General features: G+C 38.0%; 8 protein-coding genes and 4 long non-coding RNA genes across 15 annotated transcripts in view; 6 read left to right on the forward strand and 6 right to left on the reverse strand.

Annotated features, from left to right (window-relative positions):
- Positions 1 to 1909: 1909 nt before the first annotated feature.
- LOC135787504 (transmembrane protein 121) lies at positions 1910 to 4148 on the reverse strand. The gene has a single exon (XM_065297491.2). The coding sequence runs from the start codon at positions 3426 to 3428 to the stop codon at positions 2478 to 2480; it is 951 nt and encodes a 316-aa protein (XP_065153563.1). The 5' UTR covers positions 3429 to 4148; the 3' UTR covers positions 1910 to 2477.
- Positions 4149 to 9659: 5511 nt separating this feature from the next.
- On the reverse strand, positions 9660 to 11248 carry LOC135787506 (uncharacterized). Its single transcript, XR_010547076.1, has 3 exons — positions 11221 to 11248; positions 9868 to 10006; positions 9660 to 9758 (listed from the first exon to the last, which is right to left on the reverse strand). It is a non-coding gene; the product is annotated as an uncharacterized lncRNA (long non-coding RNA).
- Positions 11249 to 26788: 15540 nt separating this feature from the next.
- Positions 26789 to 28583, forward strand: LOC135787507 (uncharacterized). Its single transcript, XR_010547077.2, has 5 exons — positions 26789 to 27022; positions 27573 to 27666; positions 27764 to 27895; positions 27981 to 28067; positions 28178 to 28583. It is a non-coding gene; the product is annotated as an uncharacterized lncRNA (long non-coding RNA).
- On the reverse strand, positions 28228 to 29674 carry LOC135787508 (uncharacterized). Its single transcript, XR_010547078.2, has 3 exons — positions 29389 to 29674; positions 28685 to 28821; positions 28228 to 28363 (listed from the first exon to the last, which is right to left on the reverse strand). It is a non-coding gene; the product is annotated as an uncharacterized lncRNA (long non-coding RNA).
- Positions 29675 to 34837: 5163 nt separating this feature from the next.
- On the reverse strand, positions 34838 to 37062 carry mrpl2 (mitochondrial ribosomal protein L2). Its single transcript, XM_065295994.2, has 7 exons — positions 36947 to 37062; positions 36485 to 36569; positions 36237 to 36402; positions 36001 to 36142; positions 35700 to 35926; positions 35529 to 35602; positions 34838 to 35374 (listed from the first exon to the last, which is right to left on the reverse strand). Exons 2-7 carry the CDS (start codon positions 36560 to 36562, stop codon positions 35162 to 35164), a joined length of 900 nt encoding a protein of 299 aa, XP_065152066.1. The 5' UTR covers positions 36563 to 36569; positions 36947 to 37062; the 3' UTR covers positions 34838 to 35161.
- A 142-nt stretch (positions 37063 to 37204) lies between these two features.
- On the forward strand, positions 37205 to 58215 carry LOC135786534 (kinesin light chain 1). 3 transcript variants are annotated; one of them, XM_065295991.2, is made up of 16 exons: positions 37205 to 37363; positions 43090 to 43357; positions 43571 to 43801; positions 44212 to 44290; positions 44790 to 45018; positions 45276 to 45363; positions 45830 to 45931; positions 46316 to 46489; positions 46765 to 46864; positions 49294 to 49343; positions 49440 to 49504; positions 49713 to 49821; positions 50168 to 50317; positions 56250 to 56374; positions 56570 to 56627; positions 56967 to 58215. In XM_065295991.2, exons 2-16 carry the CDS (start codon positions 43109 to 43111, stop codon positions 57039 to 57041), a joined length of 1884 nt encoding a protein of 627 aa, XP_065152063.1. In that variant the 5' UTR covers positions 37205 to 37363; positions 43090 to 43108; the 3' UTR covers positions 57042 to 58215. The 3 variants fall into 3 exon arrangements, with proteins under 3 accessions (XP_065152063.1, XP_065152065.1, XP_065152064.1); XM_065295992.2 differs by having other exon boundaries at positions 37292 to 37364; positions 43099 to 43357; XM_065295993.2 differs by lacking the exons at positions 56250 to 56374; positions 56570 to 56627; positions 56967 to 58215 and adding an exon at positions 53798 to 54913 and having other exon boundaries at positions 50168 to 50290.
- Positions 58216 to 58581: 366 nt separating this feature from the next.
- Positions 58582 to 83580, forward strand: ptk7b (protein tyrosine kinase 7b). Its single transcript, XM_065295995.2, has 20 exons — positions 58582 to 58870; positions 71386 to 71682; positions 71956 to 72058; positions 72144 to 72307; positions 72962 to 73109; positions 74499 to 74629; positions 74830 to 75096; positions 76376 to 76512; positions 76586 to 76721; positions 76809 to 76928; positions 77029 to 77178; positions 77247 to 77394; positions 77599 to 77726; positions 77991 to 78191; positions 78749 to 78904; positions 79528 to 79760; positions 80120 to 80200; positions 80282 to 80433; positions 80583 to 80761; positions 81013 to 83580. The coding sequence occupies exons 1-20, from the start codon at positions 58786 to 58788 to the stop codon at positions 81171 to 81173; spliced, it is 3177 nt and encodes a 1058-aa protein (XP_065152067.1). The 5' UTR covers positions 58582 to 58785; the 3' UTR covers positions 81174 to 83580.
- Positions 83581 to 86309: 2729 nt separating this feature from the next.
- Positions 86310 to 102396, forward strand: srfb (serum response factor b). Of its 2 annotated transcripts, none has more exons than XM_065295996.2 (8): positions 86310 to 87039; positions 90638 to 90904; positions 96339 to 96576; positions 97726 to 97872; positions 98095 to 98202; positions 98384 to 98563; positions 98770 to 98846; positions 100984 to 102396. In XM_065295996.2, the coding sequence occupies exons 1-8, from the start codon at positions 86512 to 86514 to the stop codon at positions 101074 to 101076; spliced, it is 1638 nt and encodes a 545-aa protein (XP_065152068.1). In that variant the 5' UTR covers positions 86310 to 86511; the 3' UTR covers positions 101077 to 102396. The 2 variants fall into 2 exon arrangements, with proteins under 2 accessions (XP_065152068.1, XP_065152069.1); XM_065295997.2 differs by having other exon boundaries at positions 86311 to 87039; positions 98770 to 98871.
- A 1772-nt stretch (positions 102397 to 104168) lies between these two features.
- tmem254 (transmembrane protein 254) lies at positions 104169 to 107328 on the forward strand. Its single transcript, XM_065295999.2, has 4 exons — positions 104169 to 104355; positions 105820 to 105923; positions 106006 to 106065; positions 106415 to 107328. The coding sequence occupies exons 1-4, from the start codon at positions 104269 to 104271 to the stop codon at positions 106536 to 106538; spliced, it is 375 nt and encodes a 124-aa protein (XP_065152071.1). The 5' UTR covers positions 104169 to 104268; the 3' UTR covers positions 106539 to 107328.
- A 3097-nt stretch (positions 107329 to 110425) lies between these two features.
- On the reverse strand, positions 110426 to 118456 carry LOC135786538 (L-threonine ammonia-lyase). Its single transcript, XM_065295998.2, has 11 exons — positions 116442 to 118456; positions 115638 to 115992; positions 115030 to 115146; positions 114490 to 114731; positions 113816 to 113981; positions 113617 to 113716; positions 113457 to 113532; positions 113171 to 113296; positions 112219 to 112386; positions 112068 to 112125; positions 110426 to 111832 (listed from the first exon to the last, which is right to left on the reverse strand). The coding sequence occupies exons 1-11, from the start codon at positions 117119 to 117121 to the stop codon at positions 111737 to 111739; spliced, it is 2184 nt and encodes a 727-aa protein (XP_065152070.2). The 5' UTR covers positions 117122 to 118456; the 3' UTR covers positions 110426 to 111736.
- On the forward strand, positions 113241 to 113902 carry LOC141281312 (uncharacterized). The gene is made up of 3 exons (XR_012335527.1): positions 113241 to 113372; positions 113491 to 113589; positions 113780 to 113902. It is a non-coding gene; the product is annotated as an uncharacterized lncRNA (long non-coding RNA).
- An 18495-nt stretch (positions 118457 to 136951) lies between the features above and the next one.
- Positions 136952 to 144179, reverse strand: part of LOC135786541 (serine/threonine-protein kinase 32C-like) — a 41571-nt gene continuing 34343 nt past the window's right edge. The window contains exons 8-12 of the mRNA XM_065296000.2: positions 143196 to 143312; positions 141267 to 141392; positions 140842 to 140970; positions 140208 to 140275; positions 136952 to 139490 (exon numbers count right to left, since the gene is read on the reverse strand). Coding sequence (XP_065152072.1) covers positions 139307 to 139490; positions 140208 to 140275; positions 140842 to 140970; positions 141267 to 141392; positions 143196 to 143312 — 624 coding nt within the window. The 3' untranslated portion in view covers positions 136952 to 139306. The remainder of the gene's footprint in view (positions 139491 to 140207; positions 140276 to 140841; positions 140971 to 141266; positions 141393 to 143195; positions 143313 to 144179) is intronic.

Genomic DNA, 144179 nt, shown 5'->3' on the forward strand with positions numbered 1-144179 from the left:
ATTTTACCATCCTGGGCACACTGCTGTATCAGTAAAGTAAACATAGGCTAACTGAATATAGGATAATTTTAGTGAATTAACTAAAGGCTATCAATAATTTGTTTATTAAATTCATTCACAATATGCATACACTTATTAATATGCTGAAATACAACATCAATAATCCAGTGGCAGAACTAGAATTTTATAAATGGGGTGTCCAAGGCTTTTTTAAGGGGTCCATATCCCATGAAAGAAAACGACATGTAATTATTATAATACTTCACATTACCCCATATTAGATAAATATTCTTCTTGCCCTGAATTCATTACATGCATTATACTAACTGTAAGATACAAACATAATGCAAGGCTGAACTTGCATAATAAACCAATAATAAACCAACTTACTTCAAAGAGCAGGGCTCAACATTAAGGATTGTTGGCAAAAAAGGTATTTATTTTAAAGTAAATATGGATTATTATTTTTTTACAAAGTTACAGTCAGGACCAGTGAGTGATTTTCTCTTCTTTTGTTATTTAAGTAACTGACTTCAACAGGTAATGTTTATTAGGCTTTAAGACAGAATGTAATAAAATGTTTACATTCGGAAGACATATTAAGACATAATCAGTAGTTTACTATGATACTCACTAAAACAGCTAAATTCACAAATAATGTGAATTTGTCAGTTTAAGCCAAGCCGAACATGGGCTCATTTAGACTCTACCTGCGGATGAAGCGTTGTGCCGCACACATGATGTGTCGCGTTTTCAAGTTCAAGGCAGCAGACAAGTACAATACAGTGAATCTAATCAATATACAGTAAAAGATCTCTTCAAGAATTAAGGGGAGGGGGCATTCAATTTTGTTCAACATGATCTCACGAATTTCTGTGGCATAGTCACAGAATTTTTTGCTAATTTTTCTGTGGCATTCTCACGGATCCCTGCATATTTCCGTGGCCCTGCCACAGACTTTCTTTTCCGTGGCATTCTCACAGATTGGTTACTCAACTGTTTTGTCCTATTTTCTTACCATTGTCACTTCGGTTTAGGGTTAGTCAAAAGCTGGCTATCATACAGGAGTTTAATGATGAGAAATATGAAACTTACATCATTTGGTATCTTATTTATATGTACCCATGTGTGTATTTGCTGCTTGTATTTTTTAATCTACTTATATTGATGGTTTAAGATTTAAGGAACTTATATTTTGTTTACTAATGAATCATTGGAATATTGTATGTAATTACCTTCATCTGTGCATAATTAGCACTCCCATTTGTATTTTTCTCCACTTGGTGAAAATAAACCCTTGATTTACCTTGCTGAAACATTGGTGGTAATTAATAAACTCTGCTTCAGTGAGTGTCGGGCGCCACCTGGTGGGCAGTGCTGAACATAGCCTACAGGTGTACAAATCACTTTCGCACCATTTATCTCGAGATATTTGGTGCAAAACAGAGAGCACACGAAAAAGAGTGTTTGAAACTCGTAGCAGCAGATTCAAGCAGTTGTATTTATGTACTTGTGTTTGTGCTAGAAAATATAAAAAAATTAAAAAATATTTGTGAAAAAAACAATTGTACACACATGCAACTCTCATCGCACAGATGCACAAACTGATTTGCGAATGTACAAATTTGTGTGTGACTTCACATTATTTTGATGCAGGTGTTCAAGTAGGTTATGCACCATATTTACTGCAGCAATTGTAGCAAAAAACGTGAGCTTGTGAGTTTCTTAATCTGTGATTTGTAAAATGGGATTTGTGCGGCTGCACTGAAGGATTTGTGAATGTGTAACTGTTGTGTTGTATTTGAGGGAAAGAAAAAAAATCTACAAGTTTGCAACTCTTCATCTGTGACTTCAAATTTACTGATACACATGTGTGGATAATCTCTACAAATACAAATTTTACTGTCACAGGTGTGCAGTTGTTTTGCACCAAATATACCTTCATAAAAAACCCACATTACATCTTTAAATAAGAAACTAATTTGATAAAAATTTTCATGTAACTTCATGTACTCCATTCTAAACTATATTTCAAAACTGCCATGCTTTTGTTGTTCTTTGCTTTTTCTTTGTTTCTATGTCATGTAAAGCTGCTTTGGAATGATAAACAATTGTGAAAAGTACTATGTAAATCAAATTGAATTGAATTGAAAAAAGAGGACATTTAGTCCGAGTGTGCAACAATGTGTTTCTTGTAGAAAGCGTAGTAAATTGAATCATAGTCTCACGACTCTGATGAAGGACACATCGGGTTATCTTGATCAATCCACATGTGTTGCATATTGTACGCAGTGTATCCTGTAAACCATAGCAAGAATTTGACTCTAGCTATATGCAATTTCTAGAGTCTTTTCGACCAACACTTACAATCACATACAGATGCATGACTAAAAACAAAGTGCACCCTTCTCCGTGAGCACATTTTCACAGGAAATTCCTGTCGGTCAAAGAAAGGTAAGTCCGATGGAAATTCTGCGTCACGTGCGTTCGCACGCGTCCACCTCGTGCGGCGCAGTTTGATCCCGCGGTGCAGTCTGTCGAGGTCTCTGCACAGAGCGACTCGACGGTACAGAGTTCTTCCGCAGTTCTGTTCCAAATGCATCCGGAGCGTTCCGAAGATGTCTCCTGTACTGCGCAAAGCTGCACATCTTCAGAATTATGGCTAATACGTTTTTACCCATCAGTATCCCTGAGACACGGTTGTCTTTATAGAGAAGCATATTCCCTCCTCGAATGAAAAGGGTTACGATGTTAATGGTGACCAAACTCAGAATTGGATAGAGCATCATCTTGTGAGGGCTGATGTTAACCCCCTGCATGCTGATCTCACTCAGAGACACGCAGGGCAGCACTAACAGAAGAATATAGCAGTAGAAAAACATTAGTCCCTCCGCCCAGATAGGAAGCCCTTTCTTCTGCGGCTCCCATAGGTTGGCCTGGATGTCCAGCACGTCCAACAGATCCACCACCACCCAGAACAAGCGGTTTCTAATCTCCTCCTTCTTCTTAAAAGCCTTGACGTACTCCATGCGGTCGATAGCCACCAAAATAACGAACAGCGCTGGAACGCAGACAGAAAGCAGCAGAGTCAGGGCTTTTCTTGCTAAAGCGTCCAGGCTTTTCCGGTCAGCCTTGTAGTTCTGGTAGATGAAGTACACCTTAATTTCTAGAACGAAGATGTAGAGGAACCAAAGGATCATGGCGTAGCCTCTCTTTGCGCTCCTCACCTCGGCTCCTACCCACACCGCCACGTAGCGCAGCACGATGAGGAAACACAGGTCACCCACGGTCGCCATGATACAGATGCCGATCTTGCGCGGGCCTCGGTTCTGCTCGACGAGGTACGCGTCCATCAGCGCCATGCTGCCGACGATGACGATAGCGGACAGGAACGCGTGCGGCTTGTTAGCGGGAGGGGGCGGCACCATCCTGCCCTGCTGATCCCTGATTGGTGGGTCTGGGGAGGCTCTACAATGAGCACAAGAGATCAGGCTATTCTCCCCCCCAGCCTCGATCCCATGGCTGAGGTCCACGATTCACCAGCCGTGTGCAAATAACATCGGTCTCGCGACGACACGTTCGTCAAAGCCAATAGAATGAGTTGTGGTCCATATGAATCTGACGGGATGTTTCTTCATAGCTACAGGTGCGGTTGATGTGCACACACACACACAGACACACGAGAAACAACCAAACACTTACTTTGTCAGCGGTCTGAAGTTCCTCAGTGGAGACTAGACCAGGACCGTTCTCAGTTTGGCTGCTCTGTAAGAGACCCGGTTAGAGCTGTAATCCGTATGAATGACATCAAATGCTGCACACTGTTTTCCTGTGGATTCATGAAATCCTGCAGTCAAGCATTCTGAAATGCCTCGATTGTTGTAATACACGAGCTGCGTGTTGAAGCGTCTGCAGTTGATGTTTTAGTTTCAGCGCAGGAGAGAAGAAAATCCTCTGTTTCTTTGTGCTTGGAAGTGAGAAAAGTTAAAAATGTGCTTCATGTAAAGGCTATGCTGTTGTTGTTTATCATCGTTGTGTGAATGCAGATGCTGTCTGTCGTCTCTCCTCTCAGCACACACTGTCTGCTGTCAGTTTAATCCACACGCTTCCATATAACACTGGTGAATGTGTGAGGGAGCGAGCAAATTATCTTTCTCTCTCTCTCTCTCTCTCTCTCTCGTTCTTTCTTTTCGTCTCGTTGATTTGCTCCCCTTCCCCCTTGTGTGTGTGTGTGTGTGATGTTCAGCAGACCGCAGCTGGCTTTGGTGGTGGGGGCTGATATACAAACAGGGTGAATTGTGTTGTGTGTGTCATTTTATGTGTTATGTGTCGTGTGTGTTGTATACAACTGTGTGTTGTGGTGTTGTGTTGTGTGGGAGTGTGAAGAACCCAAGCACATTAAATACATGAACACACACACTGATTTACTGTAATTGGGTTTCATTTTATTTTATTTGTATTTATTTGCCAAGAGTTTTCATGATAAATTTATAGCAGCTTTACAAAAGAACGGTGACTTCTGAATGCAAGGGGTGAACAGAAAATCCTTTCATGCACACACACGCACACACACATTACTCTTTATTTAATCAGCTGAATAATTGTTGCAGTCAGACTCAGAGCAGTTTTAAAGACCTCAGTTATCCTGGTGAAAGATCACCTTACTACTAAAAATGATAGAGATTAAAGGAAAGAAATGCACCTAGATTAGATTCTGGCAGTCTTTATCTTTGCCTTCGTACTAAACAGGAGTAACTATAAAACTGGATCACAGCTTCTGCTCATTGATGTATACAGTGTGATGATAACGGCCGACTGTAGCTCAGCTGATTTTGTGGTCAAAAACCAGAGAGAGACCAGAGAAACATGAAGTGTCTGTTTATCCCTTTTCACACAGACATTACGGGAAATACGTGGCAAATGCTTCCGGGATTTGTCCGGGATCGTTTGATTTTTGGTTCATTTACACTGCCGGAATCTGTGCGTGCATTCAAACGTAAAGACACGTGACGTGTTTAAAGTCCTGCACTTGTTAGTTTTTTTCTTTGCAGCTCATAATGATGATAAGGAGCGCGTCATGAGCTCCTGAATGATCTTAGCTTCAGCGCTGATAGTGTTGAGCTCCCTGATCTCTGCTTCAGTCCAGTTTGCCCACATTTGTCGTTGTAAATGTTGATCTGCATGTAAATCCTAATCTTCATGTTGCCCCTTACGGCATTGTTTCTGTGTCTCATTCACACAGAGGGGTTTTGGGGTATCTTACAGCAATGTTAGAGAACAGTGACGGGACGTGATTGTGTTCACACAGAAGCTTGTCTGATGATTTTATGGGTATTTTCTGGGAACAAGTGCGGTGTGAATGAGGTTTCTGTCTGTTTGTCTGTAGAGTAGAAATAATTTCAGTATGTTTAAGAGTAATTAAATCACTTTACAGCAATAGCTTTTATTTGGATGAGTTTCTCCAATATTAGGTTGTACCCAAAAAGTCTTACAGATTTTTAAGTCATTAAGTACAAACATCTAAAGAAAGAGAAAACCTTTGAAACATTATTTGTTTTCTTCTTGTGCTCACTGGAATCCACGTGTTCACACTTATTATTTATTTTGTAAATCTTACAGCACAAAGTGATTCAGTGTTGGCATTCTGGATGATATTTACAGTGACAGACGCTGCTTGTGTCATTTTTCATGGTATTTTAGTAACACTAGAGTCACCCACTGCACCCTCATATTGTATCTTTATTCATAATTCATCTGCTCATTTGCATGTTTTATGGTATTTCCAAGGCAAGACTTCAAACAGAGCGTCTGAGAGTTACCTTCATCTCACACTGCAGGTTGTGTTTGGCCTTCTCTTTAAAACTCATCATCATATTTACTTCAGTATTTATGGGAATATGCCAGGTATTATTAATAGGGTTTTCACAGGTGAGATTTTGTCCTCCTATTCAATTATATAGATACAATTTTTTAGAGTTCGTATGTGCCTTGAAATAATGTGCAGTGACACAAAGACTAGTCTGTCTTCGGTTCATTGATGTGAGTCTTCTTTTAAGGTTAACCGTCTTCATTTTTGTCTGAGCGGTGTGAAGGTTAAAGCTGTAACTCGAGCAACAGAAGCTGTCAGACGGTTACGGCCTCTTCACAGATCATTAAAGACTCAGAGGAGAACCCGGAGGATCTCAGTAAAGAAGCCTGCAGATGAACAGATCTACTACAGTAAATGTCTGATTTATCGCTGTGCTTTACAGAAATCTGCTCTTCTCTTCTCTGACTGTCTTGAGTAAAGGCTTCAATTTTCTCTTATACAGTGACAAGAAAAAGTATGTGAACCTTTTGGAATTTCATAGTTTTCTGAATAAATTTGTCTCATCTTCATCTAAGTCAAGGGTATTGACAAGCTAATTTTTTTGGTACATAAAATTTCCTTTTGTGTGTAAGTGTGTATTAGTTGATGTTAACGATATGCAAAAGGTACAAACCCCAAAGTAAACGATGACGCGAGCTGTCGTTTCCAACGTAAATCTCTTTTCTTGGACTACAACAAACACACGGATTGTAGACAACAGTTTACTTTCTGGGATTGGTGATGTAGTAAAGACCCACATTATCATAATTCTTCCGCTTCAAACTCACAGTAATTTAACTTAGCAACCGAATCTTTAAACATGGAAAGGAGCGTCACATTTCCGTTATTCAGGTATTTAGACCAATCACACTGTACAGATTGGCTGGCCAATCAGGGACACAGATTCCTGAAACTTGACTTTAGAAATTCACCAGTCTACAAATGGAGACGCTTTGGGATGAAACTAAGATTTAATTATTTTGAAAAAACACACAGTGCCTATATCATCATGAAAACATCATCCCATGATTAAGTATGGTGGAGGAAACATCATGAATTGGGGTTTGCTTTGCTGCATCAGGGCCTGGCCAGCTTGCAAGAAGATCATTTCCCAAATATATCAGAGAATTCTTCAGTATAATGTGGGAATGTCTGTACATCCGCTGAAACTGTAAAGAAGTTGGGTGATGCAACAGGACAACGACCCAAAACACCGGAGCAAATCCACAACAGAATGACTTCAGAAAAACTAAAATTGCCTTTTGTAGTCAGAGCCCAGACCTCAACCCAGTAGAGATGCTATAAAGAGGACAAAAGAATATGACAGAGCTAAAGTAATTCTGCAGGAAGAATGGGCTTAAAACCTCCTGATGTGCAGGTCTGATCCACAGCTACAGGAAACGCCTGGTCGAGGTTATTGCTGCCAACCAGTCATTAATTCTAAGGGTTCACTTACTTTTCCACTGCCATTTTGAATGTTGAATGATCGTGTTCAATAAAGACATGAAAGATCTTTTTTTGTGTTATTATATTTAGACATTGGGCCCTATCTTGCACCCAGTGCAATTGACTTTGTCAGTGACGCATGTATCATTCGTATTTTGCACCGGCGCACAGCGGGTTTTTCCATCCACAGACGCACGTCGGCAAACTAGGGAATGAACTTGCGCTCCCTGGGCGGTTCAGCGCAAAAAAGGAGGCGTGTTGCGGCGCAAACCATCCCTGATGCTATTTAGCAGTTTCAAAAAACAATTGCGCCACTGACCAAAAAAAAAACTAGTCTAAAGTCAGTGGCGCGTTGCGCGTGGTTCAATATGCTATTTAAAGGGCGCATGCTTGACCATAATGTATAGCGTGCACAACACGCACACACTTTGCTTATCTAATCTACACAGATGCAACAGTTATTTTTGTAAATCATAAATTGTTACACTTAAAAATATTAATACACGAGATAAGGGGAATCATAGTGGTGAGCATTGTGGTGATAGTTTTTATTTATTCTCATGCAAATAATGATTAAAATATTTTCATAAGTTTGTTGTGTGGCTGTATTACATTTATTTTATGTAAATAATAATTAAAATGTTTTCATAAGAAACCTTAATGTATATGAACTTGATTTGTAAGAGTACTTTGGGGTTGGACCTTGCTTGCGTTTCTTGGGTCCGATTTCAAAGCCCCCAAACCCTTTCAGCGGTGAGGGTGGACGCAGCGATGTCCTCTGCTGGCGTCTGTGTAGAGGCAGATCCACCTCCCATTACACGGCGTGCCCGATTTATGCTGGCAAGCTTGGGATTCCCCCGTCTCCTGACATCATTGTAGCGTTTGGCACAACGATGGGGATGCCAGCTGATGAGACAATTGTGGCTATTTCCTCTTCCTCTTTGGCTTGTTATGAGATATAATCTACTCTAGAGGGACTCTGATGTTAGTTATTGTATGCAGATGTCTATACTGGAAGTTAAATTAATGCCATACAGTACTCACTTTAAACAAACAAGAAGGGTGTTTTTTTGTTGCATTTCTGTTCACAGATCAACACATCGTAGATAAAGCTTTAATTTTCCCAGCTGTGAAAGCAGATCAGTGTTGTTTTTAATGCCATTATAGTGACGTCAGTGTTTCTTCCATTAAATTTAAAGAAAAGCAATGTTTTTTTGGAATACCAGATGGTCGTCAGTTCTCTTGATCTGACAGTTGAATTGATTTTTTTTATTTTGGTAACAAAAGTGTTGATTTGCATACTGTGATCTTTGATTTGTTGATTTAAAGATATGATTCATAAGGTAACAAGAGCTAAACCAGCTGCCTAACTGCAATGTACTCGGATAACTCAGATGCTGTTGTTTAAGGAGGGAAATTCAGCATAAAGCATCTGTCAGTCTTCATGTGATTTGCCGGTGGCTGGTGGCTGGAGAGAAAGAAAGAAACACAATGACAAACAGAAATAAATTACATCCGGTTTGTAAACCGTCTCAGAGTCAGCAGGACATGAAAGGATGGCAAATTTACATCAGCAAAGACAATTTGTACATGGAGCATAACAGTAGAAATAGGCTCATAAATCACATTAGCTGCAAGCTTGAGTGCCATCGATTACGTCAACACAAAATGAATGGGGACATTAAAGCCTCCCGTCCCTAAACATTCACATCAGGGGTCTCCGTACCAGTTATACGAGGGGCCGGAACCACAGGACTTCATAATGGGAAATTTCCTTTATTCATCACAATAGGAAATTGTGAATTTGCACTTTGATGTGTATTTTGTTACAGTAGATGGGAGGCGTGTTCATAGTCTGAAATTTGGCTTCCTGGGCTCAAGCCCTAAATCTTCTCAAATTTGTCAAATGAATTCATCCTGTACTCTAGGTGGCGACATTCAGCTTTAAACTCTGCAGTCCCCACTGCAGTAAAATAAATGAGACATTGAAGTTGAAAAGAAGGTAAAATTATACAACAAGCATCTCGACATGACAGTATGCTTATGTGTGATAGGAAGAGAGGAGGGTGGAGAGAAGTAGACATTTTCCAGGGTAAATAAGAACACTGATCCTTGAAAAGAGATCTATTCAAATTTTCTGTTGTTTTGTTATGTTAAATAATTAATTCAATAAAAAAAATCTATTCAATTTTATTTATATATATATATTTATATATTTATATAACAAGTTTAATTGTTTCAAAGCTGCTTTACATTAATAGATGCAGGACAAAACACAGAAAAATCTTAAAAGATTAAAATAGCAGAATACAGTGGTTAAGATTAACCATACTAGTAAGCGTATTAGAAATGTTAGATATGTAAGAGGGGGTTAAGTTAAGCCAATTTCAGCAGACTCACCAGGGGTTGAAAAAACCCTAGGAGAAAAACATGTGGGCAAAAAGTCCTAGGAGAGGCAAAAAACCTTTGGGAGAGAGCCAGACATAGCTGATTTTATAGAGGATATATTATATAATAGGTACGATTCTTGACAATTTTATGGGGATTAAAACATAATATATATGTATATGTACATGGATAAGTAGAGTAGATGGGGGTAGCTGGTGGTCGTTGGTCTGACATCGGCTGGGCATCACATTAAAGAAATGCCAGTAGATCAGTGGCGTGATGACCTCCACGGCAGCCGGAGCTGTGTCTGTTAGTCCCATTGTCCTCGGGAATGAGGAAGAGACAGGGAAAGAGAAACAAAATCCTATTAGCGTAGGGGCCATTCACATGTGTCGCACAGTATTGTGGTTTAATAGCGCTCAGTTCCAGACAGGCTAACTATAGTGGCATACATATATTATACAGACGAGTTATGTGAATACTTTTTTTCTGGACACGCTAACTATTGCAGGATAATTAAATTTACAAGTCAAATTATGTGAATGCTTTGTTAAAGAGGAATGTCTTTAGTTTAGACTTAAATTGATTGACTGTGTCTGTTTCCTGAACATTTCAAATCATTCCAGAGCTTAGGGGCTCAGTAGGAATAGGATCGACCACCTTTAGGGGCTGTTTACTCTTGGTATTAAGATTTGTTTTCGTCGATCTGATCACAAGTGGACGAGAGAGACACATCACGTTTACACCTGGTATTTAAATCCATCTCTTTTGTTCACTTTTGACCGCTTCTGTCCTGAATACTGTGAGGGGGTGGTCTGTGAGACGGTGGGTGAGTCTTTCTGCTGTCATTCAAATGCGAGCGGGAGTAATGATGAGTTTAAATGGACGCGAACTAATATTATGTCGGAGTCCGCTGCTTGTTTTGTAAGTAAACATGCTGCACAGTGTTTTGTACATGTATATGTTAGAGCTTTCTCTGAATTTTTTGCGCATTTGATGAAATAAGATCGTGCAAAGTTCACATGCTTGCAAAATGAAACTGTGGAGATCAGCCACTTTAGTTTTATCAATGAGAGGCTAAAAATTGCGCTGTTCACCGTGTGTTCGCGCCAGAAGTCAGACAAGACGTAAAGTACCTCAGATTAGATCAATGGGCGGAGAGAAGGCGGTCTCTTGTGGCTGTTCGAACACATTCAACCACATGTGCGTTTACACCACAAAGAGGAGACCTTCAATACGCTGAAATACCCCTTTCTTATCCATACAGTCACGCCCGATCTACAACCCTCCATGTGAGACTCATTTGTGCGCCAGATTACGCACTCCCTGTGTATCTGTCCATAGCCGTCTTATCCACGGGCTTCTCTTTCCGAGCTGCCCTCCTTAAAAGCGGCAGTTATGAGCAGACGAGACGTGAAATTACGAAAGAAACACATATATTTAACTGTGACATGGGAAAAACTTTACTTTTGTTGGTGATTAGGCTTTTTAAACAACGGTTTTCACGTACATTGATAGAGTTACCTTTGCTAACTTACCTGTCCAGGAGAAAGCAGGCAACTTCGGCGTTGTTTTTAAAACATTTGTCCTGTATTAGCGCCATCCATCTGGGAAAAGCCATGCGATATTTATCCTGGATTTATGGCGTCGTCTGAACATGATCATCTTTTTTCTTCTGACAGGAAGGGGTGATCTGTCTTGCATAACACAATAAGTGGGGTACTCCATTTGATCCAATTTCACTTCTCTTCTTCTAATAAGTTAAATATTGCTTCTAATAAACCGTACTACTACAACAAAAACGACGACTACTTCTAGGACTCCTGCTTCCTCATCTTCATGGGTTTTCAGCGTGGAAAAATTCCACCAGCATAAGCTGGTGAGCTGGTTTAAGCTGGTCTCTCAGCTTGGTTTTAGCTGGTTTTGGTGGTGTAGCAAGCTGGTCAAGCTGTGTTTTGGTCACTGCTGGTTTAGCTGGACTTTGCTGTTCAGGCTGGAAGACCATCTAACCCACCAGCTTTGCCAGGCTGGGTGGACCAGCTTAGACCAGCTACTGCCACGTTTACTGTGGTGTATATAATTAAAAACGGCTCAATCTAAGGTAATACAAACATATTGGTTTATTATGTAAGGTCATTAAACACCACTGAAAACATAGATATGTATAACATATTCATTTTCTGTCAAGAGAGCCTCCTAAATCGTACACATTACACCTAAAAAATTCTTCCAGACAGGTAACAGTGATTATTCTTTCTTTGTGGAATAATTATTGTTGTACTGTTATTCAAGTATATTGACGTTGTTCTTGTACTGTAGTTGTAAGGCAGTGACCAGTCTGCTACATGCTAGTTGAAATGGGAGTAGCGTCGACTGATCTAACGTTTTAATGTCTTATGTGTTTATTATCATATCATTTCACATAATGAATCCACTGAAGCGACACAGCATATGCCGGTGGTAAACAAACACACGTGTTCAAATATTCGTGCATGAGTTTTGGCAGGCGTTCCCTAAAAATGAGCTGTGAAGGAGGGAGGCTGTTCTTACGCATGCGCACATTTAAAAAACTCAGTAACCGTGGAAGACGGCACCACAGTGCAGCCATCTATGGGCAACTTGTAATCGGACATATTTATTTTGGAGCGATTTGGTTCAATAATAAGTATCTCTGTCTTATTGGAGTTTAGCTTAAGGAAGTTATTTGCCATCCAGTCACTAATATTGCTAATACTGAGAACTGGTGGGTTTCGCAAAAAAAAAAAACTTATGTTATGTTTCCTGATAATGTCTCCTAGAGGTAACATGTATAACCAGAACAGGATAGGCCCTAGAACTGATCCCTGCAGTACGCCGTATTTAACCGGGGCGTGATATGAGTCTTCCAAAGTTCATGTGGTAATCTAGTGTTCGATGTACTATTGGGTAAAAAGATGGCTGCCTGTGTAGCTTTGATGTTTTCCCTAATAACCATAATTTTGTTAGTCAAAAAGTTCACGAAGTCGTGACTATTATGTTGGAGTGTAATATCAGTTTCTGTTCGTTCTTTGTTTCTAGTCAATTTCACAACTGTGTTAAAGAGGAAACAAGGGTTAATTATGATTTTCTTCAATAAGCTTGCTGCGATAGGTAGATCTGGCGGTTTTTATAGCCTGTTTGTAGTGTTGAACACTCTCTTTCCATGCTGCACGCCATACCTCTAACTTTGTCCTTCTCTAATATTGTTCCATTTTTCTAGTTACCTTTTTAAGGGCTGTGGTTCGATGGTCATTCCATGTTGCTGGTGTTTTTTCTTTGATTCTCTTTGATCTAATGCCAGCAACAGCTTCCAGCATACTAGAACAAAGTTGTTGAGGGTTTCTATTACAAAATCCAGATCTTTACGGTTGACTGCTACATGTTTCATCTGGGACAGGTCCGGAAGAGTGCTAATAAAGCTATCTTTAGTGATGGAATTAATTGTTCTGCCTAAACGTTAGCGTGTTGACTGAGCAATCCTATGTATAAGTAATGTGTACAAGACAAGGCAATGGTCTAAAACAGCATCGCTCTGAGATTATATTTCTATGTCATTAATATTAAGCCCAAGTGACAGAATTAAGTCTAATGTATGTTTATGGGTATGCGTGGGCTTGGTCACGTTTTGTCTAATACAGAGAGAATTTAGAACATCCATAAACGCTTGTCCTTATGCATCTTTTGGGTTATTGAGGTGAATAGTAAAGTCCCCAATGATAAGAGCTTTATCTACAGTGACTACTAGCTCAGACAGGAAATCTGCAATTTCTTTAAGAAAATCTGTGTGGTGGCCTGTAGGTCTGTAGATAGTAGTTAGGACAAAAGAAAGCTGTTTTTTGTTATGTTTAGTTATTTCCATATTTAACAGCATTATTTCAAAGGAATTAGATTTAAGGTTCAGATTGTTTACTTTAAATATTTTATTGTAGATTGTAGCTAAATCACCCCCTCTCCCCTTAAAAGGAAAACACCACCATTTTTCAATATTTTACTATGTTTTGCCTCAACTTCATTCCTATGCCTTGAAACAACAGTTTTATTTTGTGCCATCATACTTACTCGTGTTACTACTCATGAAACAGTCTTCAAATAGGGAAAACTCTCCAAAAAAATAGGGAAGTGTTTGATGGCTTGGAGCCATAGGAAAGAATGTGGCTAGGCTAAATGCAAACACATTCACAAGGCGCTGTACAAAGATTAAAAGTGCACGCATTGAAAAAAGATAGTTATGTATTAATTCGTCTAAGTTGAGGTAAGAACAAAATTTTTTCCTTTAAGCGGGGTTTGTGCTCATAATAATTGTCTTGTGGGGTGGATTAATTTAAACTAATGTAATTGTCTGTTTTAAGCCAGGTTTCTGTTAAGCAAAGCACATCTAAGTTTTGGTCAGTAATTATTTCATTGATAATAGGTTCTTTATTGGTAAGCGATCTAATGTTAAGAAGGCAGAGTTTTTACGTTTAGGAGAGTTTCATCTGCTGATGTATTGTTTCCTATTTTTATATTAACAAGATTTGTGCAAGATAAGGAAAACAGTGCTCTGTATTTTTTTTTTTTTTTTTTTTGGAGGAACAGACACAGTCAAAATGTATTGATACTCTGGTAATACAAACTCTGTGAGAAATATGTGTTTCTGACATTTCAAGGCAGCTAACAGACGGACGGTTAAGCCGATCTGTCTGTTTCCTGACCTGGGCCCTGGATAGTCAGACTATATCACAAGTAAGACTATTGGTTAGATTTCTAGAGAGTATAGCACTTCCTTCCCGGGACGGATGGAGGCCATCTCTCTTTAGGAGGTCAGGTCTCTTCCAGAAATATTCTTTAAATTGTCTATAAACCCTATGTAATGCTGTGGGCATCACTTTGACATCCATCCTTGAACCAACACTAACCCTACCATACATAAAAACAGACATTGGTTATGTTGGCAGGGAAAGCAGATTCACAATAAAAAAGACGGTAAGCAAATGCTAATGTTAGCCGGCACCGTTTGGTGATGCTAGCAGGCTATATGCTAAGGCTGGGTGTTACTAGTAATAGATTGTATATAAATGTTGCTTATAGTATGGCCTCTGTAGTTCATTCATGATCGAGTTATTGATGTCCAGTCCATCTCATTTTCATTTCATCGGTTCAAATAACAGTGATTCTGATTTAATAATGTCATTACCTAATGTGATGTCTCTTCCTATTAAAATCTGATCTGTAATCAGTCTTACACACAAAACAATCATTTAAAGAGAATTGTTGACTCCATGTCTAATAATTCACATTCAGAATTATGAGTGAAGAAAAACACAAGACAGGTCTTCATTTTCTTCTGTATATTTCACTGACGTCTGATCCGCCGCTCAATTACTTAAACTAATAACAGACAGTGAATCATCTGAACAACATGAACGACTTTTCCTGAGTCAGTCTGCAGTAAAATTACAGAAACTATTTTCCTTCCCTGATTCAACCTCTTGAGTAAATACTCAATGAAGTTCTCCATGTAGGTTTATGAGAAGCGTAAACATGTCTGTCCTTATCATCATGAGAGTATATAAGCTGCAGTCTCTGTGCTTTCCCACCAACAAATCTTCCAACATCCCTCCTCCTCCATCTCATCAGGCTCTAAATCAACTCAATATTGTAAGGGAAAAATATAACCATCCGCTAGCCCAATGGCGGAAACCAACCGGCATGACGAAGGATTCTTGTTTGGTTTGTCTTTTCCGGCACTTACTGAAGCATTTTGACTTTTGACGTAATTTAGGTAGTTTTATCTGTCTCCAAAAAATAAAATCTTATTATTTGTAATTATGAATCAAACAGATATAATTGTGTAATTTGGATAAATGTTTGCTCATTCTATTTAGCTCATGTTTATACTACTGTATCTGCATCAACTCCATATAAAATCAATATCAACTCAGTATCAACTCCATATAAACTCAAAATAAACTCAATATCAACTCAGTATCAACTTCGTATCAACTCAGTATCAACTCAGTATCAACTCCGTATCTGCATCAACTCAATATCAACTCAATATCAACTCAGTATCAACTCAGTATCAACTTTATATCAACTCAATATCAACTCAGTATCAACTTCGTATCAACTCAGTATCAACTCCATATCTGCATCAACTCCATATAAACTCAACTCAATATCAACTCCATATAAACTCAATATCAACTTCATATCAACTCAGTATCAACACCGTATCTGCATCAACTCAATATCAACTTTATATCAACTCAATATCAACTCAATATCAACTCAGTATCAACTTCGTATCAACTCAGTATCAACTCCGTATCTGCATCAACTCAATATCAACTCAATATCAACTCAGTATCCACTCAGTATCAACTCAGTATCAACTCAGTATCAACTTTATATCAACTCAATATCAACTCAATATCAACTCAGTATCAACTTTGTATCAACTCAGTATCAACTCCATATCTGCATCAACTCCATATAAACTCAACTCAATATCAACTCCATATAAACTCAATATCAACTTCGTATCAACTCAGTATCAACACCGTATCTGCATCAACTCAATATCAACTCAGTATCAACTTTATATCAACTCAATATCAACTCAATATCAACTCAGTATCAACTTCGTATCAACTCAGTATCAACTCCGTATCTGCATCAACTCCATATAAACTTAACTCAATATCAACTCCATATAAACTCAATATCAACTCAGTATCAACTTCGTATCAACTCAGTATCAACTCCGTATCTGCATCAACTCAATATCAACTCAATATCAACTCAGTATCAACTCAGTATCAACTCAGTATCTGCATCAACTCCATATAAACTCAACTCAATATCAACTCCATATAAACTCAATATCAACTCAATATCAACTCAGTTTCAACTTTATATCAACTCAATATCAACTCAATATCAACTCAGTATCAACTTCGTATCAACTCAGTATCAACTCCGTATCTGCATCAACTCCATATAAACTCAACTCAATATCAACTCCATATAAACTCAATATCAACTCAGTATCAACTTCGTATCAACTCAGTATCAACTCAGTATCAACTCTGTATCTGCATCAACTCCATATAAACTCAACTCAATATCAACTCAGTATCAACTTCGTATAAACTCAATATAAACTTAATATCAACTCAGTATCAACTCAGTATCAACTTTATATCAACTCAATATCAACTTCGTATCAACTCAGTATCAACTCCGTATCTGCATCAACTCCATATAAACTCAACTCAGTATCAACTTCGTATCAACTCCGTATCTGCATCAACTCCATATAAACTCAACTCAATATCAACTCAGTATAAACTCATTATCAACTCAGTATCAACTTCGTATCAACTCTGTATCTGCATCAACTCCATATAAAATCAATATCAACTCAGTATCAACTTTGTATCAACTCTGTATCTGCATCAACTCCATATAAAATCAATATTAACTCAGTATCAACTTCGTATCAACTCAATATCAACTCCGTATTAACTTCTTTTAACACAGTATCAAACTAGGTATCAACTCAATATCAAACTCTGTATCAACTCTTATTCTTTCTCAGTGCAGTTAGACTGAATGCTGATTTATGGGGACTGAACCTGTGTGTTGCTAGCGCAATCCTCTACCAACAGGGCTACAGGAACACATAATTATTTAAACCAAGCGTTTATTTTAATAGAGTTGTTTTCTGTTTGTATTTAATCATGTTTAAAACTAATCAATGCAGAATTTATATTGTGAAGAATAAACACATGAATTAATTTACAGCTTCAAAGTCATGTAGCACTTTAATATCATCACATAACATTACTGCATGTGAATGATTGAGACAATGGTGTATTTTAAAGTATGTCGCTTTAATTCATGCTTCTGGTACGTTCCGTACCCAGTTTGGCTAATTTGAATGAATCCGGTACAGCTGCTGAGCTTCATTGGTTTGGGAAATAAAGTTTTTGTGACATAAATCCCAGATGGATTATCTGTTGTAAAGGTCATTCATGTGACTAAGTGTTCAAGTAAACAGATTTTGCATTTACTTGCAATTATTTTGAAGACATACAGTACATACAGCTTTGTAAATGATCACTTCTTACTTAACTTTCATGTGGCTTACAGTTTTTTAAACATCACCACCTCTCCATTTTAACAGAGAAAGAAAAGCCAGTACGGGTTTCATTTAAATTAAAAACTCATCTCTTCCATTTCCTCCAAAAATACTTGACAAGTTGATATTGACTGCAGACACACTTCTTCTATGCTAAAGAACAAAAAACGAACTCTCAGAAAAGTGAAAACTTATAACTTGGTATAAGCATTTCTTGTATTATTGCCTTTTCTATGACAAATCACTGTATTGTTTTCTAATCATTGTAAGTCGCTTTGGATAAAAGCTCCTACTAAATGCCTAAATGTAAATGTCATTGGAGAGAATAAAATGTTGCTGTATAAAATGGGATAAGATTGGTCCTCGGCTGTGACCTTTGAAAGAGATGCTGAAGTAGGTCATCACACATTCAAGTGTCTTTGATCAGGTTTTGCTTCGTTGATTTGTTGGTTCTGACATCACACCAGAGATTGGACTCGAGACATAAAGAACCCCGCTTGGGTGTACGGCGTCTTTCACGTTAGTGAGCTTGAGATTGACATCAAGCTTTAGATCTGGGTTTGATGGATGTGATCTAGATCTGAGTTTCTGGCCTGCTACACCATCAGAAAGTGAATCTGGGGTTTATAAACTGACTATCAAAATGAAGTTTTGCAAAACGGCGGTTCGGGAGAAACCTAAACCTTCAGTCCCGTCAATTCCTTTGAGAGCTTATATAAGAGAGTCTCCACAACTTCCCAGTAACAATTCATCCGGCATTCCTCCTCAATCTCTTCCTCGGTTGGCTCTTTCCCTCTCACAATACAGTTTTAGTACAGGGGGATTGAACTTGGGATTCGAGCTCCCTCCGAGGACAGCAAGCCAAGTTTGTTTACCATCATTTAATAGACTAAATGCGAAGTTGAACTAGTGATCTGTTGGTTAGTTATTGCTATGAAACTGGTGAAAATTGTCTGTTTGTTCAGTTTATTGTCAGTAAGTGACATTCAATTCTACACATATACACCTTGTTGTGAAATGTACCACAGGGCACCATTCAAGTGGCATTTGAAATCCTTTATCTCTATATTAACAGCTTCTAGATGATTCTGTGACTACAGAGCCGTGTGTGTTAAATCCAAACGCACAGAGCCTTGAATTGCAAAATGGGGTCAGGGAATGGCGACATCATCACACTTACCCACAATCCCTGGTGTCTCAGCCTCATTATTCCAGCCCTGTTTTTAGCAGTAGGATGTCAGGCGTGAGGCAAAATCAATTCCTGCCCGCTCCGGACCGTTCGATCTCCACTTTCCAATTCATTTATACTCATTACTGCAGGAAAGCCAGACAACAGGACAATTTGTACACGCTGGAGATTCAGACTTCTCACTTACTCACCATCACCTGCGCTGTGACACACACACACACACACACACACGCACACACACACACACACACACACACACACACACACACACACACACACACACACACATTCATGATCTATATGAGTGTGATAGAGACAGAAAGACCGGCAGTGAACATAACGGTACAGGTTTGAGAAGAGTTTGATTCAGACTAACCGCTGATTGATTAGCTGTTTTATTGATTGATTAACACATTAATGATGTGACTGACATTGTTTCTTTATAAATGTATGTTAGAATTGTATTCATCTTCTTTTTTTACTGTTTGTGTTGTAACTAAACCAAGCCGATCTGTGATTGGTTGCTTTACATGTCAGTCGGCACCTGTGCTCTCTTCGACCAATGAAAGCTGCTGTCCAGATACCTTCTGCTGACAGTCTAAAGCTCTAAACCCTGAGCCACTGCTGGTCCAGGATCAGTTTATTTTACCCAAACTCAAGCTTTATCAATGTGAAAATCTGCACTTTATCCAGTATGGTTTACTTTGTGAATGTGCAGAGAAAATGTCCTTATTCATGAAATGATTTAAAAAACTAAAGTGAAATAACAGTGGCCAAACAGTTAATCTCACCTCCAAAACTCAGTCAGACCAACATTAACCTGACAACAATTCTCATTCAGAAAACACACATTACATTCACAACACACTGACCTAAAAAACACCAACAACAGGAAGGATCGCATACATGATCAACTTTTCTTTTCTGAAGTTTGAATGATTTTCCACATAAATCAGTTCTTCATATAGAATACTGTAACACCTTTTCAACTTACATTTGTAACAAGAATGATTCAAAATTAATCAAATTTTTTTTATATGAATGTAGTACTTGAAAACTACAGCCAGAAGGTGAAAAAACTGGAAAAAAATTCAGGACTGCAATGATAAAAAAGAGATAAATCCATTAAAATCCATTCTCCACATGTCTAGTTGTTCATGATGGTAATTACAGTGATGGTTCTCGTCTGCTCTCTTTCTTACATTTGGCCACAAGTTCTCATCAACATCTCATCTGATGTCGTCTCTAGCAATGCATCTTGTAAAGTATCTTCTCTGACCCGTTCTTCTTTCATCCATATTTGCCAACAAATTCAGTTCCTAACTTTCCCCTTTTACTACAGTAAGTCATGGTAATGAGACTGAGGCAGAACACCTGAGTGGAATTTCAGCTAAAATTGCAATTAGCTTGTAATGATTATTTTTTTAAATTCCGGCTATAAAATTGACAGTTATTGACAATTAACAATTATTTTTTTAAATAATAACTGCATAAAGGCTGCATAATCTGCCATCATTGTGTTTTGAATGTGTTTTTAACCATTTTGTGTGTGTTAGCATTAGAAAAATGTGTTGAAAATGTAAACTGTAGTATTTTGCATGTTGTGAAGTATGAATGGGAAAAGGGTTCCTGAATTTTGAAAAGTGTGGTAACTGAATGCATTTTGTCTACAAGCAATGAAAAATGTTTGACAGTTTGGTTTGTACTGACTTCTGTTTCACTGCCTGTGTGGAAAGTTTTGAAATGTGGTTTCAGTATTGAACAATGCGGAAAAAATGAAGAAAAACTAAGGAAAGTAAGTAATGACTTTCAGCAGCTGTTTCCTGCACTGGGTGTGATGATCAAATCATTTGAAATGTTTCATTTGTGAGGTATTGTACACAGAAAACCTGATCTGTAAAAAACACAGCTCTTATGTAAGGGATGATGAATAAGCAGCAGGTTGTTATCTCAGAAATAAACCCCAACCGTCTGATCAGGATATCTGCGGAGGGTCTTATATCAGACTGAAGGGGTTTATTTCACAATAACATCCTGCTGACTGTACATTATCTTGCTTATTACAAGGCTATTAACCTCATCAGTAAGGTGAGGAACATTAAATATTGATTTGAAATATTTTATTTGCTCATTTTAAAGCGTAACTAAACCCCTGGTCAGAGCGTGACTCCACCCACTGGCAATATTTGAAAAATGCAAGAAAAGTGGGCAGATCCCAATGGAGATAGAGGGGACGAACTAAGTGTGTGGTGAGATCGTAACAAGGGCGTGGTAAGCTTGAACCTGCTTACGTCACGAGTCATTTTTTGGACCCACCATCCAATAGGAAAATTCAACTGTAGTAGCCACCGTTCAACCTGAAGAGGGCAGCACTCAGACGTTTTTACACCATATATTGTAGTATTGAAACACTTTACATCCAAATGTCAAAAAAGTTACTAAAATCAATGAACAGCACTAATAAAGCCCAATTCTTACAAATCATTAACTAAAAAAAGTTGGTTTAGGGTTTAGTTACTCTTTAAACAAATGCAGACCTTCCATTAGGAAAAGCCATTTACTCTCAGTTTTAAGATAAGAGAAGACGCTCAAATGTCATAAACACACTATTTGGTTGAATCATATGTAAATATAATGTCATTTATCTTATAAAAGACAAATGTTTATTTCATTTTGTGTAATATTAAACTGAACCTGTCAAAATGATTTGCAGCATCCAGGTTACCGTGTGTTATTAGTTGCAGGTGGTTGTTTTCTGGGAATAACATAATTGGAACAGTGACCCGTTTACTACGGTTATTATTAGTGTAAATTGTGTGCGTATATGACACGCAGAAGTGCCGTCACATATACATCATCAGACCTGATGAAGGACAAAATCACATTAACAGCTGTGCCATCAAATCTTCCTCTAAGCCTCAAGAAACATCAACCAGATTTATAAAGTGCAGAGTTTTCATAAACCCAGCCAAACCAGATGAAGTTCAGATCCAATAGATACTTACAGAGGATTCATCTGGCCCAGGTAATAAAGAAGGTAAATAAATCATCTGCTGTGACTATGACCAGATACAGCTATGGCACTCTTCTGTATGGAGAATGATTATCAGGCTCTTAACAAAGTTTCAAACATGCGTTTAATTCCTAAGGGAACAAAAAAAATCACCAACTGTACAAATGAAGTTCGGTCTTTAAGAACCATCAAGTGAAGTTTTAGGTGAACTATTAGGGTTTTCAGTGTAAACTGATATAACTGTAAAAGATTGTGAATAAGAGGGAGAGAGAGAGAGAGAGAGAGAGAGAGAGAGAGAGAGAGAGAGATGAAGCGACAGTGTGTCTCTATCACTGTATGAGGTACATGTGTATATGTTTGTACCCTGGGCATTGAACCCATGACCATTTAGCTGCAACCAAACACAATAGAGAGATTTTAGACTTCGATATTAGTCCATTGAACAGTATGAGTTTATTTTTTTATCTATTCAGTTTGTTTTATAATTATATGCAAGTAAAAAGCAGGTGTAATGTATGTAGAACTAAATGCACAAAATGCTTATGTGGTTATATTTCATATTGTGTTTACATCCATCTTTAGCTCAAAGAAATAAAAAAACGAAATAGTCAAAGCAACCCAATCTACATTTACATTTAGTCATTACGCAGACGATTTTGTCCAAAGCAGCTTACTGTACAATAGAAGCAATTACAGCAACACAAGAATAGCAATACATAAGTGCACTAGAACTAATCTCATCAAGTCTAACTCATACATAGCCAAGGGTAAGTCTTTTCAATTTGTTTTTATTTGGACAAAGAATGTAAAGATTAGGATAAAAAAGAAAGAGAGGTGTTGGCAGCAGAGATTGGTTTTTAGCTGATTTTGGTAAAGACTGCTACAGAGTCAGCAGATTGTGTCGTGACCGGCAGATCTTTTCACAGATGAGGAACAGATCCAGAGAAGGTACACGATTGTGATCTCTTTGACAGAGCACTGGGATGGAGAGGGTACGCAAGTCTGTATAAGCGAGTGAAGGTAAGGGGGCGCTGACCCAGTAGTGGTCTTGTGACGTCACGCTCATAAATTAATTTTTCGATCATTGTGCAGCTACTGAGCTCAAGTCTAAAACATCATGTTTAGAGTCCGTTTGTTTTCCTTCAACACAGACATATTGATTTGATGAAGTATCATACATGAATTATTCATACAGCTGTTAGTTAAATCATTGTCTTTATAGGAGGCTGTTGGTATCTGCATGATTTACTTTATCTGGTATCAGTGTTCATGTAGCTCAACTGGTAGAGCGTTACATTAGCAGTGCTAAAGGTTAAGGTTTGATTCTGTACAAGCTGTATATTCTCTTCCCCTAACTTAACCCGTTTTAAATAAATGAGATTTTGTTTATCTGGGTTTTTTAAGTCAGTGTAAATTAGCTTAAATATGAAACTATAGTCATATTTACCCTTGTCTTGTCATATTCATCTTTAAATGCATATCTGGGGTCTGTTTAATGACAAACAAAATTTCTTTATAAATCATAATGTTTGGATCCATCCAGACTGATACTTAAACTTCTCAAAATAAAATAGAAAACATTTGAATGTCACTCATAACTGTAGGAAAACGCCAATGACAACATAATAAAAGAAAACAACAAACATTATAACAGCAATACTTGAACAAGACTAGACTAGACTAGGCAAGGCAAGGCAAGGCAAGGCAAGGCAGATATAGATAACTGACAAGAGCATAAACTATGACGAACTTGCAATTAACAAAATTAAAGACAGGATTAAATAACCACATGAATTAGGAGCAAACAGGAATCAGGTGAGGGAGGGCAGATGAGCTAACGAAGAGGGAGGAGGGAACGCCAAGTGACGGGGCACACGTGCTGAGCTGTCAAAACAAAACAAAGTAAACACAAACACAGAAGTGACCAATCAGAACAAAGTCATGACATCAGAAGTAACAACAACATAAACAAACAGCTTTCGTTGAACAAGAATCAATAACAATAGAGTCGTTTTAGAGTCATTTATTTCTGTAGGTTACCTTATAGCTAAAGTGTTTTAAAAACTACACTGAGCTGTTGTAACGCTGTTAAATCTGTACTATATAATCTATACAATCTTAACTACAGGTGTGTGTGTGTGTGTGTGCGTGCGTGCGTGCGTGTGTGTGTGTGTCTGTGTGTGTACCTGGTAATTACCACGTTGTGGGGACCAATTGTCCCCACAAAGATAGGAATACCAGTGTTTTTGTGACCTTGTGGGGACATTTTGATGTCCCCATGAGGAAACAAGCTTATAAATCAAACAAGATGGTGTTTATTGAAAATCTAAGGTACAAGAAAGGTTTTTGTGATGGTTGGGGTTCGGGAATGGGGCAGGTAAGGGGAATAGAATATACAGTTTGTATGGTATAAAATGCATTACGTCTATGGAATGTCCCCACAAAACATGGAAACCAGAATGTGTGTGTGTGTGTGTGTGTGTGTGTGCGTGCGTGCGTGCGTGCGTGTGTGTTGACAAAAGCTCTTCATCAATAACATTGATTTTACATCTACACTCTGGACTGATGGGTGATGAACAGATTATATTGTGACCATCATAAAACATCATAAGATTTCTCTGATCTGATTGTATCTTATATATCTGGATTCATTAAACATCTTCATTCATCCCAGCATTCATCACTCATGACTGATATAGATTAAAGACAGGTCATTATGAAATCACTAATGCTATGGGAATATGGCCAAATGTTTGCATGCATTAACTGAAACTTTCTCCATGTTGTTTTATTGGAAAATTGGAGCATTATTTCAGTTTCATCTTTGAGGTTTATGTCTTGAGTGAGTAAAGTGCTGGGCCTGGGCTGCTAATGACTTTTATCTGCCAAGAAATATGGAAGCAGAAAAAGCTGACAAGGTTGTGCGTGTCCATATACTACCTACAGATATATTTATATATCATAAGAATCAACGGCTTGAATGACAATGAGCAGGATTTCTCATTTTGATTCAATCATATGAAAACGTTTCTGTAGTGTTTTGATCCAATCTAAGACATCAGATCAAATAAAAAAAAGTTCAGATGTGGTCTTATACTGTAGGTGTGGTAACAATGATGATGATGTCATGATGCTGTTAGTGACAGTGGATTTTAAACAAAGATTACAGAATGAATGGTCATTTCTTAAAACATTCTACGAAGGTTGGCACATTTATTTATTAATTTAGCAGACGTTTTTATCCAAAATGACTTAGAAATGAAGAATATCCAGAATATTTTGATGACCACATCATTGCAGACGTTCAGCTCATGAATAAAAGTGTCCAGCGCTGAGCCTGTCTGTGATAAATAAAGCACATACATTGTCATAAATACAGCGCAACATCTCCAAGTCCTTAGGTCATCTGCCAGGACTCTCGTATCTGCTGTGTAAAACTCCAATGACATCCATAAAATCATTCCCAGAAATCCACTTACTATATGTCTCTTATCCTGATTGAAAGATCCAACTATGACTATGCTAAAAACATTAGATCCTATCTTCAGATCTAAAGATCTCTCATCTCTCTCTTTATCAGAAAAAATATCTTTGTCTGTTATTCAAATCAAATCAATTCTGTTGTGAGTCCGAAACCGCATACTGTATAGTAGGTACTGAATTAGATGAAGTACCTACTTACTTGGCGTTAAAACAGTAGGTACTGTATAGTATGAATCCTGGTAGTATGAATGAGATTCGGACGTACTACATCCGCCATGTTGCTACATCACGTGACATACGTCGTCATCACGTCATGTCATTTCAGCGCGAAAACAGCCGCGTGCCTCTTCTTCTTCGTTGGATAACTCCTCTCCTGGGGCCGGTTGCACCAGCTGTGCGTAAGTTACAACGTAGCTTAGTTACGACGTAAATAGGCACTAAGTTACAACTTACGCACTACTAAATGTTTTTGCGTTGCACCATTAAACTTAGTTTAAGCGTAACAATACGTTGTAACTAAATATTTACGGAAGCCCCTGTCCATGAATAACGTTTGGAATAAGATGTCATCCAGATTATATAACATCGATGAGCTCGTATTAATTATGAAGAGCCGCAAATTCGTCAACGACTTTTCAAGAACTGTTTAATTTTCTGTGTATCCATCAATTAAAATAAGATTTAAAATTTATTCCTGTTTATTTTCTCTTCCATGTGTGGGATATATATTTTCAATTAAAAGTGTAATGTTTTGAGTTCGATAACATATGCTTTAACGTCTTTTTTTAACTTTCAGTTTAGGCGAGACAAGAATGAGTTTGAAATTACGTACTGTTCAGACTATTTCCTGCTTGCCCATTATAAGGCTTGTGATTGGGTTAAGGAAAATAAACGTCATTCTATGCGACAACGCATTACTTTATGGAGAGCTTACGACCTACTAGCTACGTTCTTCCTTAAAGAGCACCTATTATGAGATACACGTTTTTAAACATCCTTTTGTGTGTAAGTTTGTATTAGTACATGCTAACGATATTCAAAAAGTACATACCTCAAAGAAAACGATGACGCGAGTTATCGTCTCTAACGTTCGAGGACTACAAAAAACACTCGGATTGTAGGCAACAGTTTACTTCCTGGGATTGGTGACGTAGATAAGACCAACATTATCATAGTTCAGCCCTCTCTGCTTTGCTTGGGTACGCCCTCAAAGACGGGGGTGGGGAGCGCCGAGTCAGAAGAGAGCTAAAATGGCGGAGGTTGGGAGTCCCTGCTTTGACTCTGTTTGCAAACTCTTGTTTAAATCTCTCGAGTAGACGCTGTCTCTTTAGATGCAAGGGCAAAATAGCACTTTATGGACTTACACAGAGGACATCATGTTTAATACGGTTCCGGAAAAATCCAGTCAGAAGTTCTTCACGGAGTTTTCACAATAACTGCTTCTCATGAACCGAAGCTGCGCGACGTCTCCTCCTGAAAGTTGGATTACCGTGCACTTCTGGATCACAGGCTGTAAGTATTCATGTTTATTATTTGCCTTTACTGTAAGTTACGTTACCGGTAACCGGAGCTTAACATTATGTGCTTGTAGAGCTCAGATATATATCTATGTGTAGAGCTAGAGCTAAGCTTGCAAGCTAATTGTGTTGTGTTGTAATAATGTATTTCATAAACAACGTACCATATTTACACACGTGTATGTTGAATTATGCAGACTATCGTTTTTATCGATGTTTATTTAGACGTGTTTACAAACTTGCTAAGCTGTTCCAGCTAAACTGTTACCGGTAAAGTTTGTTCTCATGATCAAACTCAAGTCAAGAAACTCTAACGTTAAGTACAGATGATTTGTTTAACGTTATATGTATTTTACTGTTGTATTTACTTGAAGCTTTCTTATATTTTGAAACGAAGTAAACACGTAATGTGTGTTGCTAATGTTGGGCCATGTAATACATTAACGTTTTAATGAATAGTCTAACGATTTATAATCGTTGTACTCTATTGTTATAATATGTCTTTTTGACTGAATACATGTTTGTTTTATTTGTCTATATCTTAGATTCGCAGCTGTACACATCCTTCTACACTGTATGCAAACATGCAACATCATAACACACAGTACAAGGAGTCAGACTGGCATATGAGGAGCAAAGGTGTGTAACACAAATGATGTATTTAGCTAGTGAAACCACTACCAGTCTTAGATGTATAACTGATGATGACAAAGTTTTTTTCTCTGCATAATCATAGGAACCCACGCAGTAGCATCGTTTCAAAATGTTTCCATCACCATCATCAGTGGATGCCTTTGCCGTCCGTACCCTGAGATTTCAGATTTGCTGCAAAAAATGTGACTTTCCCATTTATTGGAATGCTGTGCAGGTATTTAAGTATTTTAGTAACTGTGTTAAATAAAGTACGGTAGTATTTACTTTTAAAATAAATGTATTGCTTATTTATATTGCAGCCATCCATTACAATGTCACCAAGCCGTAACAAAAGCAGGAGAGGGAAAGTACAAGGCTATGTTCCCAAAACACAAAAGTGACATACTGTAAGCAGTAATGTTTTATTTCAAATACATTCATAATTAAAAACTTAATGTATGAAGCAGGGAAATAAATTATCAAAACAAAAGATTTATTGACTGCAATATTTGTACAGTTATGTGGATGATGTGATCAGGCTTGTGTTTGCTGAGGTATTTGAAGATAAGCTGAAGGAAACCCCGATTCCAATGGACCTGGCATCACAGTTTGAGAGACCTTCAAAGGAGGACGTGATTGCATGCCATCTTCAGTGCAGGGGTCGTCGGAAGCCAACATTCCGATCGGGAAGCTCCAAGCGTATCTGGAGAACAACACACGACAGGATGATAACCCTAAAGTGTCATCTTAGATAGCATCAGCTGACAAAGCTTTGATATGCCATTTATCTGAATAGATAGCTGTAAGAAATGAATTGAACAATTTTTGAAAGAAGAGCACAATATGGTTACTAAAGTATGTTTATTTGTATATTGTTTAACATTTAAATATATATTTGTAATAAATAAAAAACTTTTGACTGACTACTATATTTTCTTTAAAGTTACATCTTTTGTTCTTTTGGGTACTTTGTTACTATAATAATACTTTAGTGTTATTGGTTTAAAAATGTAATAAAACTTACTCTAGTCCTGCACCTCAAAGGCTTATAGTCGGTACAATAAATGTTCTGTGTGTAGGGATTTAGACAATTTGTGCAAAACCTGGATGATGAATCACGCAGGTAAGAGGCCCTGGAACATGTTGCATTCTCCTTAAAACCTAATAAGTAAAAACATAGCACAGTCTTTCATAATAAAGTTTACCATAGTAAAATAATGTAGAACTAACATTCATTTCAATTAATACTTTCTTTGTGCTACATTTGGTGTTTCCATATAGTTTGCACAGTAAAATAGTATGTAAGCAGTATTTTATAATTAAGTTTACTATAGAAAATAATGTAGAAATTACCAAGTGAAATCGTTTTATAATCATTTCAACAAATACTTTCTATGTGCTACATTTGGTGTTTCCATATAGTTTGCACAGTAAAATAGTATGTAAGCAGTATTTTATAATTAAGTTTACTATAGTAAAATAATGTAGAAATTACCAAGTGAAATCGTTTTATAATCATTTCAACAAATACTTTCTATGTGCCACATTTGGTGTTTCCATATAGTTTGCACAGTAAAATAGTATGTAAGCAGTATTTTATAATTAAGTTTACTATAGTAAAATAATGTAGAAATTACCAAGTGAAATCGTTTTATAATCATTTCAACAAATACTTTATATGTGCTACATTTGGTGTTTCCATATAGTTATCTAGTAAGTTATAATTACCTTTTGGATGTCTTTGCAACACATTTTCGTCTTCGTTTAGCATTCTGGCAGAGCTAAGGACACCTAAAAAAGTTAAATCCAATCGCATTCATTGACGGAGATCGTTTATATCGTAACGGCCTTCTGAACTCTCTGGATCGAGCTCGAAGTGGTAAGGCAGTACAGACACCATCGTTTATAGAGAAATATAACGCTTGTTTACGTTGCCTCTGAGGCTGTGACTCTCAGTCAGAATCTGTGTCAACCCACGCGAAGTCAGGGGCGTAACCTTTCAAACACAAGCGGAACCCAGCTGACCAATAACAGTTGAGTAGTCATCTGACCAATCCGATTACACTAGACATTTTGGGAGGCGGAGACAGGAACTAAACCGAGCGTTTTCCAGACAGTGGGAAATCGGTGAGGTATGTAAGCAATTTATAAGACTCACAATGCATTAGTTCAAGTTTTAATAACATGTATGTACTATGGGATATTGCAATAACGTGCTAACGTGCCAATTTATTAGCATAATTGGTGCTCTTTAAGAACAAGTGGTGCAACCGAATTAAGTAAAGAGTTAGTTATAAACTAGCTAGTAGTTACTAAGCCTCTAGTTTGGACTCTACGTCCCAGTTTAAGTAAGAACTTACGAACGACTGGTGCAACCCTACCCTGGGGCATCATGGGATAGTGAAGCGTCCATCGTATGCACACTGCAAAATCTAACCGGAAGTAGTAGGTCATCCGGGTACTTTTCGCATACTGTTTTTCGAATACTATGTATTCGGACATACTACTCGCCTCGCCTACTGCTTTTCGCGTACTATATAGTATGTAGTAGGCGGTTTCGGACGCAGCATTGGACTCGAGTACGAGTCAGACAGAGAGGAGGATGTAGATTGACACTTCTTACACATTAGGGTTAAGTCTTTAATTTCTCTTCAGTTGATTTGTGGATTCAACAGCACATACTGTATATCATGTTCACTTGTAGATAATTTATAAAACAGTTGTAAATGAAATGGGTAAGATGTGAATATGCAGCATTAGCATCAATATTGAGTAGGGCTAATTTTAAAATTATTCCTGTGCTAATATTTCTGTCCAACACTAAAGAAGAAACATTTAAAGATTTTTTTTACAATCTAGATTGAAAACATCTCTGTCTCGAGTCAAACGGTGTAATAAATTTGATCTGAATGTCATTTTTGGCTGAAGTGAAGTGTATGTAGTGTACATGACCTACTGAATGAATCCGAGCGTGAATGTGTCCGGCTGTAATGAATACAGCAATGAAAAGCTGAATCTGCACAATAACTCGCTGATATCAAGGTGAACCGATTTACCGCTGCACCAACCAAGACCTGACATATACAAACTTCTATACATTCAGATCACTGTACAGCGCTTTAACAGTAATGATCTTTGATTCAATTTCATCTCTTTAAGGTGCTGAGATATAAGAGGCTGAAATGATTTGATGAAGGTTATTTCTTTGGATTCGTGTGTTGGACGTGATGCATTATACAGTGAAAGTGAACAGAGAGTTCACAGTGACCTCACTTAAGCCCAGAAACTAAGACAAGATCACATCTCTCTCGGGGAATGATACATATGAACAGTGTATTATGACATGTTTATTATGCTATGAACATGGTTTATGGGGACACAGGAAGTCTTAAAACCATACTAAATGGTGCATTGCGTCAGTGGAATTGCCCCCATAAACCACGTATGCCAACGTTAAAAAGAAGAAAGAGAGAGTATCATAACATTTCTCAAACATCTCTTGAAGGTTAGATGTCCTGGAGATCCAGTCAACAAGGAACAATCCAGCCAGGACAAGGAGTTGTGCCGCATGATTTTTTATGGGATCTGCAAAGTTCAGCTGGACATCAAAGACTACACGGAGATTTCTGGCTGTTGTGAATTTCAAGATCAGTCACTCGTGAGGAAAGATGCATTTAAAATACTGAGGTAAGTTTCACTTTCAGGTTCTGAATTACAGCTACTGCTTAATTTTCTGCTTATGTAAATTCACCACGGAGAGTTATCTCTTCTATCTTAAAAAAAACTCTCTCAACAGGTATTGCTTTGGAATAGTGAAAACTTGTTATATGCACTTGTTGTATTATTGCTTCACCTCGCTTTATTGTTTTCTAATCTTTGTAAGTCACTTTAGTTAAAAACGTCTGCTAAGTGCCTAAAAATCGAACAAAACAAAAAACCATACAGAGCATAATGTTATCGATCAAATCATGTTTTGACATTTAACCCAAACCCAATGGCACCAAAACACATTTCTGCACTTAAATAAGACTTAAACATTTCTGAATTTCATTGATAACACAAAAAACTTTTGTAAACCATCTCTCTGAGATCAGTTCCTTTAAAACTGTTGAGAAAGGTTGATGTTAGGGTTATGACAGTGAAGAGAGAGGAGAGACAGTAACGCTGGTATTTTACCTCACTGGAAACAACTGAGAAATTATGAAGTGATGCTGTCACTGCGGGGATTTTAATGCACTTATATAATGTGACTAAATTCAATTCAATTTTGTTAAGTGGTGCCACACAGAATAAATATGCTTTCTGTACAGTAAGATTTAATTTTACTGAAATATTAATGCTGGTATTGATTGTCTCTGCATCGTGTCTCACCGTGAGAGCAGTAAATGATGGGCTCATATGGGTAAGGGTTTCATTATTATCACTATATGTTCTCTGTTACAAACAACACAAAGCCAAACAAACAAATATGTAAATACTTCATTAAGATAAACATCTTTTACTCTCTGTCCATAGCAGCTCAATCCTTAAAATGCCATCGGGCTCACATGTGTTCAGATTGTAGTCTTACATGTTTGTGTCTGAAGCCACTGTAGTGTGCTACTGCCATCTGCTGTTCAGTAGGCTATACATCTGACAATCAAATATATAAAATAAAACATGTATTTATTTATTTATAATTTTTGCACTCTTCATCCTCCACATTGTTCACCCAATAATGAAAATTGTGTTATCATTTTCTCATCCCCATGTTAATTTAAACCTGTATGCATTTCTTTCTTCTGATGAACATAAGAGAAGATATTTTGAGAAATGATGGCAAGCACACAGTAGAAAATGATGCAATTTTCTTTCTTTGACATTTGCCGTCTGCCCAGCGCGTTCACTGCTTCCAGTTAAGTCATCTGGTCATGTGGATGGTGGTCGTGAACCATTAGAGGTGGATGTATAGAGAAAAACTCCTCTATGGGGTTTACTGTAAGAAAGGGCACAACAGAGTCGGGGGGAACAACAGTGACATTCAGAGTGTGCAGCAAACCCGTCTGTGACTGCAGCGGATCTCTGGAACGCCACATTATTTATCCCACAAAACTGAAGTTAGAGGAGTTTAATGCCCCAGTTGCCCTCTCTCCTCTCCTGGCACAAGTCCAGTATCCAGGTCAATGAACATCTCTGTATTATATAGGGCCCAAAGAGTGGTTTATGTAACAGCAAACTATCATTGGACAGTGCACACATACTGACATTACATTAGCTCCTCCCATGATTGCTCTATGTCCAATCACAGTTGTTTTCCTGCATGTTTTGTTCAGATTTTCTATATGTTAAAATAGTTACCATCATGTCAGCATAAGATGAGCTCATGTGGGTCACTACAGATGAGAAGCAGAAGAAGAGCAGAATTCATACAAACATTATTCATACGTACTACATATTTAAATCATTTGTTGAAGAAATTTTAGTATTCATGTTTGTTATGTTTGCATGAATATACTGTATAACAGCATCTATCTACAGATTTTGTTGTGTCAGTGGATTCTGAAGATGCCATGGGCGTCACATCTCTGCCCGCTCCCCAGCGAAGAATATTTATGGAACTTCGTCTCCTTCGCCCTCTGCGTTTGCTGCTTTCATGGAGTTGGGTATCACATCACTATAGTCCACATCTGTGTTCAGTTACACATCTGGCTGATATTGCAAGCCAAAATCTAAAGAAAAACATTTTAGACTGGTGAAGTTTATTTACCGACTGTATGTGTGTACAGGTGGAGAGCTGATGGGCCTACAGGTGAATTAATGGGCTAGGCAGGGTGGAGAAAAGAAACGTGAAGGTGAGCGGAGAGACTAAAGTTAGCACTGGAGAACTGAACCTCCTCACAGTTTGATCATGACTGTAGTCACTTAAAAGAAAACAGGTTGCCATGATTCAGTGATGATGACAGTGAAGCACTTTCTGTTGTTTTGCAACTCATCACTTCTGTGATATCTCATGGAGAATGTTGTCAGGTGCATAATGGGATACTGGATGTGTGCATTGAAAAGTTTTGCCATGAATTTAGATGATATGTTTTATTTACAATTTAAATATAAATATTTAACTTTTTATTCTTAAAGCACACTGTGCACAAGGCAAAAAGGATCACCCTTTGGACAAAATTAAGGGGAAAATAATCACAAAGCAGGGACTGTTTTTGCTTATATATAGAATGCATTAGAATGATTTTATTACAGAACGTGTACATACATAGCCAGCAGCCATATCACCCTGTAGCCTAAGACAGCTTGCCCACTGAAGCTAAGTCGGGTTAGCCTGGTCAGTACTTGAATGGGAGACCACCTGGGAAAACCAGGTTAATTCTGTGTGTGTCCTAACACCCCAGTATAGTGATGGGGACACTATACTGTCAAAAAAGCATCATCCTTTGGATGAGATGTTAAACCGAGGTCCTGACTCTCTGTGGTCATTAAAAATCCCAGGATGTCCTCCAAAAAAAAAGGGGTGTGCCCCGGCATCCTGGCCAAACTTACCCGTTGGCCTACTAATCTTTCCCTCATACTAATTGCCTATAACAGTCAAGCTGGTGTGTGGTGGGCGTTCTGGTGCAATATGGCTGCCGTCGCATTATCCAGGTGGATGCTGAACATTGGTGGTGGTTGTGGAGATTCCCTCTTTCATATGTAAAGATCTTTGAGTGCTGCAGAAAAGAGCTATATAAATGTAACTAATTATTAATTACATTGTGTGACATACAGCACAGTTGACATTTCATAAGTTGAGACAAGAGGAACGTGTCACATCTATTGTGAAATCATCCATCTGTCCTGCCAGCGATCATGTGTTTGATCAGCGTATGACTGAAACACAACATCATTCCTTCAATGCTGAGACTATCACAGGTGATTCTTTTAATTTTGGCTGTGCATGCATTTCAATTTTGATATTTAAAGAGCAGCAGAAGATCCATGTTTGATGTTTAGGATCATCTTGATTATTTCTGCTGACGGTCTGGACATCATCAGTCAGTCCTGTACTTTTACTATGAAATGACCTTCAGTATTCTAGCACTTACTATGTGAATCAAACATCTCGTCTTTCCTTAGCATTTAAGAGGATTTGGATCATTTGTTTTGTCTGTGTGTTTATTATGACACACATCATAATTTCATCACAAGCTGCTTTTTCTTTTTCTTAAACTGAACCCATTTCAAGAACATTTGATTTAATCACACCTGATTTCTTTACCACCTTTGCAGCATTTTTTAATGTTACTAATAAAAACAGTTTGCATGTTTTACATTTGACATTTTATAGCCTTTGCCTTCACACGTTTTTATTCTCATAAGCACACATCTCTTTTCATTGCCATTAAGCAGCTGGTCAACAGAACCGTTGACCCAAACGTGTGTTTTTTTTTGTTATTGTGTAAATCGTGAAGCGTTCAAGAGTCCTGTCCTGATAGATCACATCAACACGTGTGCGGTCACGTGATTGATGACATCATCATGACTTTGCAGCAACAGAAGGCAGGTTGATGAAGCTCTTCATGGGAGGCAGAGGTCTGATCTTGCGACCCGCCCAGCCACCTTTCCTCTTCCACAAGCCACTTGACGGACGGATGCCCAGCCAGCGATTGCGACCGGCCTTACCGATGATGCGCTTGTTGTGGTCGACGTTAGACACGCGACCAACCGTAGCCACGCAAGTCTCCAGAACCTGCAAAGTCAAACATCTAGATTTAAAAGATCTGTTTTCATTTGTGAGTTTCGTAATTTTGTGAAGTCCTATTTAATATGTTTGAGTCTTTTCCTGACTAAAAAAAAACCCTTTGTTTTAGCACAAGACAAGCCAGGTGAAGAGTGTTTTTTACCTGAATCTGATGTTTAGAAGGAAGCTGAACAATTACTGTGCCATTTACTTTGCGAAGCAACACACCACACGTGCCTAGAGGGTAAAAAATATCACTAGTTAGATTAATCAATAATTAGAAAGTAATTATAATTTTATTTTAAATCACGCTTCAAATAACACAGAGACCTACCTGCAGCCCGTATGTATTGAGCTCCCTTTCCAGGGAACAGCTCCAAATTATTGATGAGCGTCCCAACAGGAAGAGCGCCCAGCGGATGAGAGTCTCCCTCATTGGCCAAAACTGCCATACGTCCAATCACACCGGACGTCTTGATCAGGTCTCCAGACCCCATGTTCTCGGTTGCAATGATCCAGCGCTTACGGCTTCCGCCGGCGACCAGAGCGATATCTGCTGATCTGAGCGAAGAAGGCACATAATGAGATCAGAACCGGGTCGACGAGAACCTTTCATCGGGTCTGCGGTCACTGACCTGCACGGATCGTATCTCACTTCAACAACCTTTTCCACGATAGGCTGGTCTTCTTTTCCTGCTTCGTAGCGCAGACGCTGAAAGTCTATCATGCGATATCTCTGTTTGTGTCCTCCTCCGATCCCATGCCTTATGACCTTACCTGCAGTACACAATCAAACGAAACCCGATTCCTTGTGTATTAGAAAGAAAAAATCGGTCAGTTTTGATTTGACAAGTCAACTTTAAATATGCACCTGTATGGTCTCTTCCTCCGGTTTTCTTCATGCCGATGGGTCGGATGGTGTATTTCTCCCTCTGCTTCCACATTCTGCGGTTCTGCTGCTGTGAAGCGCTCGTCATGAAGCCTCGCCACGACAAACCTTTGATGTCTACAACTGGACCGACGGGTCTGCTCACGATCTGACATGTGATCAGCTGATGTTATTATTACCCTGCATTTTAAACAATGAGATGCTAGAGTTTACAATGATGAAGACCTCACCTGAGACTGGACGCTCCGAGAAGCCGCCTTACAGAGAGACAGAGACCGCAGAGCGGTGGACAGGAGATTGATGGACATCTTTAAACTGAAGACAGGAGAAAGCCATTCATGTGTTTGTTACAGACATGATGTAAAGGCAGCAAAATGAATTTCCTGCGATTATATTTAACTCTGCCAGTTTACATTTTAATTAAACTAAAACCAAAATCACGTAATGGGCAAGGAACGTTAAAAATCAGTCTGTTCAAGTATTGAATAGCGTGCATTTGCTTGAATCAAAGCCCTTAAAAAAGATTGTGGTAAAACACCAACACATGAAATGCATCAAACTATAAGTGACGTTACATCAGATCAGTGATCAGCAGTCTACTCGTCAGATAAAGAAAACGGACAATACAATCGCTCAGAAGAAGTGTATTAGAAATATCTCTTATCTAGAGAAAAATGCATTTGAACACTCACTGTGTTGTTTAGACGAGCTGCCCTTCATTGGTTTCACGCTAGAACACCATATCGTCGCGGCGTGATGACGTCACACGCTTCTTCTCAACTCCGCTCGTGACAGATGTCTGAGCTCATACTGCCACCTGCAGACGTGTGAAAGGATTCGGCTCATACGCTACTGTCCATTTGAGTCGTGTTAAATGTAAACCAGCGCATCATACCAGACCAACTAACAATGTATCTGAATTCTCATAATATGAAATCACAATTAAATACATGAAGAAAACATGATATACACGAAATCATCGCCTGGGAGGTGACGTCATTTGTACCGAGGCGGTGGTTCGCTTGCGCATGCGTAGTTTTACACTGATGTGGACATCTTGGAATAAAAGGGGCTTCGAGCGATTCCTGACAAAAGAAAACACTCTCCAGGTGCGAGATTTCTCTTTATACAGACATATTACGATTTGTATTACACTTTTGTTACTATGCGTAGTCATCGAGCTGTTTGTGTGATTTATAGCGCGGTTTATTTGTGAGATCCGATATGTGTATCAGCATTTAAACTCTCAAATGTGCCACCTACATAGAGAGATCATTTTCTATCATTATAGTCTTAATACCCACCTAGACATCAGGTTTGGGCATCGTAATTCATAACAACACCACTTTTGTGTTTTATGGATAGCGAAGGATGACATCACATCTGTTATGCCCAAGAATGCAGTAGATCACTGCGCATATCAAGTTGTGCATGAACGTGAATATAATCATGTTTTCACATCTGTGTTTAAATGTGTAATAGAATGATGATTCCGTTCTGGGATCTGTAGAATTAGCTGGGAAAGACAGTTTCTAGATCAGAGAGGGAGGGAAGGGGAAATAAATGAGTCTTGAGAGAGGAAGAGGTTAAAGATCAGCAGAGATGATACACAAGAGAGAGACAGGATGAAGAATAAGATTTATCGGGGAAACTCCTCCCCTAAAACTGACAATAATAAAAAACAGAAAACTTATGTAATGAATGATGAACCTTTCATATGCAATGGTATTTATTTACTTTGTTCTTTAAGATTTTAAGAGTACTTGGTCCTGTTTGTGGTGATGTTCTCACTCAATTTGTTTGTCAAAGTATCACTGCCTTTATCATGATCTAATACATCTGTGGCATTTTTTTAAATTACTTTCATATCATATTTATCATCTAATAATTTTGAATTTGGTGTATATCTGATGCTTGTGTAACCTGTTCTGTGTTTACTGCCTTATATTATTCATTTATTATCTTCTGTTTTTGTCTGTGGTAGTTTAATTTGTTTAATATAATGAGTATGGTCTGCCAGAAATATATTCAAGAATCAATTTCAATGAGGAAATTCAACCTGATGTGCTAGGACTGCACAAAATTGCAGTTTCTGAAACCAAAGTTCTTTACGTTTGTGAAATCAATAACAAAAATGTAAAGATGAAAATGAGATAACTAACATTCTGTCTGGAAAAATAAAACATTACTACAACTTGAAAATAAACAACCACGTTCTTCTGTTACAGTACATTAAAACAAATCTGACAATGCAAACAATGACAACTAACATAAAATCTGTTTGAATACCACCAACACTTTGCTCAACTTGGTATAGTTCAATTAACCTAAAAAGCATCAATAACATTCAGGTAAATGAAAACACCTAAAACTGACTCTAGACTAAGGGTGTACTCACACTATCCAAACCAAACCACGCTCGGGCGCGTTTGACCCCCAAAGCCTGGTTTGTTTGACTAGTGTGATCTAGAGCTGCAACTATCGACTATTTTTTCAACCGATTAATCTATCGATTATTTTTTCGATTAATCAAATAGTCTAATGATTTTTTTATACATATAATTCCCCAACAAATAATACATGTAACATCTGCCATTAACGCCAACATTTTATTTAAGCATTTTCTTAATTAAACAAACACACAAACCAAAATTTTCAACATGATAAATGAAGTGGCAGTGCCACTTTAAAAGAGGCATTATTCACCTTAAACAATAAAATAGGCATATATTAATATTTTAAACATTAGTTTATGATTAGTACATGCATTAACTCAGCATTAGTTCAGACTGAAGTAAAAATAAGTTCATTGTGATTCATGAACCCTTATATAAAATGTAATCGTTATATTATTACTGTTAATATTATTACTATTAGAAGTACTGCATTCTCATTTAACTTTAACATTTAACTTTTCTTAAGTTTCGGGTTAAAAACAAGTTTATTTAATATGATCTTCTAATATTTTAAAAACAGCGTTTACGCTGCTGTTACCTTAAATAAACGCATGTCAGGAATACCTTACAAGACGAGCTTCTGTAATATCTGCGCACATATTCACAAAAAAGACGTTCATTGGGAACTCCGCACTGCCAGCTGGCTTTCAGTGCACGCGGGCACATGCCTATCAGTTCTCAATGTGACAGTAACTTATTATTTCATAACTTCTTAATATAAAAACATGTCCTGCTCTTTATTTACTGTTTCAACATACTGCCCAGAAGCGATGCAATGTCGCGTCTGTCAGGCGTCTCGCAGCTCGTATTAAACGAAGATGTAAACGCAGCTGTATAAAGCACAATATGTATTGATTCTATAGTTTATAGAGTAAGTATAAAAACTTACTGTAATAGTTCAAATTCTTACGCTGACGTCTCGTCATTTTGAGGTCGGAGAGCCCCAGGTTTTCTTCTTTTAAGATGATCATACACAGGTGTTGCGCTGCTGTGGTATGCCATTTCAGTTTTACACAGTATGTGTTTTATTTGGTCTCTGCTTAAAGTATTCCCACACTTTTGATCGCGTTCTGTCTGTTTGGTATAACACTTGTATCACCCGGTCGGAGCTGAAGCCGCCTTCATTTCAAAATGTAAACAGTGCGACGCATCGACGCATTTCCGGCAAATCGACGTAATTACGTAATCGACGTAATCGACTACGTCGACGCGTCGTTCCAGCCCTAGTGTGATCGCTCTGTTCCGCGCCCGAGCGCTGATTGGTTATTCGTGCCACGGCCGGGTTGCAGAGGTGGGCCGGAGCGCGGTTCACTTGGGCTCAGGCGCGGAAGGCTGTGGTTTGAGCGCATTCGCGCCTGAGCGCGATTCAAAAGGTGAAGACATCAGTTGCGCGACCACTCACCTTCATCTGCCTCCGTAAAAACCTTTTAATGCTCGCCACGGGGTTACGTGAATGTTCGAGCTGCGCACGTGACAGATGAACTAAGCAATATGATGACATGTGAAAAGGCTGTCTGTAATCGCGCACCAAACGACTCCGAATAAAAAATACAGACTTATCATTACGGTGGGTTCCAGTGTTAAGAGAGAGGTTTACTTCCTGCTTTTTTCAAAACAATCGCATCTTAATGACGAAAGCGCGCCCGGACTCGGATCGATAAAAGTACAGTGTGAGTGCGTGCATCTGGGGGAGAAGGGAGGGGTGACAATCGCGCTGGGCCTTGGTTTGGTTTGGTTTGGTTTGGATAATGTGAGTGCACCCTTAGGCCTCCTGCGTTAGGGGCACTTTAAAGAGATTGTTTATACAAAAACTAAAATTCTGTCATCATTTTCTCACTCTCATGTTTTTACAAACATGTATAAATGTCTTTGTTCTGATGAACACTGAGGAAGATATTTTGAGGAATGTTTGTAAACGATCATGAGCCCCATTCACTTCCATAGTAGAAAAAAAGAATACCGTACTATAGAAGTCAATGGGGCCTCTGATCGGTTTGGTTACAAACATTCCTTAAAATATCTTCTTACGTGTTCATCAGAAGAAAGACATTTATACAGGTTTGCAAAAACATGAAAGTGAGAAAATGATGACAGAATTTTTGTTGTTGGGGGAAAACTATACCTTAAATGACAACAATTTCAACAGCAAATGCTAAAGGGTTTATGTGGTTTGACACTTCGTTTACACAATGATGTCGTTTTGGGTTCTGAAAATGCAAACTTTTGAAGACAGGTTAAAGTGTGAGTTTTTGATAATGACCTAGATGTGAATCTGAAATAACAGTGATGTCATGTGCGAGTGTTAATTCAGTCTATAGGACTGAACCAAAACAATAATGGTGACCTACATGACATTACCTTTGGGGTTTTATAATCCAGGCCAGGGTCACTATAAAGGAAAGGAATGAAGACCAGAGGTAGTTTAACATACACATTAAAATCTAACCTTAAATAGATGAAAGAAACTGTAAAGTGTAACTGACTGTCCTTACTCTGAACACACACAACAGATTAGAGCCCGATCGATAAAGGATTTTGAAGGCCGATACAAATGTTTGTTGGTTTTAAAATCCGATATTCCGATATATCGGCCGATTTTTTTTTCAGAAACGCGCAACAAAACATTAACAGATTTCCCTAACATTAGTTATTTGTAGTTATTTATGAATTTTAACTAAAATAAAATGGTAATGCATTTTAAAAAGAAACTTGTTTCTTTTATTGTCACAACAGAACAGAGGAACATCAAAATAAATTAAAGTTCTGATAAATAAAATGTATAAGGCCCTTGAACGAAAACACAAAAACAACAACAATCGAATCAAACTTACCAGTTTTAAAAGACTTGGTTCATAAATATAACTTTGAATAGGACTGGAGACTAATTCTCTTAAGTTCTGATAAATAACAACAACAGCAAAATATAAATTGCTGATCACTTGACTCAGGCAGTGGCTAGACGCCTAAATCTGGAACCCACCAGCAGCTTCTACTGGTTCAGAGCGCTCTGTCAAAAACACCAACAGTGAGGAAATCTAATGAAGGCTGTTTCGTCCGTTTTATATATATATATATATTCATTTATCGGCCATTATGAATGCTGATACCGATAGTTTTGAAAATGCCTAATATCGGCCGATAATAAACACGTATTTGCATTTTCACGCGCGCACGCACACACACACACACACACACACACACACACACACACACACACACACACACACACACACATTCATTCTGGTTTCTATGTTTTGTGGGGACATCCCATAGACGTAATGCATTTTATACTGAAACTGTATATTCTATTCCCCTTACCTACCTCATTCCCTAACCCCAACCATCACAGAAACCCTTCTACAACTTCACATTTTCAAGAAACATCATTCTGTTTGATTTACTAGCTTGTTACCTCATGGGGACATCAAAATGTCCCCACAAGGTCACAAAAATACTGGTGTTCCTATTTTTGTGGGGACAATTGGTCCCCACCATGTGATAATTACCAGGTACACACACACACAGACACAGACACACACACACACACACACACATCTACCCAAATCCTGTCACCCCAGCAACAGAAACACCAGCAAACCTGCTGTTCGCAGTCTGTGTGTGACCTTCATTCAGCTGTCTTAGCAACATCAACCCCACCCAACTCTCACAGAGAGAGAGAGAGAGACACTAGTATATGGCCACTCCTCAGCTCAATACACCCGCAGAGAGGTCACATATGTATTAACCAGTCGACACATGCAGAGAAACGCCTCGATTTCACTTCAGAATAAAATCTGACACAATAGGAATGAAGTGAGCTGATAATTCCTCTAGAAATCACACAAACACACACCATACACAAACACATTAAAACACACACACACACACAAACACACATGAACAGATGGCACAGTTACACACAATATGCGGTCAAATTCTTTCCAAAGGCCCAGACCAAACCCAGAAAGAGTGATGAAGAACTGGATGAGCTTCAAGGTTGAGTTATAATGAGAGACACTCAGACCTTATGAAACAAAAACTGAGCAACATTTAAATGTGAAGAAATAATGTGAATCTTGCTTTGTTTCTGCAAAATAATATCAATAAATCTGGAGTTTTTTAGAGATTTTATTTGTCCTTGACTTCACAGACTAATAGCAGTGAACTTCACTAGCAGTGAACGCTAACGTTATCTGTCTAATTACTGTCACTCTTGAAGTTTCAGAGTAGATAAGAAGACCCTGGATCTTGTAGGCTTTTTTTCAACGGATATTGCTTTTTTATAATCGATAGGTTCAGTGGTTCTGTCTGAAGAAGCTGAGTTTTTCTTTCTCACTAATGAAACCTTCATCACTGTCTTTTTCTGATTGTTTGTTTAGGCTGCTTCTCTGCTTGACAATGTCCACGATGGTGTATCCTCGTGAAGAGAAGCTTGAGAAGTTATCGCAGGAGGAGATCATCTCCAACACTAAGCTGGTGATCCAGGGTCTGGAGGCTCTGAGGAACGAGCACAACTCCATCCTGCACAGTCTGCTGGAGACCATCAAATGCCTGAAGAAGGATGAGGAGGCCAACCTAGTGCACGAGAAATCCAACCTGCTGAGGAAATCTGTGGAGATGATAGAGCTGGGGCTGGGTGAGGCACAGGTGAGATGCCTCGCTGTCACTTTAAGATGAAATAATTTTCTCATTGAAAATTCTGCTTTACTTAAAAGATAGAAATATGACAGTGAAATGGATTTTGAGTGATGTTTTATGTTGAAAGGCAGAAAGAATGTAAATAAATGTTTGAGGAAAGAAATTCCTTTAGGAAAGAGAGTTGCACCTGTCCCTCAGACTGTCTGATGTCTTCATGTCCAGGTGATGATGGCTCTGTCCAACCATCTGAATGCCGTGGAGTCTGAGAAACAGAAGCTGCGCGCTCAGGTCCGGAGACTCTGTCAGGAGAACCAGTGGCTCCGAGACGAGCTGGCCAACACGCAGCAGAAACTGCAGAAGAGCGAGCAGAACGTTGCTCAGCTCGAGGAGGAGAAGAAACATCTTGAGTTCATGAACCAGCTGAAGAAATACGATGAAGACGTGTCACCTTCTGTACGTTCTGTCTCTTTCTCTATTCACAACAGATCAGTTAACCTGTGTGGATAACAGTTAGCTAATGTTAGCCAAATAAATAAATAGTTACTACAACAGAAACAGAAAACAATGATCTCTACCTATTTTAGAAATCTATTATTCAATAAAAATTAAAGTTGAACAGGACCATCTTGCATCAGAAATAGACTTTGATCTCATGCATACAGAAATGGCGCAGTGACAGGAATACCTATGAGTTGTCTTCTTCTGTTTGTGCTTCAGACGTGAATGAGCTTTTAGGCCATGACATGAAATCACAGCTGACAGATAGACAGTCAGATTTACTTAACTTCACTGACAGGTCTTCAGTTCAGCTGCTGAGGTGTCTGCAGGTCATTCATCGCTCATTATTTTCTTTTTCTGTCCAGGAGGAGAAAGATGGTGAAGCCCCTAAAGACTCTCTGGATGATCTTTTCCCCAACGACGAGGAGGAACACGCTCAAGGAAGTACGAGAACATCGCTGTCAGACATTAACATGTGAAATTGTTGTGTTTTGTCACATTAAAGAGCCCATATTATATACAAAATCCACTTTTACAAGGTGTTTGGACATAAATGAAAAAAATCCACCCTCTTCCCCTTCATTTTTAATCAAGACGTACTGTTTTGATTCTTTTGTTAATGTGACATCGCACTGATAAAGCCCCGCCCACAGCCATTGACTGACTGGTTTATTTCACCCAAAAGCTTTTGTAAATGTACTTTTTAGCATGTTGTAGCACTAATACGGCTAAAGATACTATTGTCTCAGACTGTATTCACAGTTATAAGATGAATTATTAACCAAAAGTTAAGGTACGCACATGAAAACAGCCCATTTTTGCTCCCACCCAAAACGGGTGATTTCAGACATGCTATAATAAAATGATCTGTGGGTTATTTTGAGCTGAAATGTGCATACATGTGCCCTTTAACTCTGTCTGTGACCCTTCTGACCCTCTACAGGTCAGCACCAGCACAACAGCTCCGCGGTGGCGGCCGCTCAGCAGGGCGGCTACGAGATCCCGGCTCGCCTCAGGACCCTTCACAACCTCGTCATACAGTACGCGTCTCAGGGCCGCTACGAGGTGGCCGTGCCGCTCTGCAAACAGGCTCTTGAAGACCTAGAGAAGACCTCTGGTCACGACCACCCGGACGTGGCCACCATGCTCAACATCCTGGCTCTCGTGTACAGGTGAGAAAAATCCACACCTGTCACCGTTTGATGATGTGCGTGCTAAAAGTACGGTGATTTTACAATGGTCGGGTTAAATTTGTCAGGGGTGTTTCAAAGCAGTGTGGTAACCTTAGTAAAATTTCTGGCTTTATAGCTTTATTAACACTTCAGTTATGATGTTTAATATTTATTTATTTATAATAATAAACAATTCATTAATTCAACTGATGAGTGCGGTGGTGATTGGTGTTTCACAATGTCTGTCTGTCTCTCAGGGACCAGAATAAATATAAAGAAGCGGCTCATCTGCTGAACGATGCTCTGACCATCAGGGAGAAGACCCTTGGTAAAGACCATCCTGCTGTAAGTGATGTCAATCTGCTGATCTGAGTTCACATGCACATATATTTTATATTATCAGACTTGAGTCATTATATTATCATGACAATCATCAGATACCATCTGATCTTTTGATTTAAATGATAATTCCTGTAAACCTATCACCAGCTCATATCAGTCACATTCTCATCTAATTAAAAAAATCATTCTAGCAGAAATGAACATCAGAAAAACATTTAAGATATCTATTGCAACAATATTAATAAAAACTTATTAATGTTAGAGACTCAAGTGCAAGTAATAATAATATTATTTTAAACATCATGTAAAAGGCTTTGAAGGAAAATATTGATGAGGACAGTGTAACAGCTCTTTCTTGTGTTTTTCTGTTTAATATGAAATGTTTTTTTTTTTTTTTAAGTGTGATCATCACAATGTTAAACAGTAGCTTTCTCACACTGGGTTCAGTCTAGATCGATGTGTGTTTCAGGTGGCGGCCACTCTCAATAATCTGGCTGTTCTGTATGGGAAGAGAGGGAAATACAAGGAGGCCGAACCGCTGTGCAAACGAGCACTGGAGATCAGAGAGAAGGTCAGCAATGCATTTCACCTGGATTCACAAGCACAACCCACAACTATGACCACTCGTATAAATGGCCACACCCCTGTAACTATGACCACACCCATGGCCATGCCCCATGACTATGACCACACGCATCAATGGCCACAGCCCATAGCTTTGACTTGTAATTATGACCACACCAATAATCAACGTAACAACATGTTTGGTATCTGATCTGATCACATAAGTGTGAAATAAGACACTTGTCACCGCTTCACACATTTTCAGTTCAGATGTTACTCAAAGAAACTGAACGCTGTAATAATCTGAACTGACAGAGAAAGCAAATGATTTTATTATGCAGTTGTCTAGAGAGAGATGTAATGAAGTGAATATTCTCCATCTGTCTGTCAGGTGTTGGGGAAAGATCATCCTGACGTGGCAAAGCAGCTGAACAATCTGGCTCTGTTGTGTCAGAATCAGGGCAAATATGATGAAGTGGAGTATTATTACTGCAGAGCGCTGGAGATCTATGAGAGTCGACTCGGTCCAGACGACCCAAACGTGGCCAAAACCAAGAACAACCTGGTGAGTTTATTACACGTCCTGTCCTGTCCTGTAGAAACACGTTACAGAAGAGAAACTCAAACCCTTTCATTTTCTCTGGCTACATGTCATCTCATTATGCAAATATATGCATGAATGTGTCAGTGCAGTAGATCAGAGACAGACTGGCTGCTTATATCTGTGTCTGTCATGACCTCTCCAGCATAAAGTTATGAAGTTGTTCAGTGTGTTTGTGTGTTTATAGCACAAGCTCATGACCTTCATTAGCTTCAATCTTTGATTTCTTATCTTTACAGGCCTCCTGCTTTCTCAAACAAGGCAAATACAAGGAAGCTGAGATTCTGTATAAAGAGATTCTGACCCGCGCTCATGAGAAAGAGTTTGGATCAGTGGATGGTGAGGTCTTATATAAGCAGAGCTTTGTTATTCAGACACAGCTGACCCTAGCTCAGTGATAGAGTATTGCGTTAGCAGCACAAAAGGTCATGGGTTCAATCCCAATGTATAAAAATGTGTACCTTGTAATGCATTGTAAGTTGCTTTGGATAAAAGCTTCTGCCAAATGCTTCTGCACTAAGACTGTAAGAGCATTTAATGTGTGACAGAGGTTTTAGTTAGGGATGGGCACGAGTACTCGATTGCTCGAGTACTCGAACGTGGCATCGATGATCGATCACGAAAACGATGATCATGTGGGTTTATTTATTTATTTATTGTGGATATGGCGGCATTTGGATGTCTGGTTAGCATTACAAGCGCATGTGGTAGTAAAGACTGGGTCTGGAGATGCGTGTTTGACGTCGTGTCAAGCTACGCAGACCGACGTATGACATCAGTAACATTACCATGCGTGATTCAAAAACAAACAGATTTCCGCGCGACCGCACAACAGAAACCCGCCGATCCGCGCAATGCGCGGCAGCCCGCCAGCCCGCCGATCCCGTGAAGCCAGCCACAACTCACATCACTGAGGCACTATGGTTTAAAAGGATGTCGTGATTTTCGGAAATACAGTCAGTCAGGTGCAAAATGTACAGCGCCGTCAAAAGTTCAATGGATTATCATCTCATATTTAAACATCAAATGTCAAGAGATACCAGAGAGCCATACAGCATTACCATTACATCTTGACTGAGGTAAGAGGACGACACGACACAGCTAAACGCGCATGATAGCAAAATACTTAAAGCTGCTTAATGTTATGAAGCTTGAACTTTGACTGGACGTGTTTAAAAGTGCGCTGTTTTTGATGCACATCCACAAAGGGAGTTAAACTTTCTTTTTTTTTTAGATAACTTAGTTGAAACCTTAGTTGAAGTCTTGCATTTTATGCAGATAGATGCACGTTGTATATTTATGTTGTATAAAGGCTTAATATTATGCAGAGTGCGTCAAATAGAAAGGGCTTCGGTTTGTGTTTATTAACCCTTTAGTTTCACTTCATCACGCAGCTTTTCCTGTTAGAGGTTTCTGTTAAAAACATTTAATTCATTAATAATCTAGTTTGTTTTCATTGTTCTGTCGTAGTTTCTTCAAAATTAAGTTTTATTTGAGTTTTTTAATCAAAATATTTTCATTTTCACCATGACGTGTACGCCCCGCCCCTTTGATTGCCCCGCCCCCAGTTAATCGAGTACTCGTTCTTCAGACCTATGGATTAATCGAAATGAAAAAATGACATAAATGCACATCCCTAGTTTTAGTCTCGTCTGTAAATAAACTTGATTTTAAATAATCAGACAAACATGGACAGAGATGAAGAGATGCAAACATCTTTAGAGATATCAAGAAAATAAGGCAGATACCTAAAGCTTTAATTTAGGTTTACATCATTACTGCAAGCAGCTTTATTGACTAACTGGACTGAAAATATCTGTAACAACATAGCATTGATATCACGTTATCATCAATATTTAAAGTCTTTTAAAAGGGACCTTTCACAAGACTTTTTTAAGATGTAAAATCTTTGGTGTCCCCAGAGTACATATGTGAAGTTTTAGCTCAAAATATCATACAGATAATTTATTATAACATTTTAAAATTGACACTTTGTAGGCGAGACTGAAAATGCACTGTTTTTGTCCTTTAAAGGGATAGCTTACCCAAAAATGAAAATTCAATCATCATTTACTCACCCTCATGTTGTTACACACTTGTATAAATTTCTTTGTTCTGATGAACATAAAGTCTGAAATTTTGAGAAATGTTTGTAACCAAACTATCCGTGGGCCCCATTGACTTCCATAGTAGGAAAAAAGAATACTATGAAAGTGAATGGGGTCCATGGAGGTTACAAACATTTCTCAAAATATCTTTCTTTATGTTCATCAGAACAAAGAAATTTATAATGATGACAGAATGTTAATTTTTGGGTGAACTATCCCTTTAAAATGCAAATGAGCTGGTCTCTGAACTAAATGGCAGTGATGTGGTTGGATAGTTCAGATTAAGGGGTGGAATTATTATAATAAGATCCCCTTTTGACATCACTATTTTTTCACATGCTTGCAGAGAATGGTTTATCAAAACTTAAGTTACTGGGTTGATCTTTTTCACATTTCTAGGTTGATAGAAGCACTGGGGACCCAATTATAGCACTTAAAGATGAAAAGTCACATGTTCATGATATGTTCCCTTTAAAGGATGATAATATGATCTAACATCAGTCCAAGTGTCTTTGATTTCATCTTGTAAAACTGTCAATGCAGCTTTCACTGTTTCAGTGTTGACTGCCCCACTGCATCATGGGTAAAAATGTCATCTGTGTGTGTGTGTGTGTGTGTGTGTGTGTGTGTGTGTGTGTGTGTGTGTGTGTGTGTTTATAGCTGAAAACAAACCCATCTGGATGCACGCTGAAGAGAGAGAGGAGAGTAAGGTCTGTGTATGTGTTTAATGATGTATATAATCATGTATGAAAGGTGGTTTGTTGCCCGTCTGCCGTCACTCACGTTAAATGTCATGTGATGTTCAGGGCAAACACAGAGACACACCCTACGGAGAGTATGGAGGATGGTACAAAGCCTGCAAAGTCAACAGGTACAAACATAAGAAACTAGCATAATAGAAATAACACTAGCATCCAGACAGTGATACTTACTGTCTCTATAATAAGCAGTGTTTGGTTTATGTGTCGTGACATCATTAAAGTGGGCTCTTATGGATTATTTCATTAACACACACACCAAACATTAAAGCAAAGAATAGTTTTGTACCTCCTGTAACGGCCGTGTTGATGTGTCTGCAGTCCGACTGTAAACACCACGCTGAGGAATCTGGGCGCTCTGTACCGCAGACAGGGTAAGCTGGAGGCCGCAGAGACGCTGGAGGAATGTGCCACCAGATCCCGAAAACAGGTGCCACGAAAATAACAACATTTAAACATACAGCAGGACATGTTTTTTAAGGGTACTCGCTTGATCTCATGTTATTTTCTCTTTTCTTCTGCATTTCTGTGGATTTCAGAGCAACTCTGTAAGTTCATCTTGATCAGTTAGAGCTCATTTAGTTATCAGTTATTCAAGCCCATCGTATTACCAAGAGATCCTCTGTAGATAGATGTCATTACGAACATGAATGGATCAGAAACTTTCCATTTAATAAAACATCTTATTGTAACAGGAAATGCATCATCGTCATCAACAGCACATGTAAGTTATTAGTGTGTTAGTGGTGTGTGACGTGTGATGGTGTGTTTGTCAGGGTCTGGACCCAGCTCATCAGACACGTGTGGTGGAGATCCTGCGAGAGGACGGAGATCGCAGACGCAGTAGAGACAGTCTGTCCAGTGTGAAGTATGAGAGCGGATCTGAGGGAGTGGATGAAGTGAGTATGGCCATAGAGTGGAGCGGGGTGAGTACAAATCCACATCTCCACCAATCACAGCACAGCAGCCGCTCAACAGGTGTCATGTGACCGCATCTGCGCAATTGAATACAGACGTTCAGATCTTTCAGCAATCCTGTAATCATTAGAAACTGCTGTGACATCAGTTTATTTTCATAAAGACACATTCATATTAATATTACAACAACTAGATTAACATCATCTGGTAATAACGTTCACAGCATATATCAGTATGTAAACAAGGACTTTCATTTCAGTGCATTTGAATTGGCTGTCGATAATCAGCTGAAAACTGATCCCAATGATATTGTTGCCTTGTTTTGATATTGTTATAGTTGTGTTGTGGAGATATATATATATGAAATAAGCACCTGTTGAGTTCTGGCTGCTGTGTCTGATCTGAATGATATCAAGCTGATTGTGTGTCCTGGCATTATATCACAGCTGCTTTCAGTCACTCGTGGTCATTTTTAGTTATGGTTGCTTTTGATGTTTTAATAATCAAAGTGTCTGAACATCACACACACGTTCTCCTTCAGCAGCCCAATGAATGAATAAATGCTTGTGACATATTTAATAATCAATAGGAAATACATTAGCAGATGACTGTACCCTGCTGTCTCTTTAAATCTATGTTTATTTTATCAGAATGACTCAATTACGAATTGGAAATCTTTCTAAATTGACACCTTTTAGGTCATGAGAACCAAAAAACTAACATAAAGAAAATAAAGTTTGTTTTAATGTGCCGTTATGATGTTTTCTGCAAATTGGTGTACAGTTTTAAATTTAAAGTGAAACGATCTGGGCGTTTTGGTGAAGGATGGTGATGTTCAGATGTTTATGTCAGCTTGTATGCACTGATGTCATATCCTGCACTGATGTCATATCCTGCATGTGTCATATTTATGTCTTTATGTGTATTGGCTCATTAACACAGAAGTCATCTGCCTACCGAATGAAATTAACATGACACTCAATCTTTTGCTTTTCACCTTTTCAAGACTCTAAACTTTCCGAGGCTTTTAACCAGTTGTTTTTTGTTCTTGGTCTGGGTTAAGTTAAGCCAAGTATGGTTTTTAAGTCAACAAACCTGATGTAAAGTTGTCATCCAGTAGTTGAGTTTGCCGTGTGCAGTGATTGTTTGTGTCTTTATGTGATTTCTCAGGCAGTGCACATCAGACTCAGGATGTGAAGATAACAACAGAATAAATATCTCATGCATTCATGAGTGTTATGTGAAGTTTATCACCACAGATATGCTGGTTTTTCATTAGACATCTTCCTATAGCTTGCGTCTATTAGTACTAGTTCTTAAAAGTGTGTACAGTTTTTGTTTTTGTTATTAACTGCACTTTAACACATTAAACTAACACATAACTCGAGTGAAAGGGTTGCTAACGTGCTCCTCTAGAATGCAGAAATATAAATCCGCCTTAAGAATCGACCATCCCCATACTTAAAGGATCTTCATTTTAGCATCATATGATTTAGGACACACTCGTTGCAGATTTGAATATTATATAGAGCTGATAGTTTAGGAATAGGGACACAGTGATTTTTTTGTGGTATCGCCCTTTTCAACAACAAAAAACACCTTGTTTGATTTTTGTTCATTCAAACTGCCAGTGATATTTTTTAACTCTGTGCGTACGTTCACAGACACATACACACAAACACACATCCGGTAAAGATCCCATAAAGACACATGATGTGACATGGATTGAATTAGAAATCGTGCAGTTGGTTTTATTTTAGCAGTTTCTTAAGTTTGCTTAGAGAGAAACCACGCGTGTGCATTTATGTTTATGATTGGATCATAAATGGGTGCATGATGCACAGTCCTAATATGCTGGTGAATGATCTCTGCTTCAGTCCAGTTTACAGACATTTCTCATCATAAATGTTAATCTGTATTTAAAACCCTTGTGAGCTGAACCATACACGACCCTTACGGCATTGATGTGCCTTTTGTTCAAACGACTCGTTTCAATAAGGGTTACGGCAGTGTTACAAGATCCTTTACGGGAACAATCCCAGAATCAAATACAGGACGTGTTTGGGTTTAAACTGAATGCATGCTAGCAATTTCATGGGACTTTTGGGGGATTAAAGTGCTGTGTGAATGAGGTTCATGTCACTTCCGGTCAACCCACACACTGACACACACACTGACACACACACTGACACACACACACACACACACACACACACACACACACACACACACACACACACACTGAGTTAAGTGTTGTGAATGAATGAATGTCTCTGTCATTGATGGATGTTGTGATGTTGTGTAAGTTTTGCCTGTGCATGACGTCCACCTGTGGCTTTCTTGTGAGTGACCCGCATGACTCTGTGCTTGCCGTTCACAACTGCTGTCCGTCACTAACCAGTCACATCACTGCTGCTATTGTCATGACAACCAATCAGCCAATCAGAGGAGGTTTTCCCATCAGGGTGGATTGTACTCTTCCCCTCTTCATTCATTCTTCGTTACGTCCAGCTCAGAGAAACAGAGTCAGAAAGAGAGACAAATGAGCTGACATTTACACAAATACTGTATGGAGATTGTGTTGCGTTGAAGGAAACATTTGTGTAGTTTGTGTAGATCAGTTGGTCAGTCCAGCGCTTTGTCAACTTGATTGATTCAGTTACAAAAACAGACAGACTGTAGGAGTGAGAGTTAAAGTGTCAGTCAGAGACAGACAAACAGATGATCAGACAGACAGACAGATGATCAGACAGACAGATGGATGATCAGACAGACAGACAGACGGATGATCAGACAGGCAGACAGACAGACGGATGATCAGACAGACAGAGACACATAGACAGACAGATGATCAGACAGACAGACAGACAGACAACAAGAGACAGACATACAGACGGATGATCACACAGACAGACAGACGGAAGATAGGACAGACAGAGACACATAGACAGACAGACAGACGGATGATCAGACAGACAGACAGACGGATGATCCGACAGACAGACGGATGATCCGACAGACAGATGGATGATCCGACAGACAGACGGATGATCAGACAGACAGACGGATGATCCGACAGACAGACAGACAGACAGACGGACGATCCGACAGACAGACGGATGATCAGACAGACAGATGGATGATCAGACAGAGAGACAGATGATCAGACAGACAGACAGACAGACAGATGATCAGACAGACAGACAGACGGATGATCAGACAGACAGACAGACAGACAGACGGATGATCTGACAGACAGATACAGACAGACAGACAGACAGACGGATGATCCGACAGACAGACAGACAGACGGATGATCCGACAGACAGATGGATGACCAGACAGATAGAGACAGATGATCAGACAGACAGATAGAGACAGACAGACAGATAGATGACCAGACAGATGGAGAGTCAGGCAACATGTGTGTGTTTGATATGAACACTTAATGCTGTCTGTTTCTCTCTGTGTTTGTTTCCTTTCATCAGGCATAAAGATTTTCCTTCATCTTCTGTCCTTCGGACAGGAAGATTCATCCTCTGCCATTCCGGGTGTTGGGAAAACACTTTTCTTTAATTCTCCTGCTGTCGGGCGCCGTCTCTTTAATTCACGCTTTCTTTGGGCTTAATGTGCTTTAAATGAAATTTGATGGTTTTAGACTTTTCACCGTCTGTGCTTCTGTATTCAGTGGTAAAGATTCACTGGTGGCATATTTTAAGTGTTTCACTAAAGCCTGTTTTAAATCTCAATGATGTTTTCATGTGGTTGTGTGATGAATCTAAACACAAACATCACACAACTCTCTCTGGTTCTTCTTTAAATGTTTACAGTATTTGCCATCAGTGTTTGCTGTGGGTTTTGAAACACAGTTTAAAGTGAACAAATTCTACTTACATCAGTTATACATCAGCTAACTAGTCTATATAGAACTGTGTGTGTGTGTGTCTGTGCATGTGTACGTGTGTGTGTGCTTGTGTGCCTGCGTGTGTGTGTTTGTGTGCGTGCGTGTGTGCTTGTGTTTGTGCCCCCCATGCGTGTGCTCGTTTGCTTGTGTGTGCGAGTGTGTGTGCGCGTGCATGTGTGTCTGTGCATGCGTGTGTGTGTGTGTGTGTGTGTGTGTGTGTGTGTGTGTGTGTGTGTTTAAATAAATATTCACATGGTAATTTTTGTGGTTAATGTTATTCTATCATCACACACAGGCACACACACACACACACGCACACACACAAAGTTAAAATGATGTTTATCTTTAGTGTTTAGTGAAGCGCTGGTAATTTATTAAATCTGGTCTGGTAGTTTTTGACTGTGTGTGTTTGTTTTATGATTGACAGTACATGAATATATATAAAGATATACAGTAACTCAACTCTCTACATTGTGATGCTTGTTGATGTTCTCAATAAAAGTTTCATTTCTCTTTTGATGTTATTACGTTTAGGTTTTTACATTAAATAAATGAGACTGTAGTATTATTTTAAATAATGAAAATGTTGTAACTGATGATGTGAAACATTTAAGTATGACACATGTTATGATTGATCTGACTATATTTGACATAACTTTGCTCATTCTGGAAAGAAACTGAAATAAAGTGTTGGGAATGATTTGTGCCTCTGCTGAAGAGTGAATTGAGTGTAGAGATGTCAGTGTTTATAGCTCATGTTGTGTGTTATAATGTTCATGCACAGACCTCAATCTGCCTTTGTGTAGAAAACAAAGATCCTGATTCTTCAAAGATTCATCTTTGTTTGTAGTGGTTTGGGTGGAAAAACAAATCGTTTTATATCCATCGACTTTCATGCACTGTCAGATATTTCAGCTGCTATGAGCGGAGTTAAAGCTGAAATCCACTTTACAACTTCTAAAATCATACAGGAATGACTGAGAATAACACAATTTTACATCACAACAAACTGACACAGAGTCACACATGACGTCATCATGACAGATAAAACACACACACAGACACACACGTGTGCAGAAGATGAGCACAAACTCTGTGTGCTGTTGAATCAGTGTGGTCATACGTCATCATACACTGGCTGTGTTTACACTGAAGTGTTTTTCCTGAGGTCAGCGTGTTATTTATCAAGTGTTAGCTACTGTCGAGGTGCTTAGTGTTTATTCCATCAATGTCAATTTTTTTCTCAACCGTCCAATCACAGTGGAGGAGTGGGCGGGACAAACACTAAACAAAAGTTGTATAACAACAAAAGCTCTTCACACTGCCAAGTGGCCACAGTCGCCATTTTCATGTGCGCTTAAATACTTTAGTGTACACCTGGCCTAACATACAGTACTGTGTGTGTGTGTTGTAAAATGTTTTGCTATCCTCTGATTGGATGAAGAATCTTCAGAGTCTGTGTTCATCGTACATCAGGTGATTTTCTGTGAAATCTCTTAATTATGCCCAAAATCTGCAGACTTTCAGCAACTCGAGTCAACTTCTTTAGACTGAAAATTAAGGCAGAAATTGGAGCAAAAGTTGTGTAGTGTATTTCAGCCTTGTGGTGACACCAAAACATCTTTGTGCCCTTAAGTCACATCTAAAAATGTTGCATAAAATCTTTTTTGCAGTGATGTTTAGTGGAAGTCACACAGGTGTAGATCAACACTAAGATCTGGAAAGCACACAGCCTCACAATCCTCCGACACTCGTCCTCCTGGTTTCAAAGACAAGGCTCAAGGCTTGTCCTAGACTAAAACATGTTTGAGCTGTCTCACCTGGCCCTGACGGATCTTAATATAAGCCACTGGCATTGATTTGACTCAAGATACACAACAGTAACTTCTTTCTCTAAAGCATTTTTATAAAAGATGCTTAAACATCTTAATTGTACTCCGGCCTAGGCCTTGTCTGTGAAACCAGGATATGAAATGTTTGTGTGTGTCAGATAGCTTTACGTTGTGTGTTTATAGTGTGTGTGTGTGTTTGTGTAGGACGGCAGTGGTGCTCTGCAGCGCAGCGGCTCTCTCGGGCGGCTCAGAGACGTCCTGCGCAGGAGCAGCGAGATGCTTGTAAAGAAACTGCAGGGCAATGGACCTCCAGATACACAAACCAGCAAGTATGAAAACACATACCACACACTTCTTATGAAGTTAAGAATAAATACTAAAACTCCCTTATAGTTTTTTATCTGTACCAGGAACGCAGTTATATAATCATTTATTATAAAGGAGAAAACTATGACAGACTGACTAAACTGTGAACAGATTTAATCTGTTTTGTGACGTTTATTATTTTACATTTTTGTCCACAGTATGAAACGTGCCACTTCACTGAATTATCTGAATAAGACGATTGATGACTCTTATCAGGTGAATACTGCAGTAATAAATGACTGTAAATGATCTCAACTCTCTGCTGTTTTTTTATTTCTCAAACAGACAAATGTGATAAGATTTACATTACTGCCATTTTACTCTTGTTAAGGGATGTTATTTTTTTCTTTAGCCGAATAAAATCATTTGTGATCGTGTAGACTGTTTGTTGACTAAAAAACTTGGTGAAGAAAGTTGATGTTTTAATTGATGTTTATGAAGAGAAATGTTTCTTTATAATAATGTTATTGGTAGAGGATTGCTTTAGTGAAACGTCTTGTGGATCTCCTCCTTCGCTCACATTTGTCTCTTGTGCGTCTTCTGTTGTCTGTTCAGAGTTTAGGCACCAAGAGGCTGCGAGAAAGTCGAGGTTTGAGCTCCAGTAATGTGGATCTGTACAGCAGCCATTAAAATCACTGAAGATCTCCTGTCAACCAACCAGAGTCCTTATATACACAAACATAACACACACACACACACACACAATCTCTTTTATTTTACAGGTACTTTAAGTTTGTGGCTACTAAATATTTCTGTCTTGCACGTGATAGTTTATATATATTTATAATCTTTTTTGACTTTCTTGTCTGTGAGGGATTGTTGCTTTATTGAGCTGAAGCTAAATTCTGTTACTGTATTTTTTACAAATGTTTGTTTGTCTCCTGTTTGAGATCATCTCTATCTCTCTTCTCCTCATCTTTCTCTCAGAGAATCAGATCATTTTAACTCTGTTCATCTATCTGATAATGGACTTAAAAAGATCAGAATATTCGGTACATGAGGAGGATGTTTAAATAAGAGACAGTGAGGCTGATGTTACATACATACATACATCTGTGTATCTTTAAATATTACAGACCTGCTGGAGTTGTTTGTTTTTTTTGCATGGACCTGTGCAATAATCCATACATCATCTAGGATCTACTGTACATTGATGTTGAATTGTTTGTTTGTAATATTTTTCTAGACACTTTACTCTCAGGTTATCTTTGGATTTGATGCACGTGTGCTGTTCTTTTATAATAATAGGGTATTTCATATACGTTTGAGTGGCTTTCTTTCTTTCGTCTTTTGATCTTTTGATCGTTTTAAAAGTTTTTATCACGTTTTATAAAGAAATGGTGTGGAGATGATGTAACACTGAGATCACACCTCATCCTGACATTTGAATGTTGAGTTTGGCTTTATTCTTCAGATAATGATGTAAATATTACTCATGTGTTTTAGAAAGAGAGAAATCCTGCTGGTTTTAAAATAGTGTAGCTTTAAATGAAAAGGAATCTCAGGATATGAAAAACTGATCGAGTCTGTGGGAAATCATCTCAACTTCATATTAATGAAACGTTCAGTGATTTCCCTTTATCATATAAAGTGTGTCTCTTCATCACTTTTGACCAAAATAATGTTTTTGACAGTTTAATGGTTTAAAGAACTTTAAATGTTTATTGAATAATAATATGTGTTTTATATTGGCGTCTCTGTTACTGCAGTAGTCATTCAGTTATATTGTCATTAATGTGCCATTTGTTTCTTTAATGCCCAAATGTGTGGCCCCAAAATACCCCAGTAAAAATAAAAACCGTGCCAACTGTTCTCAGTGTTATTGTGATGTGAATCTAAACTAACTGTTGAGTCTTTTGTTATGTTTGGACTGAAACCCTCATGCAAAAGCTTTTGTAAGCTATGTGATAAAAACACAGGATAGTGATTGTAACTGAGGCTTTAGTTTGATGTTGCAAAGCAGCTTCACAGAAAATACATTTTATTCAGAGGAAGACAGTAGTAAAGTATCTGTACTTGATCGCTGTGTCAGATGCACAACAGATTTTAATCAAAACGAAAACAAACTGTACAATAAAAACAAAAGCGTGTGAGAAGATTTCCAGTACTACCACCGGGATGCAGCATTGGACTGCGCGAGGAAACCGGAAGCTACCGTGAGAGAGAGAGAGAGAGAGAGACCGGTGGATTTTATGACGGATCCGCGGATGAGCGCGGGTCCGATCACATAGCTCGGATCACCGTACGTGAACATGGATGAAACACACTTTACATAAACACCCACAGCTTTCCAGATTCGAGGTTGTTTTGTGTGTTGTTTAGCCGTGAATTTCGCGCCTGACCTGGACAGTTTACCTGCGCGCGTCCCGGAAACATGGACGGATCGCCGCGGCGCGACACGAGAACGAGGCTCGTAACCGCCAGGCTGAATGTGCTTTCACTCCTCATATTCACCGAAGGTAAAATTGCTTTTATGTAAGATTAACTTTACATGAACAAGGTGTGTCGTGTTGTTATGAAGTGAATCCAGGTGTAACGACAAGATATCTTTCGTCTGCTTTACCTCACTAACAACAACAACTTTACTGTAGTAACATTAACAACCCTGTAACCTACTCCGTATCGTTTACTACTACTACTCATATGTTTAGATTGACAGTGAATTGAGTGGGTTTATCTTTTAGTACAGTGCTGTTTATGTTGATAAACTGTTAATCTGATTATTGGAGTCATATTCAGACACTTGATATTAATTCTGTTATCTTTTTTTCACTGCTTATACTTTACCAGGGGTTAAGAGTTGACTCTAAATATTCATAATCTGATGTTTTACATCACTAAACTCTGGGTTAATAATCTTATTTGCAGTTGCAACAGTTATGATTGTCAACACTTAAACAAAAAACTCGATAAAATGTTTACAAGAATTTATTTCCTAGTTTTTCTGAAGCACAATGATTCTTTATATTGGGCTCTTTAAAGATAAAAGTCGACTGTTAGCTGTCATGTTATTTATAATCTAAATGTGAATGTCAGAGGTTTATTTGTTGTAGTAAAGTTTAGATTCTTTAAAGGTGCTAAAGAATACATTCAATTATTCTCTGATATCTACACAGAAGGTTTGTGGCTTCAAGTGCAAAAATGATCCAGAGTCAGTTTTACAACCATATGATTTGTCTTTATAATAAATGGTCTATTATTACCGTATTTGAAAGGGTCATGAATAATAATGTTGAGCTCTACTCTGATTGGCTGTTTCTCCTTCAGTAGCTCTGTGTGTGTGTAAACAGATCTTATGTTTGAGTCTGAATCAGATTTTGAGGAATAATCAATTGTTTGGAGATTGTTAATGGACGTTTCTGAGTGCGAAGTTTGTGTTGTTGTTTTTTCAGTATAGACCTGGAAAACGTAACTGTAACATCAATAGTAGAACCTGTCAGTAGTCAACCCGACTCCCTTTTCCAAAGCGTTTTTCAGAAATCGTGCACTCTGTCTTTAACTAGCATATAGAGCTAACGCAACAGTCACAACTTTGTTGTTAACATTGTATCAACACTGTAATTAATTTAATGTGTAACTTAATGTTGGGGGGGTGTACATCTAGACTGTAATGTGACATCACAGTTGGTGTTATGTTGAGATTGATTTGTTTTCCAGCGGTCTTTTGCATGCAAAAGGTTTACATAAGAAGGAGGAAACAATCCTGTTTTAATAAGAGTGGAGTGTTCCTTTAAATTGACATTAAATTAAAATAACTAGTTCTTGGTTTGATTGGTTGTGTTAATGAATAAATGGGTGTATTTATGTGTAGTTGTGTACAGTGTGTGGTTTATGTGTAAAGATGCTTTATGAGCCCTGTGGTGGATTGTGTGAGTTTTGGTCACACACACACAGTCTCTGTTTGACACATCCAGACGTCTTTATTTGCTCCGTACAGTTAAGACCGTCAGGGCTGCACTGAGTTGCGTCATTTAGGACATTTAAAAATTCTGTATAGAAAAGTATCAGAGATCCATCATCGCTAACAAACAAGAAGAAAACAAATATCAGTGACTGGTTGCATAAACCATAGTCATGAATTTTTTTCTTTAAGACTGATCATAAGTGCTTTAAGTATTTTACATAGAAAGGTAGATTGGTCTAATTTAAATCCAAATAATAAAACTGATTAGCCCGAGCTAATTGCTAATTAGTCAGACTCACTCTTCATAGTCTAGTCTTACCGTCACTGCTATGTTTATGCAACCGGCCACAGAAATAAAACAAGGAAAAGCTCCTCAGCTTTGTGTTGTCAGAAGAAAATGAAAGAAGAAAAGACGATGATGCCATGTTGTTGTATGTTGTTTAATGTGAAGTGTCCTGTTAGACGTTTAGTCTCTGTGTGCAGTCGCTCTTCCTTATTTTTCTTCTTTCATATTAAAATCATTGTCATGTTGACCTCAGTACACATAAACGCTGTCAGGTTTGACCACGTGTGTGTGTCTGTGTGTGTCTGTGTGTCTGTCTGTGTGTGTGTGTGTGTGTGTGTGTGTGTGTCTGTATGTGTCTGTGTGTGTGTGTGTGTGTGTGTGTGTGTGTGTGTGTGTGTGTGTGTGTGTGTGTGTGTGTGTGTGTGTGTGTGTGTGTGTGTGTGTGTGTGTGTGTGTGTGTGTCTGTGTGTGTGTGTGTGTGTGTGTGTGTGTGTGTGTGTGTGTGTGTGTGTGTGTGTGTGTGTGTGTGTGTGTGTGTGTGTGTGTGTCTGTGTGTCTGTGTGTGTGTGTGTCTGTCTGTGTCTGTCTGTCTGTGTGTGTGTGTGTGTGTGTGTGTGTGTGTGTGTGTGTGTGTGTGTGTTTGTGTTTGTGTGTGTGTGTGTTACAGTGGATGTGTTTGGAGGAAATCCTGCATCTGTCAGTGAGTTGTTTGTCTCTTTGTACAGTCAGTCAGTGAGAGAGCTTCAGTGTTGTGTTGTTTGTGAAGTTCACATTTTGAGCTCTTGATGTTATTTTGGTTCTCAAAATCATATGAACTCACTGTCTCTTGATCTTTTCTACTGTTTTTCCTCGCTGAAACTCTTAACCCAGGTGTGATAATGATATTGAGCGTTTTCTTCTTCATGATCCTCAGTTTACATCACTTCCTGTAATTTTGGCATTATCATGATGATCTTTATTTCTCTTTTGGAAACAGTGCTGAGATTTGTTTCTGGTTGTGATGATGACTGCTCTTCTCTGATTCATGAAGGTTTGATGTTTCTCATCTGAGCTTTACTTCAAAAGACACATAAGACCGTGTTTAATGAGTTGTGTCTGTTGTTTTGGTTTTTAGTTCTGCTCAGTGCACAGGTTTAGGTCTTCATAAGATTTATAACCCTTATGGTGAAAGTCTGACTGTCTGGTTTTTGTCTTCAGACGTCGGAGCCGATGGTGTGTGGACAGTGCTCCGACATATGGTGCAGACGCACTTCCGGCGACCCAAGCTCGCATCCCGTCTCGAGGTCCTTTGCCAATATATACCTAACTAAACTAATCTTAAAACTACACTTTGTTACCAAGAAACAGTAATATTAAGAAATGGCTATTCGGTCTATTGAGTTTATTATGAGATTCAAAACAGCTGAAAGTGTTACCTGTCAGTCTGGCCTTCAAATCCGTGGTGGAAGAAAGTAGTTCCCAAACAAAGAGGCTTTTTAAAATAACTCTGTTGTTGTTTTCTACTTTTCTTTTTTCAAACGTGTGCCGTCAAACTGTTGTATAAAAGCAATATCGCTCTCAGAGTTGTGTGATATATTGTCACGGCTGTGATTGCTGATATAGACCTATATCACACTCCTACTCAAGCGATATTGCTTAAATATATACTGTATATACGTTTTTGCTGCAAAATTATTGCATTTCCATTGGGCATATTATAAATACGCAATTTCAGTTTGCACAATTTAAAGGTAAATGGCAAGACAACTAGTGATTGTTTGAAATGATTTTGTGAATGAGCTCTCTCACTGTACATACTGTACTGATAAGATGTTGAATACACATATACTGTACTGTACTTATTCATCTGATTTGTGTTGTTTTTGTTATGTATAGTGAAAAGTGTTGTATTGTGGGAGTGGTACTCAGTTTTATCCGTGCAGATTTGATCATGTGGTGGCAGTGTCCACTTTTTCAGCATTTTATAAATGGATAGTTATTAATGTATAATCTGTATGTGAACTTTAGACATATGTCCATGAATACAGAAACACTTCTCAAGCTCATTATGTGTAATAATAAGCTTATTCAGCCCATTTTCTCTTTTTAAATGGTAAACAGCCCAGGAGATGTTTGTCATTTATTTTGTTACTTGAGTTCCCGAGGTTGGGAAATTCTTCTGCGACAGATGAATTCACTCAGGTGCATTTGAAATGGATGTGCTGTGGAGTTAAAGGACGGCCTCTTTCAGCGGGACACAATTCTCTCTTAAACACTTCAGCTGTGATTGACATACTAATAAACCGTTAAGAGGGCATTTTGTCAAGCGTCCAGTCGGCAGCTTAATCCCATGAATGAATGTCTTTCTCCAGCCGGATTAGAGAGGGAGGTGTAACGGGAACAGGGCTTGAGGGGGTTGACGTAAAATTGTGTTAAACTCTCTCTTCTCTTCACCCACCCACCCACCTAACCAACCAGTCCAGGCAGTCACTGCAATTCCCATGAGCCGCTAGACAGTAGATGATTGTGTGGTATTGACTTTGTTGGAGGTCTCTCTCTATACTGAACGCTTACTCGTGTACATGTTACCAGTTTGAAAAACAGATCGAGTGTTAGAGACGGCTATGTGCTCCACTAAAAACATTTCCTGACTAATGTGCAAGTTAATCAGCCGGTTAAACCTGTCTGACAGACAAACTCAACATTAATCCACCTTAGAGTTTTCTTTGACATCAGACTAAGCTCAGTTTAGAGGAGCAAGGATTTCTCCTGAGCTCTTATAACTTCACATGGTTTATAGATCAGAATGGTTTACATTAGCTGGAGCATCATGAATAAAGATCATCTATTGATCTTTCTGGGGGTTTTCTGCTGTTCTCCACCATCTGCTAGTTTTGGGACAGATTTACTAAATGGGCAAATTAGCACAATTCCAAAAAAGTGCAGATGGGAGTGGTAATATCTGCATGTTTTTACTAAAATGGCCCGAATTAAATAACACGGGCACAACAGTTGATTTCAATAATGAACAAAACAATCTAATAAGTGCAGCGCAAATAAGCAGAGCTGATGAGGTGCAGGTGATTTACTTACACCTGATGTGCTTGAGTTCACAGACATCACATCAAAGCCATCATACACTGAAAATAACTGGAGGACAAAAAGATGAAGGTTTACAAGAAGTTTGGAAACACCTGCTATTGTGTGACTTCTCCTAGTGACTCCTCTTTAATTTCTTCCAGCAAATAAAAAATAAAATGGCTTGGCAAACAATATTTTTGAATAATATTTTCCTCTGGCATTTCAAATAAACAGTTACGTGTTAAAAAATTATCTGTCTTGTACTGATGCTCTCCGATGCCTCTTCTATCAGCTACAATTTCAGCCATAATGCTGCAAACTTTAGTAAATCATTTAAATAATCTGCTCTCATAAATTTTGTGTCTGAAAGAGAAACTTCTAGAAATGCTACGCAATAAGATCAGTGACAAAAATAACTAGACCACACCTTTTCAGCGCTAATTATCCATTGCGTGTCTTTAGTAAATCCAGACAGACGCAACCTGTAAGTAAATCTGGCCCTTGGTCTGAAGATCTGAGCAGGTTTCTGTTTAATTAGCTTTAACATCTCAATGCTGAGAAATTTATTTCTTTATTTATTTTATTTTTTAATGATAGAAGAGATACCGGTGAAAAATCTTTGCTGTTTTAACATGGACATAAACAACTATGTTTTAAATCAGAATAAGATACAACAAGTTTTCTGTTGTGTAGACGTAGTAGTTGGCTTGTCATTTTAGAAGCATTAATATCATACACAAACTACATAAACAACACAATGTGTTAATATGTAAATTTGTCAAAATAGAATCATGCCATGTACATACCTGTCCAATAGAAACACCGCCATTGTCATTGTCTAAAGCCCTATTCGGACGGGATTAGTTTTACAGGGGTAGATGGTGTAATGTAATTTTACCACAGGACGTCTGTAATATTGATGGTAAAAAAAAACTCGAAATTGGAGCAGGGAGTTTAATTTCAGTTTGGGGAGAACATCAGTTTTAGAAGTTAAGTTAGGTTTGTGTCATGGTGGTATTCAGGAACTGACTTGCCACTGACTTGTTTTTCTACCTGAACCGCAAGTGAATGCTTCTTTAAGTGCTTTTGTATTTGAAAGAAACCTGCAAAATAACAGTAAATGAGGAAATTTACGTGTATATTTACAGCTGGTCTATAAACACTGGATTATTATTACCTGATATAATTTCTCTGGACCTGTTTACAGAAGGTTAGTCGCCGTAATCTTTACTGAAATTGTCCATAATGATTACTGACATGGAGCATTCAGACGAGACTAAAATCACTGAGAAGCTCTGATATAAATTGCTTTACTAATCCCGTCTGAATAGTACTTTTATTGTTTCCACAACTTAACATAATGATTGCTTTCAGGATGTGAGGAGACGGCATATACACCGCCTTTAATGTCAGCTCTTATTTGCTGAAGTTCCATAATGTTAATTTAGGAGGAAAATTAATTAGTTAACATCACCGCTTTAGTCAGCACTTTTACATCTACACAAAATAATCACAATGGCTTTGATGGATGTGTGGCTCAGTGTTGAAGCTCTGTGGTAACCTGAATGCTTTACTATTAAAGTGTTCAGCTGTAGATTGTAGATGAACTCAGATCTGTGCCTTTAAGAAAACAGCTGTGATTAAAATGATGACAGAAACACATTTACTGGTTAAGTTACCGCAGGAGTTTTATGATGATGACATTGGTTTACATCCTCCTGACCTAGTTTTTCTTCTCCCATCGGGAATACTGCGGTACAGCGTTTCTACAGTAATGTGAACTGATGCTGTGATGGTAATATTCAATGACTGTCCATGTCTCTTTTTTTATTAGTTCACTTCTGATTCCTGCACTTATTGTGTGTCTGTGTGAGTTTAAATCAGTTACACATTACACAAACAGAAAGTCTTTTCTTTCCATCTTCTGGAGTTTTTCTGACTCTTGCGTGTTGTTCAGTGCCTCAGGTGTGTCATGGTTTACACACTTTTATCAGGTGACCCTCTTAAGATGCCTTTAGTCTGAGATGGTTTGGAGTAAAATGCACAGTTTTGTATGTAAATCTCTGCACATGAGCAAATGTTTGCAGATGACCAATCACAATTCAGTCAGTAAATTCAATTATCCATATTATTCAATTATGTTATTGAGTTAGGGTTAGTGAATGAACAATGAAAATCGTAACAGTATGTAAATGTGTGAATACTGACCTGAGAGTCTTGGAGTGTTTCAGAGACCTCGCAGGATTACTGAAGCATAGCAGAGGCCCAGGATATCTGACACCTCACCGCTCCTCTCTCTTCACTCGTGTCTCGCTCTTTATTTCACTTTCTTGTTGTGTTACATTGATGTCTTTCAGCATGTGTGTGTGTGGCAGTCATCTCCTCCACAGATCTCAATCAGACTAACAGTCTTCAATCTGTTGTGTGACTCCAGGGCTGTGTTTTGATCGTTGCGTGCGGTTGGTAAAAACCCAGAGGTCCTTCATGTTTCCTGAGCGTTGGAGATGTGTATTGTGTTGTATTGTTTTGATTGTCTGTTGGGTTTTTACTCATTGAAGTGGAATATTTGGTTCAGTGGCGTTCTAGAAAGCATCTCTCCGCTTGTGTGTGTGTGTGTGTGTGTGTGTGTGTGTGTGTGTGTGTGTGTGTGTGTGTGTGTGTGTAAGTGTGTGTGTGTGTGTGTGTGTGTGTGTGTGTGTGTGTGTGTGTGTGTGTGTGTGTGTTTGACTTTCATTCCTCTATAGATGTTGAGATGCACACAAGACTGAAGGCTTTATGCAAAGATCTCTCTGTTTGTCTGTGATGAGATTCAGATGAGAGTGCAGTCAACCTTGGTCATATGAGGATATTTTGACGTGTGTGTGTTTGTGCGTGCGTGCTCGTGTGTGTGTGCGCGCGTGTGTGTCATTGTCAGGCTAAGCTGAACAGATGGAGCGCAGAATCCTAAGTTCACAAAATATAAGCAGCATCTGTTTTTATGTGTTTGAGTTCATGCCTGTACAGAATCCTCCAGTATTGTATTATTGAACCGAGTTCTGCTATAAAACCTCCTTAACTGTACAATCCTCTGTAGTGTCACTCATCTCAAGCCCTCATGTTTGATTTTTACTTGTCGTCAGTATTTCCTGCACAAATAAGTTAGTCTTTAAAAGTCTGTCTGAATGCTTTTATTGTTTGACAGAATGACAGAAATAAGATCTCATCTAATTGACCTTTCATCTTTACACAGCTCGTTCTCATGGGACTGTGGGCATCTTCTCAGGTTACCATAGTAACGCCCTGACTCCAGTCACATGGATGATGAGAATCCACCCCACATACTTCAGCATATACATTAGCATATATATATATATTCTGTCTTATCTCATGTAAGGTTTTGTCATGCGTGAGTGAGGATGGTCTGTTTAGCTTTGTGTCATTATTCAGTCCATTAGCCCCTGATGATGATGATGATGGGCTCTTGGCTCAGGGGTTGTCCGGTTGCAGGTCTACTTTAGTTTTCCCAGTAGATGTGAACGGATCAATACGTTCAGACCGGATGAAAAACACATAGTGCTCTGAGACAGAGAGGAGCCAAAAAGCATTTTGTGTTTTTACTGAAGGCTGCGGTCAGATTAACCTCACATGCTCTGTTGTCTCACTTATATGGACAGAAATCTCCAGTAAACATCAATCATTCACTGACTTTGTGATGTCATGACATAATAATTACTTATGTAGGGGGAAGGAGTGTATGCATGTGTGTTTTTGTGCGTGTGCGTGCGTGCGTGTGTGTGTGTGTGTGTGTGTATTTTAAAACTACTGTTGAGAGTAGCAGAGAGACATGAGGGGTGCAGGTGTTTGGTGTACAATGAGCTTCATGTCATTCAAATAAAGACCCAAACCATCAACAGAAGATCATCTGGGTCCTCAGTCTTTACTTCAGATACCAGCAGCGCCTGATCCAATATGGAGATCATATATAAAGAAGACAGTAAAGGGTAGAGATGAGTTCAGCAGATCTCTGGTCATCACCTCACGCTCTTTGTGTTCATGGCAGTAATGTTTCTGCAGTGAACATTAACCAGTGTTTAAAAACTACAGTTACAGTCAATAGATAGAGATTGTAATGTTTAACTTTCTCTTTTTGATCAAACAAAAACAATTTGTCCATCATTCCCTTTCAGTTAAACACACACAATATGATCAGACATCTAGAAGAAATGTGGCCACAGGGTGATTCTTAGTTTAGCCAATCAAATATTTGTTTTGTACATCATCATTGGCAGGGGTGGCCACCATAGACATTAAATATGTAGACGTCTCATGATGTGCTGGAACGTAATCCAGCGTCGCCACCATATTGGTTGGGTCTCTCCTCACTCCACTAACACCAGAGCCAATCGAGCACTAAAGTCCTCTGACACCCTAATTCAGTTGTTTCCATCATCTTCGTTCGTTCACGTCATTCTCGAGTTTTCTGCCTTGCCTTCTGTAGAATCTCTTGCTTGTCTTTTCACCCTGTGAACTGAACCACCAACGGCCTTGATCTCCCATCTGATCTTTTTCCAACCCGGTGGGCTCCTTCAATCTGGAGTTCCTCGTAAGTTCCTAACGTTACTTACGTGTAACCAAATCATGTGAAAATCCAGTAAAAATTTTGGGGAGTTATGATTATTGTAGTTGGGCATACACCTTGCTGGGGGGCGCATTGGGGAACCATCCAAGAACGCGGCCGCGCTGATACGTCAGCTTCAATAGGCAGCGTCAGTCTATGACTACATATATAAATGTCTATGGTGCCCACGGACAATGGCAATCAATGGCATTTTTAAAACACAAAAAATAACTTTTCAAACCCTAATGAAACTTGTTTATCTCTATGATCATGTTTGGACCTCGAAATAAAAAAGCACAGTTTTCCACCTTTGTTAAAAAGTGGGAGATGAGAAGGTTACAGTGCAGCACAACACCTTATCAGGTTCGTTACATGTAGGTTTTAAAAAATACTATCTGTTTCCCTGGAGTGTTATTTTAATGGCTGTTTTGGTTTCCATGGCGATTGACGCATCAAGCTCGTAAACTGAATGTGCACGCTTTCCATATTGTTTCTTTTTCTTTACAAACATTCTTATTGGCAGAGATGGACAAAACCACAAAAAAATATTACAAACATTAACTTACAAACAGTTAATGCTCATTTCAGGTTATGCTACTGTTCATTAACTTTTTAGCTATTATTAATGATTCACTTTATTTATTCTTTATATGCAAATACTTTGAAAGGTTTTACTGGTTCTACCTGATCTGATCATAGTTTTTTCATTGATATGTTGACATTGCTCTGCATTTATGAACTCTACAATTTATTGTGGTGTTTGTGACACAAAACTGAATGCCTTAAAACACTTTATGAATGCATTTTTCTGTATTTTTCTCATCTCTAAAGTTCGGTAAAATACATAATGGGCTTAAAATAATTGTTTAGGAAGATTAGGGTGAGAAAATGAGAATCTCTTCCAGTACGTGTGTGTGTGTGTGTGTGTGTGTGTGTGTGTGTGTGTGTGTGTGTGTGTGTGTGTGTGTGTGTGTGTGTGTGTGCGTGCATGCGTGTGTGGGTGTGTGTGTGTGTGTGTGTGTGTGTGCTTGCGTGCATGCGCGTGTGCATGTGCGTGTGTATGTGCATGCAAGATTGTAAACAAAACATTTATTCTTGCTATTAGGATGTCTTGTGTGTTCATAATGGTGTCTGTGTGTTAGATCCTCACTGTATATGATAACAGTCTTCTTTATAATGTACAGAATAAACAGTAGGGTCTTTATGTCTGTCAAGGGCCAGTGGCATACAGCCATAATGGATCATAACAACAAGTGTCCCCAGGCCCCGCTGTAGTAATGTGAGAATTTGGGTGGCCCTCCTGTTTCTCTCTATCTCTCTCTCTATCTCTCTCTCTCTCTATCTCTCTCTCTATCTCTCTCTCTCTATCTCTCTCTCTCTATCTCTCTCTCTCTATCTCTCTCTCTCTCTCTCTCTCTCTCTCTCTATCTCTCTCTATCTCTCTCTCTATCTCTCTCTCTCTATCTCTCTCTCTCTATCTCTCTCTCTATCTCTCTATCTCTCTCTCTCTATCTCTCTCTCTCTCTATCTCTCTCTCTATCTCTCTCTCTCTATCTCTCTCTCTCTATCTCTCTCTCTCTATCTCTCTCTCTATCTCTCTCTCTCTATCTCTCTCTCTATCTCTCTATCTCTCTCTCTCTATCTCTCTCTCTCTCTCTCTATCTCTCTCTCTATCTCTCTCTCTCTATCTCTCTCTCTCTATCTCTCTCTCTCTATCTCTCTCTATCTCTCTCTCTCTATGAATTTACTGAAATTCCTTTAATGCTTGAAAAGCTTTTAGCAGCCTCTCATCATTTTGCCAGATTTTCCTCTGCTGTTACTGTATGAATAAGTCTCGATACGGGTGTCACTCTTGACAATAGCAGCCTAATTTGCTCAGACAGATGAAGTGCATGTGAATGATGAATGCTTTAGTGGTTTTACACACAAGTGTTTGATCTCATCAGTCTGATAACACATTACACATCTTTCATGGAAAAACAGAGAGTCATTATCAGAAGAAAAGTTTCTTTTAACCTGATCGTCTTGTTGTTAAGTTCTGAGATGTGAGGAGGAAGACTGCAAACCTGAAGCTTTGTATTTTTTTTATGTATAAGAAATATTCTTGAAGTATGTAGTAATGATTTGAAATAAATAGTTAGATTAAAAAAATGCTTCCTCTGATTTGATCATTTTCAATTGAAACTTCATGAGTGCAAACCAGTTGATCAGATTTATTTACAACAATTAAAATAATTATTTCAAACAATGTGCAAACTGACAACATAAAAGATTTGATATAAATGTGATTTGAGCAGATAAACAAATATTTAGTGTTGTTTATATTGATGAAATAAATGAAGTTTATCCTCTTCTGGATGTTGATTGGTCAGAAATGCAACTAGTGATAGACCGATATATTGGCCGGCCGGTATATCGGCCGATATTTGCGCGTTTTATGTGTATCGGCATCGGCCGATATGTGGCCGCCGTGTTCGCCGTTTTTTTTCCGGCATTATTTACAGACAGAGTGCTGGAAGCCGCAAGCGATTGCAGGTCATGTGACTAAAAACAACCAACCTTTCCATGACAACATCAAAAGATGGTTCCATAGCACCCTCACCTGTTTTTACTATTTGTTAAATATAGTTTTTTTTAAGTTCTATACATGTTACTTTTTTAAAATTGAGACTTAACATTTGGCATCATCATTGTGTCATTTTTATGATGTAAAATGATTGAGCTAAAGCAGTATCGGCTCCAAATATCGGCTTAAGAAAATCGGGTTCCTGTATCAGTCATTGGGTAAGGCTGATGAAAAAAAATCAGTATCGGCATCGGCACTGAAAAATCCATATTGGTCGATCCTTAAATGCAACGCTTCATTCATGATAAAATACTCAATATAGCCATGTGATTAAATCTGTGTTAAACAGCTCCTTTGTACTGTTGTGTATATTAACTAGTTGCACAAAAGTTTTTTACTTCTACAGACATGAACTCCACTTTAATCCCTTTAGTTTGATTCATTACAGGTCTTTATCACGTTTAATCTTCTGCTGTAGTCTCATGGTTAAACTCTTTGTTTTAGTATAATCAATGACATCTAAAGAAACACACAAATAACATCTGTCTGTCTGTCTGTCAGTGATTTGTTCACAGGTTTCATCATTGCAGTTCTCTAAAGAGCCCGTGTCTCAGGATGCTCTTCACGGTCGCAGTGCTATCTTGCGTTGTGAGGTCACTGAGCCCTCAAGCGTTCAGTATTCATGGCTTCAGGACGGCCGGCCCGTTCAGTACTCTGATCGACGCTTTCAGGAGGGCAGTAATCTCAAGTTCACAGCAGTTGATCGTCATTTGGACGCAGGCAGTTTTCAGTGCGTGGCTTTCAGCAGCATCACTGGAGACACAGCGACCTCCTCTAATGCGTTCTTCAATATTAAATGTGAGTTTGTACAGAACTGGACTGTGAGATTTTCTGAGCCTCATTATGTTTGTAAGGAATCCAGGTTTAGCAAACAAACCCTTACCCATGATTCCTCTGAGATCTCAAATGAGGGAAACACTCGGATCATGTCATGTGACCCAGTGTAGCGACCTCTGACCTTGATAAATCTCTGTGTTTATTGTTCTTTACACAGTTTGTCTTATAGAGATGATGAAAAGATGATTATGGATTGTGAGTATAAGGTTTGTAATTGTTTATTTGTGTTGTTAGGGTTGGAGAGAGGAGCGGTCACTATGAATGAGCCCGCCTCAGAGGCGGAGATAGAGGAGGCTGAACGAATCATATTGCAGTGTCACATTGATGGACATCCACGGTGAGCTGAACACTTCATCTCTTCAGTTATTCACAGTTAGTTAACACATATGAAGATGATTTTCTCTCTGTCTTCCTCTCTTCAGCCCCAGCACTAAATGGTTCAAAGATTCAGTTCAGCTGTCGGCAAAAGATCGCATCCTCACGCTCAGTGAGCTCAACCCAGAGGATTCTGGGATATATTACTGCTGTGCTCATAACGCTGCAGGTCAAGTCTGCAGTAACCACAACATTACGCTTAATATCATCGGTAAGATTCTCACTTAACATGCATGTGTGTGTGTGTGTGTGTGTGTGTGTGTGTGCGTGTGTGTGTGTGTGCGTGTGTGTGTGCGTGTGTGTGCGTGTTTGTTTCACTATATTAGTGAGGTCATCTCATAGAGTTTCATTGATTTTTATATCAGACTGATAATATTTTCTGCATCCTTTAATCCCCAATCACACAGTGTGTTGAGTGCATGATTTACACGTCACGTGTCTTTACTGGATGGGTGTTAATGCCTGCACAGATTTTAGAAAATCGAAGGCGTTCTGAATAACTTTTTCACATGTTTGTCACACAGAAGAGAGTGTAAGCTGACACTTCAGTCCGTCTTCCCATCAGCCACCTGTGCTGCTCGCGCACACACACACACACACACTCGCACGCACACACACACAACGCACACACTCACACCTGTAGACTGAATGAAAGCTCTGATGTGGAATAAAGAGATCAGACACAGAGCACACCTACAAATTACACCTGAGACCCAGAGTCAAGAATCATCACGCTTCACTTTAGAGAGGCAGACAGATTAATTTATATATATACTGTATATCTGTCTCTCTGTTGTGCATTTATCAATGTCTTCTGAAGGTTATTGTGACGTGTGTGTGTGCGTGCTTGTGTGCGTGTGTTTAGATAAGTCTCTTCCTCGTGTGGTCGTGGCTCCAGAGGATCAGGTGGTCTTGAGGAATGAAGATGCTGTGTTTCATTGTCAGTTTAAAGCGAAGCCAGTGCTTGTCATCGAGTGGATCCATAACTCTGAACCCGTTGTGAATAAATCACGGTGAGATGAGATCAAATACTGAATTCAGTCCTCTTTTATCTTTACATCTCACTGAAGCACACAGTCTTGAGTAATTTTCTTATCATAAACAGTTTGTGCATACTGAAGAAAAACATTATTTCATATAGCACACAGTATACATTACTGCTTATATCTAAATATTCTGAAATGAAGATGAATTTTCTTGATGAGCAAAATGATTTAGATTTTTTGCAAGCAATAAAATCTGCCAATGGGGTTTTTCTTACCCCATTTGCAGATTTGTTTGCCTGTTTTAAGCACAAATTCACTGAAACATTTTAATGTTTTTGCCTAAAAACTAGACTTATTTTCTTAGGTAATTTTGCTCATCAAGAAAATACATCTTCATTTAAGAATATTTAGATATTTGTGCTGAAAACAAGACAAAAATACAAAGTAGGAAATGCATTTTTTGCAGTGTGAACCTGGGGCCGGATTCACAAAACATTCTTAAGAAAAATCTTATTAGCTGCCATTATTTTCTTAAAATCACACTTAAGAAAAATGTTTAAAAAATGTTGTAGTCTCAAGAAAATGCTTCTTAGTATCTCTAAGAAGAATAACCTGTCTTAAATAACATCTTAAAGTTAGGATAACCTCACAGTAGTCTTAAATCTCAACATGTAAATAGTTTTATAAGTTAATTTGATTGTTTTAAATGTGACATGTATGTGTAGTCAGAAATGGCAATTTAAAATGTTTATATTACAAAGATTAGTTTAATGAGGAGTTTCATACTCATATAATAAAGTGTAATGGCTTTCTTGTGTTATATGTCAAGAAACACACATAAGCTTAAATTTTAGCTAACATTTGACTTCCTCCATACATTTATTGTGAAATGACTAATGTTAACAGCTCAGTCCATCATGCGAGTCGAGCGCTCTGAAAGTCTGTCTCTGTAGAGCCGGCCGGGCACAGAGAGTAAAGGACGCATAAGCCCAGTGCGCTCGACTTGCATGACGGACCGATTGGGAGATTAGAGGAAGATATTTACTCACCGCACCTTCATACACTAGCAAGCCTCTGTTACAACAGCAGATCACTCCTTTATGTTTTGCATATCACGTTAATGATAGCAAGGTGGTAAAAAGATGAATAGACAGATAAGTGTGTTACCTCGTGAGTGGGGTAGAATCATTTATTTCAAAGCTTGTTATTTTGTTCTTAGGTAAATATTTAAGAACTTCTTAAGAAATGTTCAAGAATTGCACTTAGGGATATTCTTATAGACTTCTTATAATTTATCTTAAGAATGTTCTTATTTTTGTAAAGGATTAAAGATATTTCACTTAAGACATATGCAGTTTTGTTAAAACATAACACACACACACAACATTATTGACACCATCGTCATGTTATCAACAGGATTGTGGTTTACTCTAACGGCACGCTACACATCTCTCAGGTCAAGCAGCGTAACACAGGTGTGTATAAATGTGTCGCTCGATATGGAGACAACAAACATGTGCATGTGGACGCTACCCTCAAAATCTCAGGTGAGAAAACACACACTACACACACACACTGACACACTGACACAAACACACACAGATGTAAATGACCTGTCACTCAGCTAGTTTAAGCTGCTATCTCTGTAGATTAAAGTTTTTTTCAGCTCACACTAGTTGCTGTTGTGCTGTTCCCAGATCAGTTGATGCATCTGATGTTGTTGTATTTGTTTTGTGTTTTTCTGTAGAGATTGAAGACATGGGTGTGCGCATGTCTCGGGTTTTCTCCAATAACAGTAGAGAGACGGTGAGTTGTGATCCGCCGTGGGGTCTCCCTGAGCCGGAGGTTTGGTGGGAGCGCGCAGGTGTCCGTGTCCCGTCTGAGGGACGAGTGTATCAGACAGATAGAGATCTGATCTTTAACCCCACAGACAGATCAGACACAGGCGTGTACACGTGTGTCGCCCAAAACAAAGCCGGACAGAGACAACAAGAGCTGGAGGTGATCGTAGCCAGTGAGTGAAACATCTTCAACATACCGTACATTAAATCCATTTTTTTACACGGCTCTCTGGAATGCTTGATTCTGATTGGTCAGTTGAGACATTTGCAGGTTCGTTCTTTTCAAATAATAACCGCTCCAAAGTAATAACGCATAGCCGGTACTACTTGTACGAGTAAAATCGCTCCGCGCCAATAAAGATCAATAAAGATTACTGTCTGTTTGGCGCCATCTTGTGACAAACACTGGACAACCACGACAAGACACAGAGAGCTTACTGAGACTGAACTTGACAAAATAGAGCATGACAGCTACGAAGCCAACACACAAAAAAACAGACAAGTATGAAGCAGAGGATCTTAATAAGGTATTGCGATCATTTTATGCATCTGTGCAAAGTTTCGCGGAAGGATAAAAATGTTAATTTAAAACAAATATGCCAATAAAATGTTTCAAATTCATATTCATGTCCGGTTTTTTTCTTATGTGGCAAGTAGCCGTGTAATAAGCGGGATAATGTAGAGGCAGCCGGGAGTTATTGGGAAATAAGCCCCTTCAGTGTGATACAAGACCCTCCGCTTCGTGTCGGGCTCTGATCACACTGTCGGGGCTTATTTCCCGATAACTACCGGCTGCCTCTACATTATCCTTTACTTAAAGGGGACAGAGAATAAAAAACCATTTTTACCTTGTCTTTGTTGAATAATGGTAGTCTACCCGCATTCACGAACATACAAAAAGTGCTAAACATGCTAAACATCTCAGTCTCATAGAAATTCCTCTTTTAGAAATGTCAGCCAGAAAACGGCCCAATCTGAAAAACTGATGCTTATGACATCACAGGCATCTCACTGCCCCTCCACTTTAAAATAATTAAATGGACTGCATTTATATAGCGCTTTCATAGACCAATGGCCATCCAAAGCGCTTTACAATTTTTGCCTCACATTCACCCATTCACTCATATAATTGGCTACATTTTTTGAGTGGCAGCAAAGTCAGCCAATCAGTAATGAGACTGCAAGTTAAGCCAGTAGGGGGAGCCAAATAGGTGCAAAACCACTTGTTTAAAATCCCCCACCCTAATAGAGCTATCTGAGAGAGGTTTTTAGGAAGCTTCTAAGGCATTAACAGACCCAAACAAAAAATGTTTTTGTCTACATGTCACATCACAGAACAAGGATAAATACCCCGTTCAATCATTCTATGTCACCTTTAATTTATACCTGTTAGTTCATAGCACATATAACCAGTCACCAGTAATCTCATTAGTTTGTGTGTGTGTGTTACAGCGGCTCCAGAATGGCTGGTTAAACCTCAGGACACACGTATAGAGGAAGGTCAGGTGGGATACCTGCACTGCCTCGCTCAGAGCTCACCTGAACCTCGGGTCACATGGTACCGCAAAACTGTTCCCATCACTGAGGAGGTGAGTGGACCTGAGATGATTTTTGTATGTTGTTTAGTTTGCGTCTCATTGAGGTTGTTGTGTGTTTGTGCAGGTCTCTCATTTTAAGCTTTTCTCTAACGGGACTCTGATGATCAACAGCGCTGATGTGAATGATGCTCAGATCTACAGCTGCGAGTCTAAGAGCCAAGGCGGATCTCTCACCGGACACGCTCGTGTTTTTATACTGGGTGAGCTTTAAGGAGGATTTAGTTACCTGTCTATAGACGTCATGTTTGTGTGTTTGTGTTTATTTAATTATGTGATGTCTCTTTTAGAGAAGTTAAAGTTCACCCCCACCCCCCAGCGGTCACAGTGCCTACAGCTCGACCGGGAGAACAGCATCAGCTGCATCGCACAGGGACGAGAGACACCAACAATACTGTGGAGCAGAGCAGGTGAGAGAGGTTTGAGTTCACGCATTAATAATCAGCAAACAGGTGTGTGAATAAAACAAAGATGATTAATAAAAACGTCTGTCTTTCTGTCTCTCTGCAGATGGTCGTGCTCTTCCTCCTCGTGTTCATCAGCTAAATGGAGTTCTTCATTTCTCTACAGTGACTCGAGCTGATGGAGGAAACTACACATGTGTCGCCTTTAACAGTTTACAGGGAGAAATCCGAGCTCATATAAACCTGACTGTAGGAGGTGAGAGAGAGAGCTGAAGGTGTGTTGTTGTTGAAGACGACGATGATGATGATGTTTGTTGTGTTCAGTTCATATAGAGTTTACATTGATGCCTGAGCAGACTACAGTATATCAGGGTCACACAGCCGTGTTTCACTGTCAAGCATCAGGTGATCCGTCACCGTTCATCCAGTGGAAACTGAAGGACAAACTGCTACACAACACTCCTGACAGCAGGTCATCATCACACTCTCTCTCCTATTATTATCAGATCAGATGAATAACGCTTTTATTAGTCCTCCTAGTGTACGTGACATTTAAACTACCTGTTTTGTTGGAGTTAACATGTTTACATTCATTCATTTAGCATTGAGTTTGTTGATCAGTACATGTTAACTGAGGTTTGATTGACCCGTTGTGCTGCTGCTCACCCTCGTTCAGGTTTCAGAAGATGCCCAATGGTTCTCTGGTCATCAGTGATGTCACTTCAGATGACACAGGCGTGTACACGTGTATCGCTGGAAACAGCTGCAACATCAGAGACACAACAGCACAACTCTATGTTGTGGGTGAGTTTCACAAACACACAGTTTATAAGCCCCTTTCATTTAAAAGTTTACTTTATGATTTATTCATTCAGTTTATTGTCACAAAGCTCAGTGAATTCTGGGTAATATCAGCTGTAAGTCGTCTCTCCTCACACTTATGAATACTATGGTTTGTTTGTGTTAATCGTGTGGGAATTAAGATGCAGCATCATTCACTGCTGTTTATTCTCTTTACCGTAGTAAAATCCCTGTAGCTGTGCTCATCTGTGTTTCTTCTGTCCTCAGAGAAGCCCATTCACCCTCGTGATGAAGATGAGAACAAAAGTCAGTTTAAGATGTTTCAGACCATCGCTCTGTCTGTGGCTGTAGCTGTAGCTTACATCATCATCGTGTTGGGTCTCATGTTTTACTGCAAACAGAGACGAAAAGCCAAACGCCTACAGAAGGACCACACTGCTGAAGAGCCTGAGATGGAGTGTCTTAATGGTGCGTGCGTGCGTGCGTGTGTTTGTGCGTGCATGTGTGTATGCGTGCGTGCATGTGTGTTTGTGTGTGTGTGTGTGTGTGTGTGTGTGTGTGTGTGTGTGTGTGTGTGTGTGTGTGTGTGTGTGTCTGTGTCTGTGTCTGTGTCTGTGTCTGTGTCTGTGTCTGTGTCTGTGTCTGTGTGTCTGTGTCTGTGTCTGTGTCTGTGTCTGTGTCTGTGTGTCTGTGTGTCTGTGTGTCTGTGTGTCTGTGTGTCTGTGTGTCTGTGTGTCTGTGTGTCTGTGTGTCTCTGTGTCTGTGTCTGTGTCTGTGTCTGTGTCTGTGTCTGTCTGTGTGTGTGTGTGTGTGTGTGTGTGTGTGTGTGTGTGTGTGTGTGTGTGTGTGTGTGTGTGTGTGTGTGTGTGTGTGTGTGTGTGCGTGCGTGTGTGTGTGTGTGTGTGTGTGTGTGTGTGTGTGTGTCTGTGCATGCGTTTGTGAGTGAATGTTGAAGAGTAAAGTTTAGTGTTAGTGTTTGTGTATTGCATGTGTTCTGATGTATGTTTGTGTTTTTATTCCTGCAGGTGGCGCTCTTCATCACAACGGTCAGTCAGCAGCAGAGATTCAAGAGGAAATCCCTTTAACTAACTTCTCAGCTATAACATCTAGTGAGAAACAAACTAACCTGACAGATCAACTGGAGTTTCCCAGAACCCAACTTCAGATTATCACCGCTCTGGGTAAAACATCACACCACACTACAGTCATCATTATCATGATTTCATTTATTTATCATATATACTCTGAGAGGTTTCATCAGGTTTATAATCTTCTGCTGTTAATGCATGCAGACCATCTGGTCATTTTTATTTATCCATCAGTTTAGGATTTTGCAGTGTTAAATCTGTGAGAGAGATCACCCTGAATGGCCGTTCAGCTTGTATCTATGGAGAGAGAGAGAGAGAGAGACCTTAGCTTAATTGCACCTTAATGTTTGTTATTGTATGTTTCTTGTTTTATGTATAATGCTTTGGCAATATTGTAAGTGACACAATCAAGTTCTTTAAATTGAAATCGAGAGAGAGAGATGGTGTGCATGACTACAAAGTGCTGCCACCTGCTGGTAGATGAAAGTGATTTACTCTCACACATCTGCTCATTGGTTGTGCAATGTAGTTTTTTCTGTGTGTTCAAGTACAACATTTTGGCCAAGGTGCAGGCGACACCTCAGTCGGCTTTAGTCACCGTTAGTCTTTAATATCAGTTTGGTGTCATTCGTGGCCTTTATAAGACAAAGTGAGCGATCTGAACCCCCGTCAGTCTGATGATCCACATGACGTGTCTTATATAACTCTGTGTGCAGGTAAAGGTGTGTTTGGTGAGGTGTTTTTGTCTAAAGCGAAGGCCATTAAGGAGGATGAGGAGGAGTCGGTGGTGGTTGTGAAGAGTTTAGAGAATGAAGAGGAGTCGGTCCGGTCAGAGTTCAGACGAGAGATGGAGATGTTCAGTAGACTTCATCACGCTCATATCGTCCGGCTGCTGGGAATCTGCAGAGACTCAGAACCTCATTACATGATACTGGAATATGTGGATCTGGTACATCATCATCATCATCATCATCATCAAGACAACATGAGCAACATAATGCCATCCTATTTATATAGAAATAATCTATGAACGATCATTCATTTCCATCATGTTACGTATGTGATATAGGGCAAATATATACTGTATGAATCTTTAGAGGAAGTGATGTGTTGAGCATCATAAACTCACAAGACTTAATGTTAGTCCTAGACTGAAACACATGTGTGAGCGGTCTCAACTGAAAAGAATTTATCCTGACAGATGTAAAAAGATGCTTAATTATAATGTCTGAATGTTTTAGGATTATTCCTCTTCACGTCGTATAGTCTGTCATTAACACTGAGTGATTTGTGTCTTATATTTCTCAGGGAGATCTTAAACAGTTTCTCTGGATCTCCAAAAGCAATGCTGCCAAACCGAAATCCCATCCCATCAGCACTAAGACTAAAGTTAGTTCACTTCTATTGAAAGCAAACTCTTTCTTAAACAAAGTGTCTCTGGGTCTCAGTGTTTATTTTGTCTCGCTGCAGGTGTCTATCTGTACCCAGGTGGCTCATGGGATGGAGCATTTATCCAAACAGCGTTTCGTGCACAAAGATCTGGCGGCCAGAAACTGTTTAATCAGCGCACAAAGACGCGTGAAAGTTTCGTCTCTTAGTCTCAGTCAAGACGTCTATAACGGGTACATCAACTCCTTTTTCTTGTGTTATTGATTCATACATTGATCATAACTGTATTGGACAATCAGAACTATCTGCTATATATGAAGTATTCTTCTAATGCTCTTTATCTTCTCATCTCTCTCTGTCTCATCACCTCTTTGTGTTTCAGTGAATACTATCACTACAGACAGTCTTTGATTCCTCTGCGTTGGCTCCCAGCCGAGTCTGTCTTTAAAAATGACTTCTCCACAAAGTCCGATGTTTGGGCATTTGGTGTTCTCATGTGGGAGGTTTTTAGTCTGGGTGAGCTGCCGTACCCCTCACTTAATGATGAAGATGTGATGGAAGGTGAGCAAAGTCCTGTTCTCATATCAAATGTCCGATGTCACATCTCCTGTCTGATGTCATATGTCTGTTAACAGCACTTTTATCAATAATGTAAATTCGTTTATTATCTAGTGTAAAGTCTCTTGTGTATAATGTCTCATGTCTAAATAAAAACAGTGTGTTTGAATCTTCATTGCTTTTGTTGTTTGACTTCATAGCCTGTCTGTAATCTCTTTAAGGTTCAGTATAAATATCAGTTCTGTCTGTTTCAGGTCTTCAGTCTGGAAAACTGAATCTGTCTCCTCCAGAGAACTGTCCCGCCACAATCAGCAGTCTGATGGGTCGCTGTTGGGCATCCAGCCCTAAAGAGCGGCCCAGTTTCAGCGAGATTGCCCGGACTCTGGCACATTTACCCACAGATACTAAACTTTAAAGTTCAGCACACATTTCTGTGATTCAAACCACTCGTCACTGATATGATCACAGACTTGAGAGAGACTCCTGCACATTTCAGACACTAAAGACTTTTGTCATGTTCATGACTGTGAGTGTGCGACAGGTAAATACACACACACACACACACACACACGTGGATCCAGAGAGCCTTAATTATGGCACAAATCTTCTGTCCGTGAAACCTCAGGGACCGCTGGAGTCTTCATCGCAGCCATTTAAACTTCTGTCAGCGCAGGACAATCTTCAATCTCTGACGGGTACAAACACAAACCCTCGTCAGCGGTGAGCGGTACAGAACACTTCACTTCATCACGTACACATGTGAGCTTGTGTGTGCAGTCCATGATGCGCTCATGCATGTTTGCTGGTCAAAATGTGTATAATGTTTTTGACAGCCGATCATCTGTATTAAAGGTGCTGTGTGTAAAATTTTGCGCCAACCAACAGCTCACCCCTGAGTTTCAAAACACATACGGAAGCTGCCACAAGACAAACATTTCGGTCGTCCATTTAGGGCTACTGTAGAAACATGAAGGCAACTTCTATATAAGATGACCCGCGGTGTATGGAGATAAAACGTCTCATTCTAAGTTAATTAAAACAATAAAGTTCATTATGTAAGGTCTTTATACACCACTGATAATATAGTTATGTGGATTTATTGCGTTTTTTATCAAGAGATCCTCCTAAAAGTTACACAATACACCTTTAAATAACAGTTGATGTTTAGTATCCATGCAGCTCAATGTGACCGAGACGAGCCATCTAAAGTTCAACAAAATATCCTGTTGTGGTCGCACCTGAAGCGAAGGTCAGAAACTCTAATGAACAAGGTCAAAAACGTTTAAACTCGTATGTTTGTTAGGACGCAGTCAGAAAGCTTCTTTAGTGGAGAATTATTATGAAATAATGATGCTATTAGAGACCGAAATTCAGAGCTGTAATCCAATTCATCTTTACTGTACGCTGCTGAGTAATGTGTGTGTATGTGTCAGATATAGAGATGAAACGATATGAACATTTTACATCACGGTTATAGTGACCAAAATCACCATGGTTATCAATATTAGCATGGTTTTGTGAACAATTTCTGAAATGTAAAAAAAGTTCTGATGCAAACCAAATGTAAGATTGATATTACATGTAAGTGCAATTTTGTTTTCATAAACATCAAATAAATAACATTAAGATTAATCAGGGCACATATGGGGATAAATGTTCATCTAGTTCAGATAAAACACAAGTGAGGTAATCAGATTTTCATAAAAAACACAAATCATCAAGTCATCTGTCTGCTTATGGTATGATAAATCAGGTGAACTTTGACCCAGGAGTAAAGCAGCACGACGCCTGAGCTCACAGCAATCACTGAAGAAACAAACAAGAGCTTTAAACTCATCACATCATTTCATGGAGAATGAAGAGAAAAGATGGATCTGTCTAAAGAAATATTGAGTAAACATTCGTCAGTACAACTAGATTTCTCTAAATGTGAAAATGTTTTGGATTTAAATTTAGTCATCAAAAACACATGAGAGCAGACGTGAATGAATCTGTTTGTCTCACGTTATTGCTTAAATTGGTTGATGCTGGACAGGAGTTTGAGAGCCGTGACATTGGCACAGTTAAGCTGTAATTAAAAAATCATGCAGTAATACTAACTGTTGGACATTATTATCACGGTTAACCATTAAACGTTACATTTCTAGTCAGATACAAAATAATTGATCAGGGTTGTTTCTGAGGAAATGTATATTGAGGTGCTGATATTATTGTAATAAATAAATATGCAATGCCTTAAATTGCAAATATTCCTAAGCCATAAATAATAATTAATCACATTTATTATCCCTCTTTCTAGTTTAATTGATAAAAATACATTTATTTCTACACATTATTTTGTAGTTTTGCCTGTTGTAGAGATTCCACACCTGTAGTCGACTGTTATGTGTAAATGTGTAATGATTTTTATATATAGTAGTTGGGATGAAGTGTATGTATGTATGTATGGAGGTTGTTGTTTATCATGAAAGTGTTTGTTTATAGTAAACACATGCATGACTTCACCAGGCAGGTGTATTAAATAATATAACCGGTCAATACTGACGTTTACTTCAAGTGCCTGGAAAATGAAGGAATTATTTGCTGTTTTTTTACAGTATGTTTTTAATGCAGTTGATTCCTGTCACTGTGTTTAAGACGCCTTTTCTAAAAATCTTGTGTTTTTCTTCTTCTTATTTTTCTATATGAGTACAAAAACACTGTATGTTGATATTTGTTTTGTGTTTTTAAAACACTTGTACCTGAACGGTTTTGTACTTTGCTTTAGTAAAGGTCACAGATATACTGTATGCTGCTCTTATTAAACATTCATGTTTTTAACAGCCTCATTGTATTTCAGTCTATATAAGTGCTGCTGGATCAAATCTGCCTTATTTTAAGGATCACTGTTAAATGGGATCAGATGATAATACCAAGACACTTTAAAGAATTTAGTGTATGATTGCCACATTCATGAAATATAGCATTTACTCGATACTTTACATAATACCGTGGTACTGTGGCTTCATAAAAAGAAAAGAAATTAAAAATAACTCGTAATACCATAAGGTTTGTTAATGTTTTGTTAAGGTTGAACCATACAAGCCCAGCAGATGGTGCTGTGTGTGAGTCAAAAACTCCATCAATCCAGCAAAGTGTTTAATATTGGACTTTATAAATTTATGGTGAATACGTCGATCATTCAATCCAAACTATAAAGTGATTATCAGCTGATATTGTGTTTCCATACTTGATCCTCTGCACTTGAGTACAATGAGATTTAAACACAAGAGAACATCAGACAGCCCATACATGGAGCTGTGCACTACAGACACTCATCGTGACTTCAGCTTCTTTTGCCATTCAAATAACCTGTCATCAGTTCAACATCACATGATCATCACATCTCTCTCTCTCTCTTCATCTTATCTGTCTCTCTCACTCTCTCTTCTCTATTAGGTCCAGCAAAGACACTTTAGGCCTTGTGGGATCTTTAGGGATTATTTTTTGGGTTTCTAGCAGTGGCAACTGGTGATAAAAAATGTTTGGGAGGGTGCAAAAAAAACTAAAACTCAAACTTTTACAGTAGTAATGCAGGACTTTTAATAGCCATTTATCAAGTGATGATGTATCATTGCTCCTTAGCTAAAATGCTGTGAATGTTACTGTTGGAGTCAAGGGTTAAAGCATGAAATAAAGGTACTGTGAATCTGCAAACTTGAGTATAATGTGGGTTTATTTTTTTTAGAAATGATAACATGACTAACAGTGAAATAGTACAACTAAATGATTTTATTTTGTATTAATTTGCACTATATATTTAACTTTTTAGGATCACATTATGCCACTGGTTTCTAGGTTCCTCAAAGTCTCTAAACATAGGCGGTTTTTCAAAGATACATAAAAGAAATCTTATGAAAACTATGAAATCAGTTTTGTTTTAACTTTATTTTGACAAAAAAAAATGTATTTACTTTTATTGACAATGAATGTTTAACTAAATATAACCCATACAAGATACAGGGGTGAGAAATACATCATATGATTTTAAAAAGTTAAAAGTATTCAGGGCTTTTCTATGTAAAAATCCCCTTACTCCTTTACCCAACTGGTTTTTGATGACGCTCTGTGGGTATTGATTTGTAATGTTAAGCCCACTGGTTCTTGTAAGGCAGTGGTTCTCAAACTTTTACGGCATGCGGCCCCCTTTGTGTGTGATGCATCGCTCTGTGGCCGGGTTTTCAAAAAGAAACTTTTTGACATGAAACATATTGCTGTTGGTTAGTAGCCTTTTTTCTGAGGCTTAATTACAAAGAAATTATGATAAATGAATGTATTTTATAAAATCTCATAAAACTGGGCCCCCCCCCGGCACCATCTTGTGGCCCCCAGTTTGAGAACCACTGTTGTAAGGGATTCAGTCAGTGACTTTGGGGGGGATGTTGTATCTTTCTTTTCTCTCAAATAGGTATTGTTTAAAAATAGTAAGAACTTGTATCTTGTTATAAGCACCTTTAGGACCTATGACAGATCTCTTTTATTGTTTTCTAATCTTTGTAAGTCGCTTTGGACAAAAGCATCTAAATGCAGCCCAATGCCTAAATGTAAATGTAGAAGAGGAGATCAAATGAATCTAACATTTTACATCAAAAACAAATACACTGAAAGATAGCTGGTGTGAATTAAATGTACTCTTATTGGCCAGTAGCGAAACAAGATTGATTAAATAAAAGATATCTTTTTATATTTTACCAAAAATTACATTTTCAAATTTCAAACACAATCAGTAATCAAAAGATGGAAACTATTCAATATGTTTCTCTAGAAACGTTTTACATCTCTGGAGAACCAAAACAAGATTTTTGAAGATGACAGAAAGAGCAGCTCATATTTAAAGCATCTTTATAGAAAGACTTTTGTAGGGTAAGAAGCATGCAGGATTTTATACGACGTTTCTTTTATTTAGTTATATATGAAGTTTTTCTGTGGCAAAGAACAAATCAACTCTTTAATCAACGTCAGCAACATAGGACAGGAGACAACTTCATTGTTTTACTCTTATTATAAGAGGCAGATTGTAAACAAGACTCCCCACACTACTTTCAAAAATATACCGATTTTGAATCACTGTGATATCGTACTGACGATGAGCAGAGTTGTTTTGCTTTTTGTGAGCGCAACAACTTCGGTATTTATGCAAATGAACATACCCCGGTAACCAATGGAGTTACAGGCTATTCCCCGCAACCCTATCGTTGATCGTCACCGCGACTCGCCATATAAGGACAGGCGTCTCCAAAATAAGAGACGCGCAGCTCTTTATAAGGAGGTAAGTAGTTCGGGCATGTACAGATCACTCCGCTTCTGATCACAACTTCTGATTGAGAACTCTAACGTTATAATGATTGACAGCTGTCAGAACTGCGATCACACCTATGATTGACAGCTGTCAGCATTGAGATCTAAAGAAACGCGCAGAGTTTTATGAGGTGCTTGTCGTACACGTTTACAGGTCGCACTACCTGACACTGCGGAACGATCGTGGACGTGCGCTCACCCCTTCTTTCCTTTTACAGAAAGCGCGTGTGCTACGGAGGTTCAGAAGGAGGTGACGAGTAGGAGGTACGGCAGCATCGTTGATCAAAGTTTCGCGCAGACGCCGCCGAACTGAACCGAGTTTGTTTACCTTCCCCTCGATTGCGTGTATGTACGCGGCCGGTCACGGGCCAGCGATCCGCTGCCGTTAATAGGAAGCCTTTCCTCCGGTTTATAGGATGTTGTCCAGTCAGAGCGGATCGGCGCTGAGTGGAAACAGATCCACGGCGGGAAAGAGCGGCACGGGGCTGATCGGCGGCGGGGTTCGGACGGGACTTGTCCGTTCCGCTCCGGTGGGGATGCTCGGGGGGAACGGAGGCGTTAGATCGGGGAACGCGAGTCTGTTGGGACCCGGTCAGCTCATGGGTGCTTTGGGGGTCGGGATCCCCGGGAGATTTGAGCCGGATAAAGAAGGACTCGCGCACGGGTCTGGCGGCTCGGACGCGGACTCTGATTCGGGCGATGATGACGAGCCCGTGGGGAGAGGAGTAGGTGTCAAGCGGGAGAGAGCGGAGATGGAGGCTGCGATGGCTGGGCACGAGGCGAGGTTAACCGCAGGGGGATTCGGTGCGGTCCCGGGCGGAGTGGCCGGAGCGAAACCGGGCAAGAAGACGCGGGGCCGCGTGAAGATCAAGATGGAGTTTATAGACAACAAACTGCGGCGGTACACGACCTTTAGTAAGAGGAAGACCGGCATCATGAAGAAGGTGAGAACACGTAAAAGATTCACAATAATGGCATGATGAGGGTGCTGATGATGAGGAGGAGAAAGAGGATGATGATGAGGAGGAGAAGGAGGATGTCTTCGGAAAAAACTCGTTCTACAGTACCGAGTACAGTTGGTGACTGATGGGTTAAATTAAAAGTTATCACTCATGTACTACAGTAGAGTAAAACCTTGTTATTACCATGCTCGGTATATGTATGCATTGGCAGACGCTTTATCCAACAGGTCATTATAATCAATACTTTATTATCAGTTTAGGGTCAAATCGATGACATTTGCGTTGCTGACAGACAGATGACGACATCTATCCCATCACTTCTTTGCTGCCATCATACATTAAAATGATTATTATATTAAAGGATGAGATTTGACAGGTGTACAGAATCTGAGGGATCTCAACTGTGTCTTCAGCTCTCCTCAGATTTAAAACAAGTTAATAAAGTCTGCAATGAAATTTAAAAAGGTTTCATCAAAAGTCTTCAAAGCAAACTTAAGCCGTGACCTCCACATTCATTTTTTTATAAAGAATCGGCCCGTGTGTGTGTGTGTGTGTGTGTGTGTGTGTGTGTGTGTGTGTGTGTGTGTGTGTGTGTGTTTTTAAAGTTGTCTCCTGCTGTTTTCTGTCAGTTTGATGTGATGTGAAGATGTTTATATTTGTCAGATGCTTTTATCCAAAGTGTTGTTCTCGTATAATGTGTAAAACATGAACTATACTCCAGTCAGTACGAGTGAAAGGGAATTAATCCCATGATGACCTTTGTTGTTTCTCTAGCAGTGGAGCTACAGGGTTCGTGTGTGTGTGTGTGTGTGTGCGCGCGCTGAGAGAGAGACTGTGATATCACATGTCGTCTCATTTGGTTTAATGGTGACCTGAAGTGACAACAGACCCGACTGGATCTGAGCTTTAAATAGAAACCAGTAACTGATATTCTCTCTCTTACAGACTCGTGTGGATCTTTAGCCCAAACTAGAATCAATCTAAAAAGAGCTTTATACTGTACAGATGTTAATTCACACCACATAGTTTTTAAGTGTCTATAGTTTGATCAAGACCCACAACACTAATAAGACAAACTCATGAAGGTTTGCACCATGAGCAGATTTGCCATGAAGTCATTATTTCAGATATGATGCCATACACCAGTGCTTCTTAAACTGGGGGTGTGAGATGGGACCCAGTTTTATGACTAACCAACAGCACGACATTGAATCATCTGTTTTGCTTCTTTTTAGATTGAAGTGTCATATATTGTGTTTTAGTTGAGCCAAATGTTTATAAAACTCATTTAAAGATGTTTTTGTTGTCAGATACTAGAGATGGGACGGTATGAAAATTTCATATCATAATTATAGTGACCAAAGTTATCACGGTTTTCTTAAAATGAGATGGAAATGTTCAAAAAGAACTGATACACATACTGAAAACATTTGAAGAAGTTTTATTTTTGAAAATCACAATTTAATATTTCATGTCCCAGAAATTATTTCTGTGGGAAAAATAAATAAATAAAACTGTCTAATAAGTTTACCGTGAATTAATATACAATACATTATCCCTTAAATGCCTTCTTGTGCAAAAAACTATGTTGCATGTGCGCGCCCGCGTCAAACTAATTCTGACTGGACAGGATTTACTGCGAGTTTTCAAAATCACGGTTATCAAACACGGTTGTAAGGATAATTACATTTTAAACGGTCAGGACATTTTATCGTGGTTAATCGTGAATCCGATAATCGTCCCATCCCTATCAGATACTTTATACTTTTGTATGAAATGGTGACAGAACGAAGACCATTAAAACTTTATTTATTACTGTACTGAAATAAATCGAGGTTTGTTGCTAAATGTTTCACTGGCTGCTTTCAGGAAGATCTGTGGGTCTAAGTTTGCAGCTTATGATCATGACAGAAATCTGCGAGTCGTGAATTGTTGCTTTATTATTAAATTGTATGTGTTGTATGATGGATGTTTTCTGAGCAGTGTTGAAAGTCTTTTGGATGTTTTATAAACAGAATAACACTTTTATCTTTCTTTGATATGAATCAAGCACAAATACTAAAGGTACACACACACACACACACACACACACACACACACACACACACACACACACACACACACACACCTACACACCTGTAAACACTTAGAGTGTTACTAATGTCAGTAAATGTGTTTTACACAACCCAAATCTCCTGTGATTTACACTGATGTGTTAGTAGCTGCTGTGTGACAGCTGAACACACATTGTGATGACATCAACACACTGCTGTTTTACAGCTCACACACTACACCTGCTGCACACACACACACACACACAAACACACACACAGGCACACATTAACGCTGACACACACACACACACACACACACACACACACACACACACACACACACACACACACTCACACACACACACACACACACACACACACACAGAGGCACACATTAACGCTGACACACACACACACACACACACACACACACACACACACACACACACACACACTCTCTCTCTATCTCTCTCTGTCTCTCTCTCTCTCTCCCCTAATACACGTGTGTGTGCGTGCGTGCGTGTGTGTGTTTCTGTCCGTGTGTGTCTCTGTATCTCTGTGTGTTTCCTCTGGTTTGGATTATCAGACAGAATGTAAAGATGTATCGGATCATTTGTGATATTTTATGTGTTTGTTGTTCAGTCAGTAACATTGACAACACTGTTGTTGAATGAATTGTTTTATTTTTTTATGTAATATTTGACATAGACATTTTAAACATTTTAAGAAACTTTTTAAGAAATCTTTAATAGTGATGTTTGACAGAAGCAGTAATGTTACTCGTGATTAATGTCCGAGTGACTGAGCGTAGATCAGACCGTATATCATCAGACCCATAAGAGTGTCTGTCTGAACACATTCATACCGATCGTCAGCTCTATTTCTAGTCTCTTATCTCACGTTGTTTTAGTTTGTCTGATGGATTATCAGTTTAAGAGCTGGTCTTCACTTGACTTTGTTATCTGTTGCTAATATTAATGTGATGTGAATGTAACCCTACGGTGTTGTTGAACTCTATTCTGTAATCTGCGTTTGTATGTGATTGTGACCCTGCGTGTAAAACCCCAGTTAAAGTCATTATTTTATTATTTTAATTTCTTCATAAACTCATTTTACATAATGTAAAGATCAGTCTGTGCTGAAAATATAATCATCATCTCTTTAACAAAGATTGAAATCAAACTGTGATGCTTGCACCTCATGAGACTTTAGTCTGGATTACACAGACCGGGTCACACATTTTGTTGAAACACTTTTATTTCATCATACAGTTTAATGCACAATTTCTGTTAGTTTAGTGAGTTTTACAGTGCATGTTTTTGTATTTTATATGACCCATCCTGCTTTTTAAGATATTAGCGCTGACCACTGAACCAATGAGATCTTTTATCTTCAGGTGTCCAAAACCTTGAACGAATGATTGATAAACTGTTGGTGATATCTGAAAGTTAACGTTGTGATGAAATCATGCGTTCTGATGATGTGAAGTGTCTGATTATGATCTGATCTGATCTTTGTGCTTAAAGGCATACGAGCTCTCCACGCTCACAGGAACACAAGTTTTGCTGTTAGTGGCCAGCGAGACCGGTCACGTCTACACGTTTGCCACACGCAAACTGCAGCCCATGATCACCAGCGAGACGGGGAAAGCCCTGATCCAGACCTGTCTGAACTCTCCGGACTCTCCGCCGCGTTCGGATCCGTCCACAGACCAGAGGATGAGCGCCACGGGCTTTGAAGAAACGGACCTCACCTACCAGGTGTCAGAGTCAGAAAGTATCGGTGAAACCAAGGTGAGTTCTTCTGCTTCTCTTTCACTCATGTAGATGTTGGATTAGCAGTGCTTGGCGTTAATTTAAAAGATCTACAATCATAATTTTGTGTATGATGATGACACTTTTTGCTCTATAAATGACATGAATAGAAAAAACACAGTAGTGTGTTAACTTCTTTTAGCCAGAATATAAATCACTGTTGTCTACCAGTAGGTATAATGTGTGTGCGTGCGTGCGTGCGTGCGTGCGTGTGTGTGTGTGTGTGTGTGTGTGCGCGCATGTGTGTGTGTGTTCCGTTTTGAATGAGTTCAGTTTTAGTGATTTTGATCAGGATTAGAGATGTTCAAGTACATTCTCATATGAAAGTTAGCAATGGTTGTGGTAGACGTGATGCCTGCCTATTATTAATTATATGAAATGATTACAGGTTTGATATAGTCAATAAAAACTATATACCATTTCATAAGATTATTATCTATTAAAAGGACAATAAAATGTGCAATATTAATAAATAGTAAATTACATGAAACATTGTAAAGAAGTGCTAAACAAAAATAACTGTGACTTGACTGTGTATAATAATCATCATCATCATCATGTGCTGTATGTTTTCTGCATGGTCAATATTAGAAATTTAGTTTTAGGATAAAAAACTAAAATGGTCTCCACATCAGTCTCTCTCTCGTTCTCTCTCTCTCTCTCTCTCTCTGTCTCTCGACATTCAGATAAACACTGTTTGCTTTGAGCTTTTACTCGTGCACACAGTCGAGCACCTTCATCTCATTGATAAAACTGTGATTCTGTCTTTATGGCCTTATATGGTGAGGTTTCCCAGCACGCTGTTCGCTGGGCCTCTTACATTCCCGTATGAGCTGCAGCTGTCTGTGGACTCGCTGGTTTGGTGTGAGTTGGAGGTTGTCTGGTTTAAGGTGGCTGTTGTCCTGATGTTAGTTGGATGGAGATTGGTAGAGAATGATCATCTGTGAGCCCTTCACTTGAACAGGAATGGCAGCGGCAACAATGACCGCAGGCTGCTATTCAGTGGGATAACAGTGGGTGCAGGTGGCCATGCAGTAGTGTAGGTGGACAACGGCGGACACAGGCAGAAGTTTAGCAGGAGGATGACGAGTGTAGACAGAAGTGTGTATCGGCATGACAGTGGGTGAAGGTGGCAGTGCAGTGAGATAATGGAGAGCGCAGGCAGCAGCGTAGTGGCACGATGGCAGTGCATCAGGATCATGCAGTCTGCAGGCTTTAAACTATTGAGTCTAGTGTTTGTATTGGACAGCGCAGCACAGAATCACACACATTCTCGTGTCATATACAATCTATGCGTCTGTGTCTAAAGCACTTTGTTATTAATGGTGTTCACGAAGTCAAGCAGCAGTAGTTTTGTTGTTTCTACCTCTAACTAGTGTTCTGTTACTTTTCTCTTGACGGGACCTCAGATGAGCCTACAGCACAAAAACTTAACCGCATCCTGTTTAATTAACCCACCAACAGTTAACTCATCAGATACTCATCTTACCAGATTAATCAGTGTGATGCAGCTGCATGGATACATTTATTATTTGGCAGATTTTAGTTCTGCATTAAACACGATCATACAGGTATCAGGCAGAATTTGGGTTTCAGTGACTACATATGTTTCTGGATTAAAGACACACAGACAGTGACTGTGAAGCAGGGCACTCATGATTCAGTACTGGGGCTCCACAAGGTTCTGTACTGGGTCCTCTGCTCATCTTACTCTACATCCATTACTGTACACCAACCCATAGCACAAACACAATCCTTCAATTTACAGATTACACTTAAGTGTTAACTAAATTCAGATTAAATGGGAACGATAAATATCATAATCATTATAAGCTTCAGGGTTTGTGTGCAGTGTCTAAGGACTATACACTAACCCACAAATATAAGATACTAGATGTGCAATAATAACTATTTATATATATAAATTCTTAATCTTTTAAATATTTGCAATACAAACAACGTCTGGTCCCAGAAACTTTGAAGATTTCAAACTTAATTTATGATTAAGTTTATGCATTTTATTTAGTGTAGATATAAAGACGCGCAGACACTATTTTAGGGTCCCTGACATGTAAACATGTACAGATCTCAGATGACCATTACTTTAATTAATCTGTCTGAACGTCAGTCCACACCGTGTTGATCTTCCATACGCTTTATAATTTGTCAAAAAATTTTCAGACTTGCCGTCGTCTGGTCATTCTGAGCATTACTAAGTCTTGATTTGTTTCAGTATGTTTAGATCAGGGGTGCCCAAACTTTTTTCTACCAAGGGCCAAAAATCTAACCTGACTGAGGGCTGAAAGTGAATATAGCTTTATAATTTTCTAATATTTAAAAAAAAAATAAGCAAACATTACTACCGTTTATGCATAACCAATGCAGCTTTATTTTCAAAGGTAACTGTTGTAAAAAAAAGAAATAATTTTAAAATGTCCTTTTATTCACTTTAATTCCTTGCATTTAATTTCAGTTAAAATTTTTGTAATGTACAAATTAAACAAAAAATGATACATTTTTAGAAAATGTTTAATTAGAAATATGAATATATGCGTCAACAACGTATCACAAGTCTGAATGAGACAACCGAGCTGAGAGAGATAAAGAAATCCTGTAAGCGTGTGCCCGTGTGAAGTAAGTGATGTAAATGAATCCTCTGAAGTTGTGTTGTTGTTGTAAACCCTGGTGAGGTTGTGTGAGACTCACAGCCTGTTGGGCTCTGTGTGTTGACTTGAGCAATGTGTGAATGTAATAGGAGGGGCATTGAGGAGCAGAAGGGGTCGTCGTCACCATTGGCTGCTCTTCTCTCACTTGGGCTGCTTTGCCTTTTTTAGCCGTCGCAAATGAAGCCGTGAATTCCACATCGCTGGCAGGGTGACAGGAGAGAGACGGCAGCCGGCAAGACAGAGATTAGAAAGAGGCTGTAGACTACAGAAGAATAGACAGAAAGTCTATCTGGCCTTTAGTTAATCCAGTTCTTATAATACTCTTAATGTAAATAATGCATTAAAGATCACGTAGAATAAGAAACAGACCGGTGTGTGTCTTCACTTTGAGATTAACTTCAGATTAAACACACATGAAGAAGGAGAAGTGATGACTGCATTTTACAAACCAGTTCACTTCTAACTGATCCCAGTAAAAGGATTTAAAAGAGTGCATTGTGTTTGTTTGTTTGTCTGTCTGTCTTTAGTTCATTTCATCCCATCAGGTCTGTGGTGACAGAGAATAATAATAATAATAATAAGTTTTATTTATATAGCGCCTTTCCAGAGCTCAAGGACGCTTTACATCAAAAAAGAAAATTTTAACAAGATGACAATGATAAGGGACACAGAAGTACAGAAGAGACAAAGACAAGTCCAACAATACAAAACAGAAATTAAGATGCATAACATAACATTCAGGGAATGTTATGTTATGAATGAATCCTACACACATTCGGTTTTGTGTTTGTGGTACGAGTTTCTTCTTTAAAACACACACAGACACACACACACACACAGACACTCACAGATACACACACACACATACGTGATAACTGTGTGAGTTTTCATCTTCTCTTGTGTGTTTCTTTAGTGTTTGATGGTCACAGCAGTCGTTGTAGTGTCGACTCCCAGACTGAATGAGAAGCAGTTTGTGTAGAGTTTGTGTAGTGTTTGTGTTTCCTGACAGCTGTCACATCTTTAGCCGTTCACACACTCATTCAAACGTCCATCACGTTCTGGTCCCTGAACCTCTGACCTACTCAATGAGTTACATATAAATGTGTGTCATGATCATCAATATGATATTTTACTCTTTATATGAATATTAAAATCTGTTTATAAGTTGATTGTGTTTGTGGTTAAAGCAGTGATGTCTGTATATTCTGTGTTTTCTCAGTATTTATCTGCAGATTAACATACGGCACAAAAGAGAAGTGCTACAGATAAATGATTAATGCTGCAGCAGTTTTACAAATACATAAAGGCATGATTTCCCGGACAGAGATTAGTTTAAGACAGGACTAGGCCTTAGTTTAATTAGGAAATATAACTAGTTTTAACAAACATGCATTACTAAAAACATTACTAGCGTGCATTTTGAGGAAAAACAAAGGGCACTGATGTATTTTAAGAGATGTCAGTGCAATTTTTTTCAGTTTGGACAGCTCTTACATTTATTTTAGTGTAGGACTAGTCTAATCCATGTCTGGGAAACCGCCCATAATACTTTAGTGATATAATATGATGTACGTACAGTACAGGCCTAAAGTTTGGACACACTCACTCACTCATTCTTTATTTATATTTTTTCCCACATAACAGAATAATAATAAACTCGTCCAAACTATGGCATAACACAAATGCAGCTGTGGGAATGATGTTGGTGATTGAAAGCATCCAAAATAAATCAAAACTCTGTTGTATTTTATCATCTGAAGTGCAGTCATCCTTTGCCAAGAAATTGCAAAACCGTACAGGTGTCATTTTATCAAGAAGCTTTTTGAAGTTTTACTTTAGACTGAATTTTAAAGAATATTGAAGGACTTCACATTTAATCTGGGCTCTTATTGAAAGCTTTTTCTGTTATATGCGGTGCAAGTCATCTATTTCAAAAATAATATTTTAAAATCAAATTTTACAAATGTAATTTCATGCATTTAACCATACACCGTCAGATTAAAAGATTTTTAAAATCATAGTTAACATTTTAGTCAAGTGTGTCCAAACTTTTGGCCTGTACTGTACATAACAAAGTGCTGCTCTTGTGAAAATGAATCATGGTTAAACTACATTAAACTTCGTTTTTACTACATTTACATTTTTATTTATACATGTCAGACACTTTTATCCAATGCAACTTACAGGGCATTACAAGGTACACATTTCTTTTTTTATCCATATGTGTTCCCTGGGTTAGAATGCAAGACTCTACCACTGAGCTTTAAGTAAGCAATAAAGGACGAGAAGCTGTGCTGTATCGTGAATAAGTAACGGCTGAAGGGCATTGTTAGGCACGAGGCAGAGTCAATGCAACACCTTCAGCCGTTACTTATTCACAATACAGCACTAACCTCCAGTACCTTAGTGCTTTTATAAAACGGTTACCACACAATATTAAAGTAAAAAAAGTATTAGTGCAACTTTCATGAAGTTAAATCAATAAAAGCATTCCTTCCGCTAGAAAAAAATAGTCCCTGACCATGAACAAAAATGTTCCAATGTGTAATATGCATGAAAGCTCAAATAAAACGACAAGCAAAGCACGTTGAACTAGTATTGAGTATGAATGGGAGGTTTGCTGATGTTTGTATGTGATATTTACTGGTTAAAGTCTGGTGCTAAACTTTATGAAACATTACGATCATTGTAAATCACAGATTCAGCTTTATTTAAGACGATGTCATGAGTGTTGATTTCTTCATCAGGACACACTAAAGCCAGCATTCACCGTGGCCAGCCTGCCCGGCACCAGCAGCTCTCAGACGACCGTACCCACCACATCCACCAGCATGCAGGTTACCAGCGGCCCCAGCTTCCCCATCACTAACTACCTGGCACCCGTCTCTAACTCACCCATCACAGGTGCCAACGGTTCGGTGCTGAAGAGCGCAGGAGCGTCAGGAGGAGTCGTGCAGTTACCCGGTGGATTTACCTTCATGTCAGGTGAGTAGCAGCACATTTCTGGTGTGAATAAATCCTCTCTCACTCGGTGGTGTCATTTAAAAGTGAGGCAACATGATGTTATATTACGCACAGGTTTTATATTGTGTTATGGTTTGGCCTTCATCAATGTTACATTCTACACAAAAGAGCAACACAACTCTATTCTTGATTTTATTCTCCTTTGATCATATAGAGATTTATCTCAATTTACTCATAGTTTTGCCTATTTTTTAATGGATGTTCACTGCTTTGCTATCATGGCCACTTGTCAGCATCACTTTGAATAATATTAACCTTTGTAGAATAAAGGAGTTGTGTTTGTGTTGAGTATTTGAAGGTTTCGTTCATCTCATCTCAAGTTCACAAAGCATCAGAGCGTCTCTAGTGCCTCTGATTGCCATTATAAAAGAGGATTCATTAGCATGAGCCAACAAAAGCAGCGGATGGCTCGCACAAATGAATATTCATTGACGTTTAAATGATCTCACAGCTCAAAGCAGACGTGATCGTCAGTAAATGGTGGGAGAAAGCGTGAGATGTCCTGATGCTATGAGTGTAGGATGATGATAACGTACATTAGCTCCGGTGCGAGTGGGTGCAGATTATATTTATATCATTATCACAGTTTCATCTCTGATGTATTCGGGGATTGTGGTCTGAGCAGATGTTTGCTGTTTGACTGTTTTCCTGTAAACGCGCTGTTTCCTGCATCAGCATTTCTCAGCTCTTTAAGATTGCAGACAGGTGGCATATCAATCTGCTCGGAGACGTCACGTCCTCTGACACCGGCTGCTGTAAATGACTGCGGTAACAGCTGCACCATCCACCTGACAGACTCCTGCTCACCTTTGATTTTGCTTTCTTTCTTCTTGTCCTTTTGGCAGTGTGGTATAACGGTGGTATAAGTTAGAAGAACTTTGATAACTAGATCTTTGAAATCATTCAGTACCATAAAGTATTTATATTTTTATTAAATATAGTACAGTACTCAGGAAAAATGCATGAAATCAATCATGTTGAAAACATTGTGTTAGCATTAGGGATGTGCACGAGCAGCTGAATATTATACAGTACAGTTAACGTCAGTCAAGTCTCTTATTTCTGCTCTTTATTTCTCCACACTTATCTCTCTCTCGTTTTATTTCTCAGGCACTTCGTTTGCACCTGGGGCTCCCAGCATTCCTCTGGGTCAACTGCAGCAACATTCACTCGCCCTCCAGAGTTCAGCGGGCCACACCGCCTCCAATCAGAGCCAACAGACTGTGTTTCGCCTGCCTGCCACCGTTTCTCTCACCAGTGAGTGAGCACCTTTAACCTGAACTTAGACAAATTACAAGCAGAAGTATAAATGAAGCATATCTGCAATAAATAAGAGTATTGATTATTACTTACCGTATATTGATAATAGTTTTTCATAGTTTGTGTTTGCTGCAGAGATCCTACACACATACAGCTGTAGACACGGTGTAGAGCTGAAACAAGTGTTGTGTTTGTGTTTGTGTTGTGTTTGTGTGTTAGGCGGTGCTTTACCCCAGCAGCTCCAGGCCATCCAGGTTCAGCCCAGCACTCAGTCTGGATCCATCAGCACCAATGACAGCGGCACAGACACCAGCACTGTGTCTACAGGTACAACAAACAAACACACAGACGTTAAATGATGAAAGATTGTTTCCAAGTAATAATGAATCCAGGAAGAAGAAAACTGTGTGCACTTTCATATTAAACAGCTTTTCCTGAAGTTCTTGTAGTTTAAACTTTACTGACATCTAAAGATGAAAGCGTGTAAGTACAAGTCTCTCTCCCCCAGCATCCATCGTCACATCATCAATGTCCACCTCTATGACGGGTCACATGATGTATCCCAGCCCGCACACAGTCATGTATGCATCAGCTCCTACACTCACAGATGGGGGTCTGACCGTCCTTAATGCCTTCTCACAGAGCCCATCTGCAATGCAGGTGTCGCACACACAGACTCAGGACACAGGTGAGTGACACACAAACACACAAACATTGTGTCACATTATTGAAGATAGACTAATATTATGAAATGTACACTGTGTTATGTCTTTAGATTGGATGAGCCACATTGATGTAAATATGATGAAGTGTCTCTCTCTCTCTCTCTCTCTCTCTCTCTCTCTCTCTCTCTCTCTCTGTCTCTCTCTCTCTCTCTCTGTGTTGATGGTGCAGGTGCTGTTTCTCAGGTTTTTCTCACAGCGTCTCCTGGTACAGTTCAGATTCCCGTCTCAGCGGTTCAGCTTCACCCAGTACGGCAAGATCAGCATTTCACAAGTGAAACTCTTAATATTTTTTTATTACCCAGCATGCCTCGGGCTACACTAACACACAGAGTGTCACAGCATGATCGCTTACACACGCTTTTAAAAACAATAAAAGATTGGATTGCTTTCATTTCCACGTGATGAAAGAATAGCTTCATCAGTTTATTCATTGTTAACTAGCTAGTTATAATCACGCTCAGTTCTAGTAAAGGTGCTCTAAACAGGATTTGTTGGGGCTAATCACTGATTACCGATCACATGGTCTATTTAAGTAATACGTTTGCTTATAATGTTGATTTATAGCCACAGCAAATTTAGCTGCTTGTGCTATCGTGTATTATGTTATGCTATCTGTCAATTTTCTGTGCTTTTCACTACATCTATTATGTAAAGCTACTTTGATACAATTACCAAATTGTGAAAAGCGCTATATAAATAAAATTGAATTGAATTAAAGCCATATTTATTATTTTGCATAATTTTTATCTGTTATTACAAATTAAAAATTAACTTAAAGTCTCATGATTTAAGAAACAACTTAAACCATAGCAGACAATGCTTGGTTATTGGGAGGAGTTTAGAGATTAACAAATAAAGCTGCTGTCACTTCTCAGTGCAGGACTAACAAACCAAACACACTGCAAATTCACATATCCTGATATGTCATGAAATACCACAACTGCATAACCCTATGAGATATCATTTAAATGATGATTAATAGTAATTATTATTATTATTATTATTATTATTATTATTATTATTAATTTATATAAATGATAAAGCAAAGCAGGTGGATATCAGATGTTATAAACCAGCCAGATGAAATCATTGTTGATTATTTCCCATCATGATTTTTAATGTCAAATAACAGAATATCTTTTACATGCCATATTCTTTAGCACAGACAAAACAAGCTAAGATATGTTTATGAATGCGCTTTAAAGCATTAGGAAATGAAGTTAAGTCTAGTTTCATGATAAATAAAATGGTTATTCAAACCTTGAAAAATGATATAGAGCGATGACTGAAACTCTCAATCACTTAAGTTTAATGTCCCAAAACTCCCTTTATAATGAATCAATCTGCACATATCTTACTTTCATCGTATTTAAACTGTTGTTCATGATAAAAGCACACGTTTATTAAAAGACTGAAGTGTTTAATGGACTGATTCAGTGATTTATTAAAGTCCCCCTGTGAGAAAAAAATCTTTTTTTCTGTTTTTATGTCTGTATGGTGTTTTAAAGATGCTTTAAGACAAACCGTGCAACATTGCTAAGCATTTTCTCCATAAAATTAGAGACGTCTCATTCCCACGGTTTAAAATCGACTTGGTTTTCAACGCCACAAACATAACAAACATGTCTGGATGCCGCATAGACTCGGCATTGAAACAAATTTTATTGATCTTTTCGACCCTGCTGTTCACTAACTTTAAAAAGTGCTCATATTCATTTACATGATGAACATTCAGATTTCTGATAAGGCTGTGAAATGCTTAGGGTGCTTTTCCATGGCACAAATGTTATGTAGTTTAGTCAGTAGATGAGAGCTGCGCAGACGGACATGAGTATGACAAAATCACAGCCAGAACAATACAAGAGCTCAATCACTGCTTCGTGTGCTTACAAATCACTCTTGTGTTACTTTTCTGTCATGCGGCTAACATTTGAACACATCTAGTTTAACGGCGAGTCTCACAAGTTTTGCGGCTCTTCTGATGTGCTTCTTTAAACTTTTCTAAACGTTTATTGGCCGATAATAATCAGCACCCAATCAATCAGAGCACCCTTATAGACTAGTGTGCTGTTTAACTAGACAGCAGTTTAAGACATTGCCTGAAACTTTTACAAAAAGTGGACAACAACGTTATGCTGATCAGTATTGACTACTAAACAGTTCAGTCTAACTAAAAATGAACTAGTTTTACTCAGTAGTGTGACCACCTCTTATAGTAACAAGAAGTTAATGTCTATAATAACCTCATGTGAGGAGCGCAGCTTTTGTCAGTCAGTTTTGAGGTTTTTATTCAGTGAGGACGGTGCTATGGTGTGTACATCTCATTAGAGTTTGTGTGTTGTTGTGTATTGTATGGGTCTTGATGATGTTCTCTGTTGTGCAGATGGTGATTGGTCAACAGTCCAGCGGCAGCAGTAAACTGACTGAACTTCAGGTTGTCAATCTAGATGCCACACAAAACACAAAGAGCAACTGACAACCGAGACTCACTGTCTTATTTATAAATGCCTTTCTATCCTTCTTATACAACAACTGTGTGTGTGCGTGTGTGTGTGTGTGTGTGTGTGTGTGTGTGTGTGTACCTGGTAATTATCACGTTGTGGGGACCAATTGTCCCCACAAAGATAGGAATACCAGTGTTTTTGTGACCTTGTGGGGACATTTTGATGTCCCCATGAGGAAACAAGCTTATAAATCAAACAGAATGATGTTTCTTGAAAATGTGAAGTAGCAGAAGGGTTTTTGTGATGGTTGGGGTTAGGGAATGGGGTAGGTAAGGGGAATAGAATATACAGTTTGTGTGGTATAAAATGCATTACGTCTATGGAATGTCCCCACAAAACATGGAAACCAGAGTGTGTGTGTGTGTGTGTGTGTGTGTGTGTGTGTGTGTGTGTGTGTGTGTGTGTGTGTGTGTGTGTGTGTGTGTGTGTGTGTGTGTGTGTGTGTGTGTGTGTGTGTGTGTGTGTGTGTGTGTGTGTGTGTGTGTGTGTGTGCGTGCGTGCGTGCGTGCGTGTTTAAGGGCAGATGTACACCAACTGTGTAGATGAATGAATGCAGGTAAAATCCGGCCTCAGGTCAAAAATCATCCAAATAAATGTTTCAATGTCAGTGTTTAACTTTGAGCTTTATAAATGATGATAGCTGAGTCTCCACATTGGCATTCATGAGAAACTTTTATTGTTGTGTTTGAAAAACATTGCACAGAGAGTAAGAGGTTAAATCAGTGAGATTTGGTGATCTTGTAAGTAAATTGTGTTATGTTTGGCATAAGTGACATTGGGTTAATATTCTGTTAATTTATCTTTTAGTGAAAACAACACAAAACAATGTGTGTAAATGTACATAATCTCTTTTATAATATCTGAGGTTTGTGTGTGCGTGTGTGTGTGATGACATGTAGATGTTTTTTATAGATATTTTTATATACGTTGTTACTGTTTTGACTCAGCATGTAAATGAATGTAATATAAGCATATTATATTGATTTATACACAATGTAATGATGAGAAAGACTGATGAGAATGATTTAAGATGACACTTTCTTCTTCTTTCTCATGTAAAATGATTGTGCCAAATCCCATTAGAAGAACGGTGAAAGAAAGAAAGGGAGAGTTTTAAAACAGCTTGATACCCTGTTTATCTGAATGAAACAAACGTTACAGACTGAACATTCACTTGACTCTTTATGAACTGAATGAAGTCTGGTGGTGTTGATCCTCCAGAAGGTTGTGTTTGGCCTGTCAATCAATCTCTGTATAATAAAGTGAATCACTACAGTCAGTTAACAACATTATGATGATTTTCCATCTCTGTTTATCATGTTGTGAAGGGTGCAAGAGATCTCTCTTCACATTTAATCATACTATTTATGTTCTTTTTTTTTTTGCTATTTCTTACATTATTTTATATCAGTTTCTGATACATCTTCATTTCTAATATATAACAGGACAGTTTTGTTGACAACGGCTGTTTCTCAAACTGAAGGCTGCATACCTCATAGTTTTTTTTGGAATATTAACATTTGTAAAGTTGACTATTATTTAATAGTAAGTTGTTGTAATATGTTTATGACCAGTCTTGGGGGTAACGCATTACAAGTAACGAGCATTACGTAATAATATTAGTTAAATAAGTAAATAAATAAATAAAGTAACGAGTAAAGTAACACATTACTTTATAAATGTACACATTAATATTTGAGTTACTTTTTAAAAAAAGTAATGCAAGTTACTTTTCAGTTTAATTAATTAAATGTAAAAATAAAATAATGTACTGAATTAAACTGAACATATTAACATAGAATTAAGCACTCTGTGCGCCTGAGCGGGAACAGTTTGAATCAGAAACGGAGATAGCAGGGCTGAGCTCGACATTTTTGCCATCATAAAAAACACCTGCAAGGCCTGAAAGAAATCAAGCCTCAACAAAGTAAGAAAAAGTAACTAAAAGTAACGTAAGCATTACTTTCCATGAAAAGTTACTAAGTAACGCAATTAGTTAATTTTTTTGGGGGAGTAACTTAATATTGTAATGCATTACTTTTAAAAGTTATTTTCCCCAACACTGTTTATGACTTGTGAATTTAATGCTTGAGAAACGGCCAACATTTTGTTGACATTTGGCCACACAAAAGATGAATATTGACATGTATTCATTAATCTTACGTGTTTTTCAGTCTGAAGAACTTTGCTCAGTTGTTGTTTTATGAATATGAATTAAATTCGGGAATTGTAAAGCTTTATATGCCAGTTTGTTTAGATTATCCCCTGTTTTTTAACAGAAACTAAATATTTTCCAAAAAAAAACAAAAAAACTTTTGAACTACCATTTGATTATTATTCTTATTAGACCCTGAATGCATCAATGATTGGTGGCAAATATGATTGTGATATATTGTTATTTTTTGAACAGGGTCAAATTTTATACAAAAACCCCTGTGATCCTAAGGCCAAAATAACACCTAAAATCATCTAAAAATATCCTACATTAACATTATTTCCACTTTAAACAAGACCATCTTTTAAAACTACTTCTGCCTGAAACAATCATATGAAATATTCATTAAATTTGTGAAAAAATAACCCTTTATTATATGCCAATATGTTAACATTAATCGAACCACTGTGTTCGGCTGAAGTCGTAAAACCTTTTGTGGAATGGTGAAATGTAGCGCCACCTGGTGGACAAGTATAAAAACCCAAACTTGAAGGCCAGTAGTTCAAAATGATATATTGACACAATGTATTAGTTTATGTTAAGATAACTGGGGGTCAAAAGTGGTAGTTATAATGGTTTTCAATAGGGAATTTTTGTCCCTAGGATCACATGGGTCGGTTTTCGCGTAGCTTTGCCATTTTAAGCTAATTAAAAAACTGAAACCAAAATGTATTAAAAATGAATAACCTCTGGCAATTTTGAGCAATATTCAATCAACACAGTAAAGATGGTTTCAAAATAAAAATAAAAATTGCACAAAATGTGTATATATGTATATATATATATAAGCTCGCACACATGTATGTATTTCAAATATTCTTCACTTCCGTCTGTAACGTGATCTCATACGTCACTTCCGGAATGATCTCCACGGTAACTGATCGGTCGCTCCGCTCGTGCTGTCAAGAGTAGTCGTCAGTTGTTGGACTCGGACGGTCTGATTACAGTCATGGCTGAAAGTGACGGGCGCGCGTATTTCAGGAGATCCAGTTTGTTCTGGATTGTCATTGTATCTCTGTCCATCAGTTTCTACACGGTAAGTTATTAAGTTTAATCTGATCTGAGATCTGTCACAAACAGATGTGTGTGCGCGCGTGTGTGTGTGTGTGTGTGTGTGTGTGTGCGCCAGTCATTAAATAAAAAATACATGAAATAAAAAAATTGAAGTGTGTGTGTGTGTGTGTGTGTGTGCGTGTGCGTGTGCGTGTGCGTGTGCGTGTGCGTGTGCGTGTGCGTGTGCGTGTGCGTAAAGATGTAGGTGAAATGGTGTTATTGTGAAAGTCATGATGATGATGATGATTTGTGAATGAAGAAGAAAGGTTGATAAACACAAGTGTAGTGTTTTGTAATGAAAGTAAATGATTGACTCTTAACTGATCAAAGTTCACATGAGAATAACACAAGTGTCTGTCTGTCTGTCTGTATATAAACTTAACATTATCTGATCTGATGATATAGATTCATGTGTGTATATAAGGTGAGTGTATAGTCTCTGTTTATGCAGTTTATGTGTATCTGACATGTAAATGTGTCTCATAGGGTGACATTGAAAAAATATAAGAAAAACCTCTCATAATATACAAGTAGTAGTAGTAGTAGTAGATGTATTTATTTATATGAAAACTTGTTTAGAAAGATTTGGACGTGAGATCCAGACGCGGTCAGTGTTAACTCAACCCGCTGACCACAGACTGATCTCAGACATTTATCATTTCACATCTGGCTCTGATGTATCTGTGTTTGATGGTTAAAAATGAGATTTTATTTGTTTTGGGTTGATCAAACCAGCAGTATTTGTTTTCATTAATCTATTACTTGTTTCTTTTATTCATATTTAGTCTTTATGTTAATGTTTTGGTGTTTTGTAATTGAATAAAACTATACTATTGATTTTTCATTTCATCTTAACGCTGTACGAGCACTCGCTTTATTACTGGACTTTATTCTTGTCAGTGCATAAAACAGAATAATGAAGTGTTTTATATTGTAACCAGTTTTATTTATTAGTCAGAGAGATGTTTCTGCTTATAAATATCAGTGGTAATATCTCACACCCTTTAGAAAACAGCTGACTCACACTGATCTGGGACCTGTCTTATACTTCTGTCTGTCCGTAGGATTGTAATTGGACTCTGTAACACTCTTCAACAAACTACCGTATATAACTTTAATATATGTTCACATGATGAATGCTTAAACTGATTAGAAGTGTAAAAAATCACCTCACAAATGAAATGAAATTATCTTAATAAAAATCCTTAAAAATGAATCCTATGATTGGCTTTTATTTTGCTATTTAGATTTTTGCATATGGCAGATGTTTTTATCCAAAGTTAAGTGTTTCATCAGTGTGTGTTCGCAGGGTTTAAACCCACAACCTTTTGCACTGGTAAGATAATCAGGAATATAAATCCATCAGGTTATTATTTGTTAGAGAAGTTTCATCACAAGTAGTTAACGATGAGTTATTTCAGACCTATGTGATGTTTGGTTTTTCCAGTGGGTGGTGTTTTGGCCTAAGGACGTCCCGTACGACTCTCTGGGTCCCCTCGGTGCTCTGGCCAGACATTTTGTTGACTATCGTTACTCTGTGATTTACTATGGGTGAGTTAATGAGTCCACACACATTAATAGTGCAGTGCATCACAGAGACTCTCATCATCATCTTCATCTGCTTGTATTTCAGATGGTTTTTGACCTGGGTTGTACATTTGTTTGAGGCTTGTTTTGCGCTGAAAGTGTGCAGGTGAGATGCAATCTCAGTCTTAATAAAATAAACTGTTTAAGATGTTAGTTGAGTTGAGTTGAGTTAGTCAGGGTAATTTCTCGTGTATGACCACATGATGGCAGCAGAGATCAGTGGAGTTTTGTATGTTTGGAGGATCATACTACAGGTTTCTCTTTCAGCAGTATTTACTGTAGTATGCATACTGTATGTATTTAATGACCTCCTGCATAAGCATCATTTCAAAGATGAACACTGGACATCAATCTTTGAATTAAAGTCATGTGACGGTCTAACAGAAAAGTTTTGGAGGTTGTTTATGTGTCTGGTCAGTGATGTAATGAATCAGGTTTTATTTGTGTAACGGCAGTGAGAAAGGGATCAACAGCACGTCAACCCGTCTGATGTGGTTCGGTCAGACCTTCTTGTTCGGTTTCGCTTCTCTGGGCCTTCTGATCAAATATAAGCCAGGCGGTCGATTCAAGCGGCATTGAGCGGTGACCAATGTAACCTGATGAGAGGAAGCCTCACGCCCCAGCAGAACTGCTCAACACGGGACCGTTTACTCCTGCAGGACACTCGAATCATGAATGAACGACACTCCTACAGCGCTGCAGCTGTTATACAGAAGTTATATTCATCATAATCTCTCTGTTTAACACATCATCATCATCATCGTTTATAAGCAGTTGTCTGGAAGCGTGTGGAGTTTATCCTCTCACACTAAAACTGAAGTCAATCTCAGCCACCTGAGGACTTTTCTTTAACCAATCAATACCTCTTTAATCCACAGCGTTTCTCATCTAAATCAAATCTTATTTCATTACTGGACTTACAGTAAATGACATACAGTGGAAATACATGAAGACTTTTCCCCTCCTCTTGTTTTAAAATGTTTTAATGATGTTTCTTGTGAGTTATATTTAATAAGATATGAGTTATATTGAAAAACTCACTCATCTCCTGTAATACCATGACTACTAAATTCATACATTGACTGTCAATGGAAACGCTTTTTCTACAGTCTGTGGTCTTTTTACTTCCACTGTTTATGTGCCTTACTGTTTAAATGTTTTTTCTGTAATAATTATTAAACCTGTAACATTCCTGTCATTTCACCATCGTAAAATGTCCAAGAATACCACTTAACATTCCTGTGACACAACTACAACATTCAACTTGAAGCGCTGTATTTTACCTCTTTGTGTTTTTAAAAGCAGTTTGTCGTGTATTCATAAGACCCTGAGCTCCTTTAAGAGAAATAAAATCAACTGATTTCACATCCATGGTTTTGTTGTGTCATTCCAGATGAAATCAAATAATAAAACCCAATAATCCAGATCTGACAGAAGTTTGGGACAGAAATTTTGCCTTGATAATAATCTTGATTTCCTCTGAAATGTCCTTAAACAGTTAAAATATCTTAAATCATTGGTCAGAAGAGGTTTGATTGACGTCAGCAGTCTCGTGTTGATGTTTCTGCTTATGTTTGGTTAATGTTTCTTATAAGTAGTACACTTTAATAATGTACTGAAAGTGCTTTATTTTCACAAGCTCATTTTGGACTTAATGTACTAGGGGTAGTTTCCCGGACATGTCTTATCCTAGTCCCAGACTAAAATGCATGTTTCAGCTGCTTAATGTAAAAACATCTTGTACTGAGATATCTTAACATATATCAGTGCCATTGTTTTGTCTTAAAGGAACAGTATGTAAGAAATGTATATCAACTAATCATAAAATGGCTCTGATATGTCACTAGACATGAAGAAATCATTTTCATTTCAAATACTTATATACCCGACAACAGTGGTCTGGCCAGGATATTATCATTTATAAAGTGGAGTTGCAGACCTCAACTGGGGCCCGTTCTTCGTACGTCGCTTAATACATCCGAGATCAAATGAGACATCCGAGAAGTTTAGATCTGGCTAATTATAATCTCGCTTATTTGGTTCTTTGAACACCACTGCTGTTGATGATTATTATGGCAGGATTGAATTATCTGAGATCACTGCGCGTTCGTGCACTGAAAGAAAAGTCAATACATATCGATAGTAGAAACACTGATCAGCCACGCTGTGATTGGCCAGTTGTTACAATGGCCAAGAACACGCCCATTTTTAACCCCTGCAGTCTGAGAGCTATTGATGGAAGGTTGTGAACGTTTTATGTGACTGAATTTAAAAACCCAGTTAAAGCTACTTTAGTACATAAATCACCATAAATAATTCAAAATTTTCTGTAAAAATATAATCTTGATATCTTTGCTATGCTTGTCAAAGATTGAAATTAATGATTGTAATTAAAATTTGATGCTCCTAAAGTACTTTAAGTCTCTTTTAAAAACAGTTAAATGCTATTTTGTCTGTTTGTAACAGCAACTTAAAAAGCAGAATAAAAAAACACAGGTGGTGGCCCTCCATCTTCATGTGATGTGCTGGCAGGAGTGATGTCTCTAAACTGGCTGATTGTACAGATCATCTCTGGAGCAGTTGCTCTTTCTTAAACCGACAGCCAATGCAACAATTTAATTCCTGATAAATAAAATTTTAATTGTAGTGTATTATAAGATAGTGTTTTCCTCTCTTTTGTGCAGTTGTAGATAATACACCAACACTTTTAGCAGTTTCCAATAATGTGGTAAATAAAGTATGATGTGCAGTAAGGGAATGGTAATGTTATTCTACATCAAAAGATTATAAAATACAACCGTTTCTGATAGCAATGCACATGACAGTAAAGAAATCCTCTCAGATGGTAGTCCTTTAGAGAAACTATATGCAAGTGGTTAAATAAGTTTACTTCAATTGCATTATTCTTAACTGATTTCTGACTATATTAGCAGTATTCCACGTTAACCGAAAGTCCTGCATCTGCTGAGTCTGCACAGAAAAGTGTAGTAAAGAAGATAAAGATATGTGAAAATATGTGCAAAAAACTTATTTGGTTATTTTGGTCATTTTTGTCACAGAACAGGGACAGGGTAACATATTTGTAGACAACGTTTTAAAGATAGAACAGATAGAAATTACTAAACAAAAACCCTTTTTATGCATGACATTGAAAGCTACTTGACAATCTAAAGACAAAACTAAAATAGGAGATTAGTTTATTCAAATGAAAATTATTTCACACTGAGTAATAGTCTTTATTGTACATAACATCTATAAGTGCTGGGTATGATTAATTGCTGTTTTTATTAAGGAAAATTCAAACAAATTTAAAATGAATGTGATCAGCATGTCATTCGTTTAAGAATAATAATCAAACACCTGTTACACAAAAACAAGTCGCACAAGTACAGGAAAATATATTTGTTATATTATATATTTTTTAAATAACATCGCTAAAAGATTTAATTAATATATTCTTTTTTTATTACGTGTTGAATTTGAAAAGCTCTTTATATTAATCATGCATCTTACGCAGATTGCGCTCGTATAATGAAGAATACGCGACTGCGTCAGACTTTCCGTATCACATCCGCTTAAAAAGGTACAAACTAATCTTGTTTACATGAAATAAGCCTGCTCCCGAGCAGGTTTGAGCTTACGGACCTGTTGCTATGACACCAAGTTTAGAATGAGCTTCGAAGAACCAAATAATCCAAGATCATGCCAAATCATCAACAATCAAATCCAGCTAACTGAGTTAGCGACGTACGAAGAACGGGCCCCTGTTGTTTATGTTGTCATGTTGTGTATTGGCCACCAGTTGTCTGATTGCAGTACCCGTTTTACACACAATCCTACATAATGTTCCTTTAAGATGCACACCAGTATGTTTATGTCTACTTAAAGATGCAATTTGTATAATCCGCGCCACTAGATGGCGCCAGATCAAATCAATAACAATGATGTAGATTAATGCTCTGAAGCAGCGTGGACTGATGGGATTTGTTGTCTTTAACTCAAACGCTGATGGCCATCAATCAGACGGGAACGAGAAATTATGTTACACATGAGGTAAAGTAATCAAGTTTTATAAATGTTGTGTTTGATGACATCGGTTTTTTTGTAATTATGTAAGGTTTCATGTCATGTTCAAAATGAAATTGTTAGTCATAGATGTTACAGTATTAGTCCAATACGATGGTTTGTTAACAAAGCACAGAATTAAGTGTTCAGATGAACAAACTTAGCATAAAAAAGCGAGTGGCCCAGACGCTATTACTTCCGCATTTGTCCACGACACTGTTGTCATGTGGTTTTTAAGTCAGTAAAGGCGATAACAAAGGGTAAAGGCAGTTTCACACAGTACGCGGCAACCGCGAGTGTTTAGTTCTTTTTCAATAGGAGACGTGCGGAAAGCGGCAAAACGGGGGCGGTTACAGAGATGAGGCGGAGTTGGTCCACACGCCTTGCTTGTGCACCCAAAATCCTATTCCTTCTCCGGACATGGTACTTCATGACAGGCGCCGTTGAAGATAAACATATTTGCACTAAATGCTGCACAAAACGCTTCCAATACAAGAGAAAAGCTGAAACCGTGCAGCGATTTGGATTTGGATATTTTACTGCAAATATCTTACAAATTGTACCTTTAAATATACCACGGGTCTGTTGAATGCTTTATTCTGATTGGTTGAGAAATGTTCCATGGGTGTTGATTATTTTTCTGTAAAGCGCACACCTAACCTTTTAAATGTCCTAAAAATAGGCACCAGAGTAATGTCTGTGGTAACCGTGGTATAAGAGGAGTAATTGACTAATGCTTCGCGTCGTGCTGCATTACCACTTTGAGTGTGTATTTTTTTACAATAATTCAAAGGCCCTTGGTTAATACATTTTTTAAGACACTATTAATATAAACAAAAATGTGTTTTAAAAAATGTATTAAGTTAACACTTGTATTAAACTTACATTTTTAGCACATTTTAGTTCATATTTATGACGTCTCTTTAGCACAGATAAATACATAAGATGTTCTTAAGATGATTTGAAGTCGATTTTTTTAGGATATTAAGTTCAAAATGAGTGCATGTAAATAGAGCACTTTAACTTCATTATGGAAGTGTATTAGTTTTTACCTGGATGTTATGATGCTAACAGATGTAATGATTTCAGCGTAGGTTTCCTCCCACGGTCCAAACACATGCAGGTTAGGTTCATTGATAATGTCAAATTGACTCTCTCCCAACTTGTGTATGGATTAACCAGCCATAGATAAAGCCATAGATGCTGGAATGGCATTAAGGAAAACAAAAATGATTTTAACCTTACTCCTTTACTTACTCTGTTTACTGTAGATGATCTGATGATGATACAGAATCAATATTGTAACAAACACACAGAATCAGGGAGTGATTTACTCTATAAACTTTTTATTTTATTAACAAAATCACCATAGACATAAGTACAGCTAGTTTAAAATAATAACTATAAACAAAAGTATTTATACAGCAAAAAACTGATAAGAATGAATACAATCTGGAGATCTGTATATTTGTCAACTAATAATATTACTAATAATGATGATAATGATGATGATGATAATGATGGTGAAGATGATGATATTAATAATAATAATAATAATAATAGTATTTGTAAGATGTGTTTTCTTTCTAAATGTTTTATCACATGGATCTAAGCAGCAGTTTAATTGCAATGCTGAGATAATTGTTTGTGTGTGTGTGTGTGTGTGTGTGTGTGTGTGTGTAGTGTAGTGTGTGTGTGTTGATCATCTTTCATCAGTCCAGCCAGCGCAGTGTTGGGTATCGGTCAGACAGCGTTCGTCTAAGTTGACAGTTCTGAGTTTTATCAGATGTTTCAACAACACACTCGACCTGTGTGAGCACAATTACATCAAACATAACTTTCATTTCAGCTTCTACAACATTGATCACATGGCTGATTTTACTCAAATTATTTTTATCACAGACGAACTTTAGGTTGTTAATTTTCCCCTACAAAATATTCAGAGACACTGTGAAGTTATAACATTAAGATAAATGAATGATATATTTACAGTGCTTTAAAATCTTTTACTATGGTACTGTGAGTAAAAGCAGTGTGTCTTACCTGAGCTTTAAAGAGATCGGATTTATCACTGTATCTCCTGTGACAAACATCCAACAGCCTGAGAGAATCAAACATCATCAGATGATCAGAGAAACTCTTCATATCTTTCATTTGTCTGGTGAAATAAATGTTGCTTTGTGTTTCTACGCACCGGACGTCTTCTCGAGCCAGTACGTCCAGTAGTTTGGCCATGTCTCCAGGCCAGTCGCCCATCTGTACAGTAAAGCGAGTGACTCGTTCATCTAGGACCAAAGCTCGCTCCACACACTGCATCATCACGTCCAGATCCATGTTAGCACCGCTCACCACTATAGCAACCCTGATAAACATCATACAATCACTTAAGACAACACTTCAGCATTATTTTCATCCTTGCACGCTATAATCTTCTCTCAAAACTAGAATAAGCTTCAAGTCTTCAGCAAGCAATAGCCATCATTTCACCGTGTAGTTAACTGATATAGTCCAGCTATAAGTGACACTTCTAACAAAATAAACTTGAATTTGGTTTTCACCATAATAACTTATGAGATGTTTGATGTCCCATCATGTATTTTATTATTTTTTATTTATTTTTGATTAGATGTCTATCAAATGTTCACTAACAGCCCACATTTGCCTTGTTTTAGCCTAGACATTTGACCTGTGTTTAAATGGCTATTAGACATCATTTAAACACAAAAGTGCTTCCTGGGTTTTAAATATCATTAAAACTGAAATGTGACTAAACAATAAAGCGTTCAGTAAGCTGTTCAGTCACATGAAGTCCCTTTCTTTAGTTTTTAAATATTGTGGAGAGAAAGACAAAGACTGCTCTATAAACACATAGATGTAAAGTTTTTCTGCATAAATGATGTTTCAATGCTTGACAAGTTTAGGATTTTTTACTATTCTTTACATTCAATCATTTTTGTCAATGATAAAATGACTGAGAAGACCAAAGATAGTTTTTGTGTTGCACACCCAGATCATAAATGAGAAATGTTATTGTGCTTTAAATCAGCTCCTTCATTGCCTCAGACTGTAGATGTGTTTCTTTAGGGCAGCGATGATTTATTACAGTAAAGCGCTCAATGTAACGTCATCTCTGAGTTTTTAACAACCTTTTGCCTTTAAGTTCTGGCAGTTGACCGGCTAAGATAGCAGCCAAACCCATCGCTCCCTCGGTGTCCACGGTCGAGTGTTCATACTCCTGAAATCTCAACATGGCCAACAGAGCGTCTGTCTCCCTGTGAACATTAAGATCATTCAGTATCAAACTAAAGAGAAGATCAACTGGGAGATATTCAGCTGGAGATCACATCGGTAAACATTTCTTCAAACACTTCAGAAGATGTAGCTTTCATCAAATACTCTTGAGCTGTATGAAGGACAAGAGCTCATAAATACCTCACAGAAATCACTTTGTCCACCATTTTCTTAGCCAGCTGAAATGTCAGCGTCCCCAGCGAGTGCTCCACTAAATCTGTGTGCCGAAGAGAAGAGAGAAGAGCTGACGTCACATCATACAGAGACATTACAGGTCAGTAGATGGAGATGTATACTGTACCTCTGTAAAGTTTTTTATTGGGGTTACAGGAGAGATCTTTGATAGGTGAATCTGTTTTGAGCGACTGCAGTAGAAGTGGAAACTCCTCTGGTTCAGCTCCCTGTGTCAGAGACAAACAGACTTTGAGTTCAGCGCTATGAAGTGATTTTCTGCGGCTCATAAGGATTCAGAAGACGAATGTGGACCGAATCAGACTTACTATGACACGGATGCGAGGGTTCAGATGTTTGATGGCAGCCGCCGTCCCTGCCAGCAGACCGCAGTGACCGCCCGCAGGAACGATGACAGCGTCTAGTTTAGACACCTGCTCACAGATCTCAATCCCCACTGTACCCAGACCAGCCAGATAAACACTGTTGTCATGTCTGTGAATGACAGAGAAAACTAAAGATAGCTGTACGCCTCACTGCTCGGATCTTAAAATTCAGAGGTTAAGAGAAGTCGTCTTCATCTCAGATCAGAGGTTAGTCTTCACATAGAGACAGATGTCAACCCCGCTGGAAAAACCAGCATAACAGCAAGATCAGCATATGTTGTGTTTTGGTGCTGGTTTGCTAGTGACCACCAGCTAAACCAGCATCAAACCAGCATATACCAGCATTATTCCCATGCTGGTTTGATGCTGTTTTTTTCAGCAGGGGATTCACAAACGTTCAGTGTCATTGTAAGCTGTTTGCAGGTCATTGCTTTGTCTTTGTTTACAGACTCAACTGTAGGTATGATACAGTAAATCATTCCCTCCTGTAAATGTATGGGATTTCTTTTGTCCATTGCATCAAGTGTGAATTGTTCGGTGGTGTTGTAATAATAAAGCTCACGGTTTAAGGTTCATTCGTGTCTGTGTATAGTGAGGTGTGTTTTTAAATCACTCACTCCTCCAGACACAGATATCCGTTCTCTTTGGCGAGATGACGAGCGTGATTGGCCGAGTCTCGGGCAGTGCTGCCGTACGAGATCACCATGGCGCCGTAGTCTCTGTACATACGAAGCCGGGCCGGGGAGGTTTGTGCCGGCATGATGACGAATACTGGAATCCTCATCTCTACAGCGTGATGAGCCACTGCCATTGAGAAGTTACAGTCCGTGGCCACGATCACACCCTTCTTCTGCTGTTCCTGAAACAAACCCAACATCTCTCTTTTAATACGCTATGAGTCCATATGAAAGTAACTATAGTGACCTTTGAACTTTTAGTGTTGTGTTATGTAATGACAACGGTGGTGTCAGCCATGTAATGCGCTATCCAGCTCATCGGAAGCAGCTGGGGTTAGGTGTCTTGCTGGGGTTAAGTGTCCATGACACTTGGTCAGGTGGAACTGGGGATTGAACCTCCACCCTTACGATTTGTAGACAACACATGAGCCACTGCCGCCCCGGTTGTGAGTTACTTGAAGACTTTGTTTGATTTGTTACCTGTTGTAATGAGGACAGCAAGTACAGAACTCCTCTCTCCTTCACAGATCCAGTGTAATGAAGATGCTCTTTCTTCAGGTAAATTTCCACCCCATACTGTTTGGAGAGTCTAGAGTACTGAACGGATGAAAAGAAATGTTAAAAGACCAAAGCCACTGATTGACAAAAACTCCATGTATGATGAGACGTAGTGCTTCAAAAAGTTTAGCATCTTAGCAAATGTCTCTTATTTTGAGCAGGACTTAAAACCAAACTGACTCGGAGAAAACCGACAGAAAACACAGCAACCCACTGTAATATTCCCTTAAATGAAGGATGTGCTGTAAATCTACGCTCTCTGTCAGGCTGTACGTTTCATCTTTAACATCTTCAGAAAACTTTTTTGTAATGAATCAAAGTTCTACATAAAGACTAACACATGTTAGAAAGAGATCGATCCTTAAAAAACCATTGATTCAAATCTTCTGTGACATCACAGACACGTGTGTACATGATGAAAGCTTTAAAGACTCAATAAGATCAGAAAGTTACAGTGAATCTGAATGTTTGTGTTGGACTAAAGGTCGGTGATGTGTTGAGGTGATATATTGTGTGCTGTAAGTTCATACGCTGCAGGGAGTTTTCTGAATTCCAGACGTTTGGAGTTGAAAGGCCGCAGCGCTGATGTCCTCAAAGCGGAGAGACTCGCTCGCTGGTTTAGATGCGGACTCGCTCTCTGTGCCTTTCTTAGCTGAAGGTTTGGGTGTGGATGTTAACTGGACCTCTGGTGCTTCTGTGACTCTGGTCTCAAAGACCTTCACGTCTCCGTTGAGGTATTCCTCAGCTCCAAAATCTTTAAGTCGCTCGGGGCAGATGAGGGTCGAACGACGACCCGTACGCCCGTTGACAATGTGTCGGTCTTTCAGGCACGGGCCGCTGTGGAAGGAGCAGTCGGGTTTGGTGGAAGCTCTTCGTTGCTGTGTGCTGTTGGAGGATGACACAGAGATGATGATGATGTTAAAATCTGATTATAAGAGCATCTCATGGCCTGAGAGGAGGTGTTTATCAGGATTTACCCATGTCTGTATCTCTCTCTATTCTTCAGTAAACTCTAGATACACAATTAATTCATCAGTGATGTGAGAACCTTTGTTTTTAGGTTCGCATCACTACAGAGTTGATTTTAAATTTGACAAATCAGGGGTAAACCAAACAATCTACAAATAAGAGTTTTTACATCTGATCTTAGCATGCAGTCTGAACGTAAATCCCTCTCTCTCTGTGGTCCTGTGTTCTAGGTTTAATGTCTATTAATACATCAGCTGTGCTTTGTCAGACGAGTGTGACCTCTCACCCCATTTCACTTGTACCTCTAACACACAATCCCTCTCATTGTGTAAATGAATGCTTTGTGTAGTTTGCTCTCTGTTTACCGTGGCAGGAAGAGGAGGATGAAGGTGAGGAAGAGTTTGAGGAGGAGGTAGACTAATGCTTGAAGGAGTGGCAGGAACGCTGTGTTTTCTGGACTGACTGTAAGCTGCAGGGATGAAGGGAGGCTGGACAGAGGAGAGGACTCTTTAGATGGTGTAGCTACAGAAGAAAGATCAGGAGGTTTGTGAGCTGGAGGAACCCACTCCATCTCTGAAGTTCCAGCCTGAACTCCTGCAGTCTGAGGACCATGAGCTGTAGATGTACGAGGGGTTTTCATGTGTTCTTCTGTTGCGGCGTACGACAGAGATGCATCTCTTAGACTTTGGGAGATCACGACAGGTTTGGGTGTCTCATCATGAGTGTTAGGTGCAGGAATAAGGGACTCTTGGGATGGGGGAGGCTCAGGATGAGACAAGGAAGACAGAGGAAAGACTACACAGTCTCTAGCAGAGGTTACGGTTTCAATCATGACCGACTCTGAACAAGCACATCTCTCAGATTCAATGGGACTCTGGCAAGCAGAAGTTTGTAACTCTCTACCACATTGAGATTCTACAGTTTCCCACCTCTGCCAGAAGGGATCGTACTCCTCGCTGTCAATGAAGTTTCTCTGCGTCTGCTGTGCCGGCGAGCCGCCGTCATTCACAAACTTGGCGTAGATAAACTGAGCGGCGAAATTCATCGTGGCTCTTGAGCTGAGACCTCCGGTCGATTCTCTGATGTATCTCAGTTTAAAGCGCACAGGCACAGGCGTCCTCTCTGTTGTCCTACACAACGTTGTCTTAGCGTTCAGAGTTATTTAAAGAGGGATTACCCATAATCACATGCTGGTGTCTCTCTCCAGGTCTCCAGGACTCCACCTACAGCTCTATTCCTGTATCAGACCTGTTTTAAAGTCGTCCTTCATGTTGTGTAATGAGACACCACTTTAAAGGGATAGATGAGGACTTAATGCTGAGCTGAACAGGACAGGAGAGGAAAAGTGCTGCAGACTTTTGTATTTGACAAATCCTAATTAGACAGGATCAGAAATCAGATTCTGAACACTCACTCTCATGGCTCTTTGTTGTAGATAAAGAAAGAAACATTGTTACACAAGACATTGTAACTTAAAACTGCATTATTATTGTTTGGACTATTAAATGATCACAAATTAGCTGTGAAAGCAGGTGAAATATGAATGCATGATATCTTCATCAATGAACTAGATGAGATGTATGAATACATGAAAGCACAGAAGTTCTCCTCCAGGTCTCTTTGATCTTCTCTTCTTCAGATATGACTCTTTTTCCTCTGAGAGACACCTGATCACAGATAACTCTTAAGTGCTTTATAATGATTTAATAGAAAACAATCTGCCTTTGTGTATTACAGCGTTTAGAGAAAATGTCTAGTTGTGTGACAGATGGTTTCTGAAGTGCAGTGTAGTGTTCAATGCTTTCATTAAATCTCACAGATTTCCTGCACTAGTTTTAGTTTTTAAATGATCTGTGGATGTCTTCTTGGCTCTGTTAGACTGTAGTGACGTCTCTTCTTTATCCTGGAGGCTGGACGTGAGCAACAAGCTTTTCTCCTTCAGAACAGAGCAGCTGATCCTCTTTCAGCCCTCGTTAGTTTTCTTTGATGTATTGAAGCTGTCAGGTGTGATGTCTGGGTTTTTCCACAGGAGTTTCTCTCTCATCTCAACACGTTTATGTGCATCATTCTGAATAAACACACTCATACTGGAGCAAGGCTTTTGTCAATGGGTTTATTAACAAGTCTCATATTTAAAATAACCTGAGCATGAATGATTTTTATCCATGAAAAGGTTTCGGGTACATTTGAGTAATAAAAATGACATCACCTCACACTTTCTGTCTCTGTCTCAGGTTTAAAGTGTCTCATGTCTCTGTCGAGCAGCTTATTACTTCAGACTCACATCTCTGAACACAGACGAGTCGCACTATAATCTAGAGTGACATGTTTACTCTCATCCACTGCCCCAGAGATCACTGTATGTATGTGTGTGTGTGTGTGTGTGTGTGTGTGTGTGTGTGTGTGTGTCTGTCTGTGTTTCTCTGAGTGTGTGTGTTATGTTGTGACAACGTTTGGTGTGCTACATTGTGGCAGCTTTATGTGTGTTACGTTGTGGCAATGTTCGGTGTGTTACGTTGTGGCAGCATTTGGTGTGTTACATTTGGTGTGTTACATTTGGTGTGTTACGTTCGGTGTGTTACTTTCGGTGTGTAACGTTGTGGCAATGTTCAGTGTGTTACGTTTTGGCAGTGTTAGGTGTTTTATGTTGTGGCAACATTTGGTGTGATGTGTTGTGGCAAAATGTATATGTTGTGGATACATAAGGAGAACCCATAGTGTGCAGCACCTCAGCCAATAATGATCAGTGACATCTGTTGCAGGCATTCAGGGTGCTGGACCGTCAGTAACAGTTTATAGTTTCTTGCAGGAATTGAAATGGTAACTGGACTGCATTCATATAGTGCTTTCATCCATCCAAAACGCTTTACATATTGCCTTACATTCACCCATACATTTATACACTGACGGCAGTGTCAGCCATGCAAGGCGCCATCCAGCTCGTCTGGAGCAGCTGGGGTTGGATGTCTTGCTTAAGGACACCTCGACACTTGTTCAGGTGGAGCCGGGGATTGAACCACCAACCTTCTGATTTGTAGACAACACATAAACCACTGAGCCTCTGCCGCCCCAGAATTTAAAAAGGTCTAAGGTTACATTTTAATTGGTTTGTTAAAAAACTGCCTCTGGTCATCTTCTCCGTGTATGGCAGAATTTCTTGTTTTTATGCCAACCTTGCAAACTTCCTTAAAGAAGCTTTGGCTGAAGTTCTGCTGAAGGAGGGTCTGCAATTCCTCTCTCTCTTTCTCTTCCTGTTCTCTGTCTTACTGTTCTCTCTCTCTCTCTCTTTCTCTCCTCCTACAGAGCTTTTGTTCTTTGTTGTTTTCACAGATGAGGAAAGTGAAGCGAGTGACACAGACAGGCGTTTTGAGCTGAGAGATCTTCCACCTTTGACACATCAGAGGTAACTTAATGTCTCTTTCGTTTCTCTTCTTTTTAGCTGTAAGTATGATGACGTCTTCATTCCTCCACAGGTTTATATCATGGGCTGCTGGACAATACGTGTTTTTCTTCTAATGCTCCTCATTGGTCAGATATCTGCAGGTAAGACACAGGATTGGCTGAAAGTGACAGTGAGATCAGAACCAAGATGTGTCGATCAATTACATGTCTGTCATTTGTGTTGAATTGTTTTCTTATTTATTGTGGAGATGTTAAGAAAACTTTACAATTGTGTAACTCTGTGAAATTCCTGTAATGCTTTGGTTATTGTGCGTGTATGTGTAGTGTATGAGCGAGTTCTTGAACATCTGGTTGTGATTTGGCTTTTTCTTCAGCGCGTCCTGAATGACAGATCAGCAGAAAGTCACAGCAGATTTCACACATGAACTCCAACACTTGAACTCTTATCTGTTGTTTAGATTGAGACGCTGATATCATATTTCCTCAGTTGTTTCTGTGAGATCTGATGTTGTTGGCTATAGACATATACTGTACACACAACATTAAATACACAGCGTCTCTTTGTTTTTCTCTTATTATTAAGTTGAGTTTCTCAAGTGTGTGGCTTTGTTTCTTCATTGTTCTGCTCAGATTCACATTTAAAGGGACAGTTCACTAAAAACAACCTTCACTTTCTTTCTTTGAAACACAAATGGAGATGTTCGGTTCATACAATCACTGTAGGCTAAGACAAAAACTGTGATGTGTCTGTAGGCCAGATAACATTGATACTTTCAGAATAGAAGTGCTCAGTACTGGCATTAAAGAATGAAGTAAACGAACATCAGGTCAGCTGGTAAAATAACAAACAGCTGCTGTTAAGAGAGGAAACGCCTGAGCGCTATGATGTCATGGAAACCCATCTGGTTCTGTAGTTTTAAAGGAGACACAAGAACATTCATTCAAAGATTTCTCATGACAGCAGATTCAATGCCAAATCATCAGAGACATGTAAAAAAAAATCTTCATCATTTACAAAATGATGTGGTTGTGTGTGTCTTACTTCTGATTGAAGAACAGAATTTAAAGGTCCCGTTCTTTCTGTGTTTTGAAGCTTTGATTGTGTTTATAGTGCGCAATATAACATGTGTTCGTGTTTCACATGTAAAAAAACGCTGCATTTTTAACCCAATTTACTTATCTGTATAGCGCTGTTTTCACTGTCCTGAAAACAGTCTGATGTCTTCCTTGTTCCATGAAGTCCCTCCTTCAGAAATACGTATTGAGTTCTGATTGTGTAGTTTGTTAAGTGTGTTGTGATTGGATAGCAGCTTAACTTACCGTTAGCTTAGCTGGCGACTGACGTATTCCTGTGGGCGGAGTTTAGTCAAAAACTCTTATATTGACGTCATTCAATCAGGAAGTGGAGGGGTTTAGTTCACATCGGCCGTACGCTGTAGGCTTTGAAAAGGGAATTCTGTTAAAGAAAATATATCGCCTGACAGTGAACTTTGACCTTTATCATTTTACAGGTATTATTTATGCCACACACTGACTAAAGTTTGACAAATGGGATCAGGAAGAACGTGACCTTTAAAACGCAGGATCAGTTTGGCTTTAACTTTTTAAAGACAAACTAAGAGTGTTTAAAAAAAAACAGAATCCAGATAACTGTTGTGAACAGTTGAAGGTCATCTTTAATGAGAAACTAATGAAGAGAGAATGAAATCTGTATCTCTGAGCTTTACATGAACTGTGACAACACAAAAGTGCACGATCAGTTTGGATGAATTATTCCTTTTAAAAAAACACTTGTTATTGTCTTTTAGTGTTAACTATTTTAGGACTAAAATACAGGTTTAAACTAAATGTAATTGAAACTGTAGGCTACCTGCCTCTTCGTTCTCTCTTTTAAGCCAACTTGTGAGAGAGATGTTTAGCATTATAGAAAAAAAACATTGTAACAAATCCATAACACATGTAACTAAAATAGAGAAATTAAAACAGCAAGAATCAAGTTCATTTGAGGACTTCATGTTCAGTTTTGTTGATGTTGTAAACTTTATTTATGTATTATATATATGTATGAAAGTGTTAGCAGTTATGAAATTGTTAAGTTAACACATTACAATCTAGTTTTATTAGTAAACTACATGTTAAAATGAAACTAATAATGAACTGCATTTATGCAGCATTTATTAGTTAATATTAATTTCAAACCTTCATGTATAGCATTACCATGAAATCATACATTTCTTACTATTTAGAGTTAGATATGGTCTAAGAATTCATTTCACTAGATTCATTTCTTAAGACGAGGATGTACATTGGCCTTGGATGAAAACAAATTGAACGACATTTTCAGAATGCAGCTGAAATCGAGTTTTACTAATTAGTTAAGCATAACTCACATGCTGTCGCAATCTTTACAATAGAACCACTGGTCATGACGTTAGTGTAGCTAGTTTGAAGACTGAAGGCTAAGTACTACTAGTGCTGCAAAGGAAACTTCACCTACCGCTCCACCTTCGCAAAAAATAGTTTTTTTTATAGAGTTTTTCTTATTATTATTGTTAGTGGCAGTTGTATATTGTTATCTATAATAATAATAATCATTATTATTTACTATTACTGAAGAGGGGAGAGGCCCTTGAGCCCCCACTGCTGGACAGGGTTTTTTCTAGTCCATGTTTGAGCGAGCCTAATTAAAAAATCAACTTGCACTGACATTGTTTTGTCTCAAGATGCACATCAGTAAAGTTTGCTATGTTTGTAAACACTACTTAAATGTCCTAATATAACTGAGGCGTAGACCTTAATGTCAAATCTTTGTCTTTATTTCAAGTGTCTGTACTCTTTCTTTTCAAAGTAAGTGACTGCTTAATCTGCTGCGATTTTTTTATCACAATAACATTTACTTTACTTGTCAGCACTGTCTGTGATAAAATACAACACCTCTGCTTTTAATGTTAAGAATTGTGTTTGTGTTTTGAGGTCCCAACAGATTAAATTCATGTCAAGATCAGAACGGACTTAACAGCAGAATGGAGACTGTAGAGAAGGTGACGGTGATTTCTCTTATCTCTCGGCTTTTATCATATAGGCTTTATATTATTATAATGTGCCTTCATCACTGTTGTTTTGATGTTATAACATCTTCACTTTCACTTGTGTTTTCTCATGTATGTCTCATCAGAGGCTGGAGGATACCGTACAGATGTTGGAAACAGAACTGGCGGCTCTGCTGGATGAGATTGAGGCCCCTAAATGGACCCCCCTGCTGGACACTGACAGCGGTGCACCGATCATAGACATACTGGATGAGAAGAACACAGACCTGACATCCAGATGATCAGCAGAGAGCAAACATCTGGGACCTTGTTTATAAAATGCTGCGTAGAAACAGTTCTAAATTTGATCTTATTTCTCTAAAGCGTGCGTACCTGCATGTAATTGATTCATAAAACGAACAAGATAAGAAATCTATAAATCACATGTGACCTTGTTATCGTGCGCATCTGAAGAGTTTTAGATCTCCAGCTTTAAACAATGCCTACTAAATGTCATTGACAAATTAAAGGATGCCTGTCAATGTTTGTATTTTTTTTTCAAAATATATATTTTCCAAAAACTTGCAGAGCTTGGACAAGCGAAAGTGCGTACGTCTGCCCAGACCTCTGCTAAGCACTTTTCCATGTCTACAACCAAATTTCAATAAATAGAGTGATGTAGGCATGGGGTATTTTTGTAGGCCACCCAGAAGTTAGTGGGACACTGGGTCCCTCACTTAAAAGCCCATTCATAGATTTTTGCAAAAAATAAACACTGTGTTTAACAAAGGTTTATGACCCTTAAATGTTTTTGTCCAACAAATGAACACAACACTGTAAAAAAAATCCGTAGAAATTACAATGTTATTGCAGCTGGGTTGCCGGTAATTTACCGTAGATTTAAAATTATGTTATTTACTGGCAAGAGTTTGTTCAAAGTTAGATAAATTTTAAATATTAACAAGTCTTTATCTTTACAGAATAAAACTATACAATAACAGCCTCATGCAAAGCATTCTGGGAACCAGAAATCATCATTAACCTTTTTCTGTTTTTTGCTTCAGATTTTGTTTCCTAGAATGTTTAGCTTGATGCTGTTTTTTTAGTTTTACTCTGTAAAGACAAAGACTTGTAAATGTTAAATGTTCATTTAACTTTGAACAAAATGTTGCCAGTAAATAACATAAATTAAAATCTACGGTAAATTACCGGCAACCCAGCTGCAATTTCTACGGATTTTTTTACTGTGAACTTTTATAAATGTTTAATTCAAAATATGGCTTTTTATTTTCTAGTAAACACATTTAAACTTTAAAATTCATAAAATTTGTGTTCATCTGTGAAGATTTACTTGTTGGACAAAACTTGTAAGTGTCATACATTTTTGTTAAACACAGAGCTTAATTTTTAAGCTATTTCAAAAGTCTATGTGAAATATAAATAGGCTTTTTTGTGAGAACTCAGTGTCCCGTAACTTCTGGGTTGGCTCCCTGCAGCGCTCTTTATAATGTTGATGTGGATTTTTGTGCATGCATTGTACGATCAAATCTGCAGGTACACACGCTTTAGAAATTAGGCTTCCGATCTTCGCGGTTTTTAGTGAAGAAAGTTTTTACTTTACAAAGATTTTTGATTTTATTAATAAACACCCCCCAAAACTCTTTACGTTTGATTGAGTTTAATACACTTTCATTTCCATCTTAGGGCTTATGTTTAGTGTTTCATAAAGCTATTTCTGTATCACTTAACTGTGGGGCTGGGAATCGATTAAAAAATTATTAATTCCGCGATTCCAAGGCATTCCATTAAGGGGAATTGACTCATCTTTAAGATTTTTTATAAAAACTGCAGCCTGTATCTGATTATATTTGTCAACACAATCACATCACCTGTAAAGACATGAGGTTCAGACTAAATAAATGGATCCAGTTTAGGGTAGGATGATTGTTTCAGCATTGGAGGCAATCAGCGAAATGAATGACCCAATGAAAACTTTAGAATCGGTTGCTGGGTGGGGTTTGATCTGACTTATTGTAGTTAAGACAAAAAAAGAATAAAACTTTTTAAAAGTTTGTGTAAAGCCCTTAAAAAAAGTTTTTTTGTGTAAAGGCCCTAAAAAAGTTTATATGTGTAAAGGCCATAAAAAAAGTTTAAATGTGTAAAGACCCTAAAAAAGTTTATATGTGTAAAGACCCTAAAAAAAGTTTATATGTGTAAAGACCCTAAAAAAAGTTAATATATGTAAAGGCCCTAAAAAAGTTTATATGTGTAAAGACCCTAAAAAAAGTTTAAATGTGTAAAGACCCTAAAAAAGTTTATATGTGTAAAGGCCCTAAAAAAAGTTTATATGTGTAAAGGCCCTAAAAAAAGTTTATATGTGTAAAGACCCTAAAAAAAGTTTAGATGTGTAAAGGCCCTAAAAAAGTTTATATGTGTAAAGGCCCTAAAAAAAGTTTATATGTGTAAAGACCCTAAAAAAAGTTTAGATGTGTAAAGGCCCTAAAAAAGTTTATATGTGTAAGGCCCTAAAAAAGTTTATATGTGTAAGGCCCTAAAAAAAGTTTATATGTGTAAAGACCCTAAAAAAAGTTTAGATGTGTAAAGGCCCTAAAAAAAGTTTAGATGTGTAAAGACCCTAAAAAAAGTTTATATGTGTAAAGACCCTAAAAAAAGTTTAGATGTGTAAAGACCCTAAAAAAGTTTATATGTGTAAAGACCCTAAAAAAAGTTTATATGTGTAAAGACCCTAAAAAAAGTTAATATATGTAAAGGCCCTAAAAAAGTTTATATGTGTAAAGACCCTAAAAAAAGTTTAGATGTGTAAAGGCCCTAAAAAAAGTTTATATGTGTAAAGACCCTAAAAAAAGTTTATATGTGTAAAGACCCTAAAAAAAGTTTAGATGTGTAAAGACCCTAAAAAAGTTTATATGTGTAAAGACCCTAAAAAAAGTTTATATGTGTAAAGACCCTAAAAAAAGTTAATATATGTAAAGGCCCTAAAAAAGTTTATATGTGTAAAGACCCTAAAAAAAGTTTAAATGTGTAAAGACCCTAAAAAAGTTTATATGTGTAAAGGCCCTAAAAAAAGTTTATATGTGTAAAGGCCCTAAAAAAAGTTTATATGTGTAAAGACCCTAAAAAAAGTTTAGATGTGTAAAGGCCCTAAAAAAGTTTATATGTGTAAAGGCCCTAAAAAAAGTTTATATGTGTAAAGACCCTAAAAAAAGTTTAGATGTGTAAAGGCCCTAAAAAGTTTATATGTGTAAGGCCCTAAAAAAGTTTATATGTGTAAGGCCCTAAAAAAAGTTTATATGTGTAAAGACCCTAAAAAAAGTTTAGATGTGTAAAGGCCCTAAAAAAGTTTATATGTGTAAGGCCCTAAAAAAAGTTTATATGTGTAAAGACCCTAAAAAAAGTTTATATGTGTAAAGACCCTAAAAAAGTTTATATGTGTAAAGACCCTAAAAAAAGTTTATATGTGTAAAGGCCCTAAAAAAGTTTATATGTGTAAAGGCCATAAAAAGTTTATATGTGTAAAGACCCTAAAAAAAGTTTATATGTGTAAAGACCCTAAAAAAAGTTTAGATGTGTAAAGGCCCTAAAAAAGTTTATATGTGTAAAGGTCCTAAAAAAAGTTTATATGTGTAAAGACCCTAAAAAAACTTTATATGTGTAAAGACCCTAAAAAAAGTTTATATGTGTAAAGACCCTAAAAAAAGTTTATATGTGTAAAGACCTTAAAAAAAGTTTAGATGTGTAAAGGCCCTAAAAAAAGTTTATATGTGTAAAGACCATAAAAAAAGTTTATATGTGTAAAGGCCCTAAAAAAGTTTATATGTGTAAAGGCCCTAAAAAAGTTTATATGTGTAAAGGCCCTAAAAAAAGTTTATATGTGTAAAGACCCTAAAAAAAGTTTATATGTGTAAAGACCCTAAAAAAAGTTTATATGTGTAAAGGCCCTAAAAAAAGTTTATATGTGTAAAGACCCAAAAAAAAGTTTATATGTGTAAAGGCCCTAAAAAAGTTTATATGTGTAAAGACCCTAAAAAAGTTTATATGTGTAAAGACCTTAAAAAAAGTTTAGATGTGTAAAGGCCCTAAAAAAGTTTATATGTGTAAAGACCATAAAAAAAGTTTATATGTGTAAAGGCCCTAAAAAAGTTTATATGTGTAAAGGCCATAAAAAGTTTATATGTGTAAAGACCCTAAAAAAAGTTTATATGTGTAAAGACCCTAAAAAAGTTTATATGTGTAAAGACCCTAAAAAAAGTTTATATGTGTAAAGGCCCTAAAAAAGTTTATATGTGTAAAGGCCATAAAAAGTTTATATGTGTAAAGACCCTAAAAAAAGTTTATATGTGTAAAGACCCTAAAAAAAGTTTAGATGTGTAAAGGCCCTAAAAAAGTTTATATGTGTAAAGGTCCTAAAAAAAGTTTATATGTGTAAAGACCCTAAAAAAACTTTATATGTGTAAAGACCCTAAAAAAAGTTTATATGTGTAAAGACCCTAAAAAAAGTTTATATGTGTAAAGACCTTAAAAAAAGTTTAGATGTGTAAAGGCCCTAAAAAAAGTTTATATGTGTAAAGACCATAAAAAAAGTTTATATGTGTAAAGGCCCTAAAAAAGTTTATATGTGTAAAGGCCCTAAAAAAGTTTATATGTGTAAAGGCCCTAAAAAAAGTTTATATGTGTAAAGACCCTAAAAAAAGTTTATATGTGTAAAGACCCTAAAAAAAGTTTATATGTGTAAAGGCCCTAAAAAAAGTTTATATGTGTAAAGACCCAAAAAAAAGTTTATATGTGTAAAGGCCCTAAAAAAGTTTATATGTGTAAAGACCCTAAAAAAGTTTATATGTGTAAAGACCTTAAAAAAAGTTTAGATGTGTAAAGGCCCTAAAAAAGTTTATATGTGTAAAGACCATAAAAAAAGTTTATATGTGTAAAGGCCCTAAAAAAAGTTTATATGTGTAAAGACCCTAAAAAAAGTTTATATGTGTAAAGACCCTAAAAAAAGTTTATATGTGTAAAGACCCTAAAAAAAGTTTATATGTGTAAAGACCTTTAAAAAAGTTTAGATGTGTAAAGGCCCTAAAAAAAGTTTATATGTGTAAAGACCATAAAAAAAGTTTATATGTGTAAAGGCCCTAAAAAAGTTTATATGTGTAAAGGCCCTAAAAAAAGTTTATATGTGTAAAGACCCTAAAAAAAGTTTATATGTGTAAAGACCCTAAAAAAGTTTATATGTGTAAAGACCCTAAAAAAAGTTTATATGTGTAAAGACCCTAAAAAAAGTTTATATGTGTAAAGACCCTAAAAAAAGTTTATATGTGTAAAGACCCTAAAAAAAGTTTATATGTGTAAAGACCCTAAAAAAAGTTTATATGTGTAAAGGCCCTAAAAAAAGTTTATATGTGTAAAGACCCTAAAAAAAGTTTATATGTGTAAAGGCCCTAAAAAAGTTTATATGTGTAAGGCCCTAAAAAAGTTTATATGTGTAAGGCCCTAAAAAAAGTTTATATGTGTAAAGACCCTAAAAAAAGTTTAGATGTGTAAAGGCCCTAAAAAAGTTTATATGTGTAAGGCCCTAAAAAAAGTTTATATGTGTAAAGACCCTAAAAAAAGTTTATATGTGTAAAGACCCTAAAAAAGTTTATATGTGTAAAGACCATAAAAAAAGTTTATATGTGTAAAGGCCCTAAAAAAGTTTATATGTGTAAAGGCCATAAAAAGTTTATATGTGTAAAGACCCTAAAAAAAGTTTATATGTGTAAAGACCCTAAAAAAAGTTTATATGTGTAAAGACCCTAAAAAAAGTTTATATGTGTAAAGGCCCTAAAAAAAGTTTATATGTGTAAAGACCCAAAAAAAAGTTTATATGTGTAAAGGCCCTAAAAAAGTTTATATGTGTAAAGACCCTAAAAAAGTTTATATGTGTAAAGACCTTAAAAAAAGTTTAGATGTGTAAAGGCCCTAAAAAAGTTTATATGTGTAAAGACCATAAAAAAAGTTTATATGTGTAAAGGCCCTAAAAAAGTTTATATGTGTAAAGGCCATAAAAAGTTTATATGTGTAAAGACCCTAAAAAAAGTTTATATGTGTAAAGACCCTAAAAAAGTTTATATGTGTAAAGACCCTAAAAAAAGTTTATATGTGTAAAGGCCCTAAAAAAGTTTATATGTGTAAAGGCCATAAAAAGTTTATATGTGTAAAGACCCTAAAAAAAGTTTATATGTGTAAAGACCCTAAAAAAAGTTTAGATGTGTAAAGGCCCTAAAAAAGTTTATATGTGTAAAGGTCCTAAAAAAAGTTTATATGTGTAAAGACCCTAAAAAAACTTTATATGTGTAAAGACCCTAAAAAAAGTTTATATGTGTAAAGACCCTAAAAAAAGTTTATATGTGTAAAGACCTTAAAAAAAGTTTAGATGTGTAAAGGCCCTAAAAAAAGTTTATATGTGTAAAGACCATAAAAAAAGTTTATATGTGTAAAGGCCCTAAAAAAGTTTATATGTGTAAAGGCCCTAAAAAAGTTTATATGTGTAAAGGCCCTAAAAAAAGTTTATATGTGTAAAGACCCTAAAAAAAGTTTATATGTGTAAAGACCCTAAAAAAAGTTTATATGTGTAAAGGCCCTAAAAAAAGTTTATATGTGTAAAGACCCAAAAAAAAGTTTATATGTGTAAAGGCCCTAAAAAAGTTTATATGTGTAAAGACCCTAAAAAAGTTTATATGTGTAAAGACCTTAAAAAAAGTTTAGATGTGTAAAGGCCCTAAAAAAGTTTATATGTGTAAAGACCATAAAAAAAGTTTATATGTGTAAAGGCCCTAAAAAAAGTTTATATGTGTAAAGACCCTAAAAAAAGTTTATATGTGTAAAGACCCTAAAAAAAGTTTATATGTGTAAAGACCCTAAAAAAAGTTTATATGTGTAAAGACCTTTAAAAAAGTTTAGATGTGTAAAGGCCCTAAAAAAAGTTTATATGTGTAAAGACCATAAAAAAAGTTTATATGTGTAAAGGCCCTAAAAAAGTTTATATGTGTAAAGGCCCTAAAAAAAGTTTATATGTGTAAAGACCCTAAAAAAAGTTTATATGTGTAAAGACCCTAAAAAAGTTTATATGTGTAAAGACCCTGTAATGGAAATTTATTCTTTATGCATTTATATTATTTTTGTATTCTTCATTGTATGATTTATGTCAGTCATGACATTTTAATCTGCGTGGGGTGAAGTCTAGGACAGGAAGTCTAGCTCGATAGAGCTCGGGATAGGAAGTATGGCAAGGTGCAAGTGTGGTTTTTGTTTGTGTGATGATGTGCTTAAAAAACATATGTATCGTCTGCCTGGATACAAGTAGAGTAAATATAACCACCCAGAAGTGTCTAAACTACACCTAATAAGGAGTTGTTTTGATCGAATAGCATGGGGGGGGTGGTACAAACTCAATGTCAGTATATAATGAAGGAAGGATTTGAGATTCTTCACTTCTTCACATATCGTTTCACGGTCGTTATGTGTCGAGTCCTTGTACAAGTAAATAAATCATCTCTGATGGACAGATCCTACGTATTAGTATTATTTTTCCACGACAATTTGGCGACGAGGATGGCATCCCAATAACCCGAGGAAAGGGTCAACGGTTTGATCAACTCACCATAGATAGGAGAGGTGACCCAAACCCCCAGCTGAAGGGACGTGGGCGTTGACTCTGATCCGAAGGTGACGGGATCCAGACGAACCAGTGGAGATAATACGGTAAATAAAAATACGTTATCTAGAAAGGGGTTTAAGTGAGTAAACACTGGAGAGTAATTCTCTCCCGGAAAATCACCTCTAGAAAGGGGTTTAAGTGAGTAAACACTGGAGAGTAATTCTCTCCCGGAAAATCACCTCTAGAAAGGGGTTTAAGTGAGTAAACACTGGAGAGTAATTCTCTCCCGGAAAATCACCTCTAGAAAGGGGTCTAAGTGAGTAAACACTGGAGAGTGGTCTCTCCCGGAAAATCACTGCGTGAAATTGTAATCACTGAAGAGTAAGTCTCTTCTAAAATTACTGACGGAATTGTACCCGCCTGTAGATAATGGAAAACACGGGAAGTAGCGCTCCCCGTCCGAAATGGAACACGGAAAGTGGATTGTCTGTCAGAGATGAAACCGGTTTAATAAGAACTTATGGGAGAGGATGGATAGAAACCATACCTCTGATACAAAAATATGGGGAAATAAGTTTCAGTGTAACTAAAAATAAAGAGCTCAGAGACAAAATAATACAGAAAGATCATTCTAAGAATAAAGGTAGATCGTTAACAGTAATGGATATGTTCATTAGAGAATCTGAAGAAAGATTGAATAAGCAATATTTTAAAATAATGCCTTATAGTGACTCTTCTTCTTTTTCCTCCTGTGATGTATGTGACCTGAGTGGACCTGGCAATGTGGGTCGCACTTCCAGTCTCCTGTACACCCAAACCCTCTCCGAAAACAATCAATTACCTCAGAAGCCGACATCACCCCCATACGATGAACATCAAAATGGAGCAGTCGGAGGAGCCCCGTGCTGCCAACTACACCAATACCCCCTGCCTATCTCTATGACCACGCTGTGGCTGCACTGGACTCCTACGTGCAAACAACAAGATGGAGAGACTGTGAGTAATTTCCTGGCAAGATTAGAAAAAGACTTTGAGAGACATTCTGGCATAACTGCAAAAATGCCCAATAATGAACCCCACCCAGCGTACAGTAGGCACTTACCAATGTACTTCATGAGAAATCTAGATATTGAACTGTCTGAACCTATCAAAGCTACCCTGGACGGGGAGAAAATGGCCACATTGGAGGAAGTGGTGAGACATGCGGAACACCACGAGAAGAGACTTAAACAAGAACGCCTCAAAAAGAACAGGGAGGCACAAGATATGAATTTCACCATGATGCAATGCATCCTTAACGATCGACAACAACAGGATCGTAACTCCGGTTTTCCAACACTTAACCCGCAGGGGAGAGGCGGCCACAGAGGAAGGGGCAGGGGTAAAGGCAGAGGACGGGGACGAGGGAACGGCCGGTGGAAGCAACGCGGATGTTTCAACTGTGATTCAATGGATCATTGGAAAGATCAATGCCCCGAACTAAAAGTTCAAAAACCTCATGCAGACTGAAATGTGCTAAATAGCGGGGAGGGGGCCGGTGGAGAGGAGACTGAAGTAGGTTCTTTTATGCTCTGTCGCAATGAAGAATGCTTGGCCGGGGTAAGAAGTATTTTTCCTACTTTACTCTGTGATACTAAATAATCTTTCGCAAGAAAACCATCTGAAAGTTTACAATATGTTTTATTGTCTATCTCAGGCAAAAAGATTCTTTTTATTGTAGATTCAGGGGCCCCCACTTCAATATTGCTGGTTATATGCCCAAATCTGTACAGAAGATAAAAAAAAAAAAAAAAAAAAAAAAAAATTGAAAAATGTTCCCTCAGTGCCACAGGGCATGTTGTTAAAGAAACTTTTTCTCAACCTTTACAATGTATATATGAACATAATCAAACTTCTTTTTTTTACCTCTTTTCTAATTAGCAGAACTTGCCCATATAACTTGCTCGGTAGAGACATCATGTGTAAACTGCACATGACGGTATGGTGTGATGAAGTGACTGGGTTGAATGTGACTCTGTGTAAGGAAGTGTGCCTCAGTGTGTTTGTGGGGGAGAGGCCTGAGAGTGATGCTGGTTTGAAAACACACTAATGTACACGCCCATCCTCAGATTTTATGTCACCAGAAGATTTGCACTGCACAGCTCATGTCACCTGGGAAATCGAAGCAGATTACCAAGCGGCGTGGGCACAGCAGTCTGGTGATCAGTTGACCACAAATTGGTTGTACTGGAATGGGGCCTGGGCTGCATTGAGTGTGATGCTTCCTAAATGTGCTTCTATGTTGTATGATGTTGCAAATGCTGGTCCTTACATATCACTGGCCAAAGCTACTGATATGAAAGGGAGTATGTGGGCCCTATAGTAAGTGCATGCACAAATGCCGCAAATTGGCATATGTAAAATGATGACATGTCTTATTTTCCATCCTTAGGTGTGCGGAGAACCGCATACCAGAGCTATTCTCTGCGAAAGCGCAGGGAATAGCAGCGCAGCGACAGTTGGCAGCACACATGGGGTGGATCGGTCCACGATGCCACTCCATCAGTGGGCCACAGATAAGTATAATGTGGGTCTCATTAAATCATGTGCGTCCGTAAAGATCACACCAAAGAGTGATTTTCGCCAGTGAAAACCATAAGATCCTCTCAAAAAAGAAGCAGAGGACTGTATCAAACCTGTTTTTGATTCGTTGTTCGCAAAAGGAATTATTATTCCAGGCTCGTAGTAACCGGAAAATACACCAATATTTCCGGTAAAGAAAATTAGAGGAAAAGTTGAGCCCACTGAGTGGAGATTTGTACAAGATCTACAGGCAGTAAATGCGGCTGTAGAAGCAAGGGCTTCGAACGTGCCCAACCCTTATACCATCCTGTTACAAATATCACAGAGCACCGCATTTTACATGACCGTGGACATTTCCAATGTGTTTTATTCGGTGCCAGTACATCTGGACAGCCAGTTTTGGGTTGCGTTTATGTTCGCCAGCCGCAGATTCATGTTCGCTAACCTTTGTCGGGGCTATCGTGAGTACTATAATATACCACTAAGCCCTGGCAAAAAGCCTGTCCACCCTAAACCTCCCAGATGGGTTGACTTTGCTACAATATGTTGGTAAAGGTAAAGCTCAGAACACAATCTGTAAAATCAAAAAGTATACCTTACTATGAAAATGCTGTTTACTTATTTTTAATTAAAATGTTGAGTTTGCTTAAAATAGCTACTTGTTGTTTATAAGTTAAAACGTAAAGTTCACACAACTGAACCAATTTAAGTAAAATGACACAAAATAGCCAAAATGTTCTATTGAGCATGCGCATTCGAGGGCAATTCCCTTCCTCCACACCTGTTTCTAATTTTTTTATTTCTATGAGTATTTTCCTGGAGGGCGTGGAACTGTATGTAGATCATGCTTTCAATTCCATGTTAAAAAAAGTGGTTTGGTAAATGGAGTGTGTAGATTTCATCTGTGTTGTTGTCAATAGGTTTAATGATTGCTATTTTGAATTGGTGTGGATGTTGTTGCATACCATTTATTAAGAGGTCTCATCGAGAAAACAATTGATAAAGGTATGACTAAAATGATGTACCAACGCGTTGAACAGGAGGAAATTGAGAATAAAATTGAGGAGCAAAATGAGGATGATAGTTGTGGGAGGGCTCTGCAAATGAGGAGGTGCTAGTGGAACCTCGCCCCTCACACGACCCTCTACGGCTAAAGATGGGCTGCCTGGGTTGAAGAGGATCTGCATGCTTACACAATTTTACACATACACATATAGGAATGTAATTAACTATGTTTAGCTCACTAGTGATTTGCATAACATACTCACAGTGAGATTGCTCAAATGCTGATTCATGATATAGAAATGTTTACACTGGCCAGCCTGTAAGCTTTGGTGTGTTGATGTTTCATTTTATCTTTAATGTTGTTTTTTAGAAATCTATGTTTTTTTGATGTGTGGTTTGTCACTTGAGTTATTGCATTAATAATGTGTTGAAAACCTAAGGCAAGCTCACAAGGGATGAGTAAATTGCTACTTTAAAAATGTTGTTTTAAAGTGCATTAACAATCTAATAACAACCAAGGTGATCGCTTTTTATGGTAATTATGACTGTGTAAATTAGAGGAAGGGGATCAAATGGGGAAGGATGATTTTGAACTGGCTGAGTTCCTTAAAGTATTACAATCAATGTTTAAACGAAGGGCTTCTGAGAGCAGCGTAAAAGCCTGCAGGGAAGTCTGGATAAAAATGTCATTTGGACATTGGGGTGGAGTTGTAATGGAAATTTATTCTTTATGCATTTATATTATTTTTGTATTCTTCATTGTATGATTTATGTCAGTCATGACATTTTAATCTGCGTGGGGTGAAGTCTAGGACAGGAAGTCTAGCTCGATAGAGCTCGGGATAGGAAGTATGGCAAGGTGCAAGTGTGGTTTTTGTTTGTGTGATGATGTGCTTAAAAAACATATGTATCGTCTGCCTGGATACAAGTAGAGTAAATATAACCACCCAGAAGTGTCTAAACTACACCTAATAAGGAGTTGTTTTGATCGAATAGCATGGGGGGGGTGGTACAAACTCAATGTCAGTATATAATGAAGGAAGGATTTGAGATTCTTCACTTCTTCACATATCGTTTCACGGTCGTTATGTGTCGAGTCCTTGTACAAGTAAATAAATCATCTCTGATGGACAGATCCTGGTATTCGTATTATTTTTCCACGACAACCCTAAAAAAAGTTTATATGTGTAAAGACCCTAAAAAAAGTTTATATGTGTAAAGACCCTAAAAAAAGTTTATATGTGTAAAGACCCTAAAAAAAGTTTATATGTGTAAAGACCCTAAAAAAAGTTTATATGTGTAAAGGCCCTAAAAAAAGTTTATATGTGTAAAGACCCTAAAAAAAGTTTATATGTGTAAAGACCCTAAAAAAAGTTTATATGTGTAAAGGCCCTAAAAAAAGTTTATATGTGTAAAGACCCAAAAAAAAGTTTATATGTGTAAAGGCCCTAAAAAAGTTTATATGTGTAAAGACCCTAAAAAAGTTTATATGTGTAAAGACCTTAAAAAAAGTTTAGATGTGTAAAGGCCCTAAAAAAGTTTATATGTGTAAAGACCATAAAAAAAGTTTATATGTGTAAAGACCCTAAAAAAAGTTTATATGTGTAAAGGCCCTAAAAAAGTTTATATGTGTAAAGGCCATAAAAAAAGTTTATATGTGTAAAGGCCCTAAAAAAAGTTTATATGTGTAAAGGCCCTAAAAAAGTTTATATGTGTAAAGGCCATAAAAAGTTTATATGTGTAAAGACCCTAAAAAAAGTTTATATGTGTAAAGGCCCTAAAAAAAGTTTATATGTGTAAAGACCCTAAAAAAAGTTTATATGTGTAAAGACCCTAAAAAAAGTTTATATGTGTAAAGACCTTAAAAAAAGTTTATATGTGTAAAGACCCTAAAAAAAGTTTATATGTGCAAAGGCCCTAAAAAAAGTTTATATGTGTAAAGACCCTAAAAAAGTTTATATGTGTAAAGACCCTAAAAAAAGTTTATATGTGTAAAGACCCTAAAAAAAGTTTATATGTGTAAAGACCCTAAAAAAAGTTTATGTGTGTAAAGACCCTAAAAAAAGTTTATATGTGTAAAGACCCTAAAAAAAGTTTGTGTGTAAAGGCCCTAAAAAAAGTTTATATGTGTAAAGACCCTAAAAAAAGTTTATATGTGTAAAGACCCTAAAAAAAGTTTATATGTGTAAAGACCCTAAAAAAAGTTTATATGTGTAAAGACCCTAAAAAAAGTTTATGTGTGTAAAGACCCTAAAAAAAGTTTATATGTGTAAAGACCCTAAAAAAAGTTTGTGTGTAAAGGCCCTAAAAAAAGTTTATGTGTGTAAAGACCCTAAAAAAAGTTTATATGTGTAAAGGCCCTAAAAAAAGTTTATGTGTGTAAAGACCCTAAAAAAAGTTTATATGTGTAAAGACCCTAAAAAAAGTTTATGTGTGTAAAGGCCCTAAAAAAAGTTTATATGTGTAAAGACCCTAAAAAAAGTTTATATGTGTAAAGGCCCTAAAAAAAGTTTATATGTGTAAAGGCCCTAAAAAAAGATTATGTGTGTAAAGGCCCTAAAAAAAGTTTATATGTGTAAAGGCCCTAAAAAAAGTTTATATGTGTAAAGACCCTAAAAAAGTTTATATGTGTAAAGACCCTAAAAAAAGTTTATATGTGTAAAGGCCCTAAAAAAAGTTTATATGTGTAAAGGCCCTAAAAAAAGTTTATATGTGTAAAGGCCCTAAAAAAAGTTTATATGTGTAAAGACCCTAAAAAAAGTTTATATGTGTAAAGACCCTAAAAAAGGTTTAGATGTGTAAAGACCCTAATAAAAAAATTATTTGTGTAAAGACCTTAAAAAAGTTTATATGTGTAAAGGCCCTAAAAAAAGTTTGTAATACATCTAAGACATTTGAGATATTTGTACTGAAAACAAGACAAAAATACAAAGAAAGTCATTTTTTGCAGTGTAGTTATCTGTGTGTTTGTTTGTGTATAAACTTCATATGAAACCATAAACCAGATGAGAGAGTTTGAGATCTAAAATGGCTGAATGATTTCTTGATAAAGACTTAGTATTTGTGTTTCAGCAGATGGTGTAAATCTAAGCAGATGGCAGGAGATCATGTTTCTATAAAAGTGATGGAGAAAAACATCTTGTTGTTGTGCTGTCATCATGCTATACTGTCACATAACACACACGGTTGCTCATTCAATTGGGAATAAACAAAGGCAAACTCATAATAATATTGTATTAATACTTTAATGGTCATCAAAACAATCTATGGGTTGCCAAAATATTCAAGAGATTTTAGTTAAACAGATCATGCTGTTCATATACATTAACAATGGTAAAGTACATTAAGGTAACCTCTGCATTTTATTCATCAGTAAAGAAAAAGCAGAAGTCTCACCGTTCATCATGAAACCTCACACACGCACGCACGCACGCACACACACACACACACACACACACACACACACAAACGCATGCACACACACACGCACGCACGCACACAAACCCACACACACAGCTTGATTGTGTCTTTCAGCTGAGTTATAAAGCAGTTAGTGGAACATGCAGGAGTTTAACCTCAGAACAAGTTTTCTTTTTCACATCTCTTCACTGCTTCTGCTGCAGCTTTGATCATATTTCAGAAACATTTCATACTTATGATAATAAATGCTTGTTTACAGATGTGTTTACACTAGCGTCACACGCACACACAGGCACTCGTTTATATGTTTATAAATGTAAATGGTAAAAAAGCTTTGGCATATTTGCCTACAAGTTGTGCCTGCACACTTGAAAAGAGATTTTAAACAACAGACAGAGCTTCATAAAACCTTGATAGCAATTCATTTATCTATATATGTCATCTATAGACACTTGGTTATGTAAGCAGATCCACATAAAACTGTGGAAAATGTGTTTGATTATATACACTGCAGTCATCTGAATGCTACACGCAGATGTTACTGCCGGAGCCGACAGCATAAACCTTAAATTATTCCTAGAATTCCTACTGAATTAATGCTACGCTAGAGAAACATTCCCATCGGAGAAACTACTGAAGCCACATGAACGCAATCTCTGCAAATATTTCTCTCGGTTTGTTATAAATCAATCTTAAATTGATATCCTATAGAGAAAAGCCAAGACTTTAGTAAATAGCAGAGATGAATGAATTGGGTTCATGTACCGTACGTCCAGATTTACCACAAACCCTAAATGAAGTGGTAGTTTAAGAAGTCTAACAGTCAAAAGGCAGTATGGCAACTAACATGTTGCCAAAAGCAGCAAGAGGTTAAAAAAATAAAACAGCTACTAACAGCTTTAAGAGGTTAAAGAGTCGATCAACAAGAATCAAATGGATATTATCTTCTTCATCAAAGTTGTCTGGCTTTAGTTCACGTCTATTAGCTTTGAGGTCATTTAAAGTAAATGCTAGTAAATTCAGGGCATACATAACTTTAACACATTTAAATCTACGTCTGTCTTTCTGGAAAAATACATAATGACTCAAAATCAAGATGCAGGCCGATTAAAAAAAGAGGATGTGAATCTTTACATGAAAACTGTCGTTTAAAATTTGAGGATTTTAACTTTTTTCTGATTTACATCTTTGCTCATGGTCTTTAGATTAAATCGTCAGCTATAATGTAAAGTTTTCACTTATCGATGTCACATGAACTCATTTAGTTTTTATCCAGTATGTGATGTACATGCACCTTGGACTTATAAGGTATCAGTATATGAAGCAATGACCCTGGTGTTGTTAGCACCATGCTAAGCTACAGGAATACTGTAAAAAATTTTTTTTTAAATCACATACTGTATGTGATTCCTTATATCTTCATGTTGAATACCACATTACAATGAATCACACTGAAAAAAATGACTTTCTTAGTATTTTGTCTTATTTTCAGTACAAATATCTTTATATTCTTAAATCAAGATGAATTTTTGGATGAGCAAAAAGATCTAAGAAAATAATTCTAGTTTTTAGACAAAAAAATTAAAGTCAATTTGTGCCTAAAACAACAAAATCTGCCATTGGAAGATATTTTTGACTATACTTATTTTCTAGGGTCTTTTTGCTCATGAAGAAAATACACCTTGAGTTAAGAATTTTTAGAAATGTACAAAAATACTAAGTCAGTCATTTTTTTCCAGTGCAAGCATTGTCACAATCATTTATATTTCCCTCTGAAACAACTTTCATTGTTTGATGACACCACACATAAGTTTACTTATTAAATATCCTTTAAAAATAATAACCATTAATTCGCATCAATAATATAAACCGCTACAGATTAAAACATAAACCAATAATCTGTCAGTATGTGGAAAATGCTTTAAACTAAAAATATCCTTCATTTAATAGTCTCTTAAATCTCTATTTACATCATGCTGAAAATCATGTTGCATAGAAGTTTACACTTATTCTAGAGAGCGACCTACAGGCAACACATGTATGGAAATGTAAAAGAGTAAATTGAGACCCGGACCGTCTGTACACCTGTGCTGGTTCACCTGTGCCGCCGTCAGGGTCCTTCAGAGTTCTGCTCTGGGGTTTTAAAGGCATGGTGATTACGCTAGCAGCTTCCTGGAGACGAGCAGACAGAGCCGCACATGCTCAGTTTAGAGGTCTCGGGTTCAAGCTCCGCCTCTTCGTCCTCCGTTCCTCCCTCAGCGTCTGGATCTCCATCGTCAGCCTCCGCTCCTTCTCCCTCCCCATCACCTCCCATAACAGTCTCCTCCTCCTGGCGACGCCTTAACCTACACACACACACACACACACACATTCAGGTTATGTACACATAAAGTAAACATATTAAGATTTTTCCAGCTAGTTTTATTTTCCACCAAAAACTCAGATCAGTTAGTAACAGTGAGGGTCAGAGCAGACACATGTGTGCACAGCAGCACATTCAGTGTCAAATAAATGTTCATGAATAATGTGACACTTTTAAATATAGCATCAGAAACATAAATTACAACAGACAGACAAAGAAAGAGCGAGAGAGAAAAAAGAAAGAGAGAAAAAAGAGAGAGAGTGTAGCTCATGCAGTAACGCTGATGCTGGTAAATAATAAATGAGATAGTAATTTAGAGCGTGACTGCAGTGATATTTCTCCCTCTAGAGAGAGAGAGAGCAAGAGAGAGAGAGAGAATATTACTGCAGTGTTTCACCACGGTAAAAAGGAGCCTGCACTCATTTACACACATCAGCATGATGTAAACATGCTTACTCTGAGATACAGATAAACAGAAACAAACAATAAGAGACTCACACACACACACACACACACATACATATGCGTCTTTGTAGGAAGCAACTCATCAAGTCAACATCAGACTTAAGGATCCTTACAGTCATTTCTTAATTACAAAATTACTGCGTACATACTAAACATGATGCTTTAATAAAATGTCATCTAATTATTCAGCTCACTGTTTTGAGAAAGAGCTACAGTCTTTAATTAAATGTCTCACTTTTCACGGTTGAAAATCATAAACTCTTGCTGGACGACTTCAAGGCATTCCTGAAGATACTCGTTCTCCTGAGAGCAATGACGACAAACACAAAGACAAACAACATAAGATGTTAATCAGTCAACAGTCCTGCAGTCATAACCACACGCGCACACACACACACACACACACACGCACACATCCACACCTAAAATATCCTCACTTCCTCCAAGAGAAGGCACTGAAAGCTTGATAATTGAATCATTCAGGTAATAATCTCCCAGCTCTCTGTATCTTCAGATGTGTTCACTCTCCCCACATGCAACCCAGCAGAACTGTGCAGACTTCATAATCATTTCAATTAGCTTTGATCTGATTAGAGAGATGCTGTTCAAAGCAACGGATCTGGATTTCTGGAATCACACAGCTGGATAACATGTCTAATAAAAGGCATTTGGGATCTGATAACTGATCAGCAAGTCAGTCACGCTTACAGATAACTGAGCTATAGAGTTCTGAGCAACATAAACACCCAATTAATATTTTACCTTTTAGATTTATTATCTGTAAAACACCTTTAAGATGTCTTAAGACATTACACAGAAGTGCAATTAGATGAAGTGGACAGGAGGAGTGAGACGTTCTGGTGACTCACAGACTGAGAATCTTTGCTGTTATCCCTGGATCTGTTTTTGGCCAATCGTTTTTTCTTCTTATGTAGAGGACGAGACTCCAGGATCATCTCTTCTAGTTCAAATGTTGGGTCACAGTGCAGACGACCTTTCTGATGTTACACACAAATCAAAGAAACCACATCTTAGAAATAAAGCACACCCTCTCTTATCACTCTCACACACTTGTCCTGGTGTCTTTTTCTCATGACTAGTTTGTTTTCCAGACAGTAACAGATGATTGGATGGATGTTATGAAGAGTAACAGCAGATCATGAATCTACAGTATGCTATAAGACAGTAACTGCACGCAGAGATCTTCTTACTTTAAAATACAAATGTTCATATATTGCCACATGTATTCTGAATATTCTCTTGGAGTGTTTGTGTGTTTGCAGGTTATTCTCACATTGGGAACAAACCCGGGCTCCACTTTCTTCTCATAAACATCATCCCAGTTGACATCAGCGAGATAAAGCGCCGTCTGCATCTGAGCCAGACCACAGAAACGATGCTCGGGGTTCACCGTCAATAACTACAGCATATACACAACCATCAGACACACAAAACAAAACAAAACAACACAACACAGAAGTCTAGATTCAGACACATGTGTCCTTAAAGCCAACACGAGACAGCTTTAACAAACAGCTTTTTGATTTCTGTAAATTTTATGTAAAACTTTTATGTAAAAATGTCTGTATTTTTCTGTAAAACAGAACAGTAACATGAAGGCTGCGTCAGGATTTGTCTTTGCCTTTTGAAGTTCATCTGAGGAGAGGAGTTGAAAACATGAACCTTTGATATTTTGAGTTGAAGAAAGTTATTAGATTTTAAAGGGTCCCTTCCGGTCAAAGCCGCCATATTGTGAAATAGGCCTGTTGTTGAGTTTTTGAAAAATTTCAAAGCATTTACTTAAAATGTGTGTAAATATAAGATTTGTCACCAAAAATCATTCCATTTGCTGAAACACACAGAAAGTTTTGGCCAAATTTCCAAAAATGAAAAAATGGTGAAAAGCACTATATGAAAAAAATGTAATTGAAACTTCACAAACACCTGAGACTTAAATATAATATGTGCCCTTTAATGAAAGATTACAGAGGCAAACACTATTTTTTAACCCCTTATGATCACAGTATGACCACAAATATTAACAAGAATAATTTTTATGTTGAATTATAGATTCATTAACACTGCAACAATGCAAACACAAATAATAATAATATCACTGCCAATTGCTAATTCAAATCTGCCAATAATTCTCTATAATGACCCATAGGTGGCGCTGCTGAAATACAGACAGCCGGTTTCTCTGTCTGTCCATAATTCAAGTGTTTCTGATATGAATTGTGTAATGTTTTTATGAAATGATGCCAGCTGTCTGTACTCAATGTGCGACAAGGCAGCGTTTCTCTGTCTTCTCATCTGTCAGAAAAACGATATCTGTGGATGGTTTCGGGTAAAGTCGTCTACTATTATTTCTAAAGGTTCAGACTGTCTCCTCTCAGTCCAGACACAAAGAATTGATCAAACTGATTCACATGAACCCTGAGCGCTGAACCACAAACGCTTATTTATAATCAGACTGTTGTGTGTTTGATGATCTTCATTTCTCCATCACATGTCCTTAACTCCATTTAAAAGAAAAATCTATAATTAATCTTGTGAAAATGAGTCTAGTAAACAAGTTCATAAACATTTCCCATCAAAGTTATATCCAGATGTATTTTACAGCCCTGTACTCTTACTGTAGGTAAACACCTGTTATTATTTCTTCTTAAAGAGAAACATCTGAGAATAAAACTCCAGTAAGTCTTCTGAGCAATGAAAATAAAGATTTGAGCTATAAAATAATCTGTTTAGTCAATCCCACAATCCTCTGCACCTCTCATTTGATAAGATTGTAATTCTGTGTGAATGTTCAGTCTTATTTTAAATGAATTCAAGATCTCTTCACACAGTTTCTTCTTCTGATCTTCTTCTCATCTTCTATGCAGAGCGACGCTCATCCATCTGTCTGTATTATTCTCATCATCTGTCATTACTCTTTTATTCTTCATGTTTTCTGACTGTTCTCTCTCTCTTGTCTCTATTTCATCCTGATCAGCTACATTTGCCAAAAGTTTCAGTACAATGACAGAGATCTCACACAACAGACAGTCCTCATGGCCTAGTCGATAAAGAGTCAGGCAAAAAGGTTACCAGGTTGATTTTAAAAGCATCTGTGATCAAGTCATGATCAAGTGTGTGTTTGATTATGTTCCTTTTAGTGAGTTTTTAAGTCATCACTTCTGAAGACTCAAAAGACTAATACTAGTTTATTTCAAATGCTCACCTTCCTCAGCAGTGAGATGAGATCTTTGTGCCAGGTTGAACTATACTGAACACTGACTGTACTGAACAACTGCAGCAGAGACTCCACTGAATTACTGCTGTGGATATCATACGGCCTCTGAAAGAGAGAGACAGACAGGGAGACAATTGAAGTGCAAGTACAGCTCATTTATTATAGGAAAACAAATGAAGAACTTAGATGGAAAACCCTCAGTTTTTTCTTAGAAATGAGCATTTTTATTTCTCCAGACTCTTAACTTTTCCCCCGCCAGCATTTAAAAAAAAAAGTTGCCAGCCAGCGGCAGCATTTTTAAAGATGTTTACAAAGGGTTTGTTTGACTAGTGTGATTCCTCTGCACCGCTCCCGGCGTGTTTGGTTAATCGTGCCCTGGCCGGGTTGCAGAGGTGAGCTGGAGCGCGGTTCACTTGGGCTCAGGCGTGGATGGCGCAGTGTGATCGCTAATCGTTCCTCAGCACGATTCAAAAAGAGAGACGTCAATTGCATGACCACTCACCTTCATCTGCCTTCTTAAAAACCTTTTGATGCACGCAGCGTGGTTACGTGAATGTCCGAGCTGCACACGTGACAGATCAATATGATGACATCTTAGAGGGCTGTGTGTCATTGCACACCAAACGACTTCGAATAAAAAACACAGACTTATCATTACGATGGGTTCCAGTGTTAAGAGAGCGCTTTACTTCCTGCTTTGTTCAAAACAATCAAATCCTAATGACGAAAGCGCGCACGGACTCGGATCGATAAAAGTACAGTGTGAGTGCTTGCATCTGGGGGAGTAGGGAGACAGGACAATCGCGCTGGGGCATGGTTTAGTTTGGATAATGTAAGTGCGCCCTTAATGGATTCTGCCAAAAAAGCCGAATCTGAATGGCCTGAGGCTGGGATTATGGGGATTGGAAGTGAAAGTATTTAATGAACATATAATCTGTGTTCAGTTAAAGGGGCCATGGCATGAAAATCTGT

Source organism: Paramisgurnus dabryanus, chromosome 20, assembly GCF_030506205.2.
Source record: "Paramisgurnus dabryanus chromosome 20, PD_genome_1.1, whole genome shotgun sequence".
NCBI classification, from domain to species: Eukaryota; Metazoa; Chordata; class Actinopteri; order Cypriniformes; family Cobitidae; genus Paramisgurnus; species Paramisgurnus dabryanus.

What these genes read in the sequence shown, in the direction of transcription:
- ptk7b (XM_065295995.2), top strand. Translation starts at nt 58,786, where the DNA reads ATGGACGGATCGCCGCGGCGCGACACGAGAACGAGGCTCGTAACCGCC. An exon ending in CTGTTCCCATCACTGAGGAG is followed by an intron (nt 76,513 to 76,585) that starts GTGAGTGGACCT and finishes GTGTTTGTGCAG; the next exon opens with GTCTCTCATTTTAAGCTTTT. An exon ending in TCAGATTATCACCGCTCTGG is followed by an intron (nt 78,905 to 79,527) that starts GTAAAACATCAC and finishes CTCTGTGTGCAG; the next exon opens with GTAAAGGTGTGTTTGGTGAG.
- LOC135786534 (XM_065295991.2), top strand. Translation starts at nt 43,109, where the DNA reads ATGTCCACGATGGTGTATCCTCGTGAAGAGAAGCTTGAGAAGTTATCG. An exon ending in CCAAAACCAAGAACAACCTG is followed by an intron (nt 46,490 to 46,764) that starts GTGAGTTTATTA and finishes TTATCTTTACAG; the next exon opens with GCCTCCTGCTTTCTCAAACA. An exon ending in CCACCAGATCCCGAAAACAG is followed by an intron (nt 49,822 to 50,167) that starts GTGCCACGAAAA and finishes TGTGTTTGTCAG; the next exon opens with GGTCTGGACCCAGCTCATCA.
- tmem254 (XM_065295999.2), top strand. Translation starts at nt 104,269, where the DNA reads ATGGCTGAAAGTGACGGGCGCGCGTATTTCAGGAGATCCAGTTTGTTC. An exon ending in TGTCCATCAGTTTCTACACG is followed by an intron (nt 104,356 to 105,819) that starts GTAAGTTATTAA and finishes TGGTTTTTCCAG; the next exon opens with TGGGTGGTGTTTTGGCCTAA. An exon ending in TACTCTGTGATTTACTATGG is followed by an intron (nt 105,924 to 106,005) that starts GTGAGTTAATGA and finishes CTTGTATTTCAG; the next exon opens with ATGGTTTTTGACCTGGGTTG.
- LOC135787504 (XM_065297491.2), bottom strand. Translation starts at nt 3,428, where the DNA reads ATGGTGCCGCCCCCTCCCGCTAACAAGCCGCACGCGTTCCTGTCCGCT.
- mrpl2 (XM_065295994.2), bottom strand. Translation starts at nt 36,562, where the DNA reads ATGTCCATCAATCTCCTGTCCACCGCTCTGCGGTCTCTGTCTCTCTGT. An exon ending in CGGAGGAAGAGACCATACAG is followed by an intron (nt 36,143 to 36,236) that starts GTGCATATTTAA and finishes TGTGTACTGCAG; the next exon opens with GTAAGGTCATAAGGCATGGG. An exon ending in TCAATACATACGGGCTGCAG is followed by an intron (nt 35,603 to 35,699) that starts GTAGGTCTCTGT and finishes TTTACCCTCTAG; the next exon opens with GCACGTGTGGTGTGTTGCTT.
- LOC135786538 (XM_065295998.2), bottom strand. Translation starts at nt 117,121, where the DNA reads ATGAATTTCGCCGCTCAGTTTATCTACGCCAAGTTTGTGAATGACGGC. An exon ending in TTCAGAAAACTCCCTGCAGC is followed by an intron (nt 115,147 to 115,637) that starts GTATGAACTTAC and finishes TCATCCGTTCAG; the next exon opens with TACTCTAGACTCTCCAAACA. An exon ending in CTGGCTCGAGAAGACGTCCG is followed by an intron (nt 112,126 to 112,218) that starts GTGCGTAGAAAC and finishes TGATTCTCTCAG; the next exon opens with GCTGTTGGATGTTTGTCACA.
- srfb (XM_065295996.2), top strand. Translation starts at nt 86,512, where the DNA reads ATGTTGTCCAGTCAGAGCGGATCGGCGCTGAGTGGAAACAGATCCACG. An exon ending in AGACCGGCATCATGAAGAAG is followed by an intron (nt 87,040 to 90,637) that starts GTGAGAACACGT and finishes TTGTGCTTAAAG; the next exon opens with GCATACGAGCTCTCCACGCT. An exon ending in CACACAGACTCAGGACACAG is followed by an intron (nt 98,564 to 98,769) that starts GTGAGTGACACA and finishes TTGATGGTGCAG; the next exon opens with GTGCTGTTTCTCAGGTTTTT.